Here is a 144179-nt window from a genome sequence, read left to right as displayed (position 1 = left end):
TGTTTTTCTTTCTCTCTGCCGCTCTCTAATTAGGCAGGCCAGTGTGAGCAGAATCCCAATGGCAGGATGCAGGGAGGAACAGATGTAGAGAGGAGTGGAAAACAGAGAGGGGGCTATACATGACACTAACCTGAGCCTACACAACGAAGGAAGCTGGGAAGGTAAATATGGTCCTGTGCTGCAAGAGATGATACAAAAGAGGCATATTGTATGTAAAAGAGACGGATGGTATGGTGGAGATTTGCTGGGTGAAAATAATAAAAAAGATGAGGGAAAAGGGCAAACTGTGTGACTGCAGACAAAAGGTAATTTAGGAGAGATGCTGCAGAGTGCAGCAAGCAGCAGCGCCCCACCCTGTCGAGCTATCAAACACCTTGATGGTCTTTGTACCCGTTTCTGGTCGCCGTCATCCTTTGTAGAACTAATACATTTCCATTCAAGTGATGTTGCTTTTCTTTTTGCGACTGAATCTTCCCTTTTAGTTTTTTCCTCCTGTTCCTTGCTTGTTTTCAGGTTTTGATTTTCAACTAGCGGGAGCCTGCTTTGCTTGTTTGATAAATTGATGAGATGTGAATCTGATTGGTGGTTCGCTTTGCATGAGGAGGCTGCTTGTCACTTACTAGCAACAGACTCTGTGCATCAAAGCATCATTACCAGTCATGTAAAATGAGAACAGTGAAAGTTTCTCTTTTGTATCAAGTGTGAAAAAAATTGGAGCATGACAATTATGATTTAATCTGCCTTACTTGACATCGCACATCCTGCAATGTGACTGCTGTGCATGCTCACATCTCAACGTCTTTTGGTATTTTAAGCACATGTTGATGCCAAAGTATTTATACACTGTTACTTTTACTTCAGTTAAAGATCTGAGTACTTGAGATAGGAGACAAATCTGGACCCGAGTCATGCAGCTACTCTCATCCAACTCACACCTTCACACCTTCCCTTTATAAATGTCTCACTACTTCCTGAAATTACATTTTCCTGCTGAATATAATTCAAATTGCAAATGAGTTGTAAACGATTGTGATTTGTTAGACAGGTTTGCAATGGGGGTGTCTTTTTACTACAAACACAAATTTCACAGACTGACTATCAGTACACTCCCTTTCGAAGCCCATCTAACAGTCCTTTGTTTTAGAGCAGCTCGAGGGCAGCAAGATTTACTGAGCTGGAGCAGTAGTTAAAAAAGAGTGGATCTAATTAAACCAATCACGCCAATAACACAGCCACTGACTATAGGCAGCATTAACACTGAATTATTTTATGTTATATCAACTCTAATCACCTCTGAGCAATTCTGCTTTATTGTCAAATATTGGCAGAATAGGATAAATTAAGAAAATACTACATTTAATTATAGAGGTTCTGCAATTCAAAAGTGTTGATCTATGCTATGCCATACACTCTTTCTAGATACTATAGAGCATACACTGAATGTCTAAAGACATAAAATAATTATCAAATTGTGATCAAATGTGATTTGAAGACGCCGCATCACCAGCAAAAGAATCTTGTGTGTCAAATAAACCTTTGAATCCTGAGACACATGAGCCTTTTGGAACTATAAAAAAACAAACAAGTGACAACCCTCTCTGTTCCTCAACAGGAAGCCTTTAAGTGTCACTGCCAGCGGTGTCAAGCTTCTGCATAACTATGGGGTAGGTATGAAAAAGCATCTCTACAGAATATTTGGGGAACAAGTGGATTATATGCCTCGAGCTCAGCCTCATCGTCATAGGACAGATTTGTCATTCTGCAGGATTTGAAATGTCTTCCAAGCTCTTAAAACGTTGATTTGTGCCATTTGGATAGCCTAGCTTGTCGATGAGTCACAGGGCACAATTATTTGCTGAGAAGAGGATTCCCAAACTAATAAATCTAAGTGAGCCTGCAAGTTGAATATAATCAAAACTATTTTCAATCAAAGGTTTTAATACTTTAAATAAACTGAAAACATAGCAATATAAGATCTAATGATACAACAGTTGAACTCTTATAATGACAGAGAAGACTGTCACACAGATTGTGTTGCTTGGTACAGTGGGTGCTTACTGAGATCTGAGGTGGCTTCATCAAATATTGAGCAGCATTTCAGACCTAACTGCCAGGCTGTGATTGAGAAAAGCACACTTGAAAGTAAGATAATCCATCAACACATTTGAACCTGCAAACACTGATGACCCGTTTCTTTTTGACACCTGTTTCAACACTTTAGTCGAAAGATGTATTATTAAAGACACTTCTCTTTCACTGCATGTGTTTACATTTGTGTGTGTGGTGCATGTATAACAGAGATATAACTCATGTAATGACCTACAACAAAGAGATAATATTGTTCTCTTTTGACACTGTGTTTGTCATACGAGCACAGTAATAGGATAAATAAATCCATGTCAACATAGCTGACATTACATTATTTCTATTTGGAGTGTTTTTAGGACTAAAATGTCCACCCTTTTAACTGAGACAATGCTCATATGCTAGAAAATATATTTCTTTCATATGAGGGCTTGGTTGCCATGCTTACATGTGGTACTTTAGTCCAGTACAATCGCAGTCGCAGAATGGATTGAAGGCCTTATTCCAGCAGAACATTAAATGGACTTGTTTAATAGTGCGTTTTTGTCTAAATCCTGTCTCTAAATGGAGGCTTGCAAGCCGTAGCGGTGTTCTGATCATTTCCTGGAAGACCCCCACTCTGAAACAAAGCTTCATAGTCACTGTGGATAATCCATCTGATTCAAGTTTTTTTTCTTTCCAGGAGCTGTAATTAAATTTCCTAACGATCAAGGCACTATTACGGAGGGGAATTGGACACACAGTGGAATTGAAGTTCAGAGGAGCGAGACCTTTATAATGAACCGTATTCGTATAAAGCATATAGCATGCCACCATGCAGTGATATCTCACTTTGACCATGTAGTCACCAAATGACCTGACAAAAAAGAATTATGTACTGTGCTGTATGTAGCGGCAGCAATAATCCAGTTTAATATGAAACCTGGTGTAGAGAACAAAGATGCAACATATGTTTTTTAATGAGGGAGGCAATTGGGCTGTGATTTTGAGAGTCCATGTGTATCAGATTGTTCATTTCAATTACAGGATACATCAGTATCCACCTCAGCTTTCTCTTTCCTCTGTGGATAAATCTTAGAAGCCACACTATATTAGAGAACATAACTGTGTTGAGTATAGCTAGATGAGCTGGCAATCAAGATCAGCAGGACACAGTTATACCAATTAAAGAGAGAGAAAATAGGGGAAAAGCTTATGCTTTGAAGTTGGAGAAACAACCTTTGCAAATGGCCTTTTGATTTGGGGAGCTGTGTCCTTGGTCTGCAGACAGAGGTGATGGTCTCCATTTTTATAGAAAAAGAAGGGCACCAAGAGGATATCTTAATGTATTGTTCATAAGTGAAAATAAAATGGAACATTTGATCAAACACAGTTTGACAGTTCAGTGCTGCAGGTGCAGTCATGCAGACATCGTACCAGACAAAGTTGTGCAGTAAGAAAGGCCTGAAGGCAAATTTAGGTGATCTATATTCTACACATTACTTACTGCCACGAGCTCTGGTTAGTGCCTGAGACAATAAGATTGATCCTTATGGAGAGGGTGATGGGTTTAGGGTAGAAACACTGCTCCTTAGCATCAGAAAAGAGGCAATTGAGGTGGTTCATGCATCTGATTCGAAACCCAGACAGATGCCTCTGTTTGGAGGGCATGTTTGACTGGGAGGAGACCCAGGACTGACACAGACCAAGCTGAAGTGGATTTTATATATCGCTACACTTCGAAACACTTTTGGATCCACCTGGATGAGATAAAAGGACAGGTTAGAGCTGCTTCCACTACTGCCCATACACGGTGGACCAGCTTAGACTGTAAGCCTCTTTAAGATGATAAGGAGTATTTTCTTGCTATCTGATGAGATGCAATTTGTAAATGGGAAAGAAACAAAGTGGCTTGGATTAAACTTCAACACGTTTCCTGCCAGGACAGGGACAAGGCCATAGATGTATCAAGAGTGAGGCAGTGGGAGTGAGATGGATGGTAAATCTGACACATGCTAATGTTCTGAAGGAGCACTGACAAGAGGGGTGCAGGTGTTAAGGTGTTGAGTTGAAATATCAAATATCTACAGAATTGCAGTTTATCTGGACGTTTACCGTCAGTGTGCACTGGCCCATTTTGCAGCGTTGAGTGAGGATGAGCATTGGTGTGAGGTTTTCTGGATTCTCCATCCACATGAGAGGGGATAACATGTCTTCAAAGTCGTACTTGTGTGTGACAGTAAGAAGGATCATGGGATTAATGGTGAGTGTCAGCTGCATTTATTGCAGGTGTTATGTTGGGATATAGTGGTGAAAGAAAGTGTGGGCCACATATCAAGGGTGTTAATGTTCTGCTGTTAATTGGCATTGGTCTAAGGTGGTCTATGTGGTGGTATTTATGTTAGGATACAACTAAATACATAGCAGTGATGAGGTTTCCCTGCAGGTTGACTGTCTTCTGTCTGCATGATAAGATGAGGAAACCCGCTTAAAATTAAAAAAAAAATCACAATAAGAAGGATAGAAGTTGTTGGAGTAAATAATTGGCAACACAACCCTTACAACCCCTATTACTATTACCCCGATTACTGGCTAGAAGATGGGTGGATTGATGGATACGAGAATTGAGAAAAGTGCTGCAAACATCCACACAACCACTTGCACAACTGTTCCAGCAAGACTGAAAAACATCAACACGAGGGCTCCACAATAGCAACAAATGGCTCAACTCCCTAATCTTTAGTGTAATGCCATTATTATTGGTGACATTGTGTCAGCTCAAAACCGTGATACGGTGCATCACAGAGTCATTTTGTGTTCATATTTCACAATTGGATGGGGAGAAGCGGCATGCTCAAAAGAAAAAAAAGGAAAACAAAATTAATCTAACGAGCTTTTGCTTGTTAAGTACGTGCTCTGTCTCCGGCTGAATGACAATGACGAGGCATCCGCTTACCACGATACACATTCCATTGTGAATAAATGAATATCTGAGCACACTGCAAAACAAAAGGCAAATGGAGGAATTAATTCAATGGAATGAAAAGCCTGCATTGCCAGATAAGACATAAGGCTTCGCTACTGAGGTATGAAATGTGACAGCATTTGCTTGAGCCGCATTGATCCGGTGAATAGATCTACATGTGACAATCTGTCCATGCGGTGTCGACTGTGGTAGGCTTCTAGCTCCGGCCAGAGTGTCTTGCATCATTAATTCAGCATCTCCCTGGCGCGGTGTTCTGGCTGCTTTCTCTGCATATGGGCAAAGTAAATGCCAGGACAAACAGAGGTCAGAGTACAACAGAAAGATAAACTTTCACGAGAAGTCTAACTTTCTCGAACAAAATGTACACACAGCCATGCCTTGACAACAAAAGTGTATCTGATGAACGCAAGCTGTGCTCTGCTTTGGAAAGTTTAGCTGATGCAAGGAGCTAAATATAAATATATATATATATATATATATATATATATATATATATATATATATATATATATATATATATATATATATATATATATATATATACTCCCAAATACAGTGGGAAATGTCAGAGTGGGAATTTATACCAAGATCCACATTCATTCAGACCTACAGCAGTGCATCAGAGCCAGCTGCTGCTCAGGGGGTGGGAGACTGCACGTCCAGCTCCAGCAAGGCCACTCGGCTATCAGGACAGCTAAAACAGGCACGACACTTGGCTACTAGCTACAAAGAGCCGGGGCTTGCTGGGGGGATGCAGGGGGGGCAGTGTTGATAGGGAGGTGATAAAGATGGAGGGCCCCCCTGCCAACTACCTCCGAGTCATGAAGCAGGGACGAATGGTGGGAATTGAAAAGCTGGGGGGAGGAGGGAAATAGCAGCAAGACAGAAAGAGCTGGATGGTTAGAGTATAAGCGGCACTGAGTAGCTCTGAATGTTGGGTAATTGGAAGGGGAGAGCCCTTGATGAGAGCGAGAGGATTCTGCTCACAGCTAAGGGAGACATTTTCCACTGCCACATACTTTATTTCCTACTGTAACTACCCTGGACTGCTGATGGAGCCCTTTGATTTGCTCTGGCTTTGTCGCAAACAGGATTGAAAGTGTTACAAAACGCTGAGATGAGGGCAGCAGGGCAGCATTTAGGTTTATTTTATTTTATTCTCACTCCATAGAGATGACGAGAAAAGAGAAGACAAGAGTTTTAAGTATGTGACTTGTCCACTGGACACGCTGTTTTGCCCGAATGAGCTCATATGGTGACAAAGATCGAAAGAGTCCTTATCACTCAGCGTTTACAAAGCCAGCTTAGATGTGTGGAGTTTCCAGGACAGGAATTGAAAATTAAACTGATATGAGGACAACAGCATGACCTTGACATTTTAGTTTGTTTTTCTTCTACTTCCAAAAACAAATGGGCCTACAGGGCATCTGCAGTGTAAATATGTTGACTAAAGCAGCAGCTTAAGTGGACAAACTGCCAGCCACAATTTGAAGAAAATACACATTATGAAAACTGAAGAAGGTTAAAATGGATTTATTTTTGTACGATTTGTACGATTTTCTTCATTGTACACTGACAACTCAATCATAGATTATTTAAAAGAAAATAAGTATATAAAAGGTAAAAAGTCAAACTATAAGTTCACACACGAAGCTACACTAAAATGGAGCGCAGCAAATACTGATTATTTTTACACTTGTACAGTCAGAGAGGACGAAAAAAACAACTGCATGATATGAGGGTAACACTTCAGATTAGTGGACTAAAAAGAAGAAAACAAGCTAATTTGAATGTATTCCATCTATGGCTCTCTGTTCTTCCCTCTGAAGTGTTTCCAGAAGGAAGGGAAGGTACATGGGAAAAATATTTAAGCATGACAGGAGCTGGAATTAGTTAAAGCTACAAAGTACTGCTGTCAGAAATCCTTCTGCTCGGTCACACAGCTTTAGCCGGGCCTGCAAGTGACCTTGACCACGTACATACATAAATGTATGAACACATGGCGCTCGATATAGAAATATTTACATTTGGATACACTGGTGGTCCACTCTGGCTTATTCTCATATCCCATGTCTCAATACGCTTCTTCAACATTTCATTTCTCAAGTGTCAATTGTGCTCTGGGAACAACGGGCGCAGATATCAGTTGTGATTACCTGAGCCCTAAACAGGAAAGTTTTCCCTCAAATGTTTAAAAATTGTACGTTGAGCTGTTCAGAAAAACAGGTAAAGATCATGAGTCCACGGAGACTGATAACCATCTCTTAAGTCTCTAGTTCTGAAATGGAGCTGTTTACAATGTCCATGCATAGAAGGGATACATTATGTTATTATACTACATGTTTTCAAATAAAAATAGTGTCATGTTCAAAGAATCATGGTACGACTGCATTATGTGGAAACAGTATAAAGCCTTTTTGTATCGTTCTTCTTAAGGCTAAAATATGGTCAAATTATTTAGCAAAGTGGCGAATACAGCCTTTATCTATATTTATATCATATTATACAATGTACAGATACATACATTTGATGCCTGGGAAACTTCGAGAATGTATGTTTCCGATATGTGTGACTCGAAGGTTAAATTCTCAACACTGTTGTTTATAGGTTATATGTTGTCTATTTTTTACTTTTTTTTAACTGTTTTGCACTATTCACTTTATGTCAGACAGTAGAGAAACATAATGTCAGGTCCTCTGTATGTTTGCACAAGTGGAGGAAGTGACAATAAAACTGACTTTGACTTTACAGTGGGATTGGACATTTTTTAAAGCTGTATTGATGTACTCCATTTCTCTGTTGCTCTCACTGCCCTCCTTCATTCTTTAAACATGTATTAACTCAGGGAAAGTTGACTGAGCATGCTTTCCCTCTCTCTACAGTGGCCTGCCTAGCAAGTCATACAGCTCCACATATTTCTACCTGGGACCTGCAAGGTGCGACTGCAAACCTCTGCTATTAGACTCAGCGCCACTTTGAGGCAATTGTGGGTTCAGCACCTTTCTCTAAGGATCATTAACAGTGATTGTTAGAGCAGGGAAGAATGCACTTGATTCACTACTTCCCCTTTTAGTCTTTTATCTGCTCATCAGGGGACATTAACCTTCTTTTGGTGACAAGTCCTTTCTAGCTGCTCGACCACATCAAAGTAGACACACTGACAATGTATAACATCATTATTTTTTACCTCTGAGCCACACATTTTCTTGAAATTATTCTCTTCACGGCTGATACGTTTTTGTCCTCTCTCGGTTACCTAAGACAGTAATCAATGTGTGTTATCTGCCTAATGCATTAGGACTACCATTAACACTATCATGCAGCTGAACCAAGGGAACACATTAATTACTACTGTATAGCTATGACCTTCAACCCTAGAACACTAACGCTAAAAATAGCAACACTACCACTAACGTCTGGTATATTTCACCCGATATAATGTACATGATAAAAAAATACTTCTCATCAAAATATTAAATTACAACAATACGAGGCAAATTAAAGTACTCTTTTATTTTACCCTACAGAACTTCTCATAAAACGAAAAACAGGTATCATAGGGGGACCCTAAAAAAAAATGTAAAAATTAGGGGATCGTCAATAAAACATGATTAAAAATATAAATAATGGAACTATGAACTTGTTCTTTGGTCCACCCATTCCTGGGACATGTGAGCCTTGTCCGGTGAAGGAAAAATCTCCCTTCAATGGTAAAACCCATTTCTATCACAGCGCCAGGTTAAAATTTACCTGAACACGTGCCTGTTGAAAAAAACAGGGTCTGGAGCAGAGAGACACACCTATTTTCAATAGCGTCTGTGAGCAGTATGAAGCTCAGGACCCACACAACTCAGATGAAAGCAACACAATGAAAATAACGTAACCACAATCGCTAGGTTAAAATCACCCGACGTTAGTGTTCTAGGGTTAAGTATCTTTTTCCTTTTTTTCTCTCTCTTGCTGATGGCACTGCTTTCTGTCCCTTATCTCCAATCCATAAATATGTATCATGCCATATCATGCATTTTCAAAACACTGTCGGTCCACCATCCGTTACATTAACCTTTGCTCACTACGCAAGTAAAAGTCCACCATCAAAATCTCTGTGAGGTCTCAAGGGGGGAGAGGACATTAAGTGGTCTTCTCTGAGTCTTAAACTCTGCCCCATGCCCAAAAGAAGATGTGCATTGCAGATACCACATGCCTTTTCCTTTATAAGTCCCAGAAGCGAGCTTTACACTTTAAAGATCTTTACAACCCACTGTGGCGGCCGGCCAATAGAGGGCCACGGGGCCTGGCCCCACACACCTTGAGCCACCCAAAAATATATATATATATATATATATATATATATATATATATATATATATATATATATATATATATGTATAATATTGTTAATTATAAAACATACAATAATATAAATAGATTATACACATTGTCAATATGTGTTTTTGAGCTATGGAATATACCCAGTAATATTTGTAAAATAAGATATCTGAGCAAAATATCTGCTTATCTTGCTTGTCCTCTCTGCTGCTAGTGCACCTCTGAGCTGCCCCCGTGCACGTCTCTGCTGCTAGTGCACGTCGTGGGGACAGATCGATTTGGTCCAAGGAAGACGGGTCTAATACGCAGTTTAGCCAATCACTGATTAAAGAAATAAATTAATACCATACACTTTATCCAATCAGCACCCTAAAAAAAGACTTCCGGAATGGCCAAACTCAGTTGGCCCAAGGCTGCGGGGTGCCTTGTCTCTGTGTCCTCGGGCAGACGAGCCACACGCCACCCATGATAACAACATGACAGCAGCGAGCAGGAGCACTTGCTCTTCACGGAAAACCAAACTCTAACTCGGTATAATCTCTCCTCCAACACCGGTTTGAGAGAAGACCTTTGATGGAGAAACTACAGGTAAACACCTGGTCCCAGATCAACCGAACCGGTGGTACGACCGGTATACCTACCAGACCGTAAAGCAATTCAGATGTCGGTGCCTGAGCCGATTTAAATACTTTTTACACTACTCTGTAATGTTGCACGATTCTAAAAAGGTACCCGTACGTTAAAAACTATATGATTTTGCATATTTTTAGTATCGATACTTTATTAAAATAGCGCGGATCAGAGGCACTCACCGCTCCCTCTCTCATGCAGAGACGGGGCTCAAGGGGGCGGGGCTGCGCACGCACACAGCAGCTCACTCACAGAGAGATCAGGGGAGACATGCAGGAGCTTTTGCCGACCGTCCTCGGCTTGTTGGAACAAAGCTCTCCCAGTGGATATTAATGATGACGTGTAGTCCAGTAAAGCTGCAGTTTGTAGAATCCAATAGTTTCTGATGCACACGGTCCCATCAGGCCACCTGATGCTTGTGTCTGTTCTTTTTTTTATTAAGATATATATATATATATATATATATATATATATATATATATATATATATATATATATATTGTTTATAGTTGAAGCCAAGTCAAGTGTTTTGTATTTATTTATTTATTTATATTTATAGTATACTTTAAACAGTTAATATATTGTTCAATTCGAAGAAAAAATAAATAAATAAAAAAGTATCGGTTCCGGCACCGTTTAGGCACTGGTATCAGTTTAAAAGTATCGTTTTAGCACCGGTATCGAAAGAAAAATTCAAAATGATACCCATTCCTAATTATAATACACTGAATTGTATTAACAAGATGTCCTTATTATGTCAAAGTGTTGGAATAAATGTTAAATATTTAACTGCAAAGTAGTAATGTGTGATAGCTTTTTTTTGCATTGAATAATACTGGGATTAGATGGCCCTACAAAAAAAAATTGCCACCAGACGCCACTGCATGCTTGTCTTCGTCACGAAGACACAACCTTTTAAACCATCAACCGTATGACTGCAGACCGGCTTTCTAAATGTTTACAGTCAATGAGTTTTTGGCACAGAGCCAAGAGGAAGATCTCGCTTTTAAATAGTTTCATCCTGTCTTCATCTATACTCAAAACTTAACTGTAAAAGTTACTGTAAAGCTGCACAATCAATGGTCACAAGAGAATATGCTATTTTCTCTTTGACTGCAGCTTACAGACAAAAATGTCACCTTCGACTGATGGATCAAAGCATATTGAAAAGCACTTGGACCACGGAATAGAACCAGTTTCGATACAACTGCAGGGATTTTTGAAATTATAGAATCAAATGTACCTTATATGTGTTCTCAGCATAACAGATAGCATAAACTCAAAATATATTTTCGGAGCATAGACTGTACACAAGAAGTGGACGTAGTCATTGTGAAATCACCTTCTGGTTTGTGGACTGCCGTTTTGAAGCCACAAATTCGGCATTTTGGCCATCGCCATCTTGGATTTTTGCCACCAATGAACGTAAATGACCATATTTGGACTGCTATGGGAGTGACGTAGGGATACTATATTTAAGAGGACGTGAAACTAGCGATTTAGACCATAAACTCATCTTCACAGTGTTTACTGATGTAATAAATCAAGTGAGAAGTTGGACCATTGACAGAATTCCGCATTGGCTTCACTTTACGGAAGCCGAGGTTGCCGCCTGGTCAGAAGATGTAACTCAGCTGATCCATTTTGGAAAAGGTGGGACATTTCACTTTACTCCACATGTGCATAAGGAAATAATGTAGAAAACTGATATAAACTTCAGCCAGCATATGCTAAAAGAGCTTGGTAATACAAAAACAGGAAATCTCAAATAATAAGCCTTTTTTCGTATTCAGAGCCAAAAGCTTTGATTTTATTCCAAACACCTCCACCCACACCGATGCAGCAAAAGTAACCTCTAAAGTCAGTGAGATGGTGAATAGCCTCCAGTATGAGGAGGAAAAAGCAAACTTGATCCAGCAACCCCCGAGGCACTGGGCGTGTGTACTGGCCTCACCAAGTAAAGAGCACGAGTTCCTTCTGGATCATTCTCACTGGCACGGGAGCTCACTGTATACGGTTTTAGTATTTGGCCTTTAGTGGTGTAGAGCTATACAGTTAACAGCTAACTGTACACCTTCTCCTTGTGTTGTTTTAGGGCTTTAAAGGTTTATTCAAGTATCAATCTCAATTATTTAGGCTGGCCATGGTCAGTGGTTGGTAAAAAAGGAAGTGGAGATAATTTATTCATGACAAAGTGCAGCTGAGTTTTAATCAGTGGAGGCTGGTAGAAACAAAGTAAGAGGAGGGTTGCTCGTGGTGACAATAGAATCCACTAGGACATGTTTTGTCTCCATCTCTCCCCATGCCTCTTTACTCTGTCTCTCTCCCTTTCATTACCACATAAGCTCAAAGAAAAAATAAATGCCTCAGATGCTCTCACACCGCTCGACATCATCAATTTGTGATGTTCAATTTATGATGAAATGTGGTTATTTTCAATTCAATTTTTGCTGTGCCCACTTTGTATTAACTTGCCTCATCAACTTCAACAGTCAGTGGTTTCCCAGAATGACTTTAACCAGCTGCCGGAGAACGGCATCTCATAAAAGACACGACCATTGTTTCCCTATCTAGGTGGGGCGAGGCTCATTAATTGTAAAACTATTCGATACATCATCACACACAGCAATTCTATATGGAGACAATTATCTTAAAAATGAGTCAAGCTCACCCCTCTCTCTGTTTAGCATAATCGTCATACACTACATTTATTGTATCATGATTAATGTAATATTAAATGGGGAAAAATATACTATCATGTAACTTATGTTAAGTTGTACTATATGTATATGAATACTGCTATGTACTTACAACCCTAGCGCACTTTGTTTGGAACACCATTAAGTTGTTATTAAGTATATGGCATAAGTTTTGTTTTTTTATGGACGATGGATACTTGCAAATCATATCATGCATTATATTTTGGACAGCTATTAATATGCTTATTATTTTACATGCATAAGTAACATACCTGCATAGAAATGTAAGTCAACAAAAGTTATACTTCAGGTATGTCGATATAAGGGAACATAAAAGTATTACCATCGTGGCCTTCATACATTCATGCAGTGGAATATAGGATTGCCTTTTAGGAGAGCCAACACTGGCTCACTCTTCAAAAAAGTTATTCAAATCTCACTTGTTCTGTGTCAGATACATTTGGGTTTCTGGAGTGCCTAACATCCCACAAACTGGGAAATAAGTGAAACATATGATTCAACAATCCATTTGGATTTGGTTTCTATGTCACATGCAGGCCCAGTAGAATATACCGCTCCCATCTGAGTATCTCCACCCAAGGCTTAAGAACTACCTTTCCAAAGGTGCATCATATTTTTCTCGCAAGCTAATCAGAGCACACTGGGATAACCCTCTGCATAACCCTCTCTCAGTGCTGCACATTTCACACCCCAGAGGACACACTGTAAGCAGTTCCTGCATGCATTGTGTCCTCATTAAACACCTTTATGATGGCGATGAAGGAAAACATCAGGGCGTAAATCAAGACAGCTCTGCAGAAACTATGGTGCATTAAACAGCTGGCACGGCACCATTTATCACTCTCTAGATCCGTGGCCTTCTGACGCCTTTAGGTTGCCTGACATCACTTTGACTCTGTGTTTCACTCCCAGCACAGTCAGCCATGTCATCTGTATCCACTTTATCTCCAGCCCAGAGCCAACCCACCAGAACAGCATGCCACAATGCATATACAGCCACAAAACACCTGTATCTCCGTTAATGAATCGTAAGAGCGGAGGGGGAACTGGGATCATGTTTATGTATAACGTTTTTGATTCAGTGTGAAGGGATGTAAACACATCAGATGATTAATGTTGTCTCCACTCAACACTGCTGTGAAGACATGCTAGTCTTGTTTTTGATCCTCGCTACTGGGAAACACAATGATGAAGTGAGATCTTAAAGTTGTTTTATTATGATTTTTTTCATTTACATTTACACTTACTCTCAAAAACACACAAAGAAGCGGAGGGCTGAAGATAGTTGCAGTATTTGATGTGATTAGATACAATCACAGCAAATAGTACCTACGCAGTCCATTTAACAGACCAGGAATGTTTTTTTTCTTCTTTTAACATACATTATTCATTTAACCCTGACCTATTCAATTTCATTTAAACATCATGAAGTGGATTTTCTTTTGATGATGCTCCCGTGTGTGGGTCAATGACAATAGTTCTTTATAAAACGTTGATTAATTACAGGTCCACACCCACCTTTGTTCGGCTCAATATTTCACACTAGCATCACTCCAATTTTCTCTCCTTTCTCCAGAACTCTAGCTTCTCCCCTCTGTTCATTTCTCTCTTTTCTAATCTAACAATAGACGGTTTCTAATAACACAGAGATTGGGTTCATCAGCCCTTCTATTCAGTGGAACAATGTCTCAAATTGCCTACTGTATTTCCATGCATTGTGTTAGTGTAATCACAGAGGTTAGTAATGACCTCATAGAGTAAATGGATGAAGGGTCTGGGCAGGAAATCCTGTTAGTTATTTAGATTATGCACATTGTCCTTTAGGGGGGTTTATATGACATATTCACGGGTGACATTTACAGCAGCTCATTTGTGTGACATATATGTAACAAACGTTATCAAAAGACTTGTTTTTATTGTGTGTGTGTCCGTAAATCCCATTGGAGTATTTTATCAGTATTTTAAAACTACGTGTTCATTCAGTAAACAAGGAATAACTATTAATAATCTAGCACATTCAAGTTTGGAGTCTACTTTAAAAATCATGCTGCACAGAAATATGTTTTTTGTTGTTGATTGTTCATCAGATAACATGTCATACATATGATCACAAGTCCGCTACTTTTGGGCCACTGGAGCTTAGATTAGTTGTTCTCATGTTTGTAGAATCACCTCTGTGTGCTCTCGAAAGAGAGAGAGAGAGAGAGAGCCATGTCCCCATAACCCCTTCACACAACACTGCTTATTGATTGATTGCCAGTACCAGGGCTAAACCCCCCTTCCAAGGACAAGTAGCTTCACACGCCCATGCAGCACACACATACTGGTCACTGCAGCTTTAGCTTTGAACAGGTCTCTAAAGTACACCATGCTCAGCTTTGTGTTTGATGACACATTTTGCAAAGGAGCAGCTGCGATCAAAAGGCCTCCATGCATTCTGTGGCTCTAGACAGCCATAGTTTTCTGTGCTTTTGGTGGGGTTGTTTTGTGCGACAGCATAAAGTGATATTCCTGACAATAGTTTTGGAAAGGCCCGCTGTTTCAACATAACAGTGCCCCTGTGCACAAAGCCAAGTCTGCACAGGAAAGTTCTTCCCAGTTTGGCGTGGAATAATAGCACCCTAATCTCAGCCTGATCCAGCAGCTTGAACTTAAACGTTGACTGTGAACCAATATTGGCCTTATCGGTGCAATAGATTTTTCAGAAAAATTACACCATGTCAATTTAATAGGCCTATAATTATTGTTAAGCACTGCATTAGAATTTTTCTTTCAATGAAGTTCCACTTAAATGTTGTACCTGCTGATAAATGACTAAACACCTTTGATACTTTTATTTTTTTTATATATATCATTATCAGTCATAACTAGTGAACCAGTCATAACCTCCCCTTATTGAAGTTCAACAAAGATCCTTTAAGTTCAACTAAACTGACTGGTAAAACACCATCATTAAAATGTTCCCAAAGTCCAGCCATTATAAAGCATATTGAATAAATATCAACCTTGTATACATATTGATGCATTTGCTGTCATCTCTTTGAATCCCCTATGGCTAACAAAGGTTTGTGGTCATTTTTGGCAGGTCGCGTGGTTGCGAATTGCTCACAGTGCTGAAATGTGCGCTAAAAAAAAAATTGCTCACTGCTGAAAAAAATTAGAGGGAACATTGGTGGCCAGCCTCGCAAACGTGGCTTAATGGGAGCAAACTGCAGCAAATAGGTTTCCACAATCTTGTGAAAACCCTTCAGGAAAGACCGAAGGCTGTCATAGAAGGCACATTAATGCCAACTGTTTTAGAAAGAGACATCCAGGTATCACATCTGGTTGTAATGTATGGGTGTGTGAACATACATTTGCAGTATAGTTTCCATTAAATGCAAAAAATATCCTGTCTCAGTGTTGTGTACATCTGTCATAATGCGCTGATGAATGTGCCTTTGTGGTAACCAGGGACACGATTCTGGGACATAACACAGTGCAAATCAATGGTTCCCAAAAGCAACAATGTTGAAAGAATGATCTTGGCCTACAAACTTTAAATCTCTGCAAAAATGCTGAGCTACACACAACATTCTTTTGACGAGCAAAACAACACAGCCTTTTTTAACAGCACACTCGTTAATACATTGCCTTAATGCGTTAATACATTGCCTTAATCTTCAATGCAAACACAAGCAGCTTTTACTTGTGTCCATATAGTCAGTGGACATAATCACTTTAACTTCATCATTTCTTTCACCATCTCTCAACCCTCTTTTTAATTTGTTTCCTTTTTCTTCTTTCCTTTATCATTTCAAAACAGGTGTTTTTTTTGTTACTATACCTGTGCATCCATGAAAACGTCAAAATCAATGCGTGACCGAGCCTGCACACATCACAAAGCAATCTCAGGTATCCCACTGTCTGCTTAACCCACACACACATACATGCCCGAAGGCTTTTTTTGATTGTGCAAATGCACAAAAAGAAACACCCAGTGATGTAGAGTGTGTGAATATATGAGTAACAGAAGTGATGGGGAGAGCTATGAGGTTATGGGTGGAGGCTGCAGGCTACAGGCCAGGCGGTGGCGGGGGACGAGGGGGGCAGTGTAGGGACCGACTGCCACCGAGCAGCTGTTAGGCTCTGCTGGCCTGCCGTGAGTTATTTATTGCCGCAATGGTTAGGCTCTCAGCTTGGTGTCTGCAAAGTGGGTCAGCATATTATATACCTCCCTCCTTTGCTCCTTCTCTCAGTAACTATCTCACACTCCTCATCATGCAGCCCTTGCACTAACACTGTCTCTGTCTGACATCTGTGTCATCACATATCTAACCTCTTGCCTCTATTGCCCGTTTTACCTCTCACATCCCTGCCCATGTGGCCTTGTTTGTTTCCTCAAACTTAGCTTGCAAACCCAAGCCCTTCCATTGTCCCTCTAATCCCTCTTGTCCCGGCAGTCCCCCGATCATCCCCTCATCATTCGTGCATCTCTGTAGTATTACCCACGTAGCCTGGGCGAGAAAGCGCCGGAGGGAGAGAGTGGAATATGGACGGTGGTTACCGGTAAACAGCAGGAAAAGACTTATGTGGTCCAGTCACCCAATGAGCTTCATTAGCAGCCTTCCACTGTGATTCAGGAATCACATTAAAAATAATAAATGCGTAGTGCTCACAGGAGGGTACACACTCAAACGCATAACCTCACACTCGCACACTGAAATACACACAAATACAAACAAAGTCCAACACTCAAAGGCTTTTCAACAAACACAAGTTCATGGACTCACTATTAAATCCCCCTGCTGTGTAAGAATATGCTTAAACATGCTATGAAAAATCTGTTCTGTCTCCGTGAATCTTCCTTAGAGCACATGATCACCAGGCTATGAGGCTAGAAGGATGTAGCCTGCTGAGTCATCAGGTTTTTTCTTGAATGGTCGCTTGGTTTGGTTTTTGGACCCTCAAGGCTCGGGAGCTGCCAGGTTCCCACAGGTCTGAAGAGCAATGCTAATGATTTGCAATCCCCTCTCCGACTGGCCTTACGCCTTAATTAAAATCTCAAACCCAGCAGCCCCTGGAGCATGGGCGGGGCCGGCCTATTCCCACCGTTAGGTTGCTAGGATACAACTGAGCACCTGTATATGATTTGCACCTGCTTCTCGATCGGAGGAATTCTTAAAATATATGCCAGCGCCTGTCCTCTAATCTTTCTTTCCTATTAATCCTCATTTGATGAGAGCAGGTTCAATCTTTACAGTAATTCAAATAGTTTGCAAACACAGAGTCAATCCTTCTTCCTTCTCCACCACCAACAAAAATGTTTCTATCAATCCCAGTGCTAGTAAACAAGCTGCGTTTAAACAATTTTTCTCAAGCTTTCATGTTTCTGGCCTGACTTGGGGAAAAAAAGAAAAAAAGATTCAATCTAGGCCATGCAAAATCTGGATGTTTCATATTCTGCTTTTGGAAAGTGAGGTTATGCTAAAGGTAACTATGACACCGTTTTTCAGATGCTTCCTCTTCTGCATCTCTTACTTTATTTTTTCCGACCCAAGGTGTGTCGTTTCCCCCATTTTTGACCCTTCCGCTTCAGAAAAATACAGAACGTGTGCTGGCCATGTGGAGAGAAAGCTTTGGAGGGATTGCAACCAATTAAAGGGAACAGTGCTACACTTTGAAGAACTGCTGCACACAAGACAAAGCGCTATGTTTGTAATTTAGCCCAGTGTCTCCTTGCTGGCCAATGCTCATCAATCCCGGCTACAGCGGTTGGCAAAGGGGCAGGGAGGATCAGAAGCGGCGCTTTGCACCAGGGTCACTTCCTCATCACCCTGCACCAACCTACCTCTGCATCTCTTGCCCCTCTTGCCATATTCGCACTGAGCTGTAAATGTCAGCATTGCCCACCCCACTTTATGGTCCATGCCCATGTACTGAGAATCAACCCCTTGGGACTTGATACATGTTTTTGTCCTTCTCTTTGCACTCTGCCGCTACCCAAGAGAGCACAAGGCTGCACTCTGCTGCATAATGGACATCAGTCATGGACGGTCACTCATTCTGCGGTGAAACTGTGACAGTGTTTATGGTGACAGGCATTAGAGGTACCTGGGACTCAGACAACCAATACAAACTGCCTATTCAATGCAGTCCAAAGGTAAAATTTTCTCCAAAAACTCTCTTTGCATTCTTAATAAACAATATTGTTTGTCAATATAGCTTTTAATAAACAAGCTGTGTTATGCCCTGTTAGAATTGCTTTGACACTTGCTAGTCCTTCTTGGAGATAACAGCCATTGAAATAGCGGACCTGCAGGGCAGTGAACAGCAAATGAAGCCCACTGCAACAGGGATGGAACACTGTTCCCATTAAAGATCTATGGGTAAAGACTAGCCGTGCCGTGGCACATGTCCCATTAGACCACTGCTCATCTCCTCCTCTCCTCTGCTTTCTAACTTAGCTGTGTCCCTTCCTAATATGTTTAAAATAAACTTCTTGTCCATCTGTCATTTTTTAATCTCTTCTATTCTCCTCAAGGGCAATGGGCTTTTTTACCCATTTGTTTCTTGCTTGTGTCCTTTTGACTTTTTTCTGCTCCTCTATAGAAAAGAGGAGCAGACCTTTTGGCATTTTCCAAATGTGATATTATATATCATTTATATTATATATTAATAGTGCCTGTATGACATTAATGTTTGGTTTAGTTCAGTTCTGACATTTTCAACCATAAATAATTAATTTACTTAAAAAAAAAAATGAAACAGATTAATGAATTGTGAAACAAATATTAGTTGCAGCCGTAATCAAAACACACATGGATGCTGCACACAAGCAAGCAAGCACCCACAAGGTTTTGCATGTATGCTTCTTTTGAGAGCTGTGCCAAAAACTACTGCTAATGCAGGACTGTCAAGAAAGACTGTGTGTGATACAGGACTATGGCATACAAATAAACTTGATTTCACTCCCCAGGAGCAGGTCTTACAACCTGTTCTCGACACAGCCGAATAACTAAACTAACATGTACTTCCTCTCATGTTCATTCATAGGGATGCCTGTTTGTTTGATCGCATTTGCATTGCCTGTGCTGTCTAAGAGCCAGTGTGCTTGCTTAGGTAAAAGTAACCTTGTTGGCCAATTGAGTTAATGTCATTATGTTAAGTGTTGCTTTGTGTGTTGTGCAAACTCTGCTGCCAGGCTGCAACAGTCTTTCCTCACGGTGACGGGTACTGAGAGAGACAGGAGGACGAAAGTGAGAGTTGAGGGGCCCTGCCATCTCTCTTATTATCACATCCAGCTTCTGCATAAGCAGCCATCTTGCACCAGTCAGACTAGTCACATAGCAAACTGATGGCTGTAGGGGGTAAGAAAAGCTTAAATCATGCGAGAGCTGCATTGTTTTTGTCGGGTACCATGGACAGCTCCAGAGAGGATTTGAGGCCCTGTCCTTTCATAGTGTTGAATATGAATTGCAATGCTTCAGTCTTTATTTCAGTGAGTCAGTGTTATGCGTACGACATAAATATGAGTGTATGAAAGCCTAAACCAGCTGTGGCCTGAATGTGTCAGGTTCAAACGTCACTTTGTGTATTGAAAAAGGAATAGAGCATAAGCAGGAACAAGCATAGAGCAGCTTTATGGGGGCGCCTTCAGCCTTAATGGAGTCTGAGAGGCAGCTATGTACACCACGTCCTCTCAGATTGTTCTAGGGCTTTTCTCTCCCTATCTCCATCATTTTCTCCCTCCATCCCTCAGTTGCCTAAACACACATTTCAGAGCTATTAGAAAATGTCCGCTGGAGCAGGCACACAGAATAACGCTCGGCACATCAATATTGACTTGACACCCATATTGCAGCACACTTTACAACTATTATCAACGCTGTCATATTTAGAGTAATTTCATTCTTCTATTCATAGTAGAATTGCGTTGCCTTCTTAGAGCAGATAACGTCTCGGTCCCTCATGTCTTATCTGGTCACACATCCACAAGAGTGAACAAATAAGGCCATTGTCAAGCTTCATGTCGCTGCATGTTGTGACATCATTTTGCATTCTGCCTCTTGTATGGTACTTCACCATTCCTGCGTCTCGATGGCTTTATGTGCCTCTCAACCACACATGAACATGTACATACATATCCTTACAGATACCTCCACCATCACCATGGCTACGACCACTCAGAGTTTTCCCTCTAATGATGTAAAGAAAATGCATATTTTTATTAGGCCAAACTACACCCGGCATCTTCATGTAGCCTTTTTTCTCATCTCATTAATACATCCCCTCCTCTGCCTACACGGAGGAGAGAAAAGAAGAAAGCAGACTGTGTATTGTTTGGTGCCCTTGATGAGGCTTGCCGCCATAAATGAAAAATAAACACGTCTGTCTGGCTTTCCTCATGCAGTTCTGACATCAACTACAAAGCCCCGTGGAAAAGGGGAGAAAAGGAAAATTAGCTCCTCTTGACATGATTGTGGCAATTGAATCGTGAATTGCTGTTTGCCTTCTGTCGCACAACAAGCAGTTGTCAGAAAATCATGTTTGGTTCTGCAAAGCTGTGTCCTGTGCACCAAAACACAGAGGGATGTATGACAAATGCTGCTGAGCTCACCACAAATACAGACCAAAGACAGACTGAGTCTGCAAACCAGGTAGAGAGCCACTATTGGCTGGGTGATGAGCGCACACTGGGAAATGAACAATAGAAAATAAAAACAGAAACAGACCGGCAGCACTGATGATGAGTCTCTATTGGTCTGATAACAGTTGGTGTAACTGTAACAGGTCCAGTGTTAAAAGAACATAAGCACCAGGATCAATGCTAAACAAAGAACATCATTTATTTAGTGGTCCACGATGCAGATGGCACTTTCTTTGATGCAAGCAAAGCAGAAGTTAATGTGAATAGCTTATTGGGCTATTGCTGTGCCATTCTTTGAAAACCATACTGGACATGCATTTAGTTTAAGCTCTGAAGCTTACATGGCTTTCTTCCTGAAGTAGAAGAGTTCAGAGAGACATGAAGATGAGTGGCTGGAAGAAGACTAGGCCACACTTTCAAACTACAAGTCACCGCTTGCTAGACGCTCTGTGGATTCATTATCACTGTACACGTGTATGCTTATTACACTTCACACATACTTTGCATTTTGCACTATTGTTTACATTCAATTTGCTTAATTAATGAATACACTGTAGCTGTACATATATTTCATTCCAGTTATTTGTATTCTATTTTATTGTGTATATTTATATTTTACTTTATTTTTAATTTGTATATATCTTTCATACCTGTTGCTTCTTTATATATTTTATCTTGTGTGTTTATTTGTATCTTCAAGTTGTAAGGCACTACTACGACAACAAATTTCCCCTTGGGGATTAATAAAATATCTATCTATCTATCTATCAACTGATTGAATAATATTGAATATAATCTTCAGACAGTCTCAGCCAAATGCTTACTTTATTACAGAAAAACAGAATGCTCAACATAGAGCTGTTTTATGCAACACGATAGTCTATATTAAAAGTATTCCTTGCAGAGTAATGGTATGTGGGACAAAAACGGGATGCTTTCAAGAAAGGCTGCACGATCACTGCTAAAATTATAACAGCCGCAAAGAGATAGGGATTTTTTACCTGACAAAATATTGTCATCAACATATTATAGATCAAACGTATTCCAATAATCTCCATAACCCTGTACATTTCCTCACGTAAAATCAATGCGTCATCTTTAAGCTAGCTATAAATAACACTAGTCTCAGTACTCGTTCCTTCACAGTATGCCACCACATAAAGAGGATTCATCCTGAAATAGAAAATGTGGTTACAACTTGCAGGTTGCTTGTGAAGAGAGAATGCTCCCGCCTGCAGCTGCAGCTGTGTCTGGGAAGCACAGACCAGTTAATCACAGCATGCTCCAAACAAATGGCTGTGATAGGTCAGCCAGTTTACCTACATGAGTTTAGACACCAGATCAGGCATGAAGACACAATATCTTAGCAGCCCAGGTAAAATTGCAGTAATTGTGGGATACAAAAACAAGATTCTTAAAGAATAACTGTGAAGCCCAATATTCAAGTAATTGCCTCTTTCTTGAACAACACTTCACTGTGTGGATATCTCACCATATTGCTTTCTACTTGTGAATGTGTATGTGCCGCTATCAGGCTAGATCATAGCCTGATAAAATTAGACAGAGAAACACATCTAATAGAGTCTGGTGGTGATAAGGAAGAATACAAATTTGATGTTTTATCCAATGTCTAACGTTTAGCAGGTAGACAACATACTATACAACATTGTGTATCATATAACCAGGGTGAACATATGCTGATGAGGAGCTGGTGCACATAAGGTCTGATAGAGAGGATTAAAAGTGAGATGTATGTGTGTCAGTATTCATGAATTGAGGGTGCATCATCCCATGAGAGATCTGCAGAGGGAAAAGTAAAGGAGGAGCAGGGGTATGGTTGGCAGATGTGCTGTGCAGCAGGACCACAGGTGCAGACTGGTTTAATGAGCACAGGGAGGCCATGTGGACTAAACTCCCTCATCTGTTGCCATCACTCCTACGATGAGTCCATTTTGGGGTCAGATCCACTACGTTTATCCCCCCCTCCCCCCCTAGGACAAACCAGATTTCAAACTCGGCCATATGGAGTCCAAGGCGGGATAGTGGAGCCCCTTTGGCTCTGACCTGTTGGAAATAGATCACTGATGGGCAGGGCTTACCTGTGCTTATTAGGAGGCTTTCAAAGGAGATGAGTACCGTATGTGTCTTCTCAAAATAAACAGCAGCAACTTGTTTATCATGAGAGGAGGGTAAAACACTGCAGAGGGTTAAGATAATAATGAATGGATATGGATGCAGCAGCAGGGATGCAATCATGTAATCCTTCTTAAACAGGCTTTTGTCTCGCCAAGTCCTGGTTTTTCAAGCACAAGTAGGTTAAAAACAGTGTCGACATAGTGGAATGTTTAAATCTCAACAAATTACGTTATGTTAAATTTTTTTGTGCCCAACTAGAGGTGCCGTTTCCTGAGGCTAACATTTCAAACTTACAGACAATCGAATAGCTGTCTGAGGTTTACAGTGCCTGAGGTCTTGCACTCTTGCACATTTTTCTGTGAGATTTGCTCCAGACCTCCGTGAGCTTTACGCGACCAGTTCTGGCTTCTCGACATCAACACCCGTGGAGCACTAAGATACTGTACTCCTCCATGGGATATTAACTATGTTGCATGCCAAAGAGGGCAGACAAGAGTGAAAGTGTACTTGAGTGGGGCTGCTCGGGCTGCCTGGTGTGTGCACACACACACACTTCTGTGCCAGCCTCTCAGAAGGCCCAGAAAGTAATTACAGGATTCAAAGTGGTAATGGGAAATATATGTCACACACTCAGCTACGCAGACTAAGGTTTGAAATTTGTAATCAACCTAAATTTCCCATTAGATCTCGACAAGGCTTTTGTTGTGCCAGCGGCTGATGCAAAGCTAAAAGTGTCTAGGCACAAGAGCTGACCTGGAGCTATCGCTACATCTATTGTTATGCTGCATTGTACGCTATTTGTTTTCCTCTGTTCTGATTTACTGAACAAACACATCAGCTGTAAGATGCTGGTGTTCCATCTAACTCCTTACTAATATTGTATAGTGAACCCTCTGATCCCAAGCATCACTGTTCATTACCGTCAGCAATTCCAGATATTTGAGATTATTACACTGGGAGAAAACTTGCTCAGCATTGATTACAATTACAGTGAAATCGGAGAATTAATGGCTCTTGGTTATCGCAGCCATTTATCAACATCATGTCTTGTGTCTGTGTCTGCACATCATCATCATGGACTGTGGACAAAATATTGTTTGTTATAAATTAATATGTATCAAAGTCCATTTCAAGTGAGGTTTCTATCTTAGAGACAATATTCTCTCTCTGGGGAATGATGACTGGGTTACATCACACTTTGGGAAACACTCCAATATATAGCGCAGCCTGGTCTAAATAAGCCATGGGCCCTTTTATGTAAACCCGAGACTCTCGCTGAGTCCGTTTTGAGAGTTTAAATTGAGTTAGCCTCCGTGGATCCAGAGATGCCGCTAGGATACAGGATCACATGGACAAACGGTCCTGCCCTCGGTGGGGTATGGGGAGTTTTACGAGAGGAGATGCAGGTCATTTAGGCCAAAGAAATAATAGCAGCCCTGTGGTTTACATCCCTCTCTGCGTTTGACCTCTGAGCGGTAACACAGTATTCACTACAGATGGCCTGCATGCGCCTCGCTGCTCATTGCTCACCCAGGTACCATCGCTGTCACCTTGTTACTGCTAACTCACACACACACACCAGTCACACAGCCAACTGACAGGGCTGAGAGCTGGCACGTGCCCAACAGCCCAAGGCACACCTCAGTGCAGCTGGGGAAGCTCTTACACAACTCATGAAAAAAAAACTCTTTGTCAATACACCGCTGAATGCCTCAAATGCAAATGATGCCTTTAACTGTGCACCAAACATGTTGCATTGATATCACAAATTAGAGCCACTTAAGTTGAATCACATAAAAGATACGTGACATTTTGGATATGATTTTCGAAATAAATTACATTGATTTAGACACAGTGGGTTACACAACATAAAATATCTTTGGTTATAAATATGCACAGAAATGGAAATAATTTTGGTTTGCTCGTGTAATACTTTGTCAATGATTAGTAAAAACAAAAAGTCCCTTTACAGTCAGTCAACTGCTGACAATTTAATTCCCTGTTTTATCATTACTGCTGAAAAAGAAAAAACTTGGCTGCAATTTGTGTTTTGTTGACAAATGTTGTGTTTGCGCTTTTTAAGATACACACTGTTCTGTCACCCACTCACCTCCTCCCTGTCCATCAGACCACCACCACTTCCTCCCTGTCTGTCAAATGCTGTAGCACGCCTCCTCAGAAGATACACACAGTCAAACATATGGACACCCTGTGCCCTGCAGCATTTCAATCTGCAGACTCACAGCAGTGGAGAGAGAGAGACATAGAGATCTAATGCAGCTGTATCAGTGATTAAATAGATAGATTTATGATGTGATGCATTCATGTTAATATGTTGGGGTTCATCATGCTATAATTGGTCTGTTTGCAGAAGGCTTGTCTCGAAAAGACAGACGGGAGTCTTTCTCTTCACGATGAGAAGACATGACAATTAGCTGAAACTGTGCTTGTGGATCGCAGGGATGTCTGGCGCTGTCAAAGCTGTGCCGACAGGCTTTTGATCCATGTTTTAATCATCACCACTACCACCTACACAATGTGTTGAAATGTTAAATAAACCTAAAAGCTGCACTCATCGATAAATCAGTTATTGCTGCTTTAAACCCGGTTCACATATTTTTCTTGTTTCCACCCACATTCAAGCCCAAACCCACCACAGTTCGTCTGGCAGACTACAAGTGACTTTGAGATGTGAGGCTATGTCTAATTAGTGTGCTGCATGACTACATCAGATTGAACAACTGTCTGTCAAGAAAGCAAGGGACCTAATATGATTTTGTTTTAGTGCAAATGAAACAATGGAAATGACAATATAACAATGATAGAATTATTTCTCTGCCTGTCAAATCATCCTAAAGCTGGATTTTTGTTGCTTCCCGCCCACATCCTGTGTTCATCTCAAAACACTTCCCCTTTTGATGTACTCTCCGATCAGTGAAGTCGGCAATGGAGTGACAGAGACAAGGAGAGAGACTCTGACACGTACGTTTGCAATCTTCTTCTTCCTCGCGGTGTGTAAATTCACTTGACTGCTCACATGCACTTGTGCGACCGTACACTGGAGGAGAGGAGCAACGGCGCTCACACCTTATAAGGTTATCAATAGTGTCCTCGTTGACATTCATTCACACATAATGCATGTGAGAGGAGATGCGTGTGTGTCTGCGCCGTGTGTGTGCTTTTAGATGTTTGGCTTAGTGTGCGTGCGTGTGCGGTGTGTTAATGTCAACACAGAGTGCAGTGGGTGAGGCTCATTGTCTTTGAAGACGTCAGAAAGAGATGAAAGGGCTTTTTCTCACCTCTCACTGATGCTCCGTTACCCTTCTATGCCTTTCTCTCCCTCCATAATCCAATGACGTGCCTAGCTTGCCTCCCCTATCCACACACACTGTCGTATTGACATGCATAGGCCATACCACTCTCTTCTTTAAAGGAAAATGGATTTTGCGGAAGTGAGTTCTGAAGCACTTTTGCCATGTTGAATGTCCCACAGGGTTTGTGAATGGATAGATCTTTCCTAAGAGCAAGTATAAAGAGAAGACTCCCCTCCCCCCAAACACACACACACACATTCACACACAGTTAATCTTTTAGCTCTCAATCCAGTTGCTCCCGACATTTCCCAAGCATCCCAACAACTGCTGCACACCACTTCCAAAGAAGGCAAGGTTACCAAGGTAAAGATACAAAAATAGATACATACAATTCAGTGTGACATGCTTTCGGTGCAGTCATTTGTTTCATGGGTGCTTTCCTTGAAATCCAATTGGTCTGTTGAACTAGTGCAAAATTACGCAATTGCTGGGCAGAGATTTCAACACGCAAAGGTTCCTGAATGGTTTACATCAAGTTGTGTACATGGGTACTGTGTGGTTTGTAAGATGATGGGATATTTTCAGAGCGAATGCGAAGCATCTTTCAGAGATATGGAAATATATATGTTATAAATATGCAAATTCATACCGGGAGGTGTGAATTAAATTTCCTTGAGGAAAATAATCAAAAAGACTGAAGACCGCTGGTAAATTTTGAGATGAGTAAGAAGCTGAGCTATGACTGAAACACAGCACAGAGACAGACAACACGCGCATGGCTGGTGCATTCGTTGCTGGTTAGCTCCAGCTAATGTCTGTATAGTCAGTGCACTGGCTGTTTGGGGTGAATGAACACAGACAGCGCAGCAGTCTATTTGTGTGATTTACAAGAGGTGAAAAGTTGCTTTGCGCTGTCTGAACAAGCATGCGCAGCTCACAGCCACTGGACTCTGCTTAATATGCTGCTACCTAGCATTTAGGTCAATGCACCGAGGCCTCGCAACAACTCTTTTCTACCTGCTTACCCACTGCAGATGAGACAGCCTTATCTGTTCAATTACTCTGTCAGTAAAGAGGCACTGGCACAGAGGTGAAGGAGTAAAGGACTGAGGATGGGCCCACCTCTTCAATCTTTGCCCGACTCAAAGCCTGGTGTCCTATATTCAGCAGCAGCAGCGTGAATGTCAGAGCGGAGAAGAGATTAGCTCAGTGTCAACCCTGACAGAGGTTAACGCAGGAGCAGGTCAACCATTTGTAACCCAAAAGGAGATTAATTAATGACGGAATTAATGTGCGCGTGTTAGCTTGAGAAGGGACTGTTTAGTTTGCTCGCTTTGTTGTTGTTGCTTTTTGTTCTTGTTTCATGGCTTGAACATGAAGCTTAAATATGTCTCATCTCTTGCTGTCCTTGCTCTATCTTCCCAATGTGCAGCGCTCCCTCTCTCCTTGAATCAGCATCCATGGTATGTTTTTTTTTTTTCAATTAGAAAGGACATTTTACTTTCATTTTCTTTCGTTTTTCAGGTTCACAGGGGAAGTGAACACCCACTGCTGCACACTCTGCATCCAATCCTCTATAGGCTCTGCCTTACAATCTGTTTTGATTTTCTTTAGCATTTACCTGCAGCAGCACAAAGTAACCGTAATGCCTCTCAGGCAATGTCAGTGATCAATTTCATAGAATCACAGATTACTTTGCCAGGAACAGAAAGTTCGGCCTTTCAAAACTCTTTCCAGCACACATTCTCAGTTTTGGCAGTTCATTCACCTGCTGACTCACTCTGCATTTTTAAACGGTGATCAGTGGAAGACAACTGAGCAACCATGCAATGCGAAACTTTTTAGCATGCAAGGCTAAACATACTCGTACACATAGTGAATTGCTTATGAATGTCATATGCATCTCCTCCATTCTTTATCGTTTCCATTTCATTCATGGCATGTCATTCAAAAGCCGCCAAAACTCAACGGGAAGAGGGAGGTGAGAGCATTTACGGGTTGAAGGCTGCGCCAGAGAGTTTTGTAAGACGAAAACCTTGACAACTCAAGCAAATCCCTGCTGCGCTCTAATAAAGGGCAGTCAAGATTAGAAATGCTTTGGTTTGGAAGAATATAGAAACTGTATTTTGACTTGGTTAAAATGTGTAATAATGTACAGGTCAGGGAGGTGAGGGTTCAGGGAAATATCTTTTGAGACTTGATTTGAAAATAAACGTGATGAGATGCTGGAACTGCACCTAATGAAAAACATATTTTAATGAAAATTTATACTTTTTAACCTTTTACCATTAAAAAAACTGAAAAATATGTAACGTGCACGTTATCCGTCTGAAGTAAAATTAAATTGAAGACACGACTGAGAAAATAGAGGTTATAGGAGGTCAGGAGACTCCGGCCCCGACTTAAAGCTCCAATTTCTAATCTGATTTGTTGTGTCGGGACTGTTAGCTGGGCATCGCTGGGTCGCTTCACATAATGCTGAATTACGTGATGGCTTAAATTAGGCTTAAACATACTATGCAAATATCTCCCCAGGTGCTGGCCTGGGGTTTGTGAGAGTGCCTGCTTTTCTTTACTGGCTTTTCTTTACTGTGAGAAATAGTCTTTACAGTCTTTGCAGACAGACTTTTGCATGTTTCACTGCAGAAGGGAATGTGGATTCCAAGGGCTCCTCAAGGTCATGTAAAAGAGAAGAAGCTAAAGCATGATAGCATATGAAACACTCGATACACTCGCCACTATTTAAGCGCAAATAACTAATTCCAACCACCCGTCATGAGCTGCAGCTATCGTCAAGGGAAATCAAGTGCTGCGGTGAATTACAGCTCACAATAACCTTGAGGTGCAATGCATGTTTCGAACACTTCACCTGTAGCAGAGCAAAGATCTCGGTAGTAAAGCAATTTGTACCCCGTCACATGCTGATGTTCTCTGTCTTATTTTATTCAGCGGAGGATCTCTTCAACTGATCCGACTGTGACACGGCGGAGTCACGTCTCACTGTGGACGGATAAAGGGTAGAAGAGGGAGGAAGCCATCCATTGAAAGGATTGCATGAGGGACAACTTTGAGAGAAAAGGCTCGACAAGGTAGAAAAGGCTCAGGGAGGTACAATAAGTTGAGCACTGTCCCTGTGGTGACCCAGTCTGATGAGAACAACAACACCGCTAACTGGCCACAGATATGCCCACACATAGTTTTCTCACAGAGAAATGGGACAACAACCTGTTCCACCTCCCTCTCTGTCGTGTATATCCCACAGGCTCTATATATGGCTCTGCAGGTTATCCTGCCATGATCCATCCTGCATTTAGCAGGTAATTGGTTAAGCTACTGCAGCAGCTGGAGTAAGCATCCTATCAGGTTTACAATCCCTTCAATCCACACATCCATTGTGATTTTCTAGCGTTAACATTTCCGAGCTGTCGGCCGAAGCCAGGCTCATTTTCACAGAAAATTCTCATTTCAATTAAGTGTGTCAAAGTGGTTTAATCTAGAATCAGATATGGCTGTGCATTTTAGGGCTGTGTGTGCTTATAATTAAGGCTCAGTGGGAGCGGTGGCCCTAGAGGGAAGCAAGGTCTCTAAGGTCACACTACAATCGCTGCCTTCACAAGTGGTCCCTTCTGCCTTCCTCTGTAGCGCAGAGAAATCTGAGCTTCCAGCCAGGTGACTTTATCATCAGCAGCCTAATTGGGAAAACGTGGTTTTCATTGGCTGGGTAATGACTGTGAATGGTTTTATAGCTTGTCAAACAGCAGGCTATTTTCAATTAGCTGCAGACCCAAGTGTTTGAATGGCATGAAATTGAGCCGTATAGGAGTTTAAGAATAAGCCTGCTGATGTGCTTGAATCTGTTCCTTTGGAAATTAGACCTGGCTATTATCACAATTGAAATTGGAAAAGCCTGACTAGATAATGACAGCAACAGGTATTTTTCCATTCACCTGGTTTTGTGCACATTTTCAAACCAAATACGCAATAAAAATGCACAAATCTGTCTGTGGTGGAAAAGTGAGAACATTGATAAACAATAGATACGTTTAAGGCTGTTGGAAACAGATTTTTCCAAAACTCCTTGATGTTGCTATGCCTGCTTCTGCTTTTTCTTTTGCAAACAAAGCAATTATGTCAGGTTGACACATGTTACCTTCTTAAAAATATGTCAACTTGTCCTATTGGATATGGAATAGTGAATGGAATGTTCACACATTCAAAATGTTCACCAATGTCCTTGTGATACATTTTAATGGAAAAGTGTCTGTCACAGGGTTTAAAGTATGCTAGGTAGAGTTTAAGGAGGACATGAATACTGGCTTGACCTACAAGAGCTCCCACCTGAATTCAATGTATTTGACTTCTTGACTGCCAGCACATGCAGAACATATAGAGATGAGTTTCTTAGTCTTCTCTTTTACTTCAAACCAAAACTTATTTCTATAATGCTGTTTAGCTTCACTTTATCTTCGTCCTCTTAAAAACATTGTTTTTGCCGCTCCATGTGTTTCTATGGCTTTTTCTATGTGTTTCTACTCCTACTGGCCTCCTCGTTCCAGCTCTCTGCCCTCTTTCTCCATCCTCTTTCTCCATCCTCACTTCATCAACCACTCCCTTTCTGTCTTTGCTCTGGTTCCTCCATCTAAATCACTTCCACCCTTATATGCTGTCGCTCTTTCTATCCCCTGCTCCCCAGTTTACATCCTCTCGAGGCTGAATTCTCTATTAATAGAATAGCAATGTAAGGAGAGGGAAAAAAGAGACAGAGAGAGAGAGAAGAGGAGTATGCACCACATTATTCCATGTTTAAGGAACATGGATGCAGGGCGGACAGCCATCCACAGTCTACACACACCACAGATCCTACTATTACAAAGAGCTGAGGCCCAACCCACACCCTCAACACCTAAAGGCAGTCTGTACCATAGCACTCATATTTAAACAAACCTGTGTGGGTTCAACAATGTGCACAATGGGGTTTAAAATCCAGGCATTCCCTCTGGACATGGTGATTCACTAACGGCAATAGCTCGCATTGCGGTTGCTTAAAATCTCAAGCTACACGCTTAGATTTGTCTGTTTTTCAGTTATATAATACTCATAAAGAACATTAACAGAAAATACATTTGAAGCGTCCCTACATTACAACCCTTCAAGAGGAAACCAGGCTATTCTAAACGTGGAACTAAATTGTCCCTATATATATATATATATATATATATATATATATATATATATATATATATATATATATAGGGGCAACTTAGTTCCACGTTTAGAATAGCCTGATACTTTTCTTTTTACACTTTTGTGCATTTGGTTCTACTGTGGGAATGTTTACTTCATAAAGCCTTTATCTCACAAAGACATACACAGTATTCATATCCTTTGCTAGTGTTTGGTTACAAAGGAGAAGCCATTGGGAGAGTTAAGACCATGGCAGTGAGTATGGTTGTGAAGGAGCAAACAGGAGAGACTGTGTCTTGAGGTCAGCTCATCTGGAGAGTCGACTCATTCAATCGCTTGGACACAGATCAAGAATGGTGAGAGCCTGTCTTTCTTGCCCTGGAATTAATTGGTTTCCTTTGCTATTTCCCAAAAATACAAAATGCAAACATGGCTATCAAGTAGTGTGACCGTGAGGGGCAAGGAAGAGGGCAAGAAAGTACATTTTTCTTCCACTTAATGTCACAAGGGATTTGAGGCTCAAAGAGAGCAATGACAAATCCGGCAAAGGGTGTATCATTGAATGAAAAATAGGAGCAACTGGGGGATGAAGGTGTATCCATCTGAGGATGTAAACACAGTACTACAGAGCTTGAGACATTACTGAATGGCATATCTATCATGATAAAGATAGAAAGAAAATGATCCTGTAAACACATTCAAAGTCTTTGATTGCAATTCACAGAGTTTGTGTGTGTGTGTGTGTGTGTGTGTGTGTGTGTGTGTGTGTGTGTGTGTGTGTGTGTGTGCGCGCATGTGCATAATTCGCAGCTTGTTTGTTTTAGCCAAACCACAGGCTGAATGACAACACTTTAAACGCTCATACCATTAAATCAAGTGTTACTAATGACATGCATAATTGTTGCTGATACCCCGAGGAACAACACTTTCCCCAGGTCACCACTGAAAAAAGGGACCAAAAGACAATTTTGTATTTGTTTTGACAGATTTCCTTCCTTCCCTTTATGTTAGTTCAAATATTTCCCATTGGAAATTAGTGGTATTTTTATTATCTTTTAGGTAGATTCGGTATGTTTGATTGTTGTAGGGCACCAGTGATGAGCAGGGTCCATTTTAAAAACTGCTTTGAAAGAAAAAAGCAATAATTTTAGAAAATAATTCAGAATTTAAGCTTTAGGAAGTAGATACTACATGTTGTTATGAGGCTGTGTTCAGATGAGCTCGTGGGTCAGCCCTGTACAGACAGTTTTTCAGGCTGTAACATTTCTAAAGGATGAAGAAATAAAGAGAGGACATTTATAGATGTCATGTTGGGCTCTAGGTCAAGTAGAGCAATGAAAGCAAGCTTTTCAGTGTACTCCACCTTGCTGATTACCTGTGGTTACAAGAAAATAACTGTGCAAAAGCCATGCCATCTGAAACTCTTTTAGCAGTCTGAGCCCATGTGTCAGAGCTGGGCAATAAAGGGGTCGGAAAAGTGGTTAGATAAAGCAACGAGCATGCTATAAAAACACTTTCTGCTATGGACGCAATTACATCCTGCTAGTGTGAAAAAAAAAATACATGATAAGAAATATACAGAAATAGCTTCAGCTTGTTAAAAGCATGGGTTTTAAGTGCTTTTGTGTCCATGCTTTAGTACCATTTACTTCAGGAGTCATGAGTTCACTTACTAGTTTGGTGTGACAAACATTTTTTACCTCCTCCAGGTTTTTATGTATTCGGTGTTGTGTGTGCTTGAGTGTGTTCATGAGTTTGTGCTTCTGTCTGTAAGATTTTCTCTGGTCATTTACGACTGTATGCTCAATGATCTCTTTTTTCAAACATATGTTTATGTTTTGTCCTGACATTGATTGTTGACTCCTCACTATTCTTAACCGGCCAGTAAGTGATCAGCAACTGCTTCAGTTTGGATGATAATGGATAACTGTAGCTAAGGAAATGACAAGTGCTGTCTAAGTGGCGGAGGCACGGCCGGGATTACATTTCACCCAGATACAACAGATACGTTTTTCTGATTGGCTATTCGTGTCGCCCATCTCTTTTTATTGATTGGCTGGGGATTCGGGGGCGACGTGCTTGATTCCTCCATGGTGAGGGCAGCGCGACCAGGTCATGTTTGCGCGCTGCGGCACATTAAATAGCCTAGAGTTTTTTTTCAGCGTGAGAAATACGATGTGTGGCGGGAGGGCGTGACTTAAGACCGAAATGCGTGACAGTCACGCTCAATGCGTGACACTTGAGAGCCCTGATGAAGTATTACATGCAATTTAGCTGAATGGAGCCGGTGCAGATGGCTATTCAGTCTCACATGACTTTTTTTAAATCCCTATCTGTCTGTTAAGACATCTGCATTGTTTCATACCCACCACCCTTCTCCTTGAGGGTTGTCTGATAGGCTTGCAGTCTAAAGAGGGGGTAGTGCAATCAATCAAACATTACAGCAGTGGTCATTGCAGACACACTAGGCCGAGATCTGCATTTTGTGTACGAAGGACACTTTTGTAGTTTATTTTGTGTTAATTCTTGCTGATATCACCCACTTAGATGTTGTCTGCAGGTCTCGGTTTATTTTGTTATTGCTGCACTGCTGCTGTTTATTATTATTATCAGTCATGATTGCTTTTCTTTCTTCTCTAAAATCTGTGGCCTGACATCCCACCACTCATAACGGCTCACAACCTCACCCTGTTTATACTTCAAACCCTATTAGTCAGCCCAGAGTCACAAGAGGCCTGGCTTTCGCCACAGTAGACTGAATCTGCTATCACAGGTTTATTTCACTTCTGTGCAACATTGTCCAGCCTTCTGCCTCTACAACCTATACAGACTAACACATAATCACATACACACATACACACATACAGACAAACTCCAGGAGGGGAAAGGATATGGAGCTGTAATGTATCACCCCTGCTGGCATAGCCTTTTCACACAATCTGTTGTGGGTCTCTTATCGCCCACACTTATTTCATGTGTAGTGGCAATATTTTTACACTGAATGTCTCGGATGTTACCGTCCAACAGCAGAAACTTTAGGGCCTCTGTAGGAGCGTCCGAGAGGACAGAGAGGTAAACAAGTTCAGGGATTACTCGGGCATCTCTCCTTGTTTTTGTGCTGTCATGTTGCAAAGGAGACGGTGAGTCAAGATGGGGGGGGGAGCATGCAAGGATTAAAATACTACACACAACAGGAGGAGGGTTGCTGCTTGGCTGCAGTATGGGCAAGGTCGATGACGGAAGATAATGACAATAAAGTGTTTTCTGAAGTAAAAAAGTCCAACTTGTGAGAGCAGTTGTTGCCTGGTATCCGTGCTAGCTCCCAAACTTAATGCATACAAACTATTGTACTCACTATTTCCTATCCCACCTGCTTTCCACTGTTGCCTAAAGTAGGTTTGCTCTAACTTTCTTTTCTCTCGCAATGCAGTCTTCACTATTTTATGATTACTTTGACATTACGTTATTGTGACTCAGACACTTTTTCAAAAGAGCTACTTACCGACATAAAGTATTTTTATATATATTTTTAGAAGTCCACATATTTCTTTTTGAGTAATGGAAGAAACATTAACAGTAATCATTTGCTGTTCAAGCAGTCTTTCCACTTTATAGATTTTTAAATACATGTACATGTCCCCATGTTTTTTTTTTGTTATGCTATTCGTAGCCATGGCCTGTTTGTGTAACCTTGTTTTGCATCTATTTCTGTTCTTATTAAGATGACCCTGAGTTTGTGAAATTGTGAAATTGCCCAACAAAATGATACGCTTTTTTTCAGCTGACTTTCAGTCTGTTTAGACATCTACGATTATTCGTAGATTATCCCTTTTCCTTGAGGGTCGTCTGGACGTGCCTCCATTTTGGACTTTTCCCTTTATCTTCCTGGTATCCTCTGTAGTTCTCTGTGGCGCTACACACTGCCTCCAGCGGCGTTATAGCCAGACATGGAGTTGGCTGCCACTTTATGCCATCTGGTCCCTTGCGTCCTACAGAGTGAGTGCCTCTCCAGGGTCAACCAGGTAGTCCAGTGGAGCCGAGCAATGTCAGCTGGTGGGAAAGCCTTTTTATTTTTCAAGCTATTTCATAAACAATCGCAGTGGGATGGAGGGATTAACCAATATATTGCTAGACTTTGTGGATTTCCTGAAAAAATACAATCAGGGGACATTCTCCCATCAGACAGGAGGTTTGATGTTGTTGACACACTTGGCCTTTTACACAAATCTATTAAAGTATTGGGAAAGTAGAGGGAAAGGCCTGCCAAGGATGTGGAGGACAGCAAAGACCTTACAAATCTTTGAACTTGAGGAAAGCGTGACTGGACTTTTGAGGGGAGAGGATTCACTCTTGCATCTTTCCAGTGACCTTTCTGCCTCTGCTGTTCTATTTGAGTAATATGACTTTACATGATTGTCATAATTAACATGTGCCAAACATAAGTATACTTTTTAAAGAGTGCTACAAAAACTGTACTTGTAAGTCATAACCCAGTTAAGAAAAGATAAATAAAGAAACCTATATATTTTGTTATATCATTTTGGGTGTGTGAAAAAAAATGTCATCAATCATTTTCTTTGGTATTTTTGACAAATACAGATATGCAACCATTGCTGGGTAATATTTACGTTATGTCACTTGATGGACGTTGTCATGGTAACAGGCTAGTGCCTTTCCTTCATTCATCAAGCTGCTTCTTCTGGTTCTTGTGTCGTCCACCAGTGTCAAATCTTTGGCTGTGAAGAGGCACTTGATCTCACATATTCCACCACAGACTGGTCCATCTGGGGAGGCTGCAACAGGGGGCCACTTGATGTTAGTGTCTCTTACATCCTGCATGGCCACCCACAGTTTTTGGTAGCACATATTTTGTGCCTTCTCCAGCCACATCAGATATTGAGATCGCAGCGAGGGAATCATGTCATAAGGTCTTTTCACACTGCATCATGACTAGCTAGGTCAAACTCTAAGTTCAGGCAGAAACTAAATAGCTGTAATCAACCTAGACATAGACATAGAAAGGCGGATTCAACTTTGATCCCCAGTGAGTCATGAAAAGAGCAGAAAGTTGGCTCCCTGTGGAAACGAGCTGTGAAGTAAAGATGAGATAGAGTCCCGATCTTTTCACTACAGTCAATGTCAAGTTGTCAATTTGAATGTTATGTGTGTGCCTGTGTGTTCACATGTGCACCTCCCATTGGGGAACAACAACTGGTCCCACAGGGTTAACCATTTATTTAAGGGTGAGGGCTAATGTGAGAGCTGAGGGGCTTCAGGGCTCGGCAGAATGAGTCGAGTATGTCGTTTGCAGTGGGCAGACTGTATGATGGCAGTAAATTATTGCTGCTGGATGTCGAAAATACTAACGATACAACCAAACTCTTCCTGGGGTCCATGAGCGATTAGCAGTATTTGACGACACTTGCAGGGCACTCTGAATGGGCACGCCCCACAACGCTGCAAGTTGTCTTGTCACTCGCGTAGAGTCATCGTGTTGAGACTTCAACGACGCCAAAAACACTGAATTCTTTGTGCAGCCGTCTAATGAAATGTTCCTCCTGGGCTACTGTAGGGCTGAGTAGGCCTTAGCCCCTCCTACTTCCTGGTTCCCAATTAGTTTGGGCCACCATATATAAGCCACACCATGAGCTGCCTCTCTCTCTCTCTCTCTCTCTCTCTCCCATGCTTCGGTGTGGACTTTAGCTTCCTAAGTTGAGGCATAAGTTGAGACGTCCTGTATTTTAATACCCTGTCAAAGTATTTCTTGTAATAAATGTTATAATCTTGGGGTAATCCTTGGTCTCATTAAGCCATCCATCCTTATAAACGGCAAGTTCTTTAGTGGTTTTGAGCTAGTGTTAAAGGTGCAGTACGAAGTATATTATTAGTATCGCCAGATATTATCAGTATTGGACAAAGTGTCGTACCACTTTGTTTGAAACACTGAGGCCTTTAGGTTTGAAGTTGTTCAGGTCAAATGTATGAATACGCCTCCAGGTCATGAATGTGAATACATTATCCTCACAAATATCAAATGCAAATGTGTGTGTGTTTGAGTTGGGGGTGGAGGAGTTGGGGGTGGAGGGATAGACTCTTCAAGGACAACTTGAGTCAATGGATGAAAGATCATTATGTGGTTTTGGATTAATAGACATAAAATATAACCAAATTGTATCTACACATTATCGGTGAATCAAAACCAAACTTTGCGCTACAATTACTGCTGTACTCACAGGTGAGCCTGCACAAAAAAGACATCACAGGAAATAACCTCCAAGATGCCTTCTATTACACCAAATGTAGGTGCATAATGAATAATTGAGCACATTAATTCAATACTTGAAAGGCGAAAAAAAAATCCCACATATGTCACATATCTCGTCTACATTAGCGCCAACCGATATGTTTCTCGACTGCTTCCTCAATACCTGATGACTGACAGCTAAGACGGTGGATTTAATAACAGGAAGGACATGTTTATATGCCAAGAATTCTACATATGTGAAATAATGTATTCTACATTTGGCCTTTTCTATTAAACTTGTCTCTCATGAGACATCAAAGTGTGTGGATTTTAAATGGCTATTATCCTCATATTAAGCCTGGGTTTATGACATTCGCAATGGAGTGCTTTTTGATTGCGTTATACAATAGTTTGCATCCTTGCTCCCATTTGCATGTGAGTAAACAGTGAAAACAAGTAACGGCACAGGTGGAAGTCAAAGCATTGAGACCTCATTAATCTTTCTCAACAAGATGCCATTTGTAGTTGAGCACCATGTACACACGCAACAGCAAACCCAAACATGCACATGCTCGCTCATCCAATGTCTGAGGAACAGAGACAAGCAAACTTTAAGGGACACACACAATCAGCTAGCCATCACATCACACTGTGCAGGATCAACCCCTAGTTTGTTCACACACACAAACAGCAGAAGGGAGGCGGTAGTAGGAAGAAAGCGAGTGCAAAGAATGCCAATACTTCACTGTAGATGCCTTTCTTCCAGACATATGACATTTAGCCAGATACCAGAGCTGTCAAAACAAGTGTTTTCTCCACTCTCCAAGGCGGAATATAGGTGATGGTGTGGGAGACAAACAGGGAGCGAAGAGAAAGCTAAGTTGGGCCCACAGTGGGGATCTATGAGGTTAGGAGGAGCTTGAGTGATAACTAAGACAAAAGAAGGATCAAACAATATTTAAATCATCGAGCGGCGCAATACAGAAACTTTGTAACGCTGAAAACTGAGTCTCTTTGTTTCTGACATCACCTTTCTACCCTACACCATCCTACTACAACCACGCCCATTTATCATTACCTCCACTCCAACTACCACATGATAGGCTCAGTACAGCAGTCTTCTCTGAGCTGAGGATGATCACAGACTGCCTCACTGTGGACACATCCAGCCCTGGAGGCATGCCCTGGGGAGGAGAGGCCTCTGGGTTTCATTGCAGAGCTGCGATTTAGCTGCTCCTCTGATGATCTAGTTCAGTATTCTCTGCTCCTGCCAGGGTATGATTAGGTGCACGCAGACAGCTTGTACTGACATTAACATGCCACTTGCAGCCAGCATGAATAGATGCTATCTAATATTGCTTTGAAAGACTACAATAAATGCATAGCCGTGAGATGCCTGTTGAGTAGTGAAACAACATGCTATACCCAGAGCAAGATGCAAGTGTGATCATGGTACTGCTCAAAATGCCGGCCTTTATCATAACCTGTCGCCAAGTCCCTACTACGGCATCAGTTGAGTAATAGCACAGTAGGACACATTCTGCAACCGGCCTCCAGAGTCTTTTGCTGCTCATTCAGAAGCTCACTGGAGTTGCTTTACCAACCTGTAACCCTGTATTCATGTCCCACTCCTTCTGTTGGACAACCTTTTGTTGCTCCCTCATTACCATACATTGATTGGAATAAAGGACTCCGCTCTGAGTTGCTCTGGGCTGCACAGTCCCGCTACATTCACCTCCTGCCTCATTAGGCAACTATTAATAATCCATGTGGCCTTTAATGCTAAATGTATCCCCTCTGTTTTTTGTAAAATACCTCGCTTTATGGAACACTTGAAAAAGTTAATATTTAGAGCTAATGTGATTTAAAAATGCTAGTGGTGGACGTAATTGCCCCATTTCTTTCAACGCAGGCTGTATGTTTATTAAAAAAATAACTTGAACTTTATTACATTTGTCATATTACATATTTTTACATACATGGAATTTGGTCTCCGCATTTAACCCATCAATAGCAATTTAGGAGCAGTGGGCTCCTGAGAAGCGCCCGGGGAGCACATGTACCTCACTGAATATTAGCTACCTAATATCCATCAAGTAACATCCACAAATTTCATTGAAAATAAAGGAATTTCAGAATGGCAATGTGATTCCATCAATACATTTCATTGTACCAAAATACATAATGTGTCTCTTCTATCCAGGAGCACAAAGTATCAACCAAATTCACAACATTTCGTGAAGTCCCTCCTTAAACTTAAAGCATATTGAATACAGCAATGTTTAACTCAAACACTCTTTGGGCTGAATGAAGGCTTCAACCTTTGCTCTTCACTTGGTTAGAGTAGAATCTTTGGAAGACATAGAGCTCTTTGAGATAGTATTATAGAGCTTTACTTTGAATATTTAGATGTGTGGGTGTACAGTATACTGGACATAAATATGAACGCAGGGAAGAAGGACATTTTCATTGTTACCTGCTTGGACTTACAAGACACCACTAATTCAAGCCACATACAGATATGCATTTTAAAACTACATAAACGTCTGAAAATAAAGAAATCCAATTCAACTCAACATTTTCTTATGTCATCATAGGAGAGGTGTGTAAATATGTGTTGTATATTTAGGAATATTCACAAAATACATTCAAGAAATCAAGTTGATGAACCTTCTGTATTTAAAAAATATATATTTTTCCAAAGATGGAGCAAAGAGTCTCATGAATAAAGCTAAAGTTAAAGCATCACTCTAAACAGTATCATAGCAGAATTATGGTATTATGTGTGGAACATAATCTAGTACTTATAGGCTTAATAAGTAAACAACAATACATATATTACATCATTATTTCACTTAGAATGTTCTGACACAGAGCTTTTTGACCTCAGATACAAGTTATTGAGCTCATTTCCCCACTGAGGGACTAATAAAGGATTATCTTATTTTAAGTGATGAGCATATATTCCACTGCAAGTCTGCCATGGGCCTGTAATGCAAAAAAACAAAACAAATGGAGAGCAAAAATATGGTTGGCACTAAATATTTGTGAGGACATACATGTATGGTGGAAGTAAGTTGGTGAGTCAGCCAGACAAGCACAGTAGCTCAGCTACAGCTAAGACTCTCTTAGCTATAGAAAGAACTTCTTTAGCCATCCGTATCTCTCTCTCTCTTCTCTCTCACTCCATATCTTCCTCAATCGTTCTCTCTAAGGATCCCTCTCATGTTTCCTGCAGTGGCCTATTAGAGTGTACATCCAGCCAGTGCCATATTAAAACCCCTACAACCAAGTACTTGTGGCTCAGATAGAGATCCCTCTTTTTAGTTTGATCCATCTCAGACAGCACACACTACATTCATATTCTCCCACAGATCAGAGACAAAAGATCCCCAGACCCATGTGCTGTACTGACTGGTGTGTCATCTGTGCATCATCCAGAAAGAGAGAGGGAACGAGGGAAAAAGTGAGAGAGAGAGAAAGCGAAAGGGAAAGGATAAGGCGGGGATACTCAAATATATGGCAACACTGCATGCATTTTTCATCTGCCAGCAGCTGTTTTCATAACCTTTTCTCAGGGCAGCCACTGTGGTTTCTGCACTGCCAGAGAGTCATTGGCATGTCAAACTTGGCAGCCATGGGAATCCGAAGGAGCGCGAAAAACAGCAGAGGTGGGATCATTGGCCGTTGTGGCAGGTCAGCTGCGGGGGGACAAATGTGTTGGTCTCTTGGGTCTTTGGTTTGGTTTGAGAAGACAGCGGACATGTGTGTTGTGGTGAATGGATGTCCCTGGCAGGTTTCCCTTAGAGGGAGTCAGGCAAGAGACAGCATGCTTATCCCTGGAGAAACTGCCCAACCCTCTGTGCCAATTTGGGTCCTACTGCTGGTGCATGATGGGAAAGAAAAATATCCCTCCCTCCCTTTTCCCTCCCCTGTGAAAAGCACCCTGACCTGAATACAGATTCAGACGAATAATGCTCGCTCTGTAGACGAAAGCAGACACAACTTTTTGAGTATTCATCATCTAAAATCATCCTCTTTCTCCTTCAAGGTGAGATTATGGCCGTGAGGACTGCAGCATCATGCTCCGGCTTGTGAACCAAGTGAGAAAGCACGAGAAAAGACAGGGCAGAGCACTGTGAGGAGCGAGAAAAACAAGCAAATGTGACTGCGCAGTTGAGTGCTGCAGCCCCAGATCCACAATCATACTGGGAATCACAACACTTTTTAATAATTCAGGATGAATAGGGGAGAAAAAAAATTCTGCAGCAAGTAAAGAAGCGAAGGAAATGACAGGGAGGAAAAGACAGTCTCCAGTCTGGAGACATGTCTGAATGACTGCTATAGGTTACACTATACAGATCTATAGATACTTATTTTTGCATGGAGAATTTCTGTGCTATTTGTTATTTATGACCTTGGCTTACTCACACATTCTCTAGCAACAGTCTACCTCACCATGATGTCTTCCTTCTATCTGTGGCTGTACTTAACATGGAGGGAATTCTTGAATTAACTTGTCAATTGACGATCAATTTCACGTTGTAAACGTGCAATCTAAATACTCTTCGTGGGTGCCTGTACCTGAGGACACATTCCAAGCACCAAATAAAATGTACAATTATCGTTGTTCGATTTTTTCAATTTGTCAAGGCACCTGTTCAGTTTCTCAGACAAGACTTTTCTTTTACCGTAGCGTTAAATTCTAATTAATTTTGTCTCAAATGAATCAGTTCATTTGGTTGTTTTACTTCTCCCAGCCGTGGCCCAAACCACATCTCATTATGTTCCACTATTCTTAATTTCTTACCACTGACAACAAGGTAGGAAGAAAAGAAGAAGAAAAAACTACATTTGCCAATTAGTCGGAGCCCTTGTGATTTTGCCACTCTTGCTAACAATTCCAATTTATATTAATTATTCATTGTAAGGCCGCACACACAGTTGTCCCTGCCAGAAGGGCTTGAAAGAGAGGACGTTCTGCGGTGAGATCTAATCGTTTGTTTTGATGCTGTTGTGTTTCAAATACCACCACTTAGCATGTCTGTCGTCCTGTTTTACTTATGTCTGATTATTTTATGTGGATAATGTTCTATAGGCTTCATGTTAAAATCTATGATGTAGAGTTCCGCATCAAATGGGAACATACAATCTTCAATGTGTAGAAAAGAGACGGTTGGATGTGTGTGGAAATGCCCCCGTCTGAATATGTCGGTATACCAGGGGGGTATTTTTCGTACCTGGTTTACTGAGTTAGCCGGATCATTTTCAGGATGAGATGACGTAGGTCAGGCTTTTCGGTTCTTTGAAGCAAGTTTAGATAAATCACCATAGCAACACATCGAAATCCCTTAACCTGCTCCACAGCAGGTTTAGTGAAATTCACTGAATAAGCTGGCCACTCCCACCAGACAAAAAAGGCAGCTCCCTTCCTCATTGATGAAGGAGCGATATTAGTTCTTTCAGATCGCCAAGATCCGCTCTCACATCAGGATGACTTCCTGTACGCGGCGCAATAGATTCATTTATTTCCGAGAGTTTATGTAGCGCTTAAGTTTCTTATGGATGTGTTGAAAGCACTCAATTATATGACAGTGTTAGTACACCATGCATATCATTATTGTAGAACATGATTAAGGTGGACTTATGATAAGAATACAGAGAATCACAAACAATTTATTTTCACTGCTTCAATTGATTGAATTTCTGACTATGAATAATACACATACTGATCCGCCCATACACATATTCAAACTCCTAGTTATATGGTAATCTACACCGATACATTTTCCCAACACTTATGCAATTAACTTGATATTTTGCGATGCTTATGTGACTCTACCGCGACCAGTGGAGGCACCGTTATGCTGCATTCACAAACAGGAAGTGTTGCGAATGTTCATTACGCTTTGGATGAACGCACCATTAGACTTTGCCATGATTATGGACTTAAATTAATCATATGTAGTCGTGATCATCCCCTGCTCCTCCACGGAGAGAAGAGACGCTCTTTCTCAGAGTTTATTTGCCATTGTAGCGTTGGACTCCTCCCCCTTTTGAAGAGGAGCGGGCACATGCATTTATTCAGATGACTGACGTCTGGTTCGAATGTACAAGACTGTTTGAGGGCGGGTCAACCTTTGAAGAACCAGGAAACCCTGATGTCAATCATCTCGCTAATTTAAGATGGATAATAGGACAGTTGATCGACTTAGTTGAACCACGTATGAAAAAAAAAACCCAGGTGCTGCTTTGGATAATAAATAAATAAATATAAATAAATAAAAACCTTATACTTTAGTGTGTTCAAACTCATATAACTCAGTGTCAGCAGCACTTAAAGTGATTCTGACTATTGAGGGAAAAAAGCTTCAGATTGTTACCTTTCAAAAGAGACCAAGATCCAAATAGTTCAAGTACAGCTTGCAATTTACTTTGGGTATACCAGGATAGGCATTTTTCGTCAAATTTTACAGGAACGCTAAGAGGTTGTCCTTATAAATCTGCTTCCACAATGAAACAGTACCAATCACCCTGCAGTCTTCGCGAGAGGCAACGGACCAGACAGAACACACCTCGGCTCATTGTTCATACCTCTCTCTCTTTTCAACAATGCTTTGTTTATTGTTGTGACTGGAGATAAGCCGGAGCTCTATGAATGTTGTGCTGCAGAGGGTAGAGTATGCTGAGCTGAGGGGTCACGGGACTGGTGCTGAGAGGTCACGGCCCTTATGTTCAGACATACTCTTCAGGGGAAACTGCTTTCTTTGCCCAGTGTATGTCTTAACACAAATACTATAACACACACACACACGCATGCACGCACACACACTTTTTAGATGTGTCTTATTAATCACAAGCCAAAGAAAAGGGAGAGAACTGCAATACACGCAGCAGGACCGGGCCTGACTGTGGGCCCGGAGAGCAGAGCTGGCTGTGAATCAGCACCCAGACAGATGTTGCACACTTGTTGCTTCTCCAGACAGGAGACTCGTTTGCACAAACAGGGATCGGAGAAGTCCATCAGTGAGTTATACATCAGGTTGGACACATTGTTGTAATCAAGAGAGAATCCTGACATCCATTGATGAATGAGATTTTCTGGGATGTGAACTTTGAAATCGGACAAATTAGGACTTGTGTGATTTTTATTATATATATATATATATATATATATATATATATATATATATATATATATATAATTATTATATAATAAGTACGATTTTTTTTTTTATATTTCTGCTGAATCAGAGACGGAGTGAAAAATCCTCTTGAAACATGCAAAACAAATCCTTTTTGTTCTGTTTTAAATCAAATAAAAAATGCTTAAACTCAGATATACACTGTAACACTTACTCTATATCATATCTAACACAGGCCTACTGTTGTTTAGTTTGGTTTTCAGAGGTGTCTTTCATATTGACATCTGCCATGTCATTTTTCTGCTGTGTCAACTTCAACTTGTTTTATTTTGGCACTGAAATATTTGTGAAGACAGAGGTACTGAATGCCACTACACCTTCCAGGCTAGATCACTCAATTTCCTAGAATCCATGCTGACAGAGGTTCTCTGCCCACATGCATATTGTCTGGTGTGACACAAACCGCAGTGACATGGCAGAAGGCGGAAGGGGAACGTCTTAATATGACTCGCCAAGAACAGTCACTCAGCATGTTTTCCCCCTAAAAGATTACCTCTGTGCTGTATTGTCGAGATGTGCAACAGATCAGAACTCTGAACATGTTAAAGATGCACCTCTACTCTTGGGTCAATACAATCTGCATTTACAGTCATCAGTTGTAACAAAAAAAAGAAAAGCTTATTAAAAAAAGAACATTAAACAAGGAGAAGAATATTATTAACTTTGACCAAAACTGCTGAAACTCAGAGAGCCTACAGTTTACATTTGCCAGCTGTGTCGACAGCTTTACAATCTATGTACGCTGTCATAGTTTGTTTATTGGATTCAATCCATGCTGGCAGAAACAGCTGTCAGCTATAGCAACTCCCTTCGGCCAACGCAAACCCCAGCACCGGTAGTCACAGCAGTGACTAACCTGTGTAACGGAAGCAACAGAAAGTTTGCTGATGCGGCGGTGAGTTAGGACAGTCTCCTGGGATCAGATCCCAGCACTGGGGTTTGCACTTGGCTTAATGTGACTTGCTACAATTGACCGCTAATTGAAGGTCCGACTCCCGTTCGGAACCGCCCCTCACCCGGTGACGTAGTCTCCCAGTGGACAAAAGGAAGAAGAAAAAAGAAAATACAGTGCACTGTTACCTCTTCACATTCGGTTGATAATGTCATTTTCTTTTTTGAAGGTTTTACAACTAAAATGCAGGCCATATCTTGCACAACAGCTGTTGGCTCAACTACAGCCACCTCACCAGCAGCAATGTGAGTCATTGCATGAAGAAGAAGAACGTGTCAATGAAAGTTGTGCTTTTACAATTAAAACGTACGACTGAATACAACAGTTTGGTGTCTGCAGAGACAATACAGACCTGTATAGTACAAACTGTTTTATTTCCCACATACGTCATTATAATCTCACATTTTTCAGGAGGACTATACGGGCCTTGGTGAGTAGATGAGTAGTGTATGGAGAGAGAAAGCTGAAGCCTTTTAGTTCTATAGAAGTGCTTGCACCTGTTAGGTGAGAGAGAGAGAGAGAGAGAGAGAGAGAGAGAGAGAGAGAGAGAGAGAGCCACAGCTTCTCCCACACAGCGCCAAGTGCTATTCTGATCAGCAGGATAATAGTGCCATCATCGCATGGTTTCATAAGCCGAGGCACTCTTTAGTCATGAGAAAATGACTAAATGTATGCATTCCATCAGACAGTTGCAAACCCGTGCAGTGTGTGTGTGTGGCGGGGCCGGCTGTGAGGGCCCCTGACAGATTGGGCTGTGGGCGAGCCTCCTTCTCGCTGCCACATCATGTAGCTTGTACTGCGTGGAGACTTTGGGACAGGGATAATGTTTTAATCAGAAACAAGGTGTGAAATTTGGAAACAGCTCTTTGAAATCTAAGGAAGGGGAGGGGGTACTGTTCGGGTTTCTCTTCAGATCCTCCATGTTAACTCATCGTTTTTGTTTTTTCTTTGTCCTTCTATCTTATTTTTTCTTTCTTTAGTTCTCTCTTTTTCTTTTTTCGTTCCTGGAGGAATCCAGGAAATTTAGGAGGAGGAAGAAACTGATATTTCTACAATAAACATCGTACCTTTAAAGCAATCTTGCTTCAAGCACCACCTTAAATATTTTCCATCAATCCTCTGCCTCATGTTGTCAAGTGACACCAAGCTTTACACCATTACCTTTGTTCCGTGGTTTACAAGCATGTTTGCAAGTTTGAGAGTGTGTGAGAGTGTTTGTGTGCTTATGTCCTTTATTATCTTAGACATCATTACAGCCCACTTTATCTCCTTTTCCCTCCCGTCCCATCCACCCACCTGTTTCGCTCTCCTTATCAACTCTCCATTTCAACAACTCTTTGTACTTGCTATTTTTGTATTGTTGACAATGTCATTGAATCTATTAAATTCCCTTTGACCAGGGCGTCACAGGCTCTCCCTCTGCAACACAGTCTGTGTTTCGGAAAATTGCTAGTTTAATACCACTGGCATGTGTGCAGACATCTACCTTATACCTCTTTGGCATGCTTTGTGGTCTCTCAAAGAGAATGTCTCACATTCCCCAGAGTGTGCGAAACAAATATGTAAAGGGATGTAAGCACAGTAAACAACACAGCCTGCCAAACACAGCCACATAAAACATGTCAAAACATACTACTGGGACAACGTGGCCAGGTTCTTGTTTGTAATCACAATCTGGGGAAGCTAGGTAGCTAAAACTTAAATCCAGATTGGTTGACTGATCTGCAGCGAGGGCTCTGTCTGAAAAGTGGCTCCAGTGGATGTTGTGCACTCGGCTGCCTAACTCACACCGACTGTTAACCTCCCCATCCATCAGTGGAGAGAGCAGCCGTGACACAAAAAACCTGCTTCTTCCATTAGACCCATGCCAGAGCCTAATTCTTGTCCTTGCACTCGCTCCCTCTCTCTTAGGCTCTGTATCTCCCTGTTACAATACACAAGTATTCTGCCCCCCTCTGCTCCTATGAAGTGAGCAACTAAACAAGTCTTTAATACAAAATAAAATTGTGTTACCTTTTCCTCAGCGCCTCTTTGTTTTCCCTTGATGCCCTCGTCTTTGAGGGATGAGGGGGCTCACGTTGGCAATAGTGCAAATTAGCACGCAGACGCATTGGGATAAAAGACCAGCTCTTATTATGGCCTAAACGCATGAGCACACTGGGAATAGATATGTGTAAATGAGCTCCACACACCAAGTGCTGTCTTTTCTGGGCTGTTGTTTTGCTCTTTTAAATAATTGACAAGGCTATGCTTGTGAAGACAGGGACAAATCTGCTGAGTTAATGTCCCAGCCAGATGAGTTTTAGCACCAAACACTATCAATCCCCCCCACCTAGAATTGTTACCACCATGGCAGTTCATAAATCTTACGTAACCCCAGCTCAGCAATATAACAAGTCCATTCCGCCAGCATGTTCTGTTTATTGTTTTGCTGGAGAGCTGGCAGTGGATGACATCTATATTTACTCTCTAGATTACATTCCGTTTCCAAACAACATTTTAACGTCAGGCGGGTCTCTGCATTGGGTCTGGGGACATATTAGCGGGATTGCTGAGGGCAAACTGTTGGCTGTTCCCTGCCATCTGGGGAATAAAAAGGTTTGTCGTTTTTGTAAGAGTTGGAGCTGTCAGGGCTGCACACATGGCTCAGGCAGTGATCTTATACTGGGGTGTTGGGGCAGAGTCGTGGCTGTGTTCACTGTCACACTGTGGCATCTGTGTTCCCCGGCTTCCCATGGGAATTGAGCAGTGTGTGATTTGGGCCTTGAATGGGAGTAGCAGCTATGAGACACAGCATACATGGTTGTGACCATCCATTAGCCTGACTTTTGGGTTTGTTTGCTTCTTTCCTCTTTTTTTGATTGCAGGCGAGGCAGGATGCAGCTTTCTCTTCAAGGTCCCTTGCCAGCCACAGCAGATGGGTGGAAACCTCTCTTCTGGATAAGAACAGCCCTGAGCTTTCCCCTTTTGCTCGTCATTAAAATCTCAACAACAAAAAACTACCACAATAAATCCACATCTGACGCTGTTTTCATTCAAACTGGACTCACTCCGCCTTTAGACCACACTGTTGTGACATCTGTCCCTTTGTTGTTCCAAAATGACAGCCAACAACCAGATGACAAAACGTTATGAGAGCAGTTTGCTTTCGGGGCAGTTTTATCTAAAACAGAAATGCACCTGGATTTTAGCCTGAGCAATGTGCAAAGGAAAGTGCCTCATTAAGATGCACAACTGAAACCCAGCAGGATCAAGGTGATTGGAATGTAAAACGAGCAGCTACAGGCTCCACTACTTCTCTCAACTGTGTGTACGCCTCCATCATGAAGCAGGTGGGCCCCAGCCACACCACATGCCAAAATTAAAGTAAAAGGCACAACATCCGTTACGAAGGCCAAGGATGGGATGCAGCACAACAGCAACATTCTTAACACATGCACCATGTGTCACAGTCCACCTCAGCGTGTCATTTGAGTCCAGCTTGGGCACTGTACTCTTTACCAAGTACTGGAATAATTAGCTTATCTCTGGCACACAAAACCGCACCTTGTACCTCCATTGTGTTTGATGCCCTGTGTTTATGACGCAAGGTCGTAATGGCTTGGATGGTTTTTATGCGTGAGCTTCCCAAAGAGGGGAATCCGACACATGTCAAGGACGTCACTCTTATTCACAGCAGTGAAACACACATGGAGAGAATGTGCGAGAGGTCCTCTCTGCAGCAGAAATAGCATTTCAAATTTACATTTTGAAAAATAAAACGAGAGGGTAAATTGAAACTGGTGAGTCCAATACATGGTTATCCCTATGGTACGAGCCTTAATAAGGTCAAAACGTGGTTCTGATTCTGTAAATGACTGAATTTAAGACTGTAAGACAATTGTGAGGGATTTGCATATAAAAAGAAGTGTGGAAAAGACCTTGGCCTATATTCTGTAATTACTACAACTCCATCTGTCTCTCACTCCTGACTTTTAAATAACACTCATCCATCCTATCTTTTGGATTCCGGAGTAAATCCCCTTGTCCTCTTCTAGGCATTATATAAAACAACATCTGGTGCCAGTCTACATCTCATCGATTCACTCTTGAAAAGTTTAATACAATTATAATGCTGCTTTCAAGGAATAGTTGTATAGAAAGCAGTTATTCTAATTGTTAGATGAATGTGAGGAAAAGTCCAAGCTTACTTTGTTTTAGTAGACCCCAACAAGATTGCAATGGCACCCCACAAATTGTCCTAATCGCCCTGCAGTAGGTTAGAGTGGGGCTGACTTTTTAAGTGGTTCTGCAGTTGCAGTATCACAGACCACAGCGTGCCATGTACATCGCAGGACATAATTAATTCTAGCAGGCTGCAGCAATTACCTGAGCCCTTACTGTTCCTAAAAGTCAGTCTGAGCTGTGACAGACGTATGAGCACAGATAACATTTGCCAGAACACAGACACGGCAGATATTACAAGCACAAAGCTCAGATGTGACTGTGACACTAGCCTGTCTCATTAAAGCCATGGACGAGGAGGCCGGCTCCGGAGCAGGAGGTGAGTGGAGCGAAAATTGAATGGAAAGACGATTGTTGCTCCTTTTTCTTCATCACATCCCCCACTGAGTGTTTTAATTTCACTCGGCAGCCAGAGCAGAATCTTTCATTTGGAGGCATCTTTAAACGTGCTCACTCCAGAGACTGAGTTAGCCATTGTTTTCACGTCAACCATCTTGAAATGAATGAGTTCTGACTGTGACTTGGATGGAGTAGGAGATTAATCTGATAATAAACAAGATGAATCAATGCCGGGAGTCAGATCAGTTCAGACTTAATGTCACACAGGAGGGTATGCCCATGCTTTCGAGCTCACATACAAACCAAACTACCCCTATGTCCTTTTCTTTGCTCGATGAGGAACATAAATGCACATGACAGATGCTCCCTTCTCCCCTTCTCTTAACCTCTGCTCTATCTTGCAATGCTATGCCACTCCATCTTGAGGACTTTCTAACTCTCAATGCCAAAAGGGCAGATGCACAGGTGCTGCTGTAGCTGAATTGCTGTCCTCAGCACACAAAGGCAGTGTCGCATGGGGAGGATAGCTTGGGAAGGGGGAGAGCTGTCAAAGTAACAGGCGAGCATCTGGGATTACTGTCAACAGTCTCCTGGATGGTCTCCCCTGCCCCACCTCCCTCCTGTCTCCTTAGATCCATGGCATTCATTGACATTGACCTTTAAACTCCAATTAGCCACTTAATCATAAATTAATTATTAATATTAGAAAAACCAACAGGGCTTAGGTTGTTTGTCTCTTTCACCTCATTATCATCCGCTAATGACCATCCTTGCATCTCATTTCCATAGCAAAGGCTGAGGATATGGCATTTGCACAAGAATCAGGTGATTTTGTTTTTTTAAAAGGGCAAACGGAGATGCAGAGATTTTTCTGTGCATGTGCAAAAATGTTGGGTCCCCTTCCAAGTTGCAATGTCCTGTGGATTTAATCACTTAGATGCCTCTTCAGACTGCATAAATAAGAAAGTCCTCAGTTGCATAAGAGTACTGCATCCACTTCTGAACTCAGAGTCCTCGTGCTGTAATTCAGTGTGAAATGGTTGACAGGGAAGTGTGAAAATGGCTTCCAGAAGAAAAAAAAAATCCTGGCAAAAAAAAAGAAGTGACATTCACACCAGTCAGTGCTGTCTTCTCCACACAAACACAGACTTGTTAATTATTTGTCATCTTCTGTTAGGTGTCACGTGGTGAAACTGTGCCAGGGGCTTCCATGGAAACACTCCTGAGTATTGGCCATTAAATAAATAGCTTTTGGATTGGAACAATCTCCTTTGGCAAAATAAGTTGTTAAGATGTTTGGAATGCACCATTGCATTGCATGGCATTGTATGGTTGTATAATGAATGTGACTCAGCTATCCAATGAATGGTAATGTTCCTCCGCCAATTACCCTTGACGCTGTGCTTTCTGGGATGGATCTACAGTCTTCACAATGGGTCAATTTGTTCGCGTTTCTGGTTCTCTTATCTCACTTTCCATGATCTACTTGATGTCTTGATTAGGCAATTCTAGCAATTTTAAACAGAAGAAGGTATTTTTCTTTTTTAAACACGTGTCAGACAGGAGTAGACATGTTTTCCTCCTCTCAGATTTGCTTTATATTTTTTAGGTGGCTTAGATAGATTTAGTGGATCAGTTTGAGGTTCATATCTTTGCTCCTCTCTACATTATCCTCTTCAGTTCTCTTCAAACCTCTTCTCCTCGAAACCCTCAGTCATCAGTCCACATGGAAAGAGAAAGAGAGTCGTGTTGGCTGATGAAGAGTCGCTCTGATGCCACCGTGAGACACGGCCCGACAAGTGAGCATAGCGGGAAGCTGAAGAGCAGAGGCCACAGGTGTTTCCCTCGTGTTGCATTTATTTTTGCTGAACTCATTAATGGCAAATCCCCCAACCCTGTCTGCTAGCTGTCTGGTAACAACATAAGCAACGTGCTACTTTATTGTCAGTGCTCTTAATTGCGGTTGATTTACAATGTATGATTACTAAATGCTAAAAGATTTCATAATCGCTACAAGTAATTATCTCTGCATATTGTCTATCACTGGAGATGGGAGATTAAGGAACCGAATGTGGTGCATTTTTTCTGTTTTAGATGACAGAATGTTAACAATTTCAAGTAATTAGTATTACCATTGCTGATGTGTTTGCCAGCTTGCACAAACATAAAGCCTGCCTGATCTGTAGTGTTCTTACGACCCGCCTTTGTTCTCTCTGAGCTGAATTCCATTAAAAAATGCTCATCACGTTAAATGAAGTCAATGCAAATGCATTTCCCAATTAGTCTTATCTTGCAAGTCTGACGCTTCAAAAAAGCAAACCTTACTATAATTGTGTGTGCATGTGTGTTTGTGTGTGTGCAGACACACACACACACACACGCACACACACACACACACACACACACACACACACACACACACACACTTCTGCTTCTGTGAGCCTACTTTAAGGTTAAAAACTTAGATTTGTGGTTGATGATGGATGAGCTTAAAGTTCAGGTATAAGGGTTGAGAGGTAATGCATGCAGTGCTGATGCTTAAAGCTGCTTATCAGTGGTTTTGCATGGTTTAGCCTGTTAAGGACACATTATGTGTATATTACATTGCATACAGGTTTTTCCATAGCATGGCATAGGTTTTGAGTGATTTCCTATATGCCAGGTAGCCGTCACTTTCAGTTAATGCGAACACAGTTTAAAGATCTACTTGTAAAGACTCAAAACTTACTTGACACAAGTAATCCATTTCAATGTAAATGTAGTTGCTTACATTTATAAGATTATTGTTACATATAGATGGAATGAGGCTCTGAAATGTTCTGTAGTGTGCACTCTTACTTGTACTTGGCAGGACCAAAGAAAATGATTTTTAAAATAGTTTATTCCTTTAATAGTCATGCAACAATGATGTAGAGGATTAAAAAGAACATGGGCGAATTTATGTTGTGCGTAACTTTCCAGTCACTGCAAATTGATTTTCATGCTGTTCTGAAACGAATAGAAAAACAGTGGCTGCCCATGGGAGTGAGAGAATCTATCAGGTCAGTAATACATTTGTCGCAGAGCATCCTCAGAGTAAAATACAAGGATGTGTACATATGTCTTTGATGTTAAAGCGAGTTGCACATCGACACAAGTGTTTATTTTTCAGCTAGTACGTGAGATGCATACCAGCCTCACACTTTACAATCCAAAAGGTGGCACAAAGCAACAACAAAAAAAGCCACAGCTGAGCCTCCTCCAATAATCCTGAATATCATGTAGCAGGAATTACAGCACTTCGTAGCATGGTATATTCAGTGGGCATCTCGTCCGTTCCATCTTAGAGTGGTTCTGACAGATCATCCCTTGTGCCCACTCCATGGCTGACTGGTTTTGAGGAAAAGAGAGATTGTGAAAGCGAGACAGTCAGAAAGACAGAAAAAGCCAATACAGAGATGGAGTGACATGTATGCTTGCATGGCTACGTAAATGTGCCCAGAGACGCATTCAATCACACATGTTGTTGTCCTATAAGCCACAGAGAAGACACCCAATCAGAATCACAAACACCATTCTGACTGTTCAAACAGCGATATGAGGACTATGTTGTCTCACCTGCAGTTATATACACGTTGCGACTAATACACACGCCCAGACATATTTGTGGATGGCATGGACATGATCACACCTTGTCGCAGCATTGATCAGCCTGTACAAACTCACGGCTCGCAGATGAAGAGATCAGCAGCCGGTGACTGTCAGACAAAGTGTGAACCCAAAGGCCAATCAGGAAAGCTACGTGTCCACTCCATTAACGTGTTAATTATGCACAGCAGGCCACGACGTGAAGTCAATTTGGGAGGGTCTGCCAGTGTGTGTCAACTAAGACACTTTCCTTCTCTGTGTTTGTGAATGGTGGACATGTGACAGTAAATGCTGTGTCCGGTGCATCTGCCGGGCTCCCTAGAATGTGTTATTTTAGGTGTGAACAAATTCAAATTCACCAGAGAACGTCTGCGCTGTTCTTGCCAACGCTGACGCATCTCTGCCTCACTATTATGGACTCAGACATGCTGGCAGGCTGAGCACTTTTGGCAGACTGGTGAAGTCTGTACTTTGAAGTAATTTGTCTTGAATTAAGTGATTTTCTTTCCAGCACTGGTAAGACAGTTGATCTACATATAAAAAAACCTTGGACAGAGCAGGGATGGAGCATGTCTGGAGTACACAATCCCCAAATGCCAATCACCTTTGGTGTCAGCTCTCCATTTAACCCTCAACATAAATGGAAAATGAATTTGTGCTGTGGGAAATCGTCTCCTTGAGGATCTGTTGATGATACCGATGCATTATCAACAGTGATAACATTTACCTGCATGTCCATTAGTTTGACACAAAACCGAGACAGACATGTTTGCTCATACATTAAATGGTAAAGAGCCTCTTCTGGAACGCAAACCGTGACTCACCCTAAAAATTCCAGACGTAACACTTCTCATGAATGATAAATAGGTCCGTTATGAGAGGCAGTTAGTTTAGACAATATAGGCCTTCCCTAAAAGCCGTTATAGCTATGATCACCACGGCGTGTCTCATCTTGACTGCTGAAATAGCAATAATCGATCTGATGGCAGCAAGAAAAACACGTTGTTTTTCTCTGCCCTGAGGCACCCAGCAAAAACACACACACACACACTCTAAACAGATGTTTTTTCCCAAACAGACTGAATAAAAACAAACATAAACACAAGCAGCGATTGTTATATGATGACCCACACCAAGCATGTTTGTGTTCAACGTTTTAATTTATGGTTTGAGTATCTCTTAAGCCACTTAAAAATATAAAAAAAAAATATAAATATAAAATAACAAAACAAAAAGGAGCAGGCTTGTTCTCACTCCTGACAAAGTGATACACGAGACGTGGTCTAATGCAGTGGTTTCTAAAGTGGGGTCTAGAGACCTCCAGCGGTCCCTGGGGGGCTCCAAGGGCTCCAGCAAAATTAAGAACAGTCTCTCACTATTATTTCACTCCCACAATAATAGCACATTGGGAGCATGTACTACTGTAATCTATTCTCATTAGAGATTAGAGTTGTTCCTCTCCCTGTTACCAGACATCCAGTGCAGACACTTATGCAGCTGCATGGCCAATTAAAGCCTAGAAAGAAGGAGGCTGCTCCTTGGGACAAGAGATCATCAACTAGTATTTTGTGTAATGTGTCTCTATCTGGGGGATCTTGATATTACAAGTTTGAGGAGCTCTTCCTTTTTATATGAGGTGCTGACGGTCTGGAGTGTTCATATAGTGTGAAGCCAGGGGAGAATAACCCTGTGAACTGAGGTTTGATCCATTACATCTAGATGTACTGACACACAGCATATAATAATGCTTCAGCAGAGTGCAACGCTGGGAGAGATAGCCTTGTGACCCGGGTACAAGTCATAAACTGCAGTGCGGCATCAGCTGTATTAATAGCACACAGTCGTCCCCATGCTTCCTTCTACGAAAATGTTAATTCCCGTAAATCTTCTTTTGCAAATTAAAGACACGCTTCAAATGGCGCATCGTCTGTAATAACGCATCAGCGGGGCATTGTGAATGTGTCATATTTAAACATCTGTTTCATAACCGTAGAAAGTATAGCCCACAGCATTGCATTTATACACGTTACGCGAACGAATAGATATACTGAACAGGCTATGGAGAGAAAAGTTGAGTCTTACTTACCCCTTTTGAACATGTTGTAGGCCTATGTGTATCTCGTCTTCTGTCCTCTGAGAATCATCTATTCTTATATTCCAGACTTAAAACTTGTGCGCTTCAGTTTTGAAGTTGATCCGGAACGTCCGCGGCTCGTCGTGTAAATGTCAGTTGTCACTCCTCATGATTTGCTCGCGATCCACTGTATTGAGTTGCACCGCAGACTGCCGTGGATTTGATAAACATTGACAACAGACAACAATCTCCGTTTCCACAAAGTCTGGCAAACCGCAGTCGGACCTGGGAGATTAGGCGACAATCATCGCGAAACGGACGCACTGAAATCATCCCCTCGGTTTCGAAATGTCGGTAACTCCAGTGTGTGTGTGTATGTGTGTGTGTGTGTGTGTGTGTGTGTGTGTGTGTGTGCGTGTGTGTGTGTGTGTGATGAGCATCAACGCACAGTAGTCCGATACAACCTCTGATAGCCAACTCCTTTTTTTTTTAGACGCAAATGACCGTAGAGGCTGCAAAATCAGTTCTGGGGGCAAGCCGACGGTGAACACACGCAGCCCCCACCAGCACCAGCACCAGCAGCCCTCCACACACACACACACACACACACACACACACACACACACACACACACACACACACACACACACACACACAAAACACCACAGATATTTTAACTCAAATTCTTCTCCCGCTGCTTCAGAGCCTTTCAAATCGCATCATATTCGTTAAAATCTCTAATTAACATAAGTTATTTGGATTCGCATTCCGCCTCTGATGTCGGATTATAAACGCAGACTCCTCAAATCCTCCTTAATAGTGTAGACTTTGATGCCTTCGGTTTCTTTAAAATCCTCTCTTTTTCTCCAGCTCGACTCGCAATTGTTATATTTCTGTGATCTTCGTCTGAGAAGATCTCTCTCTGCTTTCCACCTATGGACCAGAGCTCGTTGACGCGCTCGAAGAGGGAGAAAGTATGTTGTACCGCCTCAGCCCCTCCACCGGGCAGCATCCTGCTCCATCCCTCTCACTGTCTGTCCCTGTCTGCCCCGGCAAGACACACACGGCTCCCTGACACCCGAGGTCTTCATAGCGAATATGAGGTGACACAACAGGACCAACTACATGGAACAACACTATATTTACCCGTGGACCAAACACCAGGGGAATTATCTGTGATGCATGCTCACTCTGCAGAGGGAGAACGCTTTCATAAAAGCCGCGGATTTATGATCAAATAGCCTCCAACCAAAAAAATATCTTATACATAATGGAAATGGACTGATGCATTAGATAAACTGATCCCTCATCTCTGCATTGTTTATTTCATCAATGATGCGCATTATTACATTATATATTTAGTTAGGGTAGTTTTTTTTACTTTTCAATGTAATGTATTATTTAATGTTGAACTGTACTTCATGATCAATCCATACTTGTATTCCAAGCCTCGCGTAATTATATGTGCTCCGTAAATTCCCTTTCCTTTTTTTCTCAATTTCATATTTATTCTATTAAGTTTTACTTTTTGTTCTTGTTTACTCTTTTTTTTCCCATTTGTACTTTGACACTGGCTGCACAATATTAAAATTAGATTTTTATGAATTTAATGATTTGCGTTGAGTTTATTATGTTAATTTGTGTTGTTATACTTAATTATTATATTTTCTTTACATGACAGGCCAATGTAAAGTACTTTAAAACTCCCTAGGGGAACAGATTTGGCTGTAAAAAAAAATAAAATCATTTTAAGTCTTTATTTTCAAATTATATTATTGCCACCGTGGACAATGGATATTGAACTTTAACCCATATGAATACACCGTAATGGACTGTCCCAGTCTATCGCTATGGTCCTGTCCTCCTGTCCCGTTCAGGGACATCGGTTACATCGGGGCTCGATTTCTCTCCACTAACTTCTGCAGTCGATTGCTTTTGTCTCTCTCTTCCTCACATGCTTCATGTTTGGTAGAAAGAAAACATGGCAGCGCCCTCGAGTGAAGTCCAGATTGTTCCTGCAAAAAAGCCCACAGGTGAATATTAACGGCACATTGTATATATTTGATAGAGTAGAAAGATACATGTGTAACTTCTATGAGTACTTTATGGAGATATCGCTTCCAGGTTGATGGGGAAACGTTATAATCAGCTGTTTTCAGCACTACTACTCAGCAGTGTGGCTGCAATGCAAACAAGGAAATGAGTCTGCTGCATGGTGTTTGGTTGCTATGTCCAGCACCATCAACATACATGACGAAACGCGTGCGCTTCTGCCCGTCCGCATCCAATCAGCGTCCAGAGTTGTGACGTCTCACCCGACTTCACGAGTCTGAGAGATGAGTTGTGCATTTAAAGGGTTTGTGACAGCCACACACCGTGTATCATTGTTACCGCGAGGATTCCAATTCCTGTCGTGACATTTTCTATGATTGCAGAAATACGGAAAAGCTTAAACCTCAGATTTAAGACGAGCAGTGCGGATTCCGTCCCGGTCGTGGACCAGGGGACCAGCTCTTTACCCTTGCAAGACTACTGGAGGGGTCCTGGGAGTTCGCCCAACCAGTCTACATTTGCTTTGTAGACTTGGAGAATGTTGGCCTCCGCCAGGTCTGCCCCTTATCACCGGTCCTGTTCGTGACCTTCATGGACAGGATACCGGAGAGGATCCGGTTCGGGAGTCTCGGGATCGCCTCTCTGCTGTTCGCAGGTGATGTGGTCCTGTTTGCCTCCTCGGACCGTGACCTCCAGCATTCACTGGGGCGTTTTGCAGTCGAGTGTGAAGCGGCAGGGATGAGAGTTAGCACCACCTAATCTGAAGCCATGATGCTCTGCCGGAAACCGGTGGATTGCTCCCTCCAGGTGGGGACAAACTGCCTACCCCAAGCGAAGGAGTTCAAGTATCTCGGGGTCTTGTTCACGAGTGAGGGTAAGGTGGAGCGGGAGATCGACAGGCGGATCGGTGCGGCTGCAGCTGTAAAACAGGCGCTGTACCGGTCCGTCCTGGTGAAGAGGAAGCTGAGCCGGAAGGCAAAGCTCTCCATTTACTGGTCGGTCTACGTTCCAACCCTCACCTATGGCCACGAACTCTGGGTCGTGACCGAAAGAACGAGGTCTCGGATACAAGCGGCCGAAATGAGCTTCCTCCGTAGGGTGGCCGGGCTCAGCTTTAGAGATGGGGTAAGGAGCTCGGACATCAGGAGGGAGCTTGGAGTTGAGAACGCCTCGGATCCCCCAGGATGAGCTGGAAAGTGTTGCGGGTGAGAGGAAGCCTGGGTCGGCCTGCTGGGCCTGCTGCCACCGCGACCCGACCCCGGATAAGTGGATGAAAATGGATGGATGGAAAAGCTTACCGTTCGTTGAACACAACAAAGGGAAGACTAACAGATGAGATTGTACATTGTGATCGAAACAATACTGTCTGTACTCTTCCCGGGGAGTCTCTGTGCTTTCTTCCCTCGGCAGGTCTCCATGGGTCGTGGTTACACCTGGACCGTGTCCCTGTCTTGACACCCACGACCTCTATTGTTGTTATTATTATTATTATTATTATTATTGTTATTAGTCACATGTCCATTACTAGTACTGCTTATATCCTCATTATATGACATCCAACTGCAAATGCTCAGTGGTCATTATTTTCTGTTATTGTTTATGCTGTTGTTACTGCTCTCAAATGTATAATTTCTGTCAGATGGACTGATTGTTGACATTGTATTGTGTAGGTCATGCTGTACACATGCCATCATTGCACGTCTGTCCATCCTGGGAAAGGGCTCCCTCCTCTGTTGCTCTCCCTAAGGTTTCTTCCCTTTTTTGGGGGGGAGGGGTCCTGGTCCGATGTGAGGGGCCAAGTACAGGCAAGGTCGTGGTTGTAAAGATTGTATAGCCCTCTGAGGCAAATTTGCGATAGTGGGCTATACAATTTAATTGTAATTGAGAAAAAGTGGGGCTTAAAAGCTGCCCGTCAAATATCTAACGTCTTTCCATTTCAGCTGGAATTTCTTGTAGCTTGTAGAAAATAATAAAAATTACACACTTTGACACATTTCTGGTGCTCTCACTCTTTAAAAGGTGGCTTGGTCCTGTAGATGGAAGACTCATTCGTACAACTTACCTGAACTGTATTACCCGACCCACACCTGAATGTTTGAAAGCATGAAATGTGCCGACTGCTCCTGATGAATGACTTCACTGATTCAACTTTAACGTTGATTTGACCATGACCGTTGCATGCTAGTCTCTGTTAGCTCGAATAGATATGCTTGAATCTGTGTTCGCCGCACTGCTAACAGCTCAATCTTTTTAACTCTCTCCTCAGTCCGAGGACCACGGCGGGTAGCCAATCAAATTCCAGATGAAATCCTGCGAGACCCTGAATTACAGGAAGCGATCAAAGCCCTGCCTGCAAATTACAACTTTGAGATCCACAAGACGATTTGGCGATTGAGACAAGCGAAATCTACGAGAGGTGAGCTTGGTTCTTTCTTAATACACTTAATTAAATTGGGGGGAGGAAGGACATGCAATATTTTAGATGGAAAGAGCAATTGTGGAATACACTTTATTGCAATGGTGACTGTGTGGTCTTCGCTTAAGAAAAGCCCACTATGTATTCTGCAATGTCCTAATGCAGGAGAGTGATTCTCACCGCAGCATAAATTGCACAACTATAATGAGTTGCATTAGTTGAATTGGAGCGTATGCTGGTTATAATAGCTGTAATTTATAGTCAGCATCGAACAGAGATGGAGCACAAATTATGCTTTATGAAATGGGATCTCTGTCCCCTAACTTGACACTGACAACCACTACACTGTGTCACCATACCTTTCGTCATCTTGATTCAAACATATATATTTTATGTCCATTAAAGTCAGTGTCACCACAAGACACCGCTAGTTGTAGATGCTTGTGCCGCACTGGGCTTTAAATGGTTATGTATGGTTACTCACACCTCATTTACAGCTGCTTTGCAAGTTAAAGAGTTAATGTACGAGCACACTGGAAGCACGCACCGTTGAGTGTCTTATACACAAACACGTGTGCAAGCATCCATTTAAAATGACATCCATTAGTGCATCTGTGCTTTGACCTACTTTTTACAACTTGTGTTGTGTCGAGGTTCACGCAGGTTTATCCGGTGTTATAACTAATCAGAAAACAGATACAGTTTCCAAAATGCCATGTAGGTCATCCCACAGTAACTCCGTCCTTCCATTACGTTTGCCTTCTTGTGTTATTGACGGAGTCGGAACGCTGCGCTCACACTGCAGCTGATAGATGTCAAACTCGGTTATCTTCTAACCAGCCGTGCAACACAGATGTTTGTGTGGAGTTTGGAGTACTACAATTTTTTTTTGTAATGTCTTTTGACCCACACTGAAAGCAGAACTTGGCCTCTCTCAAAGTAGAAGGAGGAAAATGATTCTGTTTATCAACTACAAAACCGGGAAGCAAATTCAGTTGCCTCTCTGACAAGACTGTCCAGACTTCATATCTTTTCTTTGTTGGTGTTATTTGAGGATGGAGGTAATTTAAACTGACACAAATGATGGGGCACAAAACATTGTATAGTCAAAAAGAATAATACAAGTCGAGCAAAAATCAAAATTGAATAGGAAGGCTTGGAGTAAGATTGTAGCCTCAGGACTAACTGAGGGCTCAGTGGGAGGCTTCACTGACTTCACTGACACCGACTACTACTGTGGTCTTTGGCTAGAGGCAACTCATTTTTGTAATATTTAACAATACTATTACATTTTTTTATGAGACTTTATGCCATTATTAGATAATAATTTAATGAAAAATGTAAATACTACCAGGAAGCTTTGAGAAGGAGTACCTTATTCATTTTGCACTATCCAAACTGTTTTTCAAAATAAAATGAAAAGAATTGGAATGGATGTTGCATACAGCCCTCTACTTTCATTATCTATTTGTAGAGGTGTTGCTGGTCTAATATTTAAAAAAGTCCCTCTCCCTCAGTACTAATCAGGTGGTGTGAACGCTTGTACTGAAAGTTATGTACCATGTACCTCAAGAGAAAGTGCTTCTTGATACCTATTCTGGTTCCTGAACTTGCGTATCGGCTGACTTCCGATCCAATATCAGTGCGTTAAAACCAAAACCAAACCGTAACCTTAATTCTCTCTAAAAACATTGTTATACGCCTGTGAAAACGTCACCTTTTAAACAAGTTTTAATTAAGTTTCTTGTAAAAAAACTACACTTTAAGAGACCGTAACGTCACTGTCTCTTAGCTTTTAGTTTCTTTGAACTTGTCTTGTTCTGTGTTTTGTCTGTGGTTCTTATGTTGCTGTCTGTCCAGGTCTCCCTCGAAAAAAAATAGGATTTTAATTAAAAAAAAGCATGATAACGTGATCATTTACCTTCACCTAATTTTTACTGAATGGCGCTTGAGAGAAAAACAATCGTCCTTCACTCATGTAAATGTCAAAATATGTATTCAGTCCTTCAATCTCTTTGGGTGAAATATGCAGATGGGAATGGCATACCAAGCGGATTGAATATTTTTGTTCCATATCCCTGTGGGGAGTGTGTGGTTTACCGCAGCTTGCTCGCTCTGCTTTTTTGTTGTGTGACCTTTTATTTTTTGCATCAGAGCTCTCTGAACTCAGAGAGCATAACTCACCTATCACCCCTGTGTCTCTCTGTTTCTCTTTGTGTCCATCTGTTTCTTTGTCTTTGAACTCCTCTTGAGTGTCATACACGGTGCTTTTGAAATGGAGGACTGTGGAAGATATAGCGGACATCATTTTATTTCAGCTGCCCATGACACTCTTTTTTCCAGAGTTCATAAATAGTCACAAGCTTTGTGTTGTTTTGACTAATTTTTTCATTTTAATCCAATTGTGTGTTTTCGATATAATGTGTTCCACATCTCAGCTCTTCACGAGAGCAGCTTGGTTCAGACTTTATTCTTTCTGCTGTTGGCTGTCTTGATAAACGTTGCGCATTCAGTTAAGATGAAGACAACACAAATGGAATTGGGTGATAACTAGCTGGCTTGAGTCTAATGTTTTCTTTACAGAGAAGCAATTGTTTGACTGATGCTTGGAAATCAGACATGACATATTGGGCTTTATTTTTCCACATAAACACACACAATAAACAAGATGTTTTCTTAGAATTGCTTAAATGGGTTTGAAATGTCAAAAAAATGTGCCGAACCAGCTGATTCACCAGTCAGCTCTAATGGAAATGACCGTGTGTTTCCTCCAGGTAATACTCTTCGGCTCTCTGGTTAGTTTGAAATAATTATGCACTTTGTCTTACAACACTCAATCAGCCTTGCACTCAACTAGTAAATCTTACTTGGAAAAACAGAATAATTAGACCAGATATCTCGATACAGTCAAGGAAGCAAAAAGCAGTGCGGCCTTCAGTGTCTTGGGGGACCTTGACTTCATGAAAGTGTTCCCCTGCAGGGATTGTTAAATACCTTGGGAGTTGTTCTGTTTTCCAAGGTCTTCTCACAACTTAACTACAGACAATCAAAAGATTAGCACACTTGACAGTTTGTCTTCAGATGTTTCCTTGAGCATTAAGACAAAAAGCAACGTGTAGCTGTAGAGCATTTAGTTCCTCCTTTTAGTTTCCACACTTTGTTCCCATGTTACAGTAACCTGTATGTGAGGGTGGGGAAATAAGAGTGCCGATGATTGTAATGATGATACTATTGTAATAACAACATATTTAGAATCTTAAATTAATGTAGCCAATGCTACTTACACATCCAGCTAAGCCACAGATGGCCCACCCCACTAAACAGATTCAAGCAAGTGGCTGGTGACTTGTTTTTTTCCCCCATTACATAATAGTTCCTCTCTGAGTATTCTCTTTGTGCGTCCCCAATAACAGAACTACTGTTTATATTCATCTCTTAATAGAAAATGAGTCCCCAGTGAGCAGTCTAAAATGGCCTTTTCTCCTCTGTCTGAACAGCGTGTTCCTTTTTTATAGGAGTAACAGAAGCGTTGGCTGCCAGTGTTCAGTTAAAGCAGCTCATAGTCAGTAGTATCCACAGATACTTAATAGAGTCTCATTAACAGTTCATTTTAACACAATACCTGAGTGGCATTTTGTCTATTGTGTTTATATTTGAGTCTGCATGCAGGTGACTTAAATTCACTCCTAATTCACATGTGAATTCATGCTTGCGTATGTAAACATAAACTATAAAGACAAACTATAGACAAATCCCAAATTATAATGTGATTTAAAGTCACAAGTTGAATTTCAAAAGGTTATAGAGTTATTTCTGAATATATTGGTTAATTAATATAAATAAGGTTAGACTAAATAGTGCATGTGTAATTTAATACAGCACAATATCATGCAAACTGTGGACTCAAATTACCATGAAGTTGAATCAACACCTCTCAAAACATGTCCACAAAAACTGAACATTATAACCCTTATGAATGTATGATTCACTGCAGCACTGTTGTATTAGACTTTATTAGTTTGAGCTATGTGTTCCTACGTTTCCTTGTTTTGTTATGTCCCCCTTTTCTAATATTGGCCATTTTGAAGTTCCATAACATACATAGTGACACAGAGGACTGACAAGCATTTCCACCTGCATACACACCCACAAGTCAATACAATTGGATTTATATAGTGCCAATTTCCAAATCATAACATAAGTTATCTCGGGGCACTTTAAATATAGAGCATGTCTAGACTGTACTCTTAATAATATTATTTACAGAGACCCGAGAGAGAGAGAGATGTAATCTACTACAGGATAAATAAACCCTGTGTATATCCCTATCCCAGTCTTCCTAGCCATAACCCCCCAACCCCCCTTTGAACATTCTTAGTAATCCCTTGGCTTTGTCCGTTCAGTCTGCCGTTCACTGATAAATTGGTTTGTCCAGCACTTTTTAAATTTACCTTCTGTCTTTGATAGTTAACGTAATCCCACACGTAGCTTTCTTGCAACCTGTACTGCCTCTAGTGTTAGAACAAGGTTTGCATATAACGGCATCATTAGATGATTGGGGATTGACAGTTCATGGAAGCCAACAAATAATAATGTTGGCACATCGAGAAAGCTGCATGTATGTACATGTAGTTGTCCACATTAAGTAACATGTCCAAGAATAAGAAACCTTCCACACTCGTTTCATCTGAAGCCGTCAAATGAACTCCTCTCGTCCCTTTCCCCGTCCGTGTGGTTTAGATGATCTGTTCTGTAGTTGAAGGAGTGCACTTCTAAAGGTAGAAGCACTTTATCATTTTTGCCTGAAAACTCAAACATGCATTCAAACAGCCAGTCCCACCTCCAGGATCTAACTCACCTTTCGCCGGGGGCAGCAGATGGAGAGAAAGCTCTTTGCCTCTGTCAGCTGTGGCAGAGGTGTGCTCTGAAACCTTTCTCTGTTAATAAACTTGCCCTTTTCTCGGTAATGACCTGTCTCTCACTGTCTGCATGACCTCTTTGTGATCCCTTAACCTTTCATCAGTAAGAAGTGCTTTTGCTCCTCCTCCTCCTCCTCACACTGGCCCCATACATCACTCCATCTCATGGCCATCCAGCCTTGGCCTTTTGTCTGTCCCGGCTTTTATTGTTTAATGCCGTCTGGCCCTGAAGTGTTGAAATTGTTTCAGGCCTAGTCATGTGAAAACACTGCGCTGAATTCAGTGTCTTTGAGTTGTAAGTGTCCACTGAGACGTTGATGGATTTATTGAAGTAAGGTGCGGCAGAGTTTGACTGGGAGAAAATGTCATGGTTGATTGAAACAAAGTCTTCGTCTCCGGGTGCTCACTCAACGTGTCTGACATGGTAGCTGGGACTCCATACTGAACTGCTGCATACCTGATGAATGCATGTTTGTGTCAAATATAGCTACATGCAACATAAATGACTGCTTCACAAAGGGTAGATGGCAAAATGACAATTTTTAAAATATTTTATTTTACCTTTTATTTAACCAGTTAAAATCAATTGAGAACCATTTCTCATTTAGAATGATGATCTGTTGTTGACAGGAATGATGCGGTGTTGTATAATGTAATCCCAAAGAGCCAATCCCTGAACGGCAGAACCTTTTTATATTTTACACAATTGCAAACTGACAAAATCACATTAATGTAACCATCAGCGAAATTGTTAATTGAATGGATTGATTAATGGATCAGCCAATTAACAGGTTATTGAAATTTAGACATCGTTTATCAAACTAAATTGCCCAAGATCTTTTGGTTCCAGCTTTTTAATATGTGAGGAATTCCTGCTCTTCTCCTGAAAATATAATCTATTTGGGTTTTGGACTGTTGATCATTGGAAACAAACACATAAACACTTTGAATGTGTTAGATGGGCTTCTGGGAAATAATATTTCCCCATTTAATGATATTTTATGAACAAATAATCAACTGGATAAGTGCACTCTCTAGAATGCAGATCTCTGCCAGGTGTGTCTGCAACGACCACTGTTTTATTACTGCATTGAATGAGTACACACCACAATTCCCCCTCCCCCCCCATCTAGAACACAAGCGTATCAGAAGCGTTTTTCACGTCTTATGCAACAAATAGGCTCTCATTTTAATCTATGCAGTTGTCTGCTCCGGCACCATGCAGCTTAACTGCAGTTCACTGTGCAACACTTCATGTTGACTGTGTAATGCTTCCTCTACATGCCCTCTAACTGCCAGGTCTGCTGTGTGTTTAGTTCTGTTAGCTCTGTTGGTTTTAGTAGCCTCATTACCCGTTTCCTCTGTTAGCCAACCGCCAGCTAGCTCCCATCCTACAGACTTTAGACTTTATATTTGAAGTGGATGCAGTCACCGTAACGTCAGCTTTTGCTTTGTGGAAGCCTCAAGTTAGGCATTTTGGTCGTCGCGAGAGTGGCTCAACTAAAGCTAAATATATAAATATATATATATATATATATATATATATATATATATATATATATGCTAAATTCTCCATCTATCACCTAATATATGATCTTTGTGACAAAAAACACCAGACATATTGCTTAAGAAATTCCCAAAGGTCAGTCACATTTTCATCTTCTTTGAATTCCATTGAATATTGTCAGATATTATACTGAAATAAAAAGATGAAAGTAAAATATACATTTCAGTCTGTCTGACTTTGAGGACACTGAAATATTTGATTGATGTTGAAGTCGGAAAAATATGTTGCCATGTAAAACTCACACAATCTTTATTTAAATAATTGTAAAATCAAAGAGGTGAAGTCATGTTAAACGATTTCCTAAGGAAACAAAAATAAAATATTGAATGATGTAAAAATAATTATGCAAATGAAATACTTCACAAAGGTTTGCACACTACAGTAAGAGAGGTCCTGATCCATAAGGTCCAGCAGATACTCCAGCCCAAATAAGGACACCATGTCACCATAGACCTGAAGCTAAACGGCTTTAAAAAATAAATAAATACAAACACTATTTTAAGGTCCAACCGTAAAGTTATTTGTGTTTCATAACTATCTTTTTTCTTTTAAAGTGATCAGGTATTGTTCAAATTTGTATTCTTTATTTGACCTTTTCGTTGTTTTATGGCTTTTCACTGAACGCTAGAAGCCGTATCGGCTGATACAATTCCCCGATCATGAGTTCTTTTTTAATCCTATTTATCATGTTGAATTATTTATTTGACTTTAATAAAAAGGGGAGAAAGTATCATTCATTTATTTGCAGGCAACATGAGCAAAATATTCCACTCTCTCTCAGAGACCCTTTCTCTCATAGCCCCTTTTTATTTACGGAGATCTTGCAGTACTGCTGTTAAGATGACCCCTCATTACACCAACTTTGCTTTTTTACACTTAACCCAACAAAGCCAGCATAATGCTGCATAAATTGTGATTTTTAGATCGCATGCCGGTGTGAATTGCAACTCAACAGCTAGTGTGCGTTTAGCCCCACCATGCCAACTGTGCTTTTACACAGACTTAGATTTGTTCTCTGAGACTACCTCCACTGCTGGCTAAGCATCAGAGCAGCATTGCCCCCACATTTTGTGTCCCTCCCTTTGATACACAACAGCAAGGTGGAATAGCGGCACAACGGACCCAATTTGAACTGGCTGTGCAAAAGGGGCTTCAGAGACGCACCTCACAAACGCAGTGAAGCCAGTTTAGCTGCATGGAGATAAATTGTCAGTCATCTGATCGGCATTTCTGATTGATTGATCGTGTCTATAAGAGCCAAACTATTTATAATTAATATTGTCCGATTGCGATCAGTGGCCAATCAAAGCACTCTTAATTAAGAGTTCCATAGAAAATACATTCCTTTGCCCCCTACAACCATCCTTCAATATACCTGCAACTACTTTTAAGAAATGAAGAATATTTCATGCAATACTGATCCCAGTATTTACATTAGCAGCAAACCCAGCTATCTCACATGACATCTCCAGTCACCATTTGTGTCTTATTTCTTTCAATGAATATTCACAAGGGAAAGGGCCACACTTCACTGATTGCAGAAAAGGTGTAGTTGAGATGCTTCCAGGCCCTTCTGTTGCAAAGTGTGACCCAGTGGCAGGCATGGAGACAGACATGAAAAAGAGAGTTAAAAGGTTCCGTACCAGCCATGAGCTGTAGCGATAGACCTGTGGTTATTGGTTTGGAATATATTTCCAGCAGCCCGTCACTTGCTGAAATAAACAAACTGTGGCGGAGGGGGAATTACCCTGAAATGTCACTATTTGCCGTCAGTGGAGCACTATGAACCAGTAGCAGAGGATATGAATAACTGTGCTGTCCAGGATTTATTAAATAACATGTTGCCGTCACCCTAACACAAGTATGTAACTCTCTGTTTGCCCCTTTTCCCGCTCTCTCCAGTGGCCCTTCAGCTTCCAGAGGGCCTCCAGATGTTTGCCTGTGTCATCGCTGACATCATTGAGCGGTAAGGTGGTTATTTTGATTGCCTAACTTATTTGAGAGTCTGTATGAGTAGGAAGCAGGCGTAGAAGTCAAGCCAGCAGAGGAGGAACTTTAACTGCCGCAGTCACTTGGTACTCATTAGAAGAGCGAGAGCTTTATCGTAATTCCTCGCCTTAGACCCAATCAGGGATTCGGCAGAAAATGAAACATGATTACGCTGTTTTAGAACTGAGCAGATATCACAGCGTCCCCTGCTCACAGTTGGAGGAGGGAAAAGATATTATTCTTGTTAATTACATCTTGTTTCTGTCTGCATATGCCCTCTTGCACAGCGGCCCTCGATCACACAGACACCACAACGCTTTCTATTTTTTCATCCTGCAGTGAGAAGTGCACCAGCGCTAATGTGCTCTTTTATGCTACGCTGTGGTTTGCCCCACCTCGTAATAAATATAACGTACGCTTGGTTAATAGTAATGCACATTCTGAAATAAAACACTTTTTTGTGAGGGTCACAATGAAGCAAATGAAAAATTGTCTCTCTTCTTTTTTCTACCTCCCTGATTTCTGTCTGTGGTCTCATTTCACATTCAGTTGGCCTCGGTTTCTCTAAGTGTTGCCCAAGTGTTTTCTCAAAGAAAACGGCTGCTAGAGAAAACGGCTGCTATCACTAAACACCCAGAGTGGTATCTTTTCATAGGTGTGTAGTCAATACTAACCTGATTACGAGATGGGCAAGATGAGAATTGAGTGGCTAAAGCTGCCATAAACTTTTCAGGTGGGACGGATATTGGATTTCACACAGGACTCTTCACACATCAGTTTGACTATATTATTGTACTCTTCGTGCCGATGTGACTTTATATAACTATGCCAAGACACATTTATTTCCCATTTAAATCCAAACGTATTACTCAGTGAGGTGTTGTGCAAAGTGCTTTCCCCCTTGCCTCAACTCTTTTATCTATCCTGGCTTTTTACTACATGATTTTTTTTTGGTCTTTTCTCCCGCTGTGTGAGACCTCTATCACTTTATCGATCCATCTTTACAGTCATTTCTACACTTTTTTTAAAAATGTTTTGATGATAGGGTCTGGCCTTATCAGTTCTGGTGCTATCAGTCTGAGAGCTACCACTGTTTGCTGGATGGCTTTTATACGGCATACCCATGCAGTCCAGATTTATGCATTTGAATTATCACTGTCCAACATGGAGTCTGCAAAATCGGCCCCATCTCTTCTAATGAGAGCAATTAGCGGACACTAATTGCTTTACTCCCCGCATCCTCTATCGCGCATCCCTCTGCATTTTTCACCCTCTCTTCACCATCCACATGATTTCTCCCCGAGACTGCAGCAGATAATATAGTTCTCACGGTTTCCCTTCATTAGCTCCTGCTATATAGTTTCCTTTAAGCTATGTTGCATCTGTCTGTGCTGTCTCAGTAAATACTTCTTTTTTTTTGCAATTCAATTCATTCCAGATTTAACAGATGGGTTCTTTGAATCCTGGATGAACGTCAGAGCCTTTGCGAAGTACTAAATTACTTGCTAGCTTGCGCACAGATTGGCGGGTTGAATATATCATTTGATTGCTATAAGCTGAGTTTGAGTACTGTTGTCCCCCTACAAAATATCAAAGGTCTTGACAAACTCAAAGACGGATAAACATGTTGTAAACCTAGGATCACAGTGTCTTCCTTAAAGAATATTTCTGTTTTAGTGCGACTTTTTGGTTATGATACCATTTTACTGACCAAATCTGAGATCTTGGAACATATATCTACAATGCAGACACTTTTGTATAAAAGACGAGAGTTTGGACAGATTATCTTAAGCGTTTTATTTGGAAGGTAAACTGCTATTGAGCCCAGACAAAATGCAAAAAGACATTCATTCCCGATTGCAAAACTATCTGTGCACAAATCGACAGCTGTAGGTTCATTGTACATCTATCGTTTGTTGTTGATTCACTAGATCAGAGGTAGATAGATAGATCTGACGGGTAACATCAGATTTGACTTAAACGCAGTGGCAGGACACACCCTGGAACTGAAGCGCACCGATAAGCTGTCCAACCGCGTCTCTGAACTTTTTTTTAAAGAGAGCAGATGGACTTTGTCTTTAATGAACAGCATCTGGTAAATTTCCTGCTTTTTGTGTTTTTTCATCTGCCGTGGCGTTGTCTATGGTGCTGTTTTTACGGCTTGGGCTGGTCAGGAGGGTCAGTCAGGACGCACAACATCGCCGAGGCGAAGTTGGAAACGTCCGACCGAGAGGCTCTGCGTATCCGTGCGTTGCTTGGCAGGGTGTCCGCTGGTGGTTGAAGTGGCTTCGTGGGTCGGTCCACACGAAGACATAATACTTACTCTATTGAAGTGGTTAGGGCTGCAAAAACCATCAACTGCAATTGTACAGTGGTGTTACAGCGTGGTGCCTCATTTATCTTCATAACAATCTATGGCTGAGTGCAGACAGCACACACACAATGTACTCCCAGAATTAACGTTAATAAGTGACAGTTGACATGACCTGCGGCTGGCGACGTTTGTCATTTCAACCTGTAAAAGCACCGGCTAAAAATGAAAGGTTGCTCCTTGAATTTCTTGTATTATAATCGTATATACACTCCCCTAAAGGATTATTAGGAACACCTGTTCAATTTATCATTAATGCAATTATCTAATCAACCAATCACATGGCAGTTGCTTCAATGCATTTAGGAGTGTGGTTCTGGTCAAGACAATCTCCTGAACTCCAAACTGAATGTCAGAATGGGAAAGAAAGGTGATTTAAGCAATTTTGAGCGTGGCATGGTTGTTGGTGCCAGACAAGCCGGTCTGAGTATTTCACAATCTGCTCAGTTCCTGGGATTTTCACGCACAACCATTTCTAGGGTTTACAAAGAATGGTGTGAAAAGGGAAAAACATCCAGTATGCGGCAGTTGCAACTTTGACTGAAATAACCAGTCATTACAACCGAGGTATGCAGCAAAGCATTTGTGAAGCCACAACACGCACAACCTTGAGGCGGATGGGCTACAACAGCAGAAGACCCCACCGGGTACCACTCATCTCCACTACAAATAGGAAAAAGAGGCTACAATTTGCAAGAGCTCACCAAAATTGGACGGTTGAAGACTGGAAAAATGTTGCCTGGTCTGATGAGTCTCAATTTCTGTTGAGACATTCAGATGGTAGTCAGAATTTGGCGTAAACAGAATGAGAACATGGATCCATCATGCCTTGTTACCGCTGTGCAGGCTGGTGGTGGTGGTGTAATGGTGTGGGGGATGTTTTCTTGGCACACTTTAGGCCCCTTAGTGCCAATTGGGCATGGTTTAAATGCCACGGCCTACCTGAGCATTGTTTCTGACCATGTCCATTCCTTTATGGCCACCATGTACCCATCCTCTGATGGCTACTTCCAGCAGGATAATGCACCATGTCACAAAGCTTGAATCATTTCTAATTGGTTTCTTGAACATGACAATGAGTTCACTGTACTAAAATGGCCCCCACAGTCACCAGATCTCAACCCAATAGAGCATCTTTGGGATGTGGTGGAACGGGAGCTTCGTGCCCTGGATGTGCATCCCACAAATCTCCATCAACTGCAAGATGCTATCCTATCAATATGGGCCAACATTTCTAAAGAATGCTTTCAGCACCTTGTTTAATCAATGCCACATAGAATTAAGGCAGTTCTGAAGGCGAAAGGGGGTCAAACACAGTATTAGTATGGTGTTCCTAATAATCCTTTAGGTGAGTGTATTAGAAGGAGAGATGACAGATTTGTTACCATTTGAGCTGAGGGGATTTCAAATTTTTATATTTGTATGAAGTGAAATGCTTGCAGTGTCGAGCATGGCTGTCATTAAGCAGAGCAGCTCTGCAACAATAGCAGGTTGAAGTAGATCCGTATTTTAGCAGATATCAAATTATTTATATTATGCGCGGATCAGATATGCTTTATTTCCTCCCAAAAACTAATTTTGTTTAAAATCGGTTCCTTGTTCCTTTTTATAATAAATACCTTTACTTGTCGGATAAAATGTTTAGTTACTGATGGGAATGGTGGCCAAAACAATGAAAATAAGTTCTAATAGAAAATAAATATTCTTGAACAGGGTTTGTTTTGGCCACTAGAGAGATAACAATGGTAGACGCATTGGAACAGGGTCGCCATGAATCTGTGTACATACCACAGAAAACACAACACAGGGTCTTTTGCAAAAGTCTACACCCATAAGTTGGGAAGCTGCAGGATGTAGCTAATATGACGGACACAAGAATGGGACTTTAAAGTTGACAGTCACAACACGTCCAAGAGCTTATCTGAGAAAATGGTGAATACGGTCAACACCTTCTGATGGCTCCTTACCGTGTGAGCTCTGATCCTGATGTGGATGAAAGGAACTCAAGGTCTTGGTTCAAGTCAACAATCTCCACACAAGAGCTTAGCATTTGGCTGATACCTTCACAGGTTTAACCTGCAGGTGAACTATGTCTGTCTCTGCTCGTTTAATCTTCCCCCTGATGAAACTGCTTGTGGTGGAGAAACCAGGATCTTCTGCCCAGAACCCTGTCTGTTGCATTGATTGATATGCAGCAAAAAAGGCATGCTAATCCTTATGTGGATCTAGCATTGGACTTGAGGGTGGAATTTGGACATTGAGTGACGGCAACCTTTGGATGTTGGCGCAGCAGGCAGCTAACCTCATGCATCCAAGCTTATGTTGCCAGGTTACCAGAGGTCCCAGGAGTTGGGTGACTCTGGCATCACTGCCACAGTCCCTCGTACTCTGGGAGACGGGGCTGAGGTACATATCAAAATGGGGATGAAAGGGCTAAGCTGCCCTCCGAGTAAGGCGCTTCAGAGGGAGGAACTGCTAAGTCTTAATGAGGACAAGCATCTCTGATGTATGGCCATGCTGCATGTTAATACAAAACATACATCCTTTACATATGCACATATCAACACATGTCCGACTTCAAATAAACCAAATTATACAAATTAAAGTGGCAATAGACAAGTTTTCAAATTTCCCCCATTAGCGTTTTCCAATTTGTATAATTGTTGGCGGCACAGTCGCAAAGATAGCCAGATCACTTTCTGAGCAACTACCAACCCAGATTACTTTCTCACTAGATTTAGCGACTTCTCAGACCCCCTGTAAAAAGCAACTAGCGACACATTCAGCAACTCATTCAGACCATCAGGGAGAAATCCAGAAATATATTCGAATATGTTATGTTCATGACCAATGGTGCTCAGAGTAATAAAAGTCCACAGCTCATCTGGCAACAGCATGGAGTCTTTTCCTCTCCTCGTGCTCTGTGCTCTGGCAGTCTATCCCTCACTGCAACTGACACAACCACGAAGATTTATGCAAAGTAATGTGTGAAGAGCTCCCTATATGCAGAGTAGGTTATGACTTCATCTTTGTGCCCTTTGGAGCTAATGCTAGCTACTTGTATTGGAAAAGAGTTGGCAATACTGCACAAGAAACACTGCATTTTGCTACTCCCGTTGTTCTCCCGTCAACCATTTCCGCAACTGGGGATAGTAATGCTACGTTCACACCAGCGTGAGTTTACTCGCTCGACTTTATGTGGTTTATTCGCATCATTGGCTTTTTCGCGGTGGAATGGGGGCGTGGCTTATCTCCCAAAAAAAAAAAACAGTTTCTATTTCCGCCATCCACTATTGAAATAACCACGAGTTCTGCTTTAAATGTCGGAACATCAAATGCCATTGTGTCTGGGTTCATAATATTATCCGGAGGCACACACAGCTCCAGGAACAGCATCTGAATGACGACCGCTTCCATCTCAACGCTAATTGACTTTTGCAACTCGGCGTCACACGAATTTTTCGCAAGAGTTGGAATATTTCAACCCGTGCGAATGAAGCGAATTTTTCGCATCGCGTCATTCGCGCCGTGTTATTTGCGCCGCCCGCCGGAAATTTGCGTTGTTCATAACTACTCGCGTCTGTGCATTGACTTTGCATGTGATCTACTCTGCTTTTGGTGTGGACACAACTGTGAAGATCTTGCATTGATACTCTTTAGCAACTGGGGATTAAATGTAATACATGTTATGCCAGGGCAATGGTTGTAAAGAGTCCTTTGGTTTTTAGCTTTGACCTAGGATCAATCACCCAAGGCCCACCAAAGGACCTCAGACTACAATCAAGTTGTAGTTCCCTTCACTCTTCAGAATTATTCTTTTATTTAAATTTGGTTAAATTATTAAATTATATTTAAACGTTGTCCTCTTACTGTCCAGCCGTCAAAAACCAGCTCTTTGCCTTCATTATTACCATGCACTCAAAGCAATTACGATTTTCCAGAAGTAGCGAGTGATTTGGGGACCTATTTGCTCTGTGAAACACATTATTCATGAGTTTAAAGGTGTAAATGTTGGGATCAGTAGTTTGAATTTTTCTGTCTAACATTTGTTATAGCAAATCAATAGAACTCCATACCGATATTACTAACCTAAAGATGTTTCCGCCCATAGTGCTCCAGACACATAACTACACTAATACCTGCCACCTAAATAACCATGTCACAATATGTAAAGTAACGTTCAATGTCTTTCATTTCATTCTTTACTCTCAGTGTTGACATTGTCACAAATTCAAAGACTTGTGAACTCTGCTTTCATAAGTAAACAAGAGAAAAAGGTTTTAATAATAAATACATAATTGGTGTGTTGTGCAGGCAGGCATTGATGCATGTGCTGTCACTGTACCATATGGTGTATTGCCTTTGATGGTATGCCAGCTGTCTAATCTTAGCGTTGAATGATACTTTTATGGACTTACTTCAGTATTTACTGCTGCTTCTTTTGTAACAGTGGGGGGATATAAAGAGAGTCGCAGAAAGCAGGGTATGTGGGGATGGTACCGTGTCTCAATCTATAAAGACACATTTGCTGAGCACACAAGGCCAAAGCCTTTTGCTATTGAAGCAAAAAACAATAGTGGAAAAGGAAACATTATTTTCCCTTACTGAAAAGGAATCACCTTACTATGTATCATATAACAATATAGATGATTAAATAGTGATATTATTTGTAATATATGTACCAAGGACTTTCTATGAAACCGTAATGATACAGTGTTTACTATAATAGAATTTACTTTGCTGCAGTTTAAGAGGCACAGGTGAGCTATAAACAACAAACTACACCAACATCACTGCCTGCCCTTTTCCACAGTTTCCAACGACTGCTTTTCAGATGGTCCTGTGTGACAAACCATCTGGCACTTCGGGTTAGGTTTAATCATGATCTTTGTACCTATCGATTTTGAAAATTCAGAAGCTTATTGGTTTTGAGATACATGAAAGTCGGAGGTACAATACAGTGAACAATATGTTGAATTAAAAGGTAGTTAAAAAGAGGAAGATTGAAGAACAGAGAGAAATTGAGACAGTTCAAATGAACTGAATATTCACCAGAATATTTATTTTCCTGAGATATGGCAGTTGCCCTAAACCCACTCACCAGTTAACAATTCCCTTAGTTTCGAGTTTTTCCGCAGAATAACAGTCAGCACAAAATTGCCCTTGTCTTCAGACTACAGTATAATGAGGCCCATATTTGTGATTAACAGAAACAGGAGAAGGAAGGAAGCTTTCCCAAAAATGGCCTCATGAATAAAGATAGTTTAGTAACTAAGCCTACACTTTGTCAGAGAAGGCCAACCAGCCCCGGCATCGAGTACACAGTGATGAGTAAGGGATATGCAATTTGTAACAAAGCTCCATCATAAATAGTGTCCAACATCCAAAAATGCAACACCCATAATCGTACAATAGATACATTTGGCAAAAACAAACCTTTTTTGTCTCTACAGAAAAAAAAAAGGAAAGTGAAACACCAACAGTTATGCATGCTTTTTAGCTTGTTTGCAACATTTTCAGTGTGGGCCGTAAACAAATTGCAGCCATCCATTGAAATCTTCAAATGTCTGAAAAAAGACACCAGCTTCCAATACTTTTTTTAAATCAGACTTGAGTTTCTGTTTAATGCTTGCATGCTTAACTAAGGAAGTGAACATTATATATTGGTCTTGTGTTTTTTGACAAGCAATATCAACATTTTTCCAGGTTATCAGGACTGGCAGACTTTTTGAGATGCAGTTGTTTTATATTGGTGTGGAAATTTCTCAATTGTAAGATGCATCTCAATGCATTCAGTTCAGTATGTGTTTTTTTCCACTTGTGTTTCACAGAAGACGGGGCTTTGCACACACTCTGAGCAGAGTAAAACGACATCATTCAAACTAATCGCTACCATGAATAGCTGCTGTGTCTCAACAATGTTGGGTTAATAAAATGTGCATGCAGGCTGAAATTCAATCTTGGTGTTCATAGAAGCTCTATGATTTCAGAAAAGTCTGCTAGCTGCAAGGCTAATTCATGTAGTCTACAATGCCGTAGGTATTCAGGAAGTGCCCCGTCTTAGAGCTGCTAACTTAAAACCTTATTTATGTGGGTTAAAGCACACTCGTAAAGCACTGCAGATTTGTGGAAATTCATGGTATTATGTTTTTTTTTGGTACGGTTTATTTTCTGAGGTGGGTCACACAGATACTGGTATTGAAAAGATGCAACTTTTTATATTCTAGACTGCTTTAGTTAGATTTTTAGAATCTTTCTGAATAGAAAAGGTGTATATTTGACAACTGCTTATTATTTCATCAGGATGTTTTGGTTGAATGCCTTATTTCCATTCCATGGCGTTCTTTTTTTTCCTTTGTTATTGTTGCTTTTGTCACACTAAAGGCCTTTACTCGTGTAGGTGCTCGTCTGGCTTTTCGGCTGGGCTTACCAGACACGCTTACATAACTGAACTGAACACTGCAGTTACGAAAGTTTGGAGATGACGGGGACGCTGGCGAATTTAACACCGCTCCGTCAGGCACAGTTTTTGTTCTTGATTTAGCTTACCATTTCAACATTTTTTCATATACTTTCCTCCACTATGACCCTCAGCTTCTCCAGTTTTCTTTCCTTTCTTTGTCACAAAATATCCTGTTTGTTTGTTTGCTTTCTTTCCTTTTTGTTCTGTTTTGTTTGTCTTTGTCTCTTGTCCATAATGTAAAGCGTGTTTGAGTTTCTTGAAATGCGCTATATAAATTGAAATTATTATTATTATATTTATTCGATTGCTTGCATTAATTGATGAACACGTAGCAATGTCCACTAAAATTGAGGATGCGATCCATTGAGCAGACATGAAAATCCCTCACCTTTCGGCGAAATTCGACGTTTTGAAACCAAAATATGTCATCCACATTGGAGTGGGACACGGAAAAAAAACTGAGGTCGCGATCATCTTAGCAATAGAAGATCTTTGACGTCGCGAGTCTTGGCCAATCAGCGTTAAGGTGTCTAGAGCGGCTTCATTTCCCTCCCACCAGTTTAATAATAGCAAGCTAACGTTGTTGGAGAGACAGCGAGTGAGATTACTGGCAGCGGAGAGCCAGTCTGTTCTTGTTCTTAGATATGAAGGCTATTCCATGCGAGAAATTGCTGAACATTTGTCTGGGTGACCCCAAACTTTTGAACGGTAGTGTATGTGTGTGTGTGTATATATATATATATATATATATATATATATATATATATATATATATATATATATATATATATATATATATATATATATATATATATATATATATATATATATATATATACACACACACACACACACACACACACACACACACACACACACACACACACACACACACACACACACACACACACACACACTTGGGTATTGACAAAAAAATAATTAAAACCCAATCATAGTTTGTCAGCTTCCCCCCCCCCCCCCCACACCCTGCTGGTGTCACCTTTTTCACCCCTCATGAGTTTGCAGGTCTGACTGTAAATGTTCGACAGGCTGGCATGAAATGGCTTGCATAATACTTAGTAAGGATGCCATAATCATTTTTGACTCATAGCTGAAGTTAAGTTTCTCCAGCTCTCCCCAGGTTGGCAAAAAAAACATCTCAAAATGCATCAGATTGATGCTTTAAAATATGGAATAAAAAAAAAGGGATATTACCCCTCTACGGGGTAATATCCTCTTCACCTTTTTCACCCCGACCCGTTTTCATGCCTGATTGAGACGCATAATCGTTGACAGGTGATTGGCTATTGAAACGTTGAGAGTGAAGAATCACATCTACTGGATGTTTAACACAAGTGGGAAGAAAAATGTGTGACCGGCAGTAACAGCGGGATTCAGTCAGGTCCGATCAATAAGGAGAGCTGGTGTGGAGGCAGTTCTTCTTCTGGAGGAGTTGTGTGCTTGTATGTATGATTCAACAAAACATGTGATGGAAAACGCTTACTTAGTGAACCCACTGACACGCCACACTGCGCCTGTTTTCTGTCTCTCTCCATCATCTACTATCCCAGATATCTGTCAGCCTAGACAGCTCAAGTAACAGTCATGTCAGATGCAGTGTGTCGTTAAATTAAGGTACAATATTCACAGCGGCCCCCAGACATCTCCAGGTCCTTCACCGTAGCGGTCTTCATCCATCAGAGTATTTCCTCTATATTCAGCACGGCAGGTTGAATCATTTCTCTGGAAGCAGCAGCCACAGCCTCCCAGGGTAAATGTCAACTCCACCATTAGGAAGGGCCCTGGTGCCTCCAACGCCTTCTTGCGCTCACATCGCCACAGTCCTCATGGTGCCCACAGCACAGCTGAGCTGCAGCAACAGATCTGTGTGTAAGTGAGGGGGTGAGTGTGTCTTTGCGCCAGGATGTATGTACGTGTGTTTTTGTGCATATGTGCACCATAGCTGTGTGTATGTTCCGACTTGTCTCCGTCTGCTCTTTGGCTATAAGAGCTCCCAGCTCACATATAGAGCAATGTGCTGACTAATTAGCTCTCCTGCCAGGCACACCCTCACTGCCCACCCGAATGTTATGTTGAACTCAACAATATCTCATTGTCAGCGACCGCCTGCAAACCCTGTAGAAACCTGTTTTTTTTACTGTTCCACAGTGTGGTGAGAAATATGCTTGCAAACTAAATGAAAGGAGAAAGGTTAAACTTCCCGCCCAGTGCCCCTTGCCAAATTTGTATTTGGAGGGGTAAAGCGGAGGAGAGGCCGAGCCTTTTGTCCGTAAATGTTCCGTTTTATTTGTACAAGCTCATATGTATTAGATCTGGAAACCTAGCAGCAAACTGTGTATCTGTCTTGCATACTTAATGTTCTCCGTGACTGTGTTCTAAACCGCATACTATATACTCAGTGAATACTGTGATTTGGCCAAAATGTAGCATGTAGTAGTATGTAGTATACTAAACAAAGCAAAGTATGTTGTATTCCACAATATGCATACAAGGGCTGAAACGCTAACTACAATATGCCTGTAGCTATCTAATCACATCAGATTTTAGCATGTCGAAAGATTATTTTAGCATCCTACGTCGACCAATGGTGCAGTTGCTGACAAAAATAATGATGGGGGCAAGTTAGCAAGCTAATGTTAGCTGTGGAACTTTCAAACATAACACTGCACACTTTTCTGCATGATTCAGGTTAGGAAAACATAGTTCTAAGTTATTTACCCCGTTGGTAGTGCGTCCCACCACACGGCAGATTTTAGGCATTATTCTGATGCTTCCCAGTAGACGATAGGAGGCTCCTTCACGCAATACAAAATCAACAGAGCGGTGAGTTGTTTTCCCCTCGTTTGTCAGCGGGACTTAAATGTGCTCTGTCTGTATACTGCCAACTGAATAGATTCAACCGTTTCGTACTGCATACTCCTGCCGTACGCAGTACATACTGGATACTGGAGGAAGCAGTAATACGTAGAAGGTGGTTTTGAATACAGCCATTGTCAATGATTTTATTTATTTATGATACGCACATCAAAGTTGAGCGTATGAAAGGAAAGGTCGAACTCAAGACTACCTCAGGTAGTCTTGTCATTGCAGGTACTGGTCACTTCCTAGTGTTGGTGTTACACGGATGCCATCTCATGGTTTTTGAATTTGATGTCTAGTGCAGGAGCGGGTGAATTGAATCAGTCATACAGTCACAGACAAAGGCCTGGAAGACCATCAAGATACCTGCTGTTTCCAGCTTTGCTAATCACATCTCTTCCCGGGGGACATCATGCCCATCCAGACCAGAAATCCTGATAGGTGCTGGCACTGTGTAATATGATATCTTGGCAGATAGCACCTTGGAAGTTGCCTGAGCTGTCATGAAAGTACAATTGATTCCTTCTAGAGACACAGTAATAATATGAGGTCGTGTTGGCTGTAACTTAGACGAGACTTGGGCGAGCCGGGTGTTATCTGGTGTTATCTTGAACTAGATACTTTTTATTCATGAAGTAATGATCTAAACACGTATCCCCTCTTCTCAGCCGTGTGTAGAAGAGATAAGCAATGCTTAGTGCCGAAGGTTGCAGTCCTTCTTTTCCCCTCTGGTCTGTCTCCGGCACAGCCAGTCAGACCGGCCATAATCACTCTCATTTTGGATGGCACTGTCCAACGCACATGTCCATGTAATTGCATTCACAGAGAGCTGTGTAACATTATGCACAGCCTGGAAATACTGAGCTGTATAATATTCTGCACAGCCTATGTATACTGGCAAACTATTTCATATGCTTTTAAAAAGCGCTTTCACAGTAAGTCCACTGACATTGCTCAGGCAGTTGAAGGACACAAATTGGGGTTGCACAATTCTTAAATTGGACAACAAAAGAGGTCTGAAAGTATAATGTGATGTATGGCTTGAGAAGGCAAACATATTTTCCGAGCCAACATGAAACAGCTAAGTTTCTATTTGCCCAACTTTGTTCATAGATTTCTACAGACGTGTGTATAATGTAGTAAAATAAAGGATTTGCATGAAGTGATTATCAAAGACTCATATAACTACTTCCTATTAAAGGGTAGGGAATAGAGAGAGAGAACAGCAGCTAATATGAGAACATCCTTTTCCGTTGGGGGATAAATGAAGGACAACTCAATCACTGCGACCCAACGAGATTCGTCAAGCATTGAGTAGGCGTTCCCAATAATTAAGGGAATGATGTAATGATAGACAGCAGCTCAGAGAAATGATGACAAGGAACATAAGAAGAGAGGAAAGGAGTCAAAAAGCTTGAGAAAATAAAGAGAGGAGAGAGAGATTGTGAAATGACTTGAGGGAGCAGAGTGACAGACGTCGGAGGGAAGCCTTAGGGATGAATGAAGGAGGGATTAGATGGGTGTGACCATCAATCGCTACAAGATATAATCTTTATTTCCCTTAGTTTACTTTTATGTATATTGTGGCAAAAAGGGCAGTGATGTGCTATGTTTGACGAATACTGTTCTCCAAACTATAGTTTTAAGCTGTCTGGATTTAGAAAAGTATACTGCAGGCTCATTTGCAAATCGTACCTGATGAATTGTAAAGGCTCGGCCTCAAAATGTTTTTTCTTATTCAGCTTTGTACTGTGAGCGCTGGGGTCCTGAAAACACACAGCTGGATGCAAAAAAATAATAGATAATTTGACATGAGAGATTTCTGTTTTTTGTGCTTTTGTCCTTTCCTTTAATCATTGGTTTGAAGCTTTGCAGCAGAGAATGTTAGAATCAAGACATGGTGATGGTTGTTGGGTTGTTTTATCAGTTGTGTCAGCCAGTCCACACATCCTTATTGTCCTGATGAAGCAGAAGCACAGATTAGAGTTTTCGAATACTTCAGCCTTAAATTTACAATAACAATAATATCTTTGACTTGGGGAGGAGGAAATGAGCTGGTAACACGACACTGACGTGTTATCACCTTTTTAGATGATGTATGACAGACAGTAGGTTAGTGCCTATTGGTTATTGCATCGTGGATGGACGATTGAAGGGATGATCGATGATTATTTTTTCCCCATGCTGATATTGAGGCAATTATTATTTTTATTTTTATCAGAACCAATATATTATAAAAATAATAAAGAGAAATATAATATTTAACCTACTGTGCATTTAGAATATGTTTCTGATGGAACAGCATGTCTGCCCGCTGTACCTTGTATATCAGTGCTTAAATTACAAGCCTTTTTTCAGTAATTTGATCATCTTTGTTCTCTAAATGCCTGCTCACCAAACCTTTGCTCTATGCTCCATAATAGTTGTTTAAGTAATGGATGGGGCCAGGTGTCTTTTTTTTGTTTTACATTCAAATCTTTTAAATGAATGAAGCTTCTAATGTCTGTCATCCTCATTTATGACTTTATCACCCTTAAAAAAAAAGGAGAATTATGGTCTTGTGTCATTGTGGTTATATAAATGTAATTTATGGGGCTGTTACAGTGCTGCTAGATTCCCTCTTTAATAAAAGCTGTGTGCACAATTGATAGAAAAATGTCGGGAATTATTACATTTACCTTTTTACAATAAATTTGCACTCGTATTGAAAGGGAGCCGTTGTTTGAATAGAGGAGGCGGTGCTATTAAATAGATTTTTCTTTTTAAAAGTTTCGATATTTTCATTAAAATGTTAACACCCTTTTTCAAATAAGTATTCACTTTGACTGTATTGCGTGCACAATGCTTAAAAGGTTGTATTATTCCAGCAGTCCGTCGGAGCTCAGCCACACCGCTGCCTTCCTGGCAATCTGATCGTCTGCCATCTCAAGTAACCACAATTGGACTATTTGAGAACAGAAACGATTGCCCAACCCTTCTTGTCAGCATACAGTTTGCACATCCAGCAGATACAGCGCAATATCAGCATTAATATGGAGTCATATTTCTGTCCACCTGATGAATATAAGTAATTCACCTCGAGAATGGATAACAATATCTTTCTTTACCCAAAAGCGAGTGGGGGACTCCATATTTTAGTTTTTCAGTCTTCACTAAGAATTACCTAATTTCCATAACAACTTGATCTATTGTTATAAAAGTATTGGTTATAGCCGATGTTTATAACATTGTCACTTTTTTTCAGATCATTAACTTTGATTCTTGCTCATGATAATACATATCCATGTAGTACATACAAAAAAGTTATTTTGAAGACGCTTTAAACTAGACCCTAAAACAGTATTCACATGTTAGCTTTCCGTGACTCCATGTATGCTTATGTTATGATTCATTTACTTCAGGCTGAACAAGAGGCAGATAAATAGTTTCAGCCAACAACGGCAGCTTCAAGGAAGCTTTACTGTTCTGTTCTTGTAGATACAATAAAACGTAATACTACCATTATCTGTCCTCTTAAGTCCCTTATCCTGTTCCCTGTCTTGATACCCTCACAGATCTGATAACCATTGTGTCAAAGATTTCGTTTTCTGTATTGTGTTTTTTAGTGCTCTGTAGAGATTAGATCTGTTCCTGGTTGTAGGCCCAGCCCCGAGTTTTCACCTCCTAGAGCAATATCTGCAAAACAGCAGTCACTTGTAATAACTGTTGCTGCATGGTCGTTTTGTTTCTGTAAATTGGATTGCAGCTCTTTTAAGCATGCTCTGCTTTCCTGTACAGTTTGGGACTCAATCTTGATAAAGCTGTAGGCCTTTCTCTAATGACCCATGGCTCAGGCTTTTGAATAGAAGCCATGACAAATAGATTAGATGCACTCATGAAATAGCAGTAATGATCTTGTTTTTCAGGGTGTTAAAGGATTATCTAATGGTATTACTGAAAACATCTGTGTACGCATCAACCCGCACCCAGCGCCTCACATCTCTTATGCCTGGCCTATGTTCAATGACTGCAGTTAGACATATTTTACAGGGGCATTCGACTACAACATTTTTCTGTTGAAGACACACAACTTGTCAACATGACATATAGGGGAATATGTAGGGAGAGACATCGAAAGGAAGAAATGCATAACGGGAGAAGGAGTCAAAATCATGTAATCCTCCTGTCTAGTGCGTCTTGCCAAATTTATTTTTGGAGGGGAGCACTTTGTCAGGATATTTTCTGTGTTATATGCGCAGAAAGCAGATTATCAATATCAGATTTTCTACTATTACAACTCCAGCAGCAAACGGCTCATCTGTTTTACGTAGTCTGTCCTCCTGCTAGTCATTATCACCCCTCACTCCTTCTTTCTGCCTCTGTCTGACCCCATCCTTTTCAATATTTATCTTATTCTCCCGTTTTTTCAAATCACATGTTCTCTTGTTTTCCCTCTATATCATCTCTCACTCAACATTATCTCTTCCACAGAACTTTAATTTTCCTCCTTTTCAATTTCATCTTTTCCACCCCTAATTTACCTAAACTGAACTCATTTAAGAAGGGAAATAATGATGGCGCGTGTATGCAGAACTACCCGGCAACCTCTGGGAGAAGCCTCTTTTCCTGGGCCAATCTGCTGTGCCCCGTGCCAAAGCCCACTCACTGACACACACACTGATGGGGGCTGATGTCTGAAATGTAATGGAATAAAAGATGAGCCTTTGCCAGATGTAGGAAATAATTCACACATGCATTTTGTGTTTAGGTGAACTTGGTGCGTGAGAACATGCCACATATGCTCATTTGAGTGGTCTGCCACAGTGTATCAGTGGCAACTGCAAGAGCAGTGCTGCACCTGTACCCACCTTGCTGACCTGCTTGACACTTTGTTTTCCGAAGAGACCAGTCCGCTATCTCGGCTATTATTAGACCTCAGATGTAAAAATCTCACTGGCAGCACAGTCATATTATGGACAGACAACCTACTGTAGAGGGTACTGCAACCTTCCTCTTTGGCAGCATGCACACCAAAAAAACACATGTACTTGAAATGAATAACCAGGATGCAAGACCTACCAGAGGTTGGGTTTTAAACGGGTACACAAGGCCAAATTGGGTGGCTACACTTGAAACATAACGTTACACTCCATTGTGTTTTGGTCATTCATGGGGATTCATGCTTCTTTTTTTTTTGTCCTACATAAATCAGCATGTGTTATATTCTGTTGCTCTTAATTATAGTACATAATACAAGTCAAGTTTAAGCAAACTTATAATACATGTGTAATACATAAGCTGCTGTTAGATCAGGTCTATGACTTATTCACTCACCTAACTAAACTACTTTGCAACCTCAATTAAATGACTGTAATCAGAGCCCACAAAAGCACAGTAGCTTGTCCTCGAACCATTTAAGGAGTCAGTTCAGACTCTCACATGTTTATGAAGTTCATTTAAAAAAAAAAAAAAACTGTTCTAATCTATGCACTATTCGCCAATAATAAAGTTAATAGGCATTTTAGGTATTTTTATATATCAGTTTTATTTTGATTTATGAGCAAAGAAAGAGGATAGAAATTCTTTGAACAGCCAACTGGATCGGAGCAGCTGGTTAGATCTTTTGGAAACTTCTGACACTTCATTATATCCCTAATAAGTGCATGAGCAGCTAAAAGGATGATCTTAACTATCCCCATGTAAGTTTGGGATATCTAGAGGTCATGTATTCTTACTACGCTGTGGCAGAGAGAGAAAGCACAAAGTGAGCTGAGATGCTCACTGACTGATCCCTGACGCACCAAGGGAAGTTGTCTGAGGTCACACTATGTATTAATATTGAAAAAACATTTGGGTTTATTTTAGTATTAATAGTGCTCTCTAACCATTGGCTTACAGATAATGCTCATGTGCGCTTGCCAAAGTAAACTAGCCTGTTAACAACTGCCAATCAGCTATAATGCGAGACAGATCCTGGTTGCGCTTGCTGTTTTCTTCAGGATATTCTCTCATACTTATTTATTGAAATGAATCTCATACAAAGTGTAATTCACTGTGTATCAATACATTATGGCACAGACTATTATCCTGTCGTCCTGACATTTAAAGACATATGGTAGCACAGCGTATTTTAAGTGCACAATATAGAGGATGCTAACATCTGTCTGGACTCCATCCCAGCATGCACTCAGTGAGAGGCTCGATAGATTTCCGATCCATCAGGGTCAACATATTCACAATCCTGCTTGGCAATTTAGAGTCACAAACCCATTTGCATGTGAGCCCCTGGGGGAAACCCACCGGTAGGAACATGCAGACTTAATATAGAGCGATCTTTGGCCAGGACTCTCATTTGTGAGAGGACATTGCTGACTGCCAAGCTGATACCAGAGCAACATGTGGTTGGCTGCAGGTGTTCGCTGCCATAACATAACATAACATCATTTTAATGACTCAGTTAGATGGCAAATGCTCATTAGGTCCATGAAATGTACCGTAGAAGTACTGTGACGCTTAGCATGAAAGCTTGGGAAAGCTGTAATTGTGTTCTTACCATGTTGCAAAAGTAGTGCTGAACAAATCAAATCATGTCAGTTGGGAATTAAGGAAGCATGCAAATGTACTAATTGGATGAGCTCACCTGATGATGGCAGATGAATGTGAAAAGTTTAATTGGGACCAGTTTTTATTTTCCTTTTTTTTTTTGTCTGCCAGGCTTGTTGACCATCCACACACTCAAAGCAAATGCTTTTAAATGCATGACAGGCAGCACTAATGCAGCGAATGAGAGCTTGTTGTTCTTCTTAAATCTCCACTCATTAGTATAGTGAAGCATCACAGTCATAGATTGTTTTGTTTGTTTCCTTCCTGCTTCCTTTACATTAGCAGACCAATAGGAGAACATGAATGTAGGAAGACGAGCAGTAACAATTTCCCTTCATCTCCATTCTGACTTGCCCTAGAGCAGGGGTAGCCAACACGGTGCCCGCGGGGACCACGTGAGTCGCCCGCGAGGCATGTTCTAAAAATGAAGAAAAAATAAATAAATCAAAAATGCTTCCATTAAAGATTTTCAAATGACAATATTTAATATAACATTTTAAAAACAAGTCACAAATTCTGTATATATGAACTCTGACCATTTCTGAAGTCAATGTTCAATATTGTGCGCATGTACTTTTCAATACTGATTATAATACTGCAGTATTGTTGACTCAGTACCTCAATATTGATGTGTTACAGTGTTTTGAATATAACTATTATTTGTGTTTTCCTGCACTCAATAATCTAAATCAAGGGTGAAGCATTGTAGATACAATATTGCCAAGTGGGTTGATTGACTGATTAACTGTGCAATCAAATTAGCATAAGCAATGACAATTATTTAGAGAACAATCCAGATATAAAAATATTTTCTTTCAGCACGTTATTGTCCAAGAATCTTAAAGGGAGGGTTGTGATGGTGGCTGTAAAAGTTAAATTTTGTGCCAGGGACCTACTGGTTGGCCACATGGTTTTTCAATACAGTTTACAATTTTAGGCTACAGCTATACTGTGTAGATATGACATGCATGGCTACTGCTTCAAAACATAACTATCCATGTATCAAATCTCGAACTTTTACAACATTAAATTGTGTTGTACATGGATATGAATGACAGCATTGATTTGTGTATGTCCTGCATCAGACTTTGACACAGCTCAGTCTGTGTGAACCCAGGAATATCTGAAACGCAACTGTTCAAGCTGCGTTTCTGATATTGCAAATGACACTTTCCAGTTATTCATTTCTGTCAACATATCATAGTGTAGCACTGTTGCCTACAATAGTCTGATTTTCCTGAATGAATGAACAACAAAAACATCTGCTGTTAGCAGAAATGTCTTTCCACCACCAACTGGAAATTTGCATGCAGAAAAATCCAGAAGAAAATTTAAATACAGTAGCATACATTTTCTGGCAGAATTGTTCAGTCAGCCCAAAATGAATGCAGTATTACAATTTAAGATTAGAATGCTGTAATGCTCTATGCCATTTTTGAATATGAAGATGTCCTTGTAAGAGCCTTTTCAAACTGTAATGCTTTCTCAAGCTGATGGGCCCAAGACTATTGATGAGTGTCGCAAATTACCTGCAACTTCCCACACCTCAAAACACAGCAAACCTTTAATCAACTGTTATTCAAACGCATGGAGGACTCCTTTTCGTTTAATTCAGTCCAGTACCGTTCATCAACAGATAAGTGCCATTGGCAACAGAATGGCTTTGTGAGTGCTAATGGGAATGTTCTGAGACAGAGCTGTTCCTCTTTCATGCCGGTCTCAGAAGAAATTCCTGTCAAAATCAGAAAAGTGTCTCATCTCCAGATGACAGCAGCAGAAAGATTAATATAAGTTTTTGTGCATTTTCCCACACTAGGAAAACAAGGAATTTGTCTTGGGCCTTTACTTTGTTTCTTCTTATATTATTGATCCACTTCCATGTATGCAGATAATACAACAATATGCATGCAGGCACCCACAGTAAATGACATCCCTGCAACCCTCAACAAAGAGTTGCAGACAGCACGACAATGAGTCACTAGCAATAGACACATTTTGACAATCACAGACTATCGTAAAGCAAAGCGCCTTGGCGTTATTTTTCTATTGTAAACTGTATGTACATACAGTTGTATGTATGTCTAAGTGTCTTATCCGTTGTGATGATTAACATTTGTGTGGATGCCAGGAAGAGTCGGCTAATATGGATCCTTATAAAATCCTAAATGAGATGCTATTTAAACAATGATACAATCAATTTTGCATATAATTCACAGTCTGCGTTAGTGTGTGTTTGCACTCATGCTGGCATATGTATATTGCACTGTGCTCTGAGACTTGTTTGTGGCAGATGCTAGGACAGTGTTTTTTTTATAACAAAGATTCAGATCAGTTGGCTATTTCTCACACAGAGCTGTATGCTAAAGAGCTAATTAACAAGGGCTGTTATGGAGTTCACAAGCGTCTCTGACATCTTAATTAGATCTTAATGACATTTCAGTTGGAATGGCTGAACTGAGCACCCTGAGATGAGGCAAAACCAGTGCTGATATACTGAAAGAAACGGGAAAGTGCCTGACACTATAGCAAGCGCATGCAGGAAGGGTAAATGAGGGGATGGAGAAAGGAATACATGGAAATGAGGGTATTTGTGCTTTATATGTCCCCCTCAGTCATATAGAGTATGTCTTTTATGAGATAGCGTGCATTGAAATTGGATTTGATTAACACTGATATACTTTTCATTCTGTCGTTCTCGCTCTGACGTTCTTTCATTCTATCTTCTTCTCCCCTCTTTCCCTCTCTCCCAGTGAGATATGGGACTTTAAGTTACCCAGTAATTACTCTGCCCATGTCCCAGTAGAATCACTCGTCTCTCATGGGCCTCTTAATCGCATTTATTACAATGAAACTTCAGCATCCTCACTCTAGAAATTACTAAATGTATTGCCAATGAAAATAACATGATAATGGTATTTCTGGCAGATAGATGGATGATTGAATACAATATTTTTTCCGTGGTGCTGTGTTTTGCATTGTAGCCGATTCTGCAGTGGATTGCAGGGAATAGTTTCTATTTTTCTGGTGGGCAGGCTGTGTATTTTTAGCTGAAAGGTTCATGCACATTTATGCAACTCAAACAAGTCAGTGGACTGCGATGAAAGAACAATGAGCTCCAGTGAAGAAGGAGACAAGTGCACAGGTCTATAGACCTCAAACTACACAATTACCTTCCTGCTGGCGACTGTATACATGTGTACGCAGTGTGAAGAGGCACACCCCGGCATCAAGTCAAAACCTTGACAAGCGAAAGGGTAATTGATTCAAATCTTCCAAGGCAAATATTTATTTACCAGATGAGTTGCTCTGTCTATGTTTGCCCGAGCTCAGCTGGCCTGCACTGCCCTTCGCTTGAGAGCAACCATTAGAGGAGATGGGACAGCGAAATGGAGAGAAAGAAAAACAACATAGAAAGCTAGGGGACGGTGATGAGGAGCCCGGAGAGAGTGCAACTCAGCGATTACATCAGAGAGAATGAGGGAGGAAAAAGGCTAAATAGAAACTTTGTCGGAAGCCCCTCGCGTGGCACAGAGCGAGAAATAAACAGAGTGGATGTGGGTTGAAAGATTGGGAAGCAGGAGACACATTACTAAGAGTCTGTTGCTACAGATGCTGTTCTGCGTGCAGCCATGTCTGTTTATCACTTTCCTCTTCTCCCCAAGCCCTCCGTCTCATCTCTGTTCTCCCCCTTATGTCTAGCCTAAATCTGTCAGAATACAGCCACAAATACCTGGCAACAACCAGCATTTACAACCACCCCCTCGTCTACCCATCTTTCCTCCCCAACAATGCCTGAAGCTTCTGTTCATTTGCTCTTCCTCCCTGCTACTTTCAGCCGTTATTCGTTTTACTTAGCCTTTAAGGGTTTACTTAGCATTTTATTCGGCCATAAAGGGCGATAAAAGAAAGAGCTTGTTTTTCTGTAATGCGATCAGCAATTCATTCTAACAGATCTGGGTCCACAGATGCTTGTGTAATTCTCAGTGTTTTTTTTTTTTTTAAGAAGGCTATGAATTAGTTTTCTCTATTACAGGCACAAAGTGGAACATTAGCCCCACATGATCAGTGTTTCGATCTCACATTGTAGTTGTGGCATAAGGCATCTTGTCTAAATAGTGTATTAGAATGCTGCAAGCATTAACTTTTGCTGAGGCTGTTTCTCCTCTTGCCAGATGGATGTGCTGTAAATCCGGGCCACAGATGGAAAAGCCCAGAACCCTACAAACTCTGATCTGCTTATGTGTAGCGGTCCTCACCCCCCCTCTACTTCTTTTTTGTGTAGCCTCCTTTCTGGGGCCAGGCTGACTGATGACCTATTGACCCTCGTCTGGCAGATCTTAAACTAGCAGACAGCATTAGGCTGCCGGTCACGGGGAGCAAAAGAGTGTGTCATGCTTTTAAGCTGTGAGTCATTGGCTGACAATGCTGTCAGATAGTAGATAATGTACTCCATCTGTAGCAAGTAGATAGGAATTGATCTTATTCAGGGCTCTCATAATCACACTGTGCTTTGCATGCTCTGTATTGATCACTATGGTAACGTGTGTGTGTCCCAGGTTCACGGAGGCAGATACCATTGTGATGGGGGACGTGACGTATGGGGCCTGCTGTGTGGACGACTTCACCGCTCGAGCCCTCGGAGCTGATTTCATGGTGCACTATGGCCACAGCTGTCTCAGTGAGTGCCTTCAACTGTCTGTGTGCATGTTCGCTGTGTCTCTCCGTTGCTCTGCATGCATGATTGTACCACACAAAAGGAACGTGAAGTGGGCGAGTACCAAGGACAACCGCCTCCTGAGAGTGGGATGCACGAGAAAGAAGTCGGGGACGGACCGACAGACAGAGCTTTCGACCAGTGTTGAAACATAACTAGTTAGTGTAGCCCGGCTCTAGTAGAGAAGGCATATCATACCTTTGGAGCCTGTACATCACATTTACCCAGCAGATCAATAGGGAACATGCATTAGTGCTGTCCTTTTGAAAACCTCAAGCAGTTCTTGAGGAGCTTCACCCTCGCTCCCGTCTGTCTCTTGCAGAACATGGGAGGAAATGCTAAATCAATAGTTTTGATATCCATCCCGGCCAGAACAACCTCACCTCTCCCAAATACCAGAAATGACCAACAGAATTCTAATACACAGAAAAGCTCTCTCTGTGTTGTTGTTTTTTAGTTTGTTTACGTGCATGTTGTGTCTTTGATATTTGCGGGAGTATTATGTGATTGCATGTGTGTATGTTTACAAAAGCGATGGGATATGTACTCAGAGCAACCCAATGAAAGCAAAGGTAAAAGCCCCGAAGATCAATTCGCTGTGGGTTGTAAAGTTCGACCAGATATTAATTGATGGAAGAGATTTTCAAAGAAATGAGATGACCTACAGATTCTCAGAGAATCCGTGCGCCACTGTGTTTGTGTTCCTGACCTTCATCACTCAATCATGAGGACATCATATGCACTGTTGCCCATGAGGTCAGCTACCTGTGGGAGATTAAAGACACTGTGTTCTCCCTGTCTCCCCTGTATCCTGCATCCCTTTCATTTCCTCTGCGGTATCTGCTTTCGCGAATATTGGTGCCATCTCATCTTTTGTCGTCATAAAGCACCTCCATCTAGTGCAGGGCAATATCAGCAACATCATAAAACCATGTTTTTGTATGTTCAGAACGGTTATAATATTTGTTGATATGAGGGATGATTTATTTTTTCATTAAACCTCCTAGAGCAACAACATTTGTGTGCGACTAGTCTGAATAAAAATAAAACACGTCAAAAAGGGTGTCTTAGTGACTTGACGAGAGAGAGAAAGCAAAATAAAGTTATGAAAATTAAACTTGGTTATTTACAAAGGTGGAAAAAAAGCGCCCAGAGAAAAGAGAACAAAACTGGCAAGCCACAGAAGCCTTGCTGAGATGTCGGGCCTGCTGCCATGGCTGTTAGTATTACTGGACTCTCTTCTTCCCATGACTGTTAAGCCTAGTTTATGGTTCGCCGTCGACATGGCGGAGAACCATAAACTAGGCTTTAGTATTACTGGACCCTCTCTTCTCCTCTCGTCGCATGTGTCTCTGCTCCGTTCCTCTCCTTGGCTTTTAACCTCCCCGATGAGGAGATCAGGATCAGGTGTGTCTCGTCCCACACCTGATCTCAATGCTCTCCTGGCGAGTGGGTGGAGCCTTCTAGCTGGAACGTAGACACCAGCCACTACACTTCTCCTCAGGCTCTCACAGCTAGTAAACAGTTAGCCTATTCCAAATAATGATGGGGCCTAAAGCCTTGTTTTCACCCACAGCTCCTCTATGACGTCCCTCAATGCTTCACAAAAAGCGGCCGCTCAGGCTGACGCTTGCATTAGAGAGACGTAGAAGTTGAATTCCGATATGTCTTCGGTCGTAACGCCACAAATTTGACATAGATCAGTTCAGACACCAAGTGATTGCTGCATTATTCATGAAGTTCTCCAGAAGCACAATATAGAATGGAACCTGTTAGTACACATTGATTTGTAAATAAGCCAGTATACCCTGGTGTTCAACCTTTTCTCTGTCTCACTTGCCATGAATGTCTGCGTATTTGTTTACGATCGGCCGCTAATAAGCAGCTGTACCGAGTGACCTTATTGCTATAACACATGGATGCTTAAAACCACCGACGGGGCAAGTGAGTCTTGTCCATCTCATTGACTGTGTCTCTAATTGCAGCGTCTAAGTGCTCTCAGGCTACCATGCTAATGTGAACACAGATCGATGTCACTTTTCTTTGCCCTTTATGTTTTGGGAGTGCCTATAAACAAGCAGGCTGGATTTGTACTCTACTCCTCTGGTCCTTTTTAGTCTGATATATTTAACTCCTTGGTTTCTCACTCAACATGTGGCCTGCAGCAGAGCACCCACACCCCTTTTTTTTATTTTTATTTTTTATAAATCCTTAACCATCTTCTTCCCTTCCTACTCTGCTGAGATGTGAGGCAACTCATCACTTCTCTATCCACTTAATTGACACACACACACACACACACACACACACACACACACACACACACACACACACACACACACACACACACACACACAGTGTGTCCTATTACATTGTTTTCTCCTATCTTCCATGCCCTATCTTTTTGGAATGTATACAGTACACTATAAAATTGCCTACCCCCAGCCCCAAATTTAATTTGAGTGTTTTCCAGCCTACTTTCATTGGAATTTCCAATTCTTCAGTCTCCATCCCATCTGCCTTCAACCCTCTGTAAAGACGTGTATCTCTCAGACCTTTGGTCCCTCCCTGTTGACCCATCTCTATTCGCCCACTTTTTTTCTGCCTCCTTGTCATACTTTGCTCCGCTAAGTACTCCCCCTCCCTTCTCCCCCCTCTCTCTCTCTCTCTCTCTCTCAATGTTGCTTTAATCTCGCCATCAAGCTGCACTCGCTCATAAAACATCCTCACCATAATGGGCCATTTGCTTAATCATACACATTTTTAAAAAAGTCCCCTCGCTCCTGATCTCCAAATTAAATTTAACACAAAAGGAAGAATAATTACGCCGATCAGCGACAACGATAATCCTCCCTTGCCCCTATTTTCTTGGCCTCTCGCCTACTTTTTCAGCATCTTAATCGGCACGTGTTCCAGCTACCTCTCCTAGGCCCGGGTGCGTAGTAAATGGCCTGTGAAATGAATGGCGGAAATAGTAATCGCATGTGTCGCTCTCCTTCTTTAAATAATTGAGGTTTTTGCATCAGTTCCGGCATGTGCTGGGGATTCACGCTGAATGAGCTTCATTTATATCACAGGGGCATGCGCTGAGATATATATGTGAGCATGTGATGTGTTCCCATACAGAGCCATCGCTGAGCATGTGCTGCGTTTTAATATTTGAGCCAGCATCAATAGTGTATATACTGCAGGCTTTCCTGACATAACGGAGTGAATTATTCATCCGGCTTTCTTTTGTCTTTGTTTCCCTGCAGTCCCCATAGACTCCACGGCAGGTATTAAGATGCTGTATGTGTTTGTGGATATCCAGATGGACAACGCACACTTCCTGGACACGGTCAAGTTCAACTTCCCTCCTGCACACTCTCTGGCACTCGTCAGCACTATTCAGTTTGTGGCAGCACTGCAGGTGATTAAGCACTGGGTCTGTCTGATGGTCTGTATGGATGAGTCCATTTTATAGGAATAGGAACACACACACACACACACACATATTCTTCTGTGCATTTGTACAGTATACTTACTGGCTTTTTTTTAACAAGCTCGTACTCGGCACTTAAGCTCAGCTCAAGTGTGGGTTTGAGAAATCCAGCAGCAGTTATTTTTGATTTGAAAGGTGGAATGAACTCGGACGGCCCTCTCGGTTCAGCGTCGTGCTTCAGCGTCTTCTGCTCTTTACATAAGCAGTGGCAACAGCAGCAGCTATAGTATTAAGCTTTTATTTTTGTTCACATTCTGTTCTATAATGCATTCTGTTGCTTTCGTTTACTGTGTTGAACAAACACCACTTTATGCCTTCACTAATGTAACCACTGTTATTTTTACACCACGCTCTGCCTATGTGGGTCATATTTTATATTGGGATGTTTGAGCGCATCCATGTGTGCATATCTCTTTTTTGTTTTTGTACTTGTGTATTGTTTCCATCTCACACATGTCTTATGGTGTGTAGGCTTGTTGAGGTCACACAAAATGGGCGGGAGAAGCTGGAAGTTCACCCGTGTTCCCTGTGGACCGCCTTAAATTAGCTTTAAATCGTTAAATTTATCCTTCCACCTTCAAGCACACTAACCCTTCTTATTAGACAGTTTCTTCGTCAGTGTGCTGCAGAATCATTAATCCACATATTTAACCATGAGTGGCCACATTGGGAGTTAAATTTATGTTAAACATGACCCAGTCACAATCACTCTAGGGGCACATTTTCAGTGCCATCTTTAGGGCCGTGCCCTCTAATTGGTCGTTGACATCTTCGCAAAATATGATTTGTTGAGGCGCTTAGTCGTTTTTTATGCTTTTTTCATCCTGAATGACTTACGTATATACAAGAAACCTATGAGCACATCTCTGGTCAACACAATATGTAATGTGGTGTTTTTGTGTGATTCTTTGTGGAGAAAATTTGTTTTACAGATCTGTTGATTAAATCAACTAACCAAGTAATCGACAAAATCACATGAGTGTTTGTCGACTGTCTTGGAGGGGAGCATTGAAAAGAAGAGATTGTGTCATTATAAGATGAGGATGAAAAGAAGAACAAAAGTGTTGATTTTAGTTCATGGTTTCATGAATGATGTGTACAACATAATTGGCATTCAAGGGTTACTTAAAGACTATATGTCAAGGCTCTCTTGTTTGGAGAAGCGCTTCAAACCTTTCTCTCTAAAATAAGAGAATGGGTAAATGGTGAGCACCCCAGAACATGTACATCTCTAACTGTCTTGTCTTCTTCCCTCCTCCATGCTGCAGGCTGTGAGTGCAGCCCTCAAGCCAGAGTATGATGTGCTGGTACCACAGTGTCGACCTCTTTCACCAGGAGAAATTTTGGGCTGTACCTCCCCTCGCTTGGATCGCAATGTAAATGCCATAATGTAAGACACCTCCATCCTCCTGTCTCCCACTTCACAATGTCAGTGCCGATCCTAGTCATTCTTCCTGTTAGTCAGCAGAGAGATATTCAGATAATCAAATACATCCAGTCTTGACTCCCCACTCCCACCAGGTGCCATAATTACCCTTGCCATTTCCGTGCCCACCCATGTGACATGTGGACTAATCAGTATGACTTCACACCATTCACACCCGACATAGCTAGCAGTGACATCTAGCTGTGTCTGCGTGCTTCCGATCAGGCTTCTATTGAGTCCTGCCAGATGCTGATCCTTAACAGCAAGCCTAAAAATACCTCCACGGCGTGCAAAACGTCTAATTGTGTGAAGCCAGACAGACCCGGAAACCTTTGGCTGTTCCAAACATACCGTGTATGACACCTACTGTGGCTCATGAATGGTGAGAATTGATAAACTGCCATTCATCTGGACATTAGTTTCAGCTTGCGTAATTTCCTGTTTTACAGTGGCGGGCCGTGCGTTATCGACCAAGGCCTTCAGGGACGTGTAGTACACATCAGGTGTGGACTGGGGAAAAAAAGTGTCCCGGGAGTTACTGTCATACTGAACCGTGCGAATCGTATAAACACGGCGCGCTGCCCGCCGTGTTCATACAGACTGTCATATGTTCACTCTGCTATACGGATGATTTTTTAGCACTATTACGGGCACGAAGGGACACACACTGGGTGGACCTGCAGAGCTATTTTAACCCCTTAAGACGAGAAAAAAAGACACTTTATTAACGGTCACTTAAACATTTTTGAAACCTCTGTAAATCTCTTCTCACAAGGGTTATGGTATATATTTTTAAATTAGAAAATGAGGCGCTTGTTGCGCAAACAGCGGACACTCCGTGGAGCAAGCCTCCAACCTCGCCGCTGCTGCGTCATTAAGTCCAAATCAACAACCAGTCACATTTAGTTATAACAAAACAATCCAACAAAACCGCACCACGAAGACACTGCACACACACAACATCTCCAGCAGCTGCTGCACCTTGGCGCGGGACCAGTCCCGGCTTGACCAGCAGCAACAACAGCGCTGTGCCATGTTCATGATCAAATACAACTGCAGATGTAAAATCAGTGACACAACCAGCATTTCACTCACCACATGCCCGTAACCTTCCGTAACCCTCTGTGCGAAAGTCATCAGTAAATCCACCAGGAAGTCCATTTCTCAGGCTCTCAGCCTGAGATTCTACGTTCTAGGTAGAAGCTAGAACCTACAACCAAGAAGCTTCTTTCGTTGAAGTCACGCTGCCCCACTGACAAAACACAGCGCACGTTAATGGTCACGCAGGCCCTGTGGTCAACCACGCGTTTCATAATGCTAGCCTCTCCATATAGTTTAACCAGCTCTCGATCCACAGAGAAACAGAGGTAAAATGTGATTGGATGAGATTAACCAGATTCTTAAACAGCAGCCGCGCCACACAGCAGGCTGAAGGCTGAATGCTGAGCCAACAGAGGAACACAGGAGCTGTGCAATGAGAAAATGAGCTAATAAGGAATTATAATTATAATACATGTAGTGTATTTGTGAAAAACAATTAAATTATAAAATAGCTATAACTTTTAATTGTTTTTGAAATGAAATTTAAACTTTGTGATTCTGTTTAGGCCAGCAGAGAAGGCTTAGCAGGCCCTTACGGGCCGCCACTGCTGTTTTATAACAACAACAAAATATATTTCCTCTAACGGGGAGGAGTATGATGAGTCATAAAAGACTAGCTCATCTGTGTTTTTACATCAAAATTAATGCTGTGCGCATGCAATTATTGTCAAAGTTAGTCTTAGGGAAGAGACTGCTTTGGCAAAGTAACACATTCAGGCAACAAACAACACCTCCGCAGCCACTTTGTGAGTATGCATCTTGTGCAGCTCAGCAGTAGAGGAGAGAGAATCCAAGGCTCTGTGGTGCACAGTGAGTTTAAGTAATTCCCCGGGTGTCTAAGTGCATCACCTGGTATGTCTGATCTGCACACATCTAGTGTTAGCCCATGTGATTAAAACCTCTCAGTGCATGAGATTAAAATGGCTACACAAGGACAAGCTTTGCCATATGAATAAGCCAGGCCTTATGGGAGGCCAAAGGTGGGTGTGGGTGTGGTGTGTGTGTGTGTGTGTGTGTGTGTGTGTGTGTGTGTGTGTGTGTGTGTGTGTGTGTGTGTGTGTGTGTGTGTGTGTGTGTCTTTCTTAGTCTGTGTTTGTACTTGTGGAAGGCTTAGGGTGTGCCTCACCTACTAATCCAATGTGCGTTGTCTTTGATGTGTGAGTCGGGGTGTGTAGTGGTGTGATGGGAGAAAGAATCGATTAAACTGCATGCGTTGGTTCGACACACACACAGAATCTTCACAGACGTTCAGTACACATATACAAATTACAGATGTGGTCAGGATCTACCTCCTCCACTCCTCCAAACATTATGTACAATTTTAATAATAAATATAAATTATTATATAAGCAGTGTTCAAAGCTTAATAACTAGGTCCCTAGTTCCCCTCTATTAACAAGATTCCTAATGAGTCACTGTTGAGGTATTGACACAATTGCAGCACAGAGCAAGCTCTTTTATACAGTGCATGATTTTTTTTCTTCTCCATCACCTTCAATAATACAGTAAATTAATATTTAACATTGTGTTATGTTACATTAATTAGCTACGAGTCAGTGCTCCACTTTTTTTTAATTGCATTTTACCTAAGCTTTGAGCTACTTGAGCGTTATGGAAAATTAGTAGTGGTGTATTAGTCTTTGGAGCCCATCTTGAAGCTTTAGAAATGTCCCGGGCTGTCTCATTTCTATAATGAAGAAAATGATGTTTAAAAGCTGCAATGAAAAGCGCTATGATCAGTAAACCATTTATATCCGGCACCTCCACTCCAGCTACCGCTTGTAATGGAACAATATGAATATGTGAATCTGAAGATATGGTGTTGCATAATTCAAAGAGACATAGCATCACCACTATAGCGAGAGCACTTTCACACAGAACAATAGAATAGGAATGGAAGGGCTGTGATGGTAGTTTAAGCACACCAGCCTCCTGTAGCTTCAGGGAGCTGAGGTCCACCGTGGCTAAGGTGCAACAGGTGTGTTGTGGACATAATTGCATAAAGGCCTTGGATGTTGCGAAGCAAAGAGAAGGAATGCAACAGAGGCTCTGCTCAGGTTCATTCAGTGTTATTTGTGACAGACACACAAACAGTGAGAGATGCATGTTTACTTTGACACACACACACACACCTAAAAATAAAGTATTTGCTTGACATGTCTCCAGGTAGCCTACATGGTAGACCACCCACGGTCTGATTCAAGCTGCTCTAATAGTTGACCAATTAGTGGATTTAATTGCATGTCCAGTCTCAATAGGCCCTCTGAGACTGTACAGCCCCCTCACACTATCAGCAGGATTCCTCTCAGCCGACTCTGTTAGAGGAGTGTATGTGAGACCGTTCAGGCACCTACATTCCTCCGTGTACTTATGGTTAGTGAACTCTGCCTCCACTCGGGCTCTGGCGATTCCCCAGCACCAGACCCTGGGTTAATTGCAAGGGCTTGCATTTTCTGTAAACAGCATGCTCCAATCGTTGGGGTCATGCTCCCGGACAGCAGAGATGCCACCCCAGCCTGGTAACACTTTGGTCTTCTGTTAAAAAGGCTGCGCAGAAAGGAATGGATTTAGAGTGAGAGAGAAAGTCGGTGTCGGAGAATAATAGGCCAGTATTTATTATGGTTGCACATTGAATTGTATTGTCTAGAGGGGGTTTCCTTTGCACAAATAGTTTTTCTCTTTTTTCTTTTTACCGCTAACATTGAATTGCATGGTATTTTTCTATAGTTATCTGGGAGATGGAAGATTTCACCTGGAGTCAATCATGATCGCAAACCCAGACATCCCTGCTTACAGGTATTGTGGAACAAGATGACGCCATTTGTCCTCCCATATTTCCGTTTATATTACGTATTGCAGTGTCATAATGCCATTTTGTGAGGATGAAGTTCTGTTTTGATGAGGTTTTGTATGTATGCAAAGTGAAATTGTGTCGTTATACACATATGCACTGCTGCACAGATCACAGGTCTCTCTCATAAACAAGATTCTAATCTCAAGTGAACCTCTTGTACCGGAGAAAAGGAGATTAAATGCTCAGAAATACCTCCATTTTTTTCCCTAAGATACACTAACTCCTGTCATACTTGCTGGCTTTTCATGATTGGATTTTTTTTCCTTTTCTGTCTTTAAGACAGATAGCTGAACAATAGTTGGTAGTGTGTAATATAATAATAATAATATGGTCATTTTATGTGTATACATTCCATTGACATTGCTGTGCGTTTGCCTTTTCCTGCCTCTGTTTTTTTGTAGATATGACCCCTACAGTAAGGTCTTCTCCAGGGAGCACTATGACCACGAAGCCATGCGTGCCTTGAGGCTCCAGGCTATTGACAAGGCTCGATCTGCCCAGAGATGGGGCCTGATCATGGGCACACTTGGCCGGCAGGGCAGCCCCAAAGTCATGGAGGTGAGAGTCTGCATCCTCACAGTCAACATGTCCTGAGGCTTGTGCAATGGCTTGAACTATTTAGCAGAGTGAGTTTCTCTGACAAATGGTTTGGTTTCATGAAGTACTAATAGGACCAGCAGTCTTCACACTGGGAGCTTGTTATTTCACATTTAGAATGATGCAGCCAAACAGCCTTCATGAGTCCTATCTTGATCTCGCTGTTGGCCTCAAGGGTGGCTGTATGGGAGTTTTAGTACTAGGGATTTTAAGCAATTTCTTGTATTGATTCGGCAATGTAAATTGACAATTGTCTTTCTTCCCAGCACAACATAGTAATTTATAGTAAATAAACAATTCTGTCAATCAAAATTACTTCTCATGTTATAATAATCTCATTGTAATAATCCCGTGAAACGTATTCATAGATACTTTGTGTGTGTACGCTACTGCTGGTCCAGTAGTGTGTTGCGTGAGAAACTCAAAGTCTTTACAAGAATGAGCTATTATGCATTAGCATGCCCACAAGTCTGTCCCTGACTGGGAGTACCAATTGATCGACCGAGAAGCCCTCTTCGGTCACTACTAACCCGCTTGTACTCCTCCTGCTGCTTTCCCCTCCACTGCCCATTCTCTTCTTTCTCTCTCCTTTTGTTTTATGTACTGTTGTGTGGTTGACTTAGTAGCTATACCGGCTTCACATAATTGGTAGAATGCATGCACCTTTTAGATTTAAAAGCTAAAAAAAAAAAGAAAAACTCCAGACCTATGCCTGCAGTATACATTTTGTTACCGTATATTGGTGCAATTCTCCTGTTTGAATATATCCAGACATGAAAGATAAAGTTAGCATTGATGTAGAAATGTCAACAAGAGAGCCAAAAATGTCGGTTTAGAGTGGCAGAAGAGGGTGTATAAGAAGAGGGGGATTTGAATAAAAAGACCCACCAGCTCTCCCATAACGATCTGTCGAGAATAGGAAGTACAGTGTCAGATATCCTCTCAAGTAAGGGGACAGAACTATCTCTGATAAGAGCACCGTTGTAGAAATGTCTCATGATACTCCCAAGGACAGTGAATATCAGCAACTCTCATACCTTTATCTTACCAAAAGAACCCTTATGGGATTTCTTCACTTGGTTTGGCTGACTTCTGCATCCCTGAATAACACCTTAGTCAAAGTAGCAAAGCCTAAAACATCAAGGCAGAGACAGCAAAGTGAAGAATTCCTTGAAGTGGCTAAACAGTTTTATTTTTTGATATGCTATATAAGTCCTGGTGTTCGTGCTTGTACCCAAGGTGCCCGATCCAGCTCAATATGAGGAAGCAAAGTGGGCCCACGATCCACCAGGATGGTGTTGGGAGTCTGGTGGTTTGCAAAATGTAAGGCAAGGCTGAGTGCCTTGGTGTGCTGGACCCTCACTGTTAATGTTGTATCATAGTTCAGCTCACCTCTACACATATCATCATTTCTGGAGCCAACCTCCTGGCTGGCTCTCAGAGTTGCATAAATGGTAATGCTATGTTCACACTACGAGCGACAATACCAGCAAAACGCCCAAGTTGGCCAAGTGTTGCTCATGCACTTGTTGACGTAGTGAAGTCGTTAAAGAGCACCCGGAACTGGCTTACGGCATTTTTTAGATGGTCCAGTACAGGGGGAAAAAACCTAAAACCTGTGATTGGTCGTCACTTCACTGTGTGTCACGCTTCAGTTTGAAGCTGGTAATCCATCAAAGCTAGATCTAAGATATTCTCTTACTAATGATTAAATAGAGTGACAACAAATGGTTTATTGAAAATGTGTATGCAAAAGAAGCAAACAGAAGTATAGCATGTCATCAACACAAACGGAGGTTATGATGATAAATCTTTGACTTTTCTCTTTCAAAAAATAAAAATGCTTTTGCCTAGATTTTTTTTGTGGTTAGTTTTCTGTTCAGTTCCAGATTCATATAGGCTATTTATTTTGATATACTTTGAGTTTGATTTAAACGTCTTGCACATTTGCTGATAATGTAGTTATGTTACCTCCAGTATGCATTTGACTGGTTTACTGCTGAGTGTGAAGTGATTACGAGTCTGAGGGTATGATACTCAGCCTGAACACACAGGATTCCTCTCTTTAGGTTGGGAATGAAATTGCTGTAGGAAGTGAAGGATTTCAAGTGTCACAGGGTTTTGTTTATTTGTGAACGTGAGATGTTGTATGATCTTGACTGGTGGATTTGCTCAGTGTTACTAGTAATGTGGGCTTTGGGAAGAGAGAGTCTGAAGCGGTGCCTAATCTAAAGTTCTGACCTCCTCCCCTCTTCTGCAGTTTTGAGCTCCGGGTAGAAACTGAGAGATACAAGCGTCCAAACTGAGTTTCCTTCATTGACCCTGTTTACACTAAGTTTTAAAATGCGTCTTGGAAGATCGGAAGTGTCCAGCGCTAAATACAAGTGTGATCTGATCACTCAAACCGATAGGTCTGGGATGTATTTGACCACATATGTTGTAGTTTAAACGCTAATGCAGTAAAATATGTCATCAAAGCCACGGCTCTCCTTGTGTTTCTCCATTTTTGCCTCTCCTTTAACTATCTCATTAAACTAAAAGTAAAGTAAGTAAAGGAAATTAGTAGGTACATTTCTAATTCTACATAAAGCTTAGAGTTTACATTTCTAAACATGAAATCCGTGTCAAATGTTGGGTCTTCAGTAGACTATTAAGACACAGTATCATGAATGTTGCATACTTGTGCACTTTACATTTCAGATTTTATAAAGCGTACTTTTTGACATTATCTGTCTTATCTGTACATTACCAGTTTTTAACAAAAATGACTCGCCTAAAAATAGGTATAACATTATAGCTAAAAATATCAGTCAATACATTTTTTACATTATTTGTCAAGGTATTATATTATTGGGTTTTATTATATTTTAGACCAGATTAAGTGCAAATGTTATTACATTTTCAGGTGTTATTACATTTCAGGATATTATTATATTATTGGTGCTACATGGGTTACACATCCCACCTGGCGTGAGAATGCAGGAATAGCTGAAGGACAAGGCCGAGGAGACAAATCTGTCTGCTTCATTGCAATGGATGGATATATAAGGCTTCAGACCCTGAGAGCTCGATGAAATAATGAGATTATTAACAGTAAAGCAGAAACTTCTGGACAACCCCAGATTGCATAATAGATTGCACTGTCTGTGTGGGAGGGAGTCATGGGTTTTGTGATCTGTAACGTCTCATTTGATTCTGTTAACGTGTGGATTGCAAACCTTTTCCATTTGTCCATTTTGTTTGACTTCTTTCTCCTCCTAGCACCTGGAGTCGAGGCTCCAGTCATTGGGCAAGTCATTCACTCGAGTGCTACTGTCTGAGATTTTCCCAGGCAAGCTGGATTTGATGCAGGATGTAGATGCGTGAGTATTAAGATGCACCTATACATAAACTAACACACACCCAAATTAGGACGCCTCCTTTTCAGTGAATCGGAACTTCTTGGCCTTGGCAGATGGATTATCATCAATGGCCCATATTCTCCGAGCCTTGCAGAAGCCAGTGATTTTGGTCTGTTCTCCCTGACAACACCTCCCGAGCTTTTGAGCCACGCTGCAATGCATGAACCATTGGAGGCTAATATTTTTGGTTGCCATGTTATTTTTGTTTGTGCAAAGACTTAAAGAGCCTCATTTGGTAACACCTGCCATGATTTCCTGCAACCTTAACGTTTTGATTACTTTCATTGTCTTCCACACATCACTAAAACACTTCTTCCTTTGCTCATTAATTTCTTCATTTGTACATTCTTAATCACTGCTGTGCCTCTTTGTTAAAAAAAATGGCTAATTTGTCTTTCACATCATGGATACTGACGGGACTATTATGTTCAACAGCAAGTACTCACCTAAAAGTTGCAATCAGCAACCTTTGAAATGTATTCTGTAAGCATCATTGCACACAACGTGCGATTCAGCATAACTTTCAAGTGAACACATTAACAAGCAGCAGAAACACAGAAGTCTAGAGTCAATACCCTCATAAACAAAATTGTCATTCATGTCTTGGTGAGATTCCATAGTTTTGTCTTCGTAGCTAAAACAAATAGCTGAGCATAATGCACAATTTCTTCAACTTAGACACAAGGGCATAGAAAGGGAAATGTTGTTCCTGAATAGTCTATTAAAGTGCTTACTTTTGTAAAAAGAAAAATTAAACCTTTTTTATGTTTTTAATCTTACCATAATTAAAAAAAAAAAGAATTGCATTCCCGCAAACCATTGGAAACCATGAATGATTTCTTATTTACTCACACACTGAGACTACATGATTACATTATTAATGCACTTGCTGATCTTGTCATTAATACATGATAACCAAAATGGCTGGTTCTGAACTAAGCCCTTTCACTTAACACTGTTATTAAGCCCAGAAACAAGTATTACAGTCTTAACAAAAAATGCACTCTGAGTTTCCTGAAAGAAATATCAAGTGCTCAGGCTTCAAGGTGCAGCTTCTCCAATGTATCAGACTTCCAACCAGAGTTGAAGATGTACAAGGGGTTAGTGAGACATTGATGTGAAACAACTCCAATCTCACACACATACTCCTCACACTCCCTCGGATTGGCCTCTCACTGTGGAGTAATGAGAAGTGTGATGTGTGAGGGAGGAGTGGGTGAGAGAAGGACAGAAGGTCTGAGAGAGATCGAGAGGGAGTTAGAGAGAGAGAGAGAGATACAGAGGTAGTTGAGGGGGCTATGTTTGGAAAGCGTAAGTAATGTTTTTCTTTGTTTTTTGGCTCTCCTCTTTATACTGACGTATGAGTGGAACTCTGAAATTATGTAAGTCAGACACGATTCACCCGACCAAAACAAACTATTACCGACAAAAGCTTTTCAACAAGGTCTGTTTCAGTCGCATTTATGGCATTGATGTCAAGAAAACTAAAGTGTTAAGATACTAAATGAAGCCCATGTAATGTGTGTATTGTAAAATCTGAGAAATACACAATATACTTTTGTACTCAGTGGCCAGTTTAGAAGTTACAAAGAGCTAATTCACTTTTTAAATCCTTTTAATAGCCCTTTAATAGATCATGTATAATGTATATGATCTATTAAAGGGCAGTGTAAACCATTCAAATGTAATAACACCACACACCAGAGGCTCCAAAATGACCATTAATTTGAATTAACACCAACAGTTTCAACAAACACTGAATATTATAAGCTTCAAGAACGCATTTACTATGGTGCTGTTATTGTCGACTGTATCAGTTTTTAGCGAGGCATACCCAATAAACAAGAAACTATATTCATCAGAATGCAGCAATAATTTTTTCTTTGTGCTTTTAAAAACTAGGGCATGGTTTTGTTTGAAAATGTTCAAGAATAGTGACTAACACTACTCTAGTTTCCATACCGTTCATAAAACAATATTTTTTTCAATATCTCAAAGAATTGTCTTTACAATTTACCAAAATCAACTAGTGAATTAAGAGACTATGGTTTGTGTGTAGTTACGTATGCATGTTTCCACGTCGTAATTTCTACTATATTTAAATTTGTTTTAAGTTAATACTTTTATTGTGGTTGTTGTTTTGGGGATATTTTTTGTCTGATTTAATCTTTATACCAAACAAAAAGTAATATATATTTAAATCAGAAACTCTCATCAAAGAATAATAAGAAAAATATAATCTGAACAACCACATTTTGGGCGACAGCAAAAAAACGTAGGTAATTTCAATTTCCAGTGTGTGCTGTCATTTATTTATCATAATAATGCCTTTGTCAATGTTTAATTGTTTTCCCCTCACAGCTCTGAATAATCTGTAAATACTCAGGCATCTTTCCTGAGGCTGCAAAAATATTACAAACCACCAGGTGTGTGAGGCTGTTATGAAGCATCTGTGTTGAAGGAGGAATAGGAGGAGAGAAAGCGGGCGAATGAGAGTTAGACAGTCGGGGGGCATTAGTGCTCAGCACAAGCCGGCAAAGCATACAGTACAGAGCCCGCCCCCAGGCTTTCTCTGTCATTAGACTCATATAAACAGAGGGACTCCATTAGCATATGCTCTTAAGTGTGTAATTAGGCTGTCCCCAAGCAAGCTTTAAACTATTGTACAGATATCCGTACACCCACACACTTATCTCAACTAGACTTCAAATGCCACCCTGTGCATTGGAGTCTTTTATCTTTCTGTTTGAATTGTATTTTTTGACTCCACTGAAATTAAATTGTTCTCATTCAATTAGGTTTGCAATTTAAAGGTGAGCATTTTACATTTCCCCGCAGTGCTTAAAGGTCGGCCGTACGCGCTTTTCCCGGGTCAAGACTGTTGTAATTGAACCGAAGCCATGCAGGTGGAGGTCTGGCGAACAATATCGGGGTGTAATGGGCCACAGCAGGTAATGCAGCTAGGCCAGGCCTGGAGCTCACATTGCATAGCAGAGATAAATGTCATGCATACCTTTTTATATATCACAGAGTAATCTGCGCCAGTCCTGCATCCTGTTCTTCTAACTCCTTGTATGTCTCGAAGGGTTCTTCTTTCTATTTAAGTAAACACTTCCTGCAGGTACTGAAGAGACAAGGTTTCTGTCAAAGTCTAATTCATACATTCCTCATTTCGGTAAATCTTTGCTTGGTAATAAGTTGTGAAACAGGGCTCAACTGCCAGAAAAGAGAGCCCACATTTTTGCTTTGTCTCTCCACTTCTTTGTATTTTCTTTCCTCCAGCTCTCTTTGTTCCACTGCACTCCATGATGTGGAGTCTCAACTGTGCTGACTAGATTAAAGGCCAGAGAAGGGCTGGAAATACAATTTGAGCCACATTCTGGGGGGCAATACCTGCCATGGCGCCATGCATTTTACTGAACTGCACTATTCACTCAGTCTTTGTGCTAATATTAGAAAAGTCCCTTCTGGGTCTATGTGCCAATCAGCTATCTGCTCTCTTTCATGCTTTCTACCTTACTTTCCAATGCCAGCCCCAAGGATTTACGAGAGAAGTCTTGGTTTGCTTTATTAATCACTCTTCCTCTTTTAACCTCTCTCCATGTTCTTTTCAGCTCATTCTACACACTATACACAGATGCATACAGCAGAAGTGCATATATACATTGACACACATTCAAGTGTGCACACAAATGCAAACTGTCAGACTCCCCCCTTTATAATTGGTTCATTTTTCCTGTGAGTTTTGATGCATGTGCTGTGTTTGGCTCTGGTTATGAATGGCAGCCGATGGGCTTAAAGGTCATAGCTCAGATTCCACATCGCCATCTCTACTCAGCAAACCCACTGTAGGTCTGAGGAGATTGGTGCGAATAGCTCTGACTCAGCTGGCTCTCAAATCATGAATGGTTGAATAAGAATTCATGCTTTCCGGGGGGGGGGATTCCATATGAGAGTCAACGGTGCAATCAATTCTGCAGTAGAGAAATTGTGTGAAAGTTGGAAGATGAATACTAGACAGATGGGGATTTTTGACGCATTAGCGTACACAAGGCAAAGGCAAGGCAAAGAAGAAAAAAAATCCTTTAAAGTGTTTTCCATCTATACTGCTGTACTCGCCTATACTGCTTTCTCAAATTAATGTATTCCTTTTGACATTTACCTACATCTAACGTTATCTACAGGGCTCCTAAATGCACTGCAACTCGATTCACATTTGTCAATATCTCTGATGGAGCTCCGTCATTAGGATTAGGGACCAGGGAGGGTCCGCTCCCTGAGTGAAGATGGAGCCGTGGATAGCATTGATCCGTGAAAGCTAACCCCCGTAGCCCCGGCCGCTTCTCTCCGTCTCCATTTTCCCATTGTTGTTTTTTTCCCTCCAGCTGTTTACATCAACGCCCTTCTCATCCCTCTCTCATGCATTTTCTAGAGTAAACACTTTTCTCCCTGACAATCTTCCTCCTCTCTTTTGCCTCTGTTCTCTTCGTGCGTGTGCCTTCTCAATCCCCCTCCCTCCGTTTTCATCTTCTTTGCTCTTTCTCCCTATCGCTCTATATCTGTGTCCTTCTCTCTCCTTTTCTCACCCCCCTCCCCATCTCTTTCATATACAACACCCCCCTCTCACCCTGTCTGCCAGCTATGTAGGCTACCTCCGTGGAGACCGGGCTGGTGCGGCGTTTTTCATTCACACTCACCTAACCTTTCCCTCTTTTCTTTCAGTGCATTTTTTCTCTTTTCACCTCCGTGCACTTCTTTTCCTGTTTTACTGTTTATGCCTCCTGCAATCAGCCCCCTTCCCACCACCACCAACCACACAACTTCTTCCCTCTCTCTGCAGCCTCCCTCTTTCACTGGCTGGCTATGCATTCAGACTGTGTAGCGTGGCTGTCTTTAGAGCTTTTGCAAATCAGGACAGATCTCTCCAACAGATGCTGGAGATCAGGTGGAGGGAGGCTCCCTGCACAACCTATTGCATCACGTATCCACATGCAGCGTGCAGTCACAGATGTGCCCTGCCTGTCGAGCAGGATCTCGGTCTCGCCCTCTCTGACTGCTTGTTTTGCACACACACATTTGCACTCTCTCCCAGATGTACATTTGAGCACAACTCTGTTCTATCCCCTCCCTACAGGTGGGTCCAGATCGCTTGTCCGCGCCTTTCTATCGATTGGGGCACAGCCTTCTCGAAGCCCTTGCTGTCGCCATATGAGGTAAACCTGCACCGTATAGTCTCACAGCAAAATCACAGCTGTCACTCACTTATCAGTGGAGGCTCATGGATTGCACACACACACGGAAACACACAGACCTTCCTGCCAGAACACAGACCCCCTTGCCAGATGTCCTGCTGACGCCTTCATCAAAGCACATGAGATAAAGGAACTACTACAGTGTTATGGGGAAGTGTTTGCAAGGGTTGTGCATTTGTACAGGATTCATCAAGGCCTGCTTGTGCTGGGGATGAGGAATCGTGCCTACTCCTCCCTCTTTCTTTCTCTCCCTCTATCCCTGCTATAAAACACAACAGCACTCAAACACGTGCACAGAAAACTGCATCAGCAGAAGACTAGCCCCCCCTTCTGGCCACAGGACCATACAGCCCCCTCCCCTCCTGCAGCTGTCTTGTTTTCCTAAAGAGAGAGAGATAGATTGGACAGCAACCCATAAAGATCCATTTCAAAACAAGTGTTTGTTTGTGTGCCGCTGCAGCTGGGGTAGACACTGTGTGATGTGCTGGCAGTTATGTGCCATTATGTGACTTGACTGGTTAGCGTTTGATGTCAACTATTAATTCATTCAATGATTCTCCTCAAAGATATGCTACTGATTTAAAACCTGGTGAAATGTCTCTGAGGGGAATTGCTGTCTTGGATATTGGAGTGTGATTTCAAATGGCCGCTGTTTCCCTCCGACTGCACATCCGTGTGCACCGCTTGTGCTGCTCATACATTTCAGAATGAGGCCATTAAGAATAATGATAGCGTTCACCTAAGGAGAAAAGGTGATGATCATTTTGTTTTGTTTCTGACTGAGGTCTATCCTGGTTCATGTGAAGTCTGAAATCACCCCACTGTAATGAGGAAAAGCAGCAATCTGTTTTCTGAAGCCTTTTTTGTTCAAGCTCACTTTGCTCTCCCCGCTTGCTATTTGGGAACAATGTCTGTGCATTTAAATAATTTGAGCCCGCACTTGTGTCTATATGTGTGCTTGTGTATGGTTGTGATGAGTCTTAATTCACCCACATATCATACCTCTGAATGTTATATGTCTCAGTGCACTGTGCTTTTCACTACGGCATTTACCATGAAGATGAGGAGGAACGAGATGGGAGGGCGGAGTGAGCAAGCAGAAGGATGGGGGTGGGGGGGCAGCAGCATTTATTTTCAGTGCGTCTCATGTTATATTTATAGTCAATAAGACACACTTGGCTCTCCTGTCAGAGCAGGGATTAGCAAGAAGCTAGTTCCAAAGAGAGAGGGAGTTGGTGTGAGAGGGGAGAGAGGACGAGAGCAGGGGGTAGAAGCTAAAGAAATGAGAGCCGGGTGCAATGGGGGCAGAGAAAAAATTAAGAAAACTCTACCAGAAGGATGTTTGCGGATATGAAATGAAGATCTATCCCAGCATGCAGATTGTTAGTTTAATTAGGAGGAAATGCTAGGTTCTACCTCAATGACGCATGCATACAGTAAACAACTGATATACAGTATGCTACATTTAGCCTTTTATATAAACATCTAGACATGGAATGAAGCAGAAAAAGCAAGTTATATACATGTAGCACCTTTCACAGACACCGGTCACAAAGTGCTTCACAGTCAAAGGGGGAAAACAATAAAAACAAAGATGAAAACATACAGTAAGAAGTTAAAACATAAAAAATAGTACCTAAAAGCCTGTCTGAACAAATGTTTTTTTCCGCTGCTTCTAGATAGATGGATAGATAGATAGATAGATAGATAGATACTTTATTAATCCCCAAGGGGAAATTTGTTGTCATCAGTAGCGCCTTACAACTTGAAGATACAAACACACAAGATAAAAGATCAAATATATAAAGAAGCAACAGGGATGAAAGATATATACAAAATTAAAGTAATATATATATATATATATATATATATATATATATATATATATATATATATATATATATATATATATATATATATATATATATATATATATATATTTAAATAAAATAGAAGGGAGGGAAGGGAGACAGAACAGTTCCCTGTGGGGCTCCAACATCACTGATCACCGTCCCAGACAGCACACGGCCCGTTCTGACAAACTGTGGTCTGCCTGTGAGGTAGTCAGTGATCCAGGAGATGGTGGACGAGTCTACCCCCACCACCCGCAGCTTCTCACCCAGTAGCAGTAGTTGGATGGTGTTAAATGCACTGGAGAAGTCAAAGAAAGTGACTCTCACAGAGACACCGGTTCCATCCAGGTGCGACTGAGCTCGTTGCAGCAGGTAGATGACGGCGTCGTCCACACCCACATGAGGCTGGTAAGCAAATTGCAGAGGGTCCAGCGACAATTTCACCTGCGGTCAGAGGTGGGCCAAGACCATACTGCACCATGCCGCACCTTACTCGCATGGGAGGTGAGGGCAACCGGTCGGTAGTCATTGAGGCCAGATGGAGATGACTTCTTTGGGATAGGGACTAGGCACAACGTCTTCCACAGCACCGGGACCTCCTCCTGCCTCAGGCTCAGGTTGTAGGGGTGCTGCAGGACACCAGACAGCTGGGTGGTGCAGGTCTTTAGGACCCTGGGGCTGATGCCATCAGGTCCTTCAGCTTTGCGTTGGTGTAGTTTCACCAGCTGTCTTCTCACATGGTCAGTCGTCACAGAGAGAGGGGGGAGGGTGGAAGAGTCCATTGTTGTTGTTGAGTTGCTCAGTGGGAGAGCCATTGGATGTTGAGGGCTCAGTGATTATGCGGCTCAACAGACATACAGATATAAGGCAGGTAAACAGTAGTCCAAATGTGATGAGATAAAGCATGTATTAGCATTAACATTTATTTGTCCTTAGTTTGGCTATGTTTCTTCGTCAAAAGAAACATGATACAGTGTTTCCCCTAGGTTTGCAGTTTAAGAGGGGCGGGGGACACGGACCGACGGACAGACATACTACATAATGGTACCTCACAGTACTACAAAGTAATACCTCACAGTAATAGAATAAAGAACATTGCAATCAAAGGTAAACCAGATCGCTCCATCAGACAAAAAAAAAGTGCTATCACTGTGTTAGAAAAATGAAAATAAAGTTAAGCAAAAAATAACTAAGATTGAGTTACTAGTAAATATCTTATTGTGGAAAACAATTAGCTTTTTTTTTGCCAAACAGAATGAGTGCAGATGTGTGAGCATCGCGTTGTCAGTATTAGCGGCTGCAGTGAGCTGCTTTCCTCTAAACATCTTTTACAAACGGGGTTGTAGACTCTATACGGCTCAATGTTGAGCTTCGATCTGTATTCTGATGAGAGACGCAACAGCAGAAAAAACAACCTCACAGAGATCTCATAAATTGGCTTTTGGCAAAATTCCAAGAATCGGCGGGTCGCGCATGTGCAAGCGTAACCTGTTAACGGCATACGGTAAACATTTTAAATCTCTTGCGCCAGAGCAGAGAAGTAGACGCGACCATTTAGAGACAGAAATGACAAGCTGTCGTGTAGATACGATCAATAAAATACGGCCGTTTAGTTTGTTTAATAAGAGAACAAGGTGTAGTTCTATAGGAAAGAGAACCTTAAATGACTTATGTTATCTGGCGCTCTAGAAAGAGGCTCTAGAGGTTTTTTTTGGAGTAGTCATGAAACACATGAAGATTACACAGACTAGTCCAAGAAGATGAGGATAAAGTGCCAAGATTCTGCTTGATCGCTGAGTTAAGGTTATCTGGAGCAGTAATCAGGACTTTAGTTGTAGCTGCATTTAACTGCGGATAAACTTCAGAAATGATATGAGGCTCATCAGGTTTTAATGAAAATATGTATGTATATGGAAAATAGAATGGGTCCCATGATCGATCCCTGGGAAACACCACATGGAAAAGCAGCCGTGTCCAGCACAAATCAAGCACAAATTCCAATACCCAAGATTTAGCCTGTGGATTACAATGTGGTGGTCAACAGTATCAAATGTGGTGCTACGGTACAATCAAACCAAACTTAACAAACTACATCAGGGGTGTCCAAACTACGTCCCGCAGGCCATCTTGTATTGGCCCGCAGCAGATTCTAAAAATATAATGGAGAGAAAGTCAGGCAAATGGCAGCTAGCCTACGAGCTCAACAATCGTATTTTTGCCGTCCGAACAAAACAAGAAAATGCCACACGAGCAGCTACGAGGTCGCTCGGCTCACAGCGCGACACGGGAAGCCTTCTCAGAGGAGACTTCATAACACAGAGCCTCACTAAAGTCGCAGGAGTAATGTGCCCGGAAAATATGCCCGAATTTAACAACGTGAGCAAGTCCAGAAACACGAAGACTTGTCAGCTAACTTAAAGCATCAGGTGTCAGATAAAGCTGGTGCTCGTGCTTTTGCGTGTGATGAGAGCACAGACGCCACTCAGCTGTTAATTATTTTGCAGGGAGTTAACGACGATAACTCTGAGGTCGCTGCTCAGCGACCTCAACTCCGCACTGCAATGGATTTATTCCCTGAGGTCAGAAATTGACCATTTTTTGAAAGAGAAGGACCGACCTCTTCATGAGCTGAGTGACCCTCTATGGTTAGCAGATCTGGCATTTCTAGGTGATCTTACTCATCATCTCACACTGAACAAGAGCCTGCAAGGCAAAGAGCAGGTACCACAACTTTGTGCACACATGAAGGCATTCTGTGTCAAACACCTTGTGCATTTCCAGTATTTAAACAAGTTGATTTTCAACAACCCTTTCTAAAAAAATGATAAAAGAAAGGGGGATTAGAAATAGCTTTTTAGTTCTCTGGAGGTAAGGGGTCAAAGTTTGGTAGACCCATGTGATAACATGGAACCATAGCAAGAATAACCTCCATTAGCTTAATTTTTGGTACTTGCTTGGAGAAAGTAAAATAATATCTATAGCTCCACAGCCGTTGCAATTATCCTTTGGTTCTTGTTCACATGCATGTATAAAAATGTGTTAAGCATGTTTAGGGAAGTGTTGTGTTCCTGTTTCTATTTGAAGTTACAGCCGGTACCCTACCTTTCGGTAGTAGTTTCACTGTTGGTACACACCATACCAAAAACAACGGTGATGAGTTACGTCCCACTAGAATAGAGATTTCATCACTTTCAAGCTGCGTTTTCTCGTTTCCTTTGAACTAAATTCTCTAGTGTGTCACATGACTTGTTTTCTCATCACATTTCCATACATCATTGAAATTTTGCCGAATTGTGTGAAGCTCAAGTTAGGTCTTGGCATCGAACTAGCTTCAAAGATGTATGAGGAGTTGGATGAATTAATAAATGAACAATCAAACGATTTGTTCTTTCATTCAGCACGCTTGTTTATTCATCTGTTCAGACATTCGGCTGCTCCTTCTTTCATTCGGAATCAATATTCACAGGCACTTGTCTTCCATATGGAGCAGTCTGCACTTATGTCACTGCACTGTCATGCCTGTGCTGTTGCTCTCCTCTAACAGCTGTTGTGTCATGCAGTGCAGCTGCATAGGGATAACATGACAATCCTGCCTCTTATCCAAGCTTAATATGATGACACCTGTCTTGTCTTTTGCGACTTCTCATCCCTGTGTGGTTTCCTGCAGCTGCTTTGCCCAAATACTGCAAATACAGTTCTAGATCACAAGTGGAAGAAAAAAAACTTCAGAATCGTGTATGGCCACTCAAGTGGGCTGGTATTGCACTTTTAGATTGTCAAGCTTCTTTTTTGTTTTTTCCTTATTTGTGACTATCCGTCTCACTATCTCTCAGGCAGCAGTAGCTCTACAGGAGGTTAGCTGGAAGGAAGTCTACCCCATGGACTTCTACTCCAATCAGAGCCTGGGGCCGTGGGCGCCCAACCACCCTGACAACCAACCTGTGCGGGCCACGCGCAGACCGACTCGGGTAAGCAAGGGGTGGGAGATAAAAGAATGAATGGCAGAAGAAATAGATGAGAGAGGGGAGGGAGAAGAAAAGCTGGTAAAGAGTGAAATTACTTTCACCAATATGTCACCACACTGACACCCAGTGGCACAATGACAGCAAAACATGTATCTGGGTTTCTTCCTCAAAGGGCGTGGTTGTGACCTTGACCTTGATTTGCATCACGACTGTTCTCATTTATTCAATAAATGAATAAAAGACAGTTAGATATGCAGTTAATTGCTGCAGTCTGAATACACCCTGCAGATGCCATATTGCCTCATATTACCACTAATCTGTCTGAGGTAGGTACTGTCACTATTCCAAGTGTTAATACGATCCCTTTGCCTGCCTGCAGAAACAAGACTCGGAGCCAGCTCTTCCTACCAAGCAGTGTGCGCAGAACCAGTGCGCCCCCTGTGGCTGTCAAGGGGAATGATGCATCGTGTCATCCAGCTCAGTCTTTGACTCGCTTCCTGCCTGCCAGTACTTCTGCCTCTGCTAATGGCTGGAGGGAGGTCGGGCCAGAAGAGGAGAGTGGGTATTTGTCCAGACAGTCTATCAGTGAGCTAAAGCCAGAGCAGCCACTCATGGATTACCAGCCATAAATAATCCCTCATTTTACAGAACAGCAGATCAAACCAAATAAATTTTGCTGATTCACATGTTCTGCTTGTGTTCAGAACTCAAAATACAAGCAACTGAGAGAATGTTCATGTGAGTCACATTTCCATGCAGGAGCTGCTCTCTGCTGTGTGCTATGACAGAAACTCTTCCTGCACAGAAACGTGCGGGTATTTCTGTAATGCACACGCAGCTTTTGTGATGGAGAGAACACGTGAGGTGACCTTGAGTATGGTAAAAGGATATTAAAGTGTTAATGTGGGTGGATCTAGTCAAACAGAGTCCACTTATCCTTGGATAAAGTACTGTATGTCTCATGGCTTTCCTCAAGAGTATTCTACTAAGATGCAAATATATCCTTGTTTCTCCGTTTTGCTTTTCTAGTCAAACTCTGAAATAATAAATCCAAAACTGAACCGTGCTTCTTGTGAGTGTTTTTGATGAAGTCAGTGCCTTGCTGAAGGGATGGGTTTGTTTTTAAGCCCTCTGTTTTAACAGTATTATTTGCTCTATGAGTGCAGTGCTACTGTAGTCACGACTACTCTCCATCCTCATTATTTATTGATGGAGGAATCTGTCAATAAATAAATAGTTAAAACCCTCTATTGCTGTTTGGCTGCCACAGCAGAAACTGCTTGACAGCAGATCCCGAGAACTTGCAAATTCTCCTCACATTGCAGCTCATTGTCTCTCAGGTGGGGGTGATCTTCTGTGAGTTTTGTTATTTGCCTACAACTACTAGGCTTCTCTAGTCAGACCCTCCTTCTACTTTCCACCATCGTATCTCCTTGGCAACAGAGGCCATTATGATGCAGCCCGTCCTGCCAGATGTCTTTCTCATGATGTGTCTCACGTGTCCCACTAGTGGCTGGTATTTTGAAGAGATCAGTACTTGCTACAGTACAGTGTGTGAAACGGCCAAGAATAAATTATTGGGCAGCAGAGCTCTCTCGCAGCTGATGTTTGATTTATTTTTTGCCGCATTCTATCAGGGGGAAAGAAGGGAGAAGTTTAATGCATCCTCTCTTCCCCACATCTATATGTGTGTTTTTTCATCTGGAAACCAAAGGATTTGTTTTGCTTTAGATATTAATTGCTTGCTGATTTGCACACTGGATGTGTTTAAAAACAAAATGTCTGAGCTGGCAAGACATACATTTTGTGTGATAGGTGTAGAATTTACACCATTTTAGGGATTTAAATATTGTAATTGAAGTCAAATATGGCCATAACATTGCTAACAATATTAGTCAAGACACTTGAGTGTTTCCATACCACTGTAGAAGGTTTTAGTATGTCTGTAATGTGTGACATTAAAACATTTAAAAAAGCATCTTTTTTTACATCATTCATAATCATTTGTAAAGTAATGATGACCAGATTTAATATATTCCGTTTTTGTTTGTGTAAATATGTTTAATTCCTCCTCTCTCTCATTCTTATTACTTTTCCATAGATCCATGTTGACAAATTTCAATATAATCAATAAATGTTTACACTCACACATTTTTACTGTATATTATGTTAGCCACGGCTGTAAGTTTGACTTCACCGATAGTTATGACATCGTACGTGGTGTATTACTGCATTGAATTTTGATTTTACAGTAAAATACCCATTAGATTATCACAGCATATGTTGTTGTAGATTTATATTATAATAATCCCAAAATACTTCACAAACTTCAAACAGAAATGTTGTGTGTAATAGTCCCCCTGCATTGATATCACAATACAAATCTAAGTAGAGTAAAGTAATGATTGTGTCATTTATTGTGAAATATTACAGTTTTAATTCAGGAAATAATGTACAATGTATGGCCTAATGCCAGTGAGACATGGCTCCATACATAAACGTCTTGTTGGTTTGTTTATTTGTTGTTACATTGCTGATGCAGTATGTGGCCCAGCCATATCTACGTATCAACATGCTGCAGTGTTTATGTGGAAAAATAATAACCCTGCATGTGGAAAATGGAGAAAACACAAAATGGTGAAGTTGCACCAATTCACCCTAAACTCAATAAAAGTGAATTTCTGAGCAGTTGGGGCTCTATTTCAAAGCACATTGTGTTTTCTTGACTGAGGCTCTGATCCACGGATCCGTTTGAACTCTACCAGTCGCTGACAGACGGCTTTGTGAGGAACGTAAACCCCAATCAGTCTTGTCTCGTCTGAGATTCCTTACCAGCTATGCAGACAGCTGAGTGACCCCTAGGTGGCACTGTTTGCATACCTTATTTGCAGCCCTATAAGGCATTCAAGTCGAACACTTCTTCACTGTGGAAAGGCTATGCTGGGCATGGCAGCATAAGAGTGAGTGTGCTTGGCAAGGGGCAAGAACCCAGTGTACCTCTCTAACTGGTGTATGCAATTATCTCCAGATGTGGTCGGAATTTGATTCCACGCTCTTTCATCCTCCTTGGCGTCCCATCTCTTCCCTTCTCCCAGGCTGCACCCTGCCTGCTCTGAATGTGTTGGCCATCACACTTCTTCTGGCATCAGCACCCACTTTCTTGTCCAGAGGGCACAGCTCGCCACCGAGAATTTGTGACATGTTTATTAAGACTCTGCAGAGGTCGCGTGTTGGAGCCCGTACTTTACACAGCAGGTGCTCAGGTGCTCTGCTCACAGTGACACCGATATACCCTGACTGCACGGTCAGCTGGTTGCCATTGGTGCTCCAGCGCTTGTTTGCGTAGCAACAGGAAGCTGTGATATGACTCAAAAGCCATCAGCTAATGCACCCTCGACAACCACGCATCATCAAACATCCAGAGATGTTAATTGAAATAATATATTTCAGTAAATATGAACTGTTTGCCTGGGTCAATGTTTTTCTTATGGCTTTGTCTGCTATCTGTGAACCGGTAAAACACTGTATGTAAGCACCCAAGATTTTTTGTTGTTGTTTCATTTACCTAACCAGGGAAAGGCTGAGTCACAGCAGTCTGTTCCTTCCAGAATGTCAAGCAACTTTACATTTACCCACTCGCTAAGTAAATGCATTATCCTAAACCTTTTTATCATAGTCTAGCGTTTAATTGCTTCACGTGTGTTTCTCATTATTATTAGACTTTTCTGACAAAACAGGAAATCTGGCATGAGTGGAAAATAAACAGAAGTTGTTTAAGTACTCATGGTACTACAAAATATAATATACAGAGAGAAGGAGTTCTTTTTTTTTTACCATCAGTGTTGCTTTGAGGCAGAGTGTGACTTCAGAGGGCCACACGTGACCGAGGCTGTGCTAGGAAAGGAGTGGCAGTAGAGGGCATGTATATAAGATCACCAACAGAGTGATTAGAAATCTGTATTTCAGTGCCTGCTTTTATTTTTTTCTGTATTTCTCTGCTTTTCCTTCAGCAATTCCCCTGGATTACATTAGAATTGAACAGAAATGACAACAAAAGATGACATCTTTGGTTTAACTTGCCTGTATATACTTCTGTCGAGACACTAGGTGGGTGAGAAACTGCTTCGAGAAATGTATGAAGGAAAAATAAATCAATACTTGGTTGCAGGGGAATATGCTGTTTGAAAGGTTTCTTTGAGTGGGCTTTGACGATAATAATGGACGTCTCATGTGACAGTGCATGTGTAATTTAAATTTCAGAGGAAGGTGTACAAAATGTGTCTGCATGATCTGGATATTTCAGTAAACATTTCTCTGAAGAGGCTTGTCCTTGCTTTTACACATTGTTTACAGCATGTGTCACTCAAAAAGTAGCTTGTTCTTGAGTAAACTGGATTTGCTGAGCCTTCATATTGTGTCCCGTTTTTTACTACAAAGCATCAGGCGTGAAACAGAAGAGGAAATGAGACATTTATACATAAAAAGCTAAACGAAGGCAACAGGTCCCTTGAAGAGTTAATTAGACCAAAAGGAGAACAGTTAACTTAATCAAAACAGCCTGTTGTGTTCATGTTAAAACTAGTCTAATTGCAAGTGTTTCTTTGATTTAGTTAAGTAATCCTATCCTCACGGTGGAGATTAGCAGCTATGTGTTTAACAACCCCTTGATCTGCATCCCTGTGGAAATGCGAACAATAAAGTAAGTGTGTGTGTGTGTGTGTGTGTGTGTGTGTGTGTGTGTGTGTGTGTGTGTGTGTGTGTGTGTGTGTGTGTGTGTGTGTGTGTGTGTGTGTGTGTGTGTGTGCGTGCGTGCGTGTGCGTGCGATGCCTGGGCGGCCAAACAGCAATGTGAAGGAAGGTTGCTAGAAGGTTGAATAAGAGTCTTCAGTGGGAGAAAATAAATAAGTGGTGTAAAGAGATGACTAATTCTGCGTGGGAGGTCAGCCTGTCCCTGATCATCCAGCCAAGAGCCACCCCAGCACAGGGCTGTGACAAAGTCACCTTCTTCCTCAACCCACTCTGTCCTGCTGTGGATTGTCTGCGTTTTCCTGTCATGTGTTTCTATAGTAATAATGTAGTCCCTTCGTACTCAGTCTAGTGGGAAGGAGCCACAGATTTTCCTTTGTTGCGTTACTTGAAGGTTGTTGTGTCTTCTAACAGTACTGTGAGGTATTAATCTTTAAAGACATTTGTCAGTCTGGAAACCATTTTTTTTTTCTTTTCAAATCTTGGGATTCTTTGACGAATCAATTGATTGAAAGGTCCAGTATGTATTATTTTGCTGTTGCATTACACAAAATACCCAGTCAGTTTGCTGTATTTCTGCTTAATTCTAGTGAGATGACAAACTTTTCAAACAGCAGAGGCCGCCACGCCCTGTGTACTTAGTCTCATAGTCTCTTCACCCTTTAGGCAGATTATTCCACTGCCAAATACAGCACCCCTACGGTCTATTCCCTAAATGTTATCCAAACCCAAGTCAACATCCGCTCGTAACCTTCCTTTTGTGTTGGGGTCGGTACCGACCCGTTTTAGGTTTTAAATTGCATAAAAGAACCACATCAATTTGTTTATTGCATCAAGGCTTTTTGAATTTGTCAGGAACCTCTATTTCAACAAAATAAAACAAAAACATTTTCTTTCACTTAATTATAAAATGCTCTGGTTGAAATTATGACCTTTGTGTTGTTAGGGTCGGTTTCGACCCAGTTATAAAAATAAGAGTAACTGAGCGATTGTTATATAAAACTGTAAATCATAGCTTGCCCCAGACTGCTGTATTTCAATGTATTGAACACCACAAGTAATATACAATTGAGATATATGAAAAAATACATGAAATAATTAAAATGTCACAGATGTGTGCAAATGTGCCCCAATGCAAATTTTGGAGACTTCCTTGTACTAAACCCTCTCTAACTTTGTTCTGCTTCACTTTATCAAAGTCAACCTTTGCAGAGAGAATGTTCACATATTGTGCTATGATTTGGGTTAGAGTTGGACCTTACAGCTGCATCATTTAAAATGAAATTATCATCCTGAAAGTGCTTTTTTTCTAGGCAGACCTGAAACCTTTTCATTTTTGCTGTGTCATCTTCATTTATTCTTAACCAGTAACATATATACAGATATTTACACATCTGAACAAAATCTCACATGTGTACCTTTTATTATAACACCCACCTTATTCAAATAGCCCTAGTGGTTGCAGAGATACACCCTTTTTAGTTTGGATATGCAATTTTCGAGGAAAGGGCCTAAAAATAGGTTGTTTTTTTACTGTACGGACATTATTGAACATCCTGAAAGCTACTTGAGAACAACAAACTACATCATGCTCATTTAACAGCATCATATGATCAGTTCCTGAATATGCATCCTTTCTAAATGATTAGATTTAAATAGCGTTGATGTAGTCTAATGGGGCAACAGCCTCTGACTCATTGTTAAAAAGCTGGAATAACTATGCAGCTGTTGGAACTTATGTCACTTTACCTGTTCAGTATTAGTGTGGCTGTGTTGGCTAACAATACGCCATATGTATGTGAATATTAATGTAAATGTGCTTCGAACAAAATTATTCATTCAATTATCTATAGTGTGTCATTTACTAGTGATGTACAAATCTGTTAGAAAGCATTAGGATATAATTGGTTAATCAAATATAATAATACATATTAAGGAATTCATTTATAGTCATTATGACGTCATCATGAGCTCATTGTTTAATAAAGACATTAGAAGTTCTTAAAAGTGTTACTAAATGTTAAAGTGATAGTGCTGCAACATGTTTAATAAACAGTAGGAAACCACTTTTATGACTCGATATTGTATTGTCCCTGTACTGAATGTGATAGTTAATGTTAGTCTTGCCTTCTCTTCATTCTCAGGTAGAAGAACCTCACAAAGTCAGGACTTTGGGATTCACTCTCTCTTATCCTGATGAGTTTGAATACTCAACATCAACCGCATACAAGGGAATCCCTAATGTTACTGGATAAGGTCGGTTTGTGGAAATGCTCTGACATAAAAGTTATGTACCTCTGAGAGCAACACGTTTAAACACTGAGGTAGGAAATGTGTTTAAGTGTGTTCCTCTTCAGCTTAAGATCTCTTCATCTTTAATGGTTATTGTTACATGAAATCCTTGGGCTGAAAATAGTTATACCCTTGAGTGTTACAACAGTGAACTTTGCTAAGATACATTTCTAGAATACCTTATCATGTCATTCACCTACTATCTTTATATCGTCAATTAGCATGTACTCCATCTATTATTGTGTTGCCGAGGACGGCTGAAAAGGTAAGACTCAATCATTCAAACTTTACCAAGTAAATCGTGGAAACTATTATTTTCACCAGTCTTGGTCTCTGAACAGTGAGTTTATGTGCTGCTGAAAAAGAGTTCAGCATGTAGTCTTACAGTGCAGAGTAATGGACACTCATCCGGAGGATGGCAACTTCAACCTCAGGATGAGGTTTGATATGTTTCTGATGATCAATAAAATCAATTCTTAAACCAGCACATCCATATTGGCCAGGCTGCTGAAGTGTCTGCCAAACGCACTGCTGTGTTGCTGACACTCAACTTTCACTTCATTGTTGAAATGCAGTTAAAATCCGTCTTACTTACACAAATACAAAGTCTCATTATGTTAATGATTAATCAATTTATTGATAAGAAATCAGACATTACATGTGTGTATACCTGAAAGGGTTCAATTAGTTCAGGAATCATTCAAACCGACAACTTTCGTAGGATACCTTTTGATAAGGAGTGAAAAACAGCATTAAGAGCAGTTTCAGGAGGTTCCCAGAACTCTTTTCCTTGCAGCAGTGGATTAGTTTCCATTAGGTAAGTAGCCTTTCCCTGACACTGCTGCACCGGTAAAACCTCAAAACCCAAGACTTTCATCTACCTGTCAAGGAGTCTTCCCCTCCAGGGTGTGGGTATACTGTAACATTCCTTCTCAAATATACAGCAGCCATGTGAAGCCTTTTTTGTAACCATATTGAGATATGTTGTCCCTATTTCTATTTTCTACCTGCTTAAATTATGGTCTGGTTCATAGAGGTCAGTTACTTGTATATAGATAGATAGATGTGCATTATGTACCTGTATCACTGGGATTCAGGTGGTTTGTTGATCAATTGAACTACATATATGATACACTCCACATCAAATGCTGTAAAATATGTTCTCAATACAATTATTTGTGTGATTCAAACAGTACTATGTTTGGGTCACTTCCCTCTCTTGCTGATTCTTCTGTGTCTCGTGTGTATTTTTCACCGCTCTGGCATAGATGTGTGTTTTGCCCCCTAGCGACCATGGCTGTAGACTGTTACCAGTGGTGTTGTTGCTACAGTAACAATCTAATGCCACGGTCACCATGGAGACAGCGGGAGAAATATGATTGGCTGTGGTAACCGCTGACGTCCTCTGTGGTTTGATGCTGTCGGTGATGCAGCCTTCGGTAGTGCTGGGCTCCGAGAGGAAACTTCATACAGTGCAGCAGCGTCTTCCCACTCGCCTCAACTCTCACAGTCACAGAGGTGGATCTCAGCACACAGAGCAGAGGTTTGCCAGACGTCAGTAGCCATGACTGTAGACTGTTACTGTACTTTGGGTGAGTTTTTAGCAGTAAGCAGTCTAGAGCCAAGGTATTGATGCACTGACTGATAGAACAGAGCAGCAGCATGAAATTAAATCAGATGAAGAAAGCATACAAGCTGGGAGCGACATACAGAGGGGAAGGTGGGGCGTGCAGAGCGAGAGAGACACCGTTATGCTGCCCTTCGTTATACAATGAAATGTCAGCCATGATTGCAATTCATAAAGAAATAAAGGTGAAATTAGCTCTTTAAGAGCTCTTTATAATCACCTGGCATATCTCTAAGGTGCACTACACATCCATCAGCCAAATCAGATTATACACCATGACACAGAGCTCTCAGTGGCTCACATCAGAGCCTTTCCTGTCAGAGGCCCGAGGCTACGTGTGGCCAGCCGGATGGTTACATGGCCCACTTGTTATGTTTGTAGTATTGATTTCCATGCCAATTATCTATGAGTCAGCCACAGGATATGGACGGACGGCAGCACAGGGTGGATTGGTGGCTTATGCAAGCTCAGCTGAGTAACTCTAGGACTGACGTCAGCATGCCGGAAATTCGAGGGCTCACAAGCACTCATCTGATGTGTATATGCTGGCTGTTTAGGCAGTTTAAGGCTAAAGTGTGGACTGTGGGGATTTGTGTGTTTTCATGTGAACAACTTTTTTCCTGAAAAAATCTAGATCAGCGAGGAAGAAAGGGAAAGGAGCACTGTGAGTGGGCAAGTGCAAAAGTTGCCACACAAGTGTCACCAGAGGTTACTTACTGTTTAGTACAAACATTAACAGTTATCAAAGTCTAGCTCTTTACAAATCCGATATTTGTTATTCTAATGAATCGAAAGTAGACCAATTTGCTGGACTCTGTCGCTCTCCGTGGTCCTGAAGATCTTCTGCTGACGGACAAACAGTGCTGCTGCGTGAGCCGTAAATGTCTCTAGAGATGCGCCTCTCTATTTGTAAGAGGCATCATGCACATGCTCAGTAGAGGCTAGAAAGTTTACAACAGTCCTACTGGTGAACTGATAAGGAAGCATGATAACAACATATATAGCATTTAAAACGTCTACATGGTGAAATGTCGGATTGTTCACTGACTGTATGCACAAGTCAGCTCAGTCTAATTGTTAGTGCCGCTTTGTTTATCACAATGTTGTTTTATTTCAGTCCCATGAGGGTCAACCCACAGACCACGTTCAGCACCGTGGACAGCGCCAGCTGTTTATTCCAGCTCTTTGAGAGATCTTCAAAGGTGTATCGCTGATCTTTTTTATATGCCCCATGTTGTTTCTGCTGTGGATATGACATGAGGGCTCGAGACAGTTGGAGAGGTTAGTAAACAGTGCTCATTGTAATGCTGGTCATAGCTCCCTCCAGGAGTTACACTGGGGAGTTTTCATCAGACCCCCAGGGCTTCCCACCCCCTCACCTCCCTCGTCTTCTCCGACTAGTTTACAGACACATCGCAATGCAGGTTGTAGACGTATATAGGCGACTCGCGCTGTCTCTTTAAAGCCCTCTGATGGGTGATCGGGAGTCGTCTGCATGTGCGCAGAAATGACGCAAAATTGACTTCATCTCAAGAACGCGTCACGATGTCATTTCAACATGAAAAAAAATGGGTAAAAAACAACAACTGCCGAACCAGGGAGAGGAGATCTGCCCGCCAAAGCTATGACTAATAAGTCACTTTATTTGAAGTAGGTATTTCCACCGGGGATGCATACACCCTAACACTTAAACGATACCGTACAATTGATTCTGTGTGTTTTATGTGTAGGTTCCGCTTAACTCTTACAAGCACTATTGGCTGTGTTAGGTATTAATGAGTCTTAGAAGCATCCCGACAGGACACGTCCCACAACGGCTGATACCCTTGAGAAGAAAAAAAAAAAAAAAAGAGGAAAGAAATCAACCGCATGTCGTGATTCGCTGTTGACTTTCTGCGGGCATGCAGCCTGGTTGACATGCAGTCGGCGCAGCCTCCACCCTACAAGACATGCAATCCTTTTCTACAGTTGTCACTGCCCATGTGCGCCAAAGTGACTCACACTGCAGTAACTTCCAGCCGCCGTAATCTACCATAGATTCACGACATGGCACGCAGAGCAAAATTCGCTGACGGGAAAAAAAAAAAAAGAGTGAGTTTACATCGATTTAACGAGCTCTTCCTTGTAAGGTATTGCCACACGTGGATCTAGACCGCTGTTGTAATCAAACCGTGTGTACGACAAAAGATTTGGCTCAATGAAAAGGAAAACTTACCTCTTGGTCTTCATCGGCCCAGCTGAGATTTCTTCAGTTTACGACTTGATGAAAATAAAGAAAAGCACAGATTTACCATTTCCTATCGTCACATTATAACTTACCGGCGCCCAATGTGTTCATATATCAAAGTCGTGTCTAACCTCATGGTCAGCTGGTGCGTAATGTTCGCCAAAAGTAGTTCGGATTTTGATTTATTTTTCAATCTCGCTTCTTGCTGCTGTACCTCACAGCCCGTCATGAGATTCAGCGGGCTGTCCCGGCGATCTGCTCTTATAGACATCCCGTAGTACTAGTAATGGAGATGGGAGGGGACACTCATTCATTCAGAAGCATCACCTACATGGACGATGTACGTGGACTCTGACGTCATCGAGGAAATTTAGTCAACAGGAGGATGCTGAGGGTTCCGTGAGGGGCGGGAGAGAAAAAAGAGGAGAAGCGAGTGTGTGGGGGTGAAGGGGGGAACATTCTTTGACGTGATATTGGGTACGGTGATGCTACCTCGTAGTCCTGCTTGTATTTGTCAAACTCGTTTCAGACTAGTGGATTAATTGTCCCCCAGGAAGTTACTTTCGAAGTGAGACACCTCACAGGAGGAAGCAGAACAAGTGAACTGAACTGTTAGTCACCTCGATCATATCGTTGTTTGGCTTGTTAAACTATTTGTCTACTTGACTTGTGTGGATGCGTTTGTGTGTTTGTGCTAAGTAAATGATCAGTAATGATCTTCCTTCACTGAACCTGCTATGCAACATGTGCCCTCCTCTAATTACAGGGCCAAAACACATGTTTTCATCATCTCTGAGAGGCACCGTGGACCTGTGGGACTCCACTGTATCTGCTCCCACTTGCCTTTAAATTCTACAACAATTTAGTATTACACTTAAATTAATTTGGGATATTGATGAAAAACTGATTTGAAGAATAAGGATTCAAATCAAAGCAACCTGACTGAAAAATAAATCTCTGACCGGATTACATCATCACAGTTACTTTCTCCAAATTTAGAACGCTGTTTAGAAACTGTTTATTCAGGCTGACTAGTTGGCCTATCATGAACAGCCAACTGCTATTCATGTGTATAATCGGTACACTGCCCTGTGTGATTCTGATGTATGTGAGAAGCAGTGCAGAACAAATATTGAATCAAATGTAGTGATTGTTGCCTTTATCAGTTCAACTTAAGTCAAAATCATGCTTTTTGGAGACATTTTGGTAATATGTTAAGGCAATACAATGGGGATAAGAAGCTCCACAATAAGGAATTGAGCGATCAGAACAATGGAAACTTTGAACATAGTTCCATGATAATTTAACAAACTTCATCTAATGAAGGCTGTACACTCCAGAGTGAGTGATGCTTGAGTGGGAGAGTGTTTAGTCAGCTTCTGTTTCTTGGGACAGTAATGAACCTAAACTTTGAAACGTGGATTAGAGGTCCTAATAGGCTTTGAATAATGAAGACGATTAGCAATATGGACAAGATAAGTTTAGCAAAATAAGTAAAATAAAATAAAAGATGTATTACAGCAACAAAGAAATACAAACAAGAGTACAAATATAAAGTGTGAGTTAGGTATTATTAACACTAGTACTTATTACAAGAGTAAAGTAAAATAAGTCAACTAAAATAGAGACGTAATATTGCACACAGCTTTAGAACGAGCACACAAGTGGACCGTGAGTGGAGATTGTTGAGCCAACAAGACTTTTCTAAACTCTATAACTATATTTTTAGTATCTTCTGACTGCCCTCATTTTTGCTTGACACAGTAAGCTCTGACAGTGGCTCATTAAACCTGTAACGAGTCCTATTGTCTGCTTTTGTAAAGGTCTGTGGTCTCCTCATGGCCTAATTTTGGTGTCTCTCTTTTGGATATTGAATAAATTCTTTGTTTTTCGGGATCATGATTAAGTCAGAATCTAGAACTCACTAGAAGCACTGAGTTCAATAGTTTATGCAGTAACGGAACAATATGACCCGCATAACAGATTATTGTGCCTCAAGCACCAGTTTCACACACAGTTGCAGAGTCGGCTGCCAGAAGCAGGCAATTTGGAATAATGATTTCACCAATAGAAACGCATGAACCAAAACTTTGATGGAGCTCATTCCCTCTCTTATACTCTTTCTCTGTTTCACTATGACTGTCACCTCCATCTTCCCTTGCCAACCCAATCAGTCCCTGTCACTGCCTCAAACAAATGCTTCCACCACTTGGGACTCTATCCACCTGCACCGGTCCTGTGTCATGCACTAAAGTGTAGAACAGAGAATACAGAAATTATTTTATATCTCTATGTGGTGTATAAAGGCTTTTAACAAGTCCTTTATATCAGTGGTTATGGATGCTTTTACCTATCCAGACGCTAAATCATTAAAAACAAAAGAAGAATTCATGAGCATTCATGAAGGCCATTTGATGGTTTGAAGGTATTGTTTGGAATTAAAGTCACTGCAGTTGTGTTGTTTTTTTTACAATATGATCAACATGACGTCTTTACAGGACTGTTAAACATAAACTAAACTAAGTGAAACTTATTTTACTGTAAATTGTTGGAGGATGTAAAGTAAGCACCCATCATACAAGAAAATGACTTGTAAATAAAAGAAAGGTGTAAAGAGTATATGTTTATATAATGCATTCTCAACATGTTTGCAATACCTTCCCTATTTTCTTTTATTCAGCTTCTCTCACGTACTTCTCTCCTTCTCATAGGTGGTGCTGCTTGATTGGCTGCTGATGGCGGAGTTTCCATGTGTGCGTGTACAAGCGAGAAAGCTGCAGTTGGCGGAAGAGGGAGGGAGTGACGGGGATGATTCACTTGTTTAGTGTAAGCAGGAGAGCGACAAAGAGGAGACACATATCTACGGGATAAAGAACAAGAGTTACACAGGCTGCACTGATGAGCAAACACTTAATACAAGCATTATAATAAAGAGGGGTTGACAGTATGACCCTCCAGTATGTGACTGTCAGGAAGTTCATCCTTTGGAGCTCCTAAGCCTGCAGCTTAGTTTATCATGTCAATGGTATATCCTGGGAAACTGTCTCTTCACCTGAGTTAAATGCATTACTTTGTGTTCGGGATATCCATGGCCTAGACAAAATAACAGAAACACTTTACAAAAAAACAAAAACCCAATACAACAACGCAACAAAATCTAGTTCCGAAATTAACAGTCTCAAATTGAACATTAACTCCATCAACATTGTATTTTCTGCCGCCATTGTGCTATATTGCATTATATTATATACAGTACTGCATTATAGATAATTAACACAGATTTTTATAATGACATTGACCAAGAAACTTCTTAATGTTTTACCTACATAATTGTCCTAATCAGAACAAGAATTGCGGTATCCCCGTAACATTATAGTTTACCAGCACTTTACCAACGTGATTACTGATTTGATGCGTGTTGGTTGAATATCCCTAATGATTTAATGATATTAATGATTTAGATTTCCGTTATCTAAGCTATTCCTTCACCATCTCCCTCCACACGGTCATTATATCCTGAGGCCCTGAAAGTTATCAAGAAGGGAGCCGTGACGATGTGATGAGTTATACAAACTAATGAACCAAACATTAATAAGTCATGCAGAATCAAAAGTAGCGTTGGTTCGTACACTTACACACACAATTACCAGAACCATCAGTGCTCTCACAGGGGTGTTATGAATTAAGTATGAAAAAGTAGTACATCACTGGGAGTAAAAATCTCAGGGCAGCTCGTGTTCTTATGCTCGTTTCACCCTCCTCTGCCCCCAACAATTCCACCCTAAGGCTGTATTTCACAACTCCTCACTACAGATTCCCTCTTTTCTTATATTGTACAGTATCATCTCAAGCTACTTTAACTATATATATATATATATATATATATATATATATATATATATATATATATATATATACATATATATATATATACATATATATGTACATATATATGTACATATATATATATATATATATGTATATATATATATATATATATATATATATATATATATACATATATATATATATATGCATATATATATATATATATATGTATATATATATATGCTCTCCAATGCAGCAGTTGCATGTGTCAGAGGGAGAAAAAGAAGAGACATATAGTGAGAGCAAAAGTAGGGAGGGACTGTGGGGATCCCACTTTGATGTCGAGGGAATGTCTCTGTACACATTCCCTGAACCCTTGTGTCATTTTTATTCTGCAAGTGTAAGTGAGTCTCCCCCTCCTCTACTACAGTCTTTTAATTATCTTGCTATTCTCCACACTCCCTCGCTATCTATTTCCTCATCTCTTGCCATATCTGTTAATTTCTCTGCGTGCCAGTTACACAAGCATCGTTTTGCAGATAGAAAGAAAGGGATCGTGAGACCCCACAGGGCTCAGAATTCACCTGCAGAGTGCAGCTCTCACACACCACTAATCAGTATTCTGCTTTACCACTCTTCCTCTTCCTGCTCGTTTTCCCTTCTCTCTTTTTTCCTTCCTCTTCCCTTCCCACTCAGCCCTTCTTTCCTCGTCTCTGTACCTCATTCCACCACAGCTGCATAGTTTTACATGCACTGAGGCGCAACATTGACAATGATTCAGCCTGGTTTCCAATCTGCAGCTTGTTAGAACTGAAGGCCTGAAGCCATGTCAAAAGTGGTGCTACAGTACGTTGTCAAAATAGGGAATTACCCGTTGCTCAATGCAACAATAAAGCAAAGCAGTCAAGGTATTCTCCCCACTATGTGCTGTTCCACATACTCCTTCCTCTGAATTATATGCATTGTGATGCATATGTATGTGGTTCTCATGCATATTTATTTGGGGACTCATGTGGTCACGGCGTCCCTTTCACTAACGTTGACATAAAACCCTATCTTCATTCTAACATCACCACTGCTCATGAATCTTTCATCACACTCCCAACTTCCCTCCTCCTCCATCTCATCTACCCCCTCCGCCTTTTAGAAAGCCAGTACAACTGGGTGAGAATTAATTAAACAGGATCACCCGAAGGCAGTTTGATTCCATCAGACGTGACTGTTTATTCACCGATACAGGTGTGGGTTCTGTCGAAGAGAGAGAGGGGGGGGGGCTTTTGGAGCCCATCCGAATGTGTCGTCCTACCAGCAGCCAGTGCATCGTAATGCCTGATGTTCACTCCTTTTCTTTTAAGCCAGATGCAGCATGCAACTTGCTCTCCTGCCTTGTGCGCATGGATACAGTAGTTCATCATTGAACGTTTGAAGGCATTCGGACAAAGTCGTCAGTCTGACTCAACTGGTCACGACTCCGCCAAGCAAAGAGTTACGAGCACACCTTAGAAAATAGTTCAGTTTAGCTCATGTTCTTACTTTCATACCTGCCAATCATTAGATGCCAATTCTCCATTCATGTACATATATTTGTGTGTGTGTTGTATGTTGTTTAAATGAGTGACATATATGACCATGTATACCTTGGTTATAAGGGTGTGATGTGAAGTGAGAGGTGTATAGCACCAGGGAAATGCAGCATTTTGTTTTATTTGAAACTATTCTCCAAGGGACGAAAAGGACAGGGGAGAAAAAAGAGGTGAGAAAATGTGGAGGGAATGAGGATGAGCTCTGAATGAAATCCAGAAACCCTGTATCAATGAAATACTGCATGGCAATTTCCAAGCATCCAAATTCTCTTCTGCAGCTTGTCTTGAAAACCAACATATCTTATTTCTCTTATCTGGCTGCCTTTTCCTCGTGAAACTTTCTCACAGTCCCCAGACACTTTCTGTTCCTCTTCTCCATGGCTCCCTTTGAGAGGTTGCCTTGAATCTGCATATTCAGATGCCCCCTGCTGGTTATAAACACACACTGCAAGCCGGAGCTGGTATGAACGATATTTAACTGTATTCGTCATTCTGTCTCGCAGGAATACATCAAATAAATGTATCAGGCAGCAATACAGAATATAGAACGCTCATTTGTCCAATGACGGTAACTTAACATGTCGGTAATCTTTACCTATAGTTTGATTAAGTCACATGGAGCACCGTGACACCTTAGCTATTCCACTCCGGCCTCCACACCCCAGTCTGCGTCTCGCTATCCATCCTTCCCAGAGCTGTCCACACAACGCACATGACTCATCCAGATGACTCACCCCTCACACCCCTCCTCCCTCTCACGTACACACATCTTTGTATTATTTCCCCGAGCTAACCTTGACAGAGGAACACAGAAAGGCGCTGATATTGTAAGACGGAGCAGGAGATGTGCTGCTTTATGCCACCTCCGTGTTTTATTTAAGTGCCCCATAGACCGGACCCAAACATTTTTGCATTTTGATCACCCTCTTAAAAATAGGTTATGTTATCAAATATACTTTGTGATACAAATATTGGAGGGGACAAAAGCCAACTTGTCTATAATTATTAGTATTAATAGCAGTGCTGAAATCATTATAATAGAGTTGAATTAAGTGTCTCTTTGGGCATCTGGAGCAATTTTCAATGTTCAACAAAAATTTAAATGCAGGTACTTTTGAACTGCGTGGAGCCGTGGACTAAGAACTGAAACATATTTCTAATGCGGTGAATGTAACCCTCACCGTTTGCTTTTTTGTCGTTTAAATTCCCTGTAGACAAAAGATGTCTCTGTTCAGTGACCTCCTCTTATCTCCAGTTGACTGTGGGATGTTATTCAAACTCTTGAGATACAACATTTTAATTCAAACAGTATTTTCTTCTCATAATGATTTGATTATTGATTACTTGATTTATTGGGCTAACCACACATATAACTGAATATTTATGGAGAGGCATTGGAATCTCTTTCTTTCTACATGTTAAGAGATAAGCCACCAACAGATGTCAGTGTTGGTCTGACAACATTTTAGGTATATTATGTTTTAATACATCCCAGTCAAACATAGGCACACCGGAAACACATAGACCTTTTTCAAATAATTATTCAGCTTCTCCTCCCTCTCCTCAGGAGACCCAGTCGTGCGTCTTCTACATGACTTTGAAAGCTTCAGTCCGCTTGGAGATAAAGCGTTAATAAATGGATAATGGATGGAATGGATGTGTGTTCCACTGAGAACCGCAACGTGTTGTTTGGATGCATCTTGCAAGACCTCTGGGCTGCAAGCACTGTCAATGTCACTGTCATGTTGTATATTTAATGCACACTGCAGGTGTATGTTGCTACAGCATGCCATTGCGTCAGCTGTTGGCCTAGTCCTATTTGGAAGTACCATTCATTATTTATACGTGTGAATAGCTTGAATTTTCTTGTTAAAGTTGTTGAAAACCCAGTTTGTGCAATTGTACATTCCTGCAGTGACTGTGTGGGTTGAGACGGTTGTTGCGGCTCCTAACTGCCATGGGAAGAGCATATGGCTGTGATATGAAATGATTTAGTTACAATCTAAACCACTACTTGTTGGCTGCAGCTCAGGTCACCACACTCTCTGGGTGTGTAATCTGTCTCTGGTCAACCTCACACAGGATATGCCAACACACACTCAAAACCCACGGAATGCCTTCCGTTTTCAAATCTGCTGCATACTTTGCAATCTAAGCCAGGGAAAAGGGGAGTGGATTATGGTGATTTTCAAGTAATTACCGCTTTGTTTGAGTATGTTGCAGAGAACGCAAAACATAAAAATAAATTAAGTATATGACACTTGAATGTGTGAGCGCCACCAAAAGCCCCTGAAATGTCCACCCTTCATAGATTTATAGACTATGCTGGAAGGGAGCAAGATTTGGCCAGAGTTAAGGTACTCATGATTCTCCCATGGTGACATTTTCTCAATATCAGCTCTTTTCAACCAGAGAGTAGAGTCCTGGATCTCAAAGGTTAGGTAGTGAAAGAAGGTCAAACAAGCGAGAAAAATATCAAGTAAACAGGCCTCTTACTTTATTTGGCGTCCTTGTGAGCATGCACGATGTGGGGACATTTCTGTAGGTATCATGCACATTGTGCTATAGTGGTCATAAACTCCACAAGATAACCTTAACTCGCTATCTAGTACAATGATGCTGCCAACTGATAGTTGCCATAGCCTCATCGAAATCTCTGCCTTTTACGCAAGCAGACATAGAAGCTACTCAACAATGAATTATTTTGGGATTTCTCTTGAGCTTCTTTCAAATGCAGCTCTGCAATATATAACATGATCTATAGTGATACTTTTCTCGTTAATTTGGCCTTTTCTCTTTCCAATGCAAAAATGCACTTGTGGGAATTGAATACTTCCCTTCTTTTATATAAAGATGTGGTTGTCGTGTTCAAAGTCATGACCAAAAAATCAAAAAATCAATAGTGAGTCAGTCAAGTCCGACGCCACAGTCTGGGAAGTAAACACAGTTACATGCAGGGGTTGACTCATAAGTTATACCCCAAATAAAAAAAGATAGAACAGCACAAACAAAATGAGCAAGTGCAAAACATACAGGAAATCTGTATATAAAATTGTAAAATATTAGTGAATCTTGAGTTTAAAGCACTTTATCACGTACGTTGACCTAATCCAGTGCTCCAAGGGCCCGATGATTCATTATTCCTCGTTAATTAAACAAAACTAGAGTAATGTCTTGGGATTTTATGGAAAGTCTGGTGAGTCAACCCTTCTGGCCCAGTCTGAATTGTGCACACACATACTGTATATGTGTATGTTTGTGTGTTATGATACATGGTGCACGCTTCCCGTGGCCTGGCTGCAGCCGCTGCGTGGCCAGTCACGTCCTCCAGTGCAATGCTTGTGGGAATGTGGTGAGTTTGGTTGAGACCAGCTCATAAAACATTGCACCCTGGCACTGTTCTGCTTCCCCTGCAGACAGGGAAGCAGCGACCGATGGGGAAGCCACACAGGCGGCAAGCGTCAGGAGCTTCTCTCTACTGCTGCTTTTTTGAGTCCCACACATGCTGCAACTCAGCTGACCCGGGGGTCAAGACCTTTAGCTTTTGGCTGCTGCGGCGTCTCTGTGACCAGTTTCACTTCACCTCGATGAAGAAGAATGAAGTTCTTATGAAAGATGCTTTTGCTCACTTCACTTGATCAAATCATTCTTGCATGTTGCAACATGATAGATTAGATAGATCCAGTATGACGGTTGCAATCAGTGTCCTTAAGCAGCTTCTGAATACGTGGAAAAGATATGAAAGCAGACAACGAAAGTTAGATACAAAAATATATATCCAAAACCTAAAAACAAATAGTCCAAATGTGCATTATTCTAGTTTAAGTAGTCGGGTTTCTTTTTTGCTGAAGTTGCCTTTTTTTGTTTATGCGCATGCTGCAGTCTTTTTAAAGCATTGCAAAGAATCTGCACATCAAATCAAGAAACAGAAATTGAACATCTTACAGATAAGATCTGTTGTCAAAGGGAACTGGACTTGACTGAAAGTAGGTTTAGGATCATATTATATTTGACCTTTTGTTCCAGCAGAGGTAGCAGAAGTGACTTTGTGGTTTGCTGTTGTGTTGCGACGGAGAAGTGAGGGTGGAAGTATCTCTGCCCTGTCAGTGCACTCTGTGGGTCCCGCTCCAACACTCTCTCACACTCACACATGCACAGCCACACATACACTGTAGGCCCAACCAATAATTAAAAGCAAAAGTAAATCAGTGGTCGTTAGATGTTTTATGCATCACCATCCATTGAACTCTGCACCACAAGCGTAACTCACTGCTGACAGCTCTCATTTTTTATGAAGTGTAGAAGCTAAATCGAGACTTCACTGTACCCATATACAACTGTGTGTGTGTGTGTGTGTGTGTGTGTGTGTCATATTAAATGAATGTGTTTGTCTCTATGTGTATGTTTTTTACTTGTTGTGCAAAGGCAACAATGACGCCACATGCTTGTTTGCAGGTTTGTGTGTGTGTGTGTGTGTGTGTGTGTGTGTGTGTTGGCTTCACCAATTCCCAGAGGTCCCTAAACCAGTCAGCTCTAGCGTTGTCCTGGCCTCAGTTACAGTCTCCATCTCTGCTTCTGCCCTCAAACCCTTGGAAGGCCGTCTTCCTGCCATAAATGTCACAATCCTCTCTCACGAGATGAATTTACTTACAGTCATGAGCCAATCGATATCATCTCAAATCAGCAACAGCATCTTCTCATGCCTTGTATCTTCGCTGTGATGCGTTCCTTTTTTTCCACACGATGCACTTTGGCCTTTTCAATCTGTGTAAACGTGCCTCTTTCTTTGTGGTTGCATATGCGTTTTGTAAGTGATGATCTTAAGAGAGCTTTGTTGTGTAAGGAATGATGACTTGCATTGCTAGGAGCAAATTTATATTTCTGAAAAGATTAGTTTGTCATATTTTGAGGAATACAAATGTTTCAGGTCATGGGGCAAAGATTGTGCTCAAGTTTACAAGTCTTGTTTGGCACAGAAGTTTAGCATGCACATATTCTCGGTTCTCTACCTCGAGGCAAAAAGAAAAAAAAGTAAATAAAGTTTATAGACAGTTGAAAATCCTGATATGCAATTACATTCCCTTCACTGCGGTAGGGTGATTAGTTAAATTGGACACGGTATTATATTGTTGCAATTAGTTAGCTGTTTAACACATCATCCATGGACCAAAATATAAACGACACTACGCCTACAGTTGTAATAATAATAAGAAGAAGAAGAAGAAGAAGAAGAAGAAGAAGAAGAAGAAGAAGAATAACTTTATTTATATAGCACCTTTCAACACAAAGTTTACAAAGTGCTCTACAGAGAAGCAAAGCATAGTCATACATAACGTCAATACCGGTAAACAAAAAAAGGGACCATACCATAAAGGCAATGAATACAACAAAACCAAACAAATAACCAAAAAAGAGCAAACGGAATACAAAACAAACAAATAAATGAAATAAACAAACAAAAACAGGGGAACAAAATAACTGCATAAAGGGACTTAAAAAGTTTGGCTTCCTCTTTTCTCCTACTCCAAGTGCAAGACACTCACATGTGAAAGTAAGTTGTTTCATATCAGCCCATCTCAGTTGTTGCATGGATATGTATTTTTCTAGTTCAGGTTTGGATCGGATGAACTTTATTCATCTCCAAAGGGGAAACTGGTTTGCCACCAAAAACAAGGACATACACAGCACATCAATGAAGACACAGACACAATATACATAACACGTCATCTACACAACCAGGGAGGGTCTTTGAAGGTAAGTGCACAGTTCCACTGCAACAGCAACAGGAGGGCCATCAAAAGCAGAGTACAAGATCAGAGGCCACATCTTAACACAAGGATTGCGTAGTGCGAATGGTGCTTGGTGAGCGGATGAAATTTAAAGAGCAATTTTTACCACAATAAATGTTTATCTAATGAAAGGTATACAAAATAAGCAATGGTGGGAGAAGTACTCAAATCCTTAACTTAAGTAAAGTTAGAATTACAATAATATAGAAACACAAGTAAAGCGCATATATTAAAAATTGTAATAAAATGAATGTCAGTAATCTGTAAAAATACTTGAAGTGTTTTTCGTTATACGAATTGGCCCCACATGTTATACTATTATATGTCAATGGATTGCTTTTATTTAATGGATACAACTCTGTGTGGCTGATTTGAACTACTTTATGCTCATGGGTGGTTCCATCTATAAAAATGCATCACATTGTATTTGTTGATTAGATGCTTTGTATGTCAAATCTGAACTAAAACAGTACTTGCATTGCTCAGTTGTTTTCCTTTAGAAAAGTGTAATAATAGACATACAGTATGTCAAACGCTCTGAAAATAAATAAATATAATATATATATATATATATATATATATATATATATATATAGCTATATAATTATTTAGTGTAAGACACGATAAGTGTAAAAAACTGTTCCAGCAAGCTAATGCAGCTAAATAAGACAAAGCGAATTTCAAACTAAATTTGCAAACGTGCAAAAGACCTGTTTGAATCATTTGTTCACAAACCCTTTTAATTGTATAAAAAGACATTGCTGTTAATAATATATACAGACACCCTCAAGTAGGTCTGGCACTTCTTTTTTTGCGTCATGAAGCGAGCTAAAGCGCTCCGTTATCTCTGGGTGTCTCTGAGCAAAGGGAAGCAGTGCTGCTTTCTGGAATCTCTATCTGGTTCTGTGTTCACTTATCTTTGGTAGCATTTGGTGACCTGTTTCTGGAGTTTTCTTTTAGTCTGAACTGTGCTCACACTTCGTGGTAGTAGATCACACACACACTGACACATACCCCTCATCACACTTTCATTGCATTTGTATCTGTGTATCCCACCAACAAAAAGTACACTGTGCTCTAAAAAATCCTTCAACATCAATGAAAAGATGCTTCAGCTAAAACGCACACTTCTCATTCACCTTTCTCGCTGCTCCAGGAACAGTGATTGAATCGTGAATGGATGTGATTATGACCTGCTGTCAGAGTCTGGGGCAAGATCAGACGGATGAGAAGGTGTGTGTATGCCAAGCCAGCTGTTATGGGCCTTGGCTAACCACAGTGGCTAGCCTTTCAAACAGACCTTATCTTCTCCGCATATCATATGCTGGAAGTCCCTGGCTCACAGCGCTGGCTCGAGAGGAAAAGCCCTGGAAGGGTAAGAAGAGAGAAATTGTGCAGGTATTCTTAAGAGTGTGAGAATATACGTTCACACACAGTTGAATATCATTAGCACACATATTAATGTATTGTATGTGTCAACGTCCAGTTTATCTGTGATGCTTAAACCAATAACTGTTTCCATTGGTTTCAACATCTTCAGCAGTATTTGCATTTAGCGTTTGACGTGTGGTCTATTTGCATCGCAGTGATGGCCATCAATTGGCCTGCTTGGCAGTGGAAACACACAGATCAACACTTCTTGACACGTACCACGTGTCACCTGGTGGAAAACATCAGAGAAAGTAGAAAACCACATTAGAAGAAGTGATGTATCATTGGAGACGTCTGAGGTCGACTCTTGTAAAAGAATAGTTTTTTTTAAGTGGGTGTGGTTATGAAACACATTTTGTGTCAGTTTAACTGAACTAAATTATGAAATCGTGAAAAGACTTTTTTAATTGGAACTTACACATTGATATAGTGAGGGAAAAAAGAGCCTACTTTGTGATGAAACAGATAAACCCACAACAATAGCAAAAGTTGCAATCATTTAAAATGTAGCACAAGTACATGTTGACAGGAGTGCACAACACAAAACATATCCTTGGCGCGCTTTCGGGGATCAGAGTGAGTTGTTGCACAGGAAGTTGACGAGCACCATCATGACTCACTCCATGAGAGAGAGAGAGAGAGAGAGAGAGAGAGAGAGAGAGTGAGAGAGGGGTACCAGTGGGCAGGGAGAAGAGATAGCAGCACCTTGGCAGCTGTTGCCAGGGTTACCGCCACTTGTCAGCACTGACACACACACACACACACACACACACAGGAGAGTTGCTCTTACAAAGACGAGACCAGCATGCTTCTTAACATTGTTGATGTAATGCTTTTGCTGTGTTGCATCAGAGTTTGTATTGTACATGTTTGCGGGTTAATATCTGTACATTGTATGTGTTTGTCAGTCTTTATCATTTTTAAAACCGTGCTTGACTTTTGTAATGGGGGCATTATTGAAAAATTAGATTTACAATTACATAACATAAGGTTGGGGATTATTATAGTTATAAGAGTTAAGCCTTTGGTGGTGGGAGTTAAAGTGAGACATTGATGGTTTTGATCATTTCATGGACAATAGATACATGTAGAATAACTCCAGCCTATTCTCTAACTTGTGTTAATCATATTGACCTTTTGAAGTAGATAACTCATCCACTCACTGTATTTTAAACACATGATCTTGTGTGTGTGCCCACGTGTGGCGCGTGTGCTTCTACTTCTGAGGGCAGCGTTTAGCCTCACAGTGGGATCACCAGCTGACTCTGGCATAAACAACCTTGCCATTTGTGCTAACACTAAAGTGCCAGACCTGCTTGAGGGCGTCTGTATACACACCCACAAGAGAGTGTGTATAATCTATGGAAACACTCTTATGGTGTGTTGATACTGAAGGTGATCTATAGCCGGCTCAACAGAGACTACTGCATAAACTATTGTTTTAATCTGGCCTGCTAAGGGTCACTGCCTTGTTAATGTCTGTCTATATGACTCTGCATATTAAAGACAGCCATTAGCTTTTGACTAATGGCCGGCCCTCAGTGCCCGAGGCTACGTTTAAACAGACTCCTGAAGCAGCTTTGGCTCAGCAGTGTGTGACACACGAAGGTGCAGTATTACCGCTGATGGCTGCCCTGCTTGTAGTTCACAGAAGGATATTTTGACACGTTGCATTGTATTAGTACTGTGCTTAACTACTTCATGAAAGACAGGATTTACAGGGTAACCCTCTCCTGTTGCACAAAACCAAGAATATTCAGTCGGCAGTGTTGAATTTGAAATGGTCACAATGCATGGTGATTGAATATGCATTTCCTAAATGTTAGTCAGCGTAAAGCTCATATTTGAATTTCTCAAACCTTTATTTGACAAATATCAGTGCTGCCACTTGAGTTGTATTTGTGGTATTCTTTCCATCCCTACAAATTAGGTTTTGTGTATGACTACTGGTCATATCCCAGACTAACTGTCACCAGGATGATCTCCCCCAGCATCAAATCAGCAACAAGAAACATGTTCCCATGTGTCATTCCCAGACTGCTGTCTTACCTAATTGGGGCTTTCAACTAAATGTTTGTCTCTCTTTGTTCCTTTGGCATTAAAAGTTTTTTTTAAATAGTGTGGGCCAGCTGTCTTGTCGAGCTCTCTGCTCTCTGTGAGAGTTTGATATCAGAGATAAAGCGTCCTTCCTGTGTTCGGTACTTCTGCTTCCAGCAACTTCGCTCATGAGAACAGGCCCTCTCGTCTCACAGTCGACGTCAAGCTGCATACTCGAGTTGAAGTGTTACAGATGTAGTTAAAGGATGCGGTCAGCAGAGGGCAGACTCCTCCTTTGACAGAGCGAAACGCTCCGGTCGTGTTTGCAGCACTGGATGCTTTGCTGCATTAACTGTGACACTGATTGACACTTTGACTCTTTGACATCCAGTCACGTTCATTTCCACCCGCTCTGTCTTCACGGTTTGCTTTATCTCTCTTGTCCTCTTGTCTTTGTGTCAGCCCGTCTGACTGCCTAACGGTGTCCTTGTCTCTCTCTCTCTCTCTCTCTCTCTCTCTTTCTCTCTCTCTCTCTCTCTGTGGTACGTGCGTGTGTATGCAGTGTCTGGTCTCGGTGACAGTGTCTGGGAATGAACCAATCACAAGACGAGGACTTGGTCCATGGAGGCCTCGCAGGCCATGAGAAAGACTCGTCTACCCCTCCGACACCCGCAACCTTTCCCTCCTCGACCAGCGCTGCTCTCACCCCTGCCGACACTCTGACACACACACACACACACACACACACACTTAGCCTGTCACATGCGCTGAACACAAACAGAAGCACACACACACACACACACGCTTAAATGAATCAAACTAGTAAAAATCTAATCTGCAGCAGAAGTCACATACTCTACTACTTTTTTTTGTGAATGCATGTTCATAACTAGAGGTTTCAGGGTTACAGATAAGCACCATGGGTTTATTAAGAAATACTCTGACATAACAACCATGCAAATGAGGCACAACAATGCTTCTGCTCATTTCCCAGGGTCAAGTTCCCCATCTCAGTTTAACTCTGAAACGTCACCACAAACACATTTTCTCATGCGCTTGCTTCCCCTGTAGCAATGTGGGCAAGTATTAACACTTTCACCTGCTTTGCTTCTCACTGACAGATTGGGACTCTCCTACTGAATAATAAGCGGCATGCACACACTTGCGAAATGATCGACACACTCTCCTGTTGGTCTTTTTGTGTCCGTGCGGGTGTGTGTGCCTCCCTTGGTGCCCTGCTGGCCGGCGTCTTACCATCTTCTATTGACATGAACTGCATTCTCAATGGTACTTAACAGACACTTCAAATCCATGCTTGTAATGATACATGCAGAGTAGCTGGTTCAGTTGTACTGTCATGCTATTTTTGCTACCTTGTAAAACCTCTTACTCTATATTTGCGCTATAATTGCGTTACATGGATTACAAATCCTAATAAGTTCTTCTAAGTGTGTTTTTTTTCAATGTGTGTACGTGTGTGTGTGCCCTGAACTGTATATGAACCTTAACCTCGGTGCACTGGTGTTTCAAGAGTTCTGCCACACCAGGCAGAAGTGAAACCTGTGGGTGTGAGGCCTTGTGTCAGCCTGCTGTGTGTGTGTGTGTGTATTTCTAAACATGTGCCGATACGTGTGTGTCTTTTCATACCCACATTCGTACAGACGGCACTCGTCTGCACCTCTGACGCCTAGCCTCTCTTTTTGTTCTCCAACTCTCTCTCATTTTCTCTCTCTGTGGCAGGCATGTTCACTTTAGTGTGGTCACAAATACGTGCACCTTTGTGGTCTTACTGGGGCTTAAAGTCGCATGCACACACTTTCGCATACACACAGTGGCAGGTCGGCACGTACGCAACTTGATTTGCGCACGTATACAGTCCTTTGCCCCCTTTGAGGACTCGCAGCAGCCACCGTTGCATGGGGAGGCACATGTGTACACTTTCACATGCTCATTTACTGTCAGTACAGTGATTATGAAAGCAAGTTCAACTCTATGCCTAACATGCAGCATGATTTGTCTTTTATGTCCACAGAAAGATAACAGAGTTCATGTGCTGTTGTGTTTTGCATGGAGAAAAAT

General features: G+C 41.3%; 1 protein-coding gene across 1 annotated transcript; it reads left to right on the top strand.

The window, feature by feature from the left end:
* Window positions 1–58638: 58638 nt before the first annotated feature.
* dph1 (diphthamide biosynthesis 1) lies at window positions 58639–117606 on the top strand (the record flags this gene model as incomplete). Its single annotated transcript, XM_079224849.1, has 12 exons — window positions 58639–58690; window positions 60976–61125; window positions 69514–69577; window positions 92453–92574; window positions 95865–96019; window positions 97360–97481; window positions 101346–101414; window positions 101874–102030; window positions 105331–105431; window positions 110605–110683; window positions 116409–116543; window positions 116920–117606. The coding sequence occupies 12 exons, from the start codon at window positions 58639–58641 to the stop codon at window positions 116998–117000; spliced, it is 1287 nt and encodes a 428-aa protein (XP_079080975.1). The 3' UTR covers window positions 117001–117606.
* Window positions 117607–144179: the final 26573 nt, after the last annotated feature.

The sequence above is a fragment of the Taurulus bubalis genome (assembly GCF_910589615.1).
Source record: "Taurulus bubalis genome assembly, chromosome: 10".
Taxonomy (NCBI): domain Eukaryota; kingdom Metazoa; phylum Chordata; class Actinopteri; order Perciformes; family Cottidae; genus Taurulus; species Taurulus bubalis.
Note: the sequence above shows the minus strand (reverse complement) of the source record. Positions and strands in the feature narration are given on the sequence as shown.